We start from the raw sequence: 130682 nt of genomic DNA on the forward strand, positions 1-130682 counted from the left end.
TGTAGTGGAGGCTGCTAAACACAAGTAGGCAAAACGCAGTTTAGAAATTTCATACATAGTTTCTCCACCTCTTATTAGAGTTTATCCACCTCTCAAAAGAGTTAATTCCCCAATTACAGCTGTTAGCATTTAAAAATCACACTGTATTATCCACAATAACAATATGTATATTGTACACTCATCAACACTCTATGAACCACTTAATGCCACTTGTATTGTTATAAACACTGGACAATAACCTCCACCATAATCAAACATGTTCTTACTGTGATCACAGAATTCATAGTTTACCCACCTCTTATTATATATTTTACCACTACATTTCTGGTCTTGAAATATTCACAGGAATCCATAGGAATTAAATATTCATGTTGTTTTATCCAATATTAGTTGTGCAGATGTAGCCCATCTCATACACACCCATGAAGCCAACAAAGAAAATGCATAAATAGAGACTTTTATGTAATTATTCCATTTTGTGTAGTCATTCTATATCAGAACCTGACACACAATCCAAATAGTCCTCAGACCTCAGAAATGCATACTTTTATTGTCAGTATGCATTTTGGGTAACCAAAAGTCCTATGAGGAGTTTCCATAAGGCATTACAAAACGCATGACCATACCTTGGCAAATAATGGTCTAAAATACTGATTTTTTATTCTATATTGATCTACTTTTGCACACAGCTTCGCAAGACCTTGTGCTAGGGCTCAATTGGGTTTCTAAAATCATATCAAGAGACCTAGAGGGCTGAAATTTTGTCAGTTCAGAGATGCTTGTTATCCGGCAGAAAGAAAAAACAATATTCTAGGCGCTGTAACTCTGTGCCAGCGCTTCCTAAGAAACTGCCCAAGAAACAGGGCAACAGGTTATGGGAAGATTTAAAAAGAGAGACTGGCACTCTTGCCGCTGGTAACATTTGTGTGGTCCAGGTACCGTTGCATAAAAAATGGTTGTCATTCACAAAACTACTTTTACTTTTATACTTTAAGTAAATTTCCAAGCCTGTACTTTGTTACTTTTACTTGAGTAAAGAAGTTAAACCAGTACTTCTACTTTTACCAGAGTATTTTTTAACACAAGTATTTGTACTTCTACTTGAGTATGGAAAGTGAGTACTTTTGCCACCTCTGGCAGGGACGTTGATCGTATTTTGTGAGAGGTGGTGCTGATCATATTACGGGGGGTTCGGGGGTGTCTCCCCCGGGACGATTTCGAAATTCTGGCTGTTAAATACACCCTTTAAGCGCAGTTTGGAGGGGGCATATAAACTTTATCAGAGCAAGCAGAGCCTGTTTTCTGTCTGACTCAGGTGACGTGAACATTGGCTATAGGCTACCTGATAAGGTTTTCACTTCACTGCTGCGTGACACTACCTGCATGGAGACATATTTCACGTTAACAGTAGAGATGTTAGCAAAACTATAGCGGTTGATAAATGGAGATGGGTTAGTAGGGTTGCCACCTGTCCAGGATTTTCCTGATTGTCCAGGATTTTCATGGTCTGTCCAGGAAAATAAATAAAAAAATCCTGGACACTGTATGTCCCGGATTTTTGTACATGATGCGCAAAATGTGTATTTCAGTTTAATTGAAGCGTGCCTACGTCCATAAACGTATGCACAGCCTTATTGGCTCTACAAAAATGACGTAGCATAACATGGGTGGTGGTGGTGGGGGCATGCACCGCGGAGGTTCATTAGAAATGGTAAGGTGGAGACGGAGAGTGTGTGGGACAAGGAGAGACAGAGAAAGGAAAGTTTATTCCACATAAGCAAAAAAGCAGAACCTAATTATGTATTCCCCCTTTTTTCTCAATACTGCCCCCAGGTGTCCACAACTAAAAACTGTTGAAAATATAACAAAATAATAAAGGTCTGCTATTAAATAAAGCAATTAACTAAACAAATAACTAGAAATTGTCATTTCTAATTTTAGCTATACAATTGTCGCTTAGAATGACGGTTTTTATCTTGGGTTAGATGTGCGAAAGGCACCGTTGCTTACAAACAAAAAGGTCGATTGGATGGTCAAAATGTCCAGGATTTTTGTCAGACACAGGTGGCAACCCTAGAGACGAGTGAAATGTAAGCCAAATCTGTCATCGGCATCGCCATAGGCTATTTGCTACGATATAAGCTACTGTTAGGCCTACAACATGTCGTGATTTATTAGGCTATTCAAACGCTATGCTGTTTTTATGAACACTGCAGGAATCCACTTCATTCACCTACCCACGAGTGGTTCAGTTTGTCAGTTTCACTTTCGCAAACACGCATACACATTGAATGAGCACTCATAGCCTACCACTTATGCCTCTATATTTTATAAATTAAGAAGTAGCCTATTTATTGATCAGGAAAACGTTTAGTTTTCTTACGGTCCGGGTTTCCATAACACCATTCAGTTGTGCTGCAAATTAACAGAGAGAAGCACCGGGAACAAGAAGCATCTCAAGGACCATTGATAGAAGTAGGATGCACCAGAGCTCAATTGCAAGTGTCATAACAAAGGGTTTGAATACTTATGTAAATAGAATATTTCAGTCTTTTATTTTTTATACGTTTACAAAACACTCTAAACACCTGCTTTTTTGTGGAGTGTTGGGTAAAAGTGAAGTGCTGTGAATACTTTCCGTATCTGTACATATGTTTTAATATATGTTTTATTTTCAGCAAATCAACACGGTGAGGTGCATCTTCTACTGAAGTTTTATGTGTCTGGAACAGTCTATTTTGAAAAAAAGTAATAGAAAGGGCAGAATGCTGCTGGGCAGATTACATGTGACAACTGCTTCCACAATGAGTTAAGCAATGAATGGCAAGAAATCTTGTGGGGTGGGGTTGAGACTATTCAACAGAAAAACAGTAAAATGCATTTTGACCAACATGTTGCAAAATAAACTGATACCACCGCTTGATTGATACTAGCCTGACGAGCCAGACCCACATTAAAATGTAGGGTCTGGGTACTCACCGTTCGCAGTGCTCAGTCCGAGGGGCGGGATAATCATTTGTCTTTCAAATTCCCTCTGCACGCAATAGGACAGCGGCAGCGCTATGAGTCCCATGCGTTTCCCACCAGCGGAGCTAGTTGGCTAGTTTAAACGTTTGCCAACTTAATAAAAGCTTAACTCGTGTCACACTGTTCGCCAACAGCAACATCCATCTTATTTGTTTTCAAGTAGCAGGGAATTCAAGCCAAACCGTTGCAACTCTGCCATCAATCATTATGTTAAGCCCACCTAACGACTCTATACACGATTTCATTGGCCTGATTGAGTTTCGATTTCTGGAGCTCACAAGCCAACGGAGAGACTAGCCCTGGCAGCAAATGTAATTTAGGGGCACGTCTAGATTTCTAGGCTAGATTGATACAGAACCCAACTGCTAAACATGGACTCATAATGTGTGGGTTGTAAAATATGTTACAGCCTACTGGATGGTTGGTGAGTGAGTGAGTGACTGTGTGTGTGTGTGTATGTGTGGTGGGATGGGCTGGGGAGTGACAAGTAATTTAATCAGTTATTTAAAATATAGTTATATATTTGGGGCTTTTCTAGCCTACATAGACACAGTGAACACACAGTGAGGTGAAGCACACTAATCCCGACGCAGTGAGCTGCCTGCTACAGCGGCGCTCGGTGAGCAGTAAGGGGTTAGGTGCTTTGCTCAAGGGCACTTCAGCCGTTCCTACTGGTTTGGGTTTGAACCCGCAACCCTCCGGCTACAAGTCTGAAGCCCTAACCAGTAAGCCACGGCTGCCCTGAATTTAACGCTGGTTTCATGTGATTGCTTTATTCAATTTCACATCACCTGAGAGCCCTGCCCCACCTATACGGAGCTTCCTGCTACCTATATCGCTGCCGAACACGGGCCTTTTAACTGGTCTGGTCTGCTCTCTTTGTTGTCAGAGGGTCTGACCTTGTTCGATATTATGGTTTATCAACAATACCAAATATTTTTAATTACATTTCTGGGCATAATACCTAGGTAGCTAGCTTTCTATGATTGACAGTGCCAATTGCATTCACTTGAACTTTGAACTTTCCTTTCAAGTAAGAAAAAATAGGAAAGGTTTTCTCTTCTTCAGATTGATACAGCAAAGTGGTTTATTCCAGTGTAAAATGGTAGAAAGGTTCACAAAGGTTCAACCTATGCCTGCCCTCGGCATATTCTCTGGAGTTCTCTCTCCTTTGTCCTGTTTGGGTCAACTACTTCGTCCTGTGTGCGTGAACTAACTAAACTACATGAAACTTAGTGGGCATGTAACCCCACATGGATAGCATGGAACCATCGTTTTTCGTTTTGATCTGTAGCCCCCCCGCTGGACTGGACCCCCCGAAAGGAGGGTAGGGCAGACACAGTTTTCTGTGAATATCTTGAGAACCGTAGGGCCTAGGATGACCAATTTTTTCCGTATGTTTGCCTCCAGGGGTCATGTTAACCCATTCCATGTGCACACATGTGCATAAACAGATACACACGCACACACATACATTCACAGTAATCATACGTATGACACATACTCACACAGTAGACATATGTACGCATGCATGCACATGCACAAACACACATACGCAGACAAACACACAAGCACGCACACACACACACCCACACACATAAACATAAACGTGTGCACGCACACATGCACACAATTCAAGAATTTCTCAGAATTATGAACAGGCAAGATGGGGGTGGGGTTGTATAAAATGAATTTTACATGTGAAATCTATGAACTAATCATGTTTTGGTACTTGTTGTCTAGCAGATACCAGTGAGAATTGAGTGTGGATGATGCAATTTAGTGAGACAGTTAGAATCATATAGGCCTTTCAGCGTGATTTATTTTTGTGAAAAAAATGTGCTGGACTGGGCGGCGGTCATATTTTGTACCGCTCTGCGGTACATCTAGTTAGGAGATCTACCTGGCTTAAGAGTTGTGCTAATTAGAATCAGCTGATTAAGTGAATTGTTGGAACAAAAATGTGGCAGGTAGAGACACACCTACAGTAATGTAATGAGCAGTCTTTATTGAGAATTTTGTGCAAAGAAAAAAGGAACAAGAAGCAAAGGATTTTACACAAAGAAGACGTACATTTCTGTTTTCTGTCATTTCAAAGAAATCATCTCATAAACATTTGCTGACTGCACTGAAACTCTTGGAAAAGATAGAGACTGCATTTATAGTGAACTGCTGTGGACACATCGGGTGACTATATGAGACACTCCAGAGCAATCCCAGTCTTGGTGACCACCCACAGTCTGCCCAAGTCGTAGCTGACATGTCTAGCTGGTAGGCACACATCAATCTTGATCCAGCTGGTTCCCTTAGGCCTTTGGATGGAAATGCCATTTCTACAACACAGAGAAGATCTTGAGCTGTCTGCTGCTCTGGTACTTGGCTTGGTTTTCAACCATTACAATAGTGGTAGCATTGTTTATTTAACCGAGAGCTAAGAGTGATATTACCTGCGGAGGATTTGACCTTTGCTGTTCACTCCATATACAGAGCCATCTGTAGCCACCTCCACCATAGACAAAGTTCCAGCCACCTTACTCAGGACATTACTGCCCTTACAGGTTCTTGGATCCACCCTCTGCATACATACATGCAGTACACAAACACACACACACACACACACACACACACACACACACACACACACACACACCATTCATGTTTAAGCATTCAGAGTCAAACTTTATATTATGCATCGTCAATGAAATTACCAGTTACAAAATTCGGTATTTAATATGGATGTTGTAGGGTGCTAGCGTTCCCACTACCACTACATTACTTCTATTTCTTGGCTTGCAACTCTGTAAGCCTTCTCTTACCTTAGTGACAAAGACTTCATCTTTGTTGTTAACTGCCCAGCAACTATTAGGGCCACAGCTGTAGTACTTGAGATACCCTGCTGTGATCCAAAATGTGGACACAGAATTTCCTGGCGTCATGAAGCCCACAGCAGAGGGACGATTCACACAAATGGCACTTCCTCTAAGAACTGCAGTCACCATTTGTTGGTCCAGAATTCCAGTCGCAGCCACAAATTGGTCCCCTCCTGCGTCCACTTGCCGCATCTGGTTTACTAGTGACAGGAAAAACAATTGTGGGAAAGTTAGGGGGAAATCGTATTCTTGGTTGCTGGTAATAGTTATCTTACCACTGTACCACCTCTCCCAAATCCCCGTTGGCCCTACACTTGCACGCTGCATATAGTTATTTATGTAGAGCCAATTGGAGCCGTGCAGGTGGAAGACTCGTCGGCTGCGGTCCACAGCTATCCTGCATCAATCTGCTGCACGTTCCTCAAAGTGACCTCCTTGCAGTTGTGTACTACTGTAGGAGCAGAAAAAGAATCAGCCAGTAACCTTAACAGTAATGTAGAAAGGGTCTCTATACTTTTCATGTTCTTACACATTTTTTGCAGGACACCTACCTGACTGGCTAGCCACCAGACTGATGGACAGCAGAGCCAACAGTGCAGAGCTGAGTTTAATCTTCATGTCTCAGGAGATTGATTGACATGGGCACAAGGTGAGCCTATCAGCTTATATACTCTACAACACACCCTCAGGTCAGAGGGGAGAAAGAGGAAGGTTTCTCCATTTTAAGAAAAAAAAATTCTTGCGGTTGATGCAGCAATCAGTGTGTATTTCAGTTGATGAACAGTAACGAATCATGTGGAACATACTATTGTAAAAGAAATCAAGAATGTTTCTCCATTGTAATGGAAACCAGTATAATGCATTTTGACCAACATGTTGCAAAATAAACGGATACCACCGCTCGATTGATAGAGAACCCAACTGCTCAACATGGACTCATAATGTGAGTGCGTGACTGAGAGAGAGAGAGAGAGAGAGAGAGAGAGAGAGAGTGTGTGTGTGTGTGTGTGTGTCTGTTGGGGGTGGGGATGACAATCAATTTAATTTAAGTTATTTTAAAATATATATAGTTATATATTTGGGTCTTTTCTAGCCTACATAGACAGGATATAGTGGACAGTAGATAGGAAATTAGTGGGAGAGAGATGGGGTGTGGGATTGAAAAATTACCTGTGGTTGTAATCGAACCTGGGACCTTGCAGACTCTGGACCCTGGGACCAGCTTCCCTCAGTTTATTGGGTGCTTGGCCCAACAGAAAAACACACTTATAGCAGTCTACTCCATCTGAACAGTTTTAACAGTTTGGGTGCAAGTTTGACAAAGTATTTTGCTGACAGTACATGCACACTGTGGCCAGAGCGAAGTCAGACACACAAAGTGAGAGTCAGACCGAAGTTAATTAATAAAACATAGATAGATCAGAATTTAACACTGGTTGCATGTGATTGGTTTATTCAATTTCACATCACCTGAGAGCCCCACCCCACCTACACGGAGCTTCCCACTACCTATATCGCCACCGAACTCGGGCCCTTTGACAAGTCTGGTCTGCTCTCTTTGTTGTCAGGGGGTCTGACCTTGTTCAATATCACGGTTTATCAACAATGCTAGGGTGTGGATCTTTTCTTTGTTACCACAATATTACCATTTTGAAAATTGTAGTCATCACATATTTGGTGGTCACAGTTTGTACAGACTGCCACATACACCATCACTGAGTGCCGCCTTTGTTGATTACTATTACATTTTACTGTGTTAACAGGTTGTGACGACACAACATATGACAACAATAGCGTGTGTGTGCTGGAATGAATGATGAGATAAAAGACTATATATTGAGGAAATTTCATTTCATTACAGGACTAGATTTGTGACAGCATATTAGCAGCCATTGGGTCAACAGACCCAGCAGTGCAGAGCTGAGTTTAATCTTCATGTCTCAGGAGTAAAGTATGCTTAAATGACACACATGGAACCAGGTGTCAGAGCAAAGGAAAGGTGTGGATATTATTGGTAACTATCATGGGGCACCTTTGTAATTTGATTCTACGCCCAAAACAATTTTCTTAGGCTTGGAAGAGAAGTATTAGAAACAGCAGACAGCCAAGGAGAGTGTCTAAGAAAAATGAATCACCATTGCATGTTATCTGACTTCCACGACACAAGTAACGAGATGTAATGGGTTGAAATCTACCTTTGCCTCTGTATCACTCAAACGTTCCTTTTTTGCCATTCTAACATAATCAAAACAGTATTGTTGCATTAATTTGTAGCCAGAGAAAGATTATTCAGGTGAATCTGTGGGACGTGATGTGTACAAGAATCGGTCCAAATGTAATCTATAAATCAGCCATAACAGCTTTTTACCCATATTTTAACCCTCCTATTGTGTTCATTTTATGTTTATTGTGTTCCCGGCCAAACATGACTGCTGCATTATAACTTGTTATAAATCCATAGTAACATATTATCATCTAATGTTGTGATAGACCTTTGTATCAACTCGTGTTCTATTGGATATAACCAGTTTTAAACTTCCATTTGCTACTTATGGCCTGCAGGCCTCATTGACCTGAGCTCATGCAAGTCAGAAAGGGAAAGATTCTATTGGGGAAAGGTTCCAGTGGGAGGAGAGGAGGAGAGAGGGTGTGTTTGTGCGTGTGTTTTAATGTACAGAAGCACATATACAGTCGATCTGATCAATAAGTATGTGCCTGGACTCAATTTTATACACTGACCATTTTCTCACCCAGAGAAAAGAATTGTCAATCGGTCACATTTGACCGTGAAGACAACAGGAGGGTTAAGATCCCCTGAAGACATTTTTCAGAGTATTTGCCTTCTGTCAGAGTATATTGCATCAATAGCAGCCTATTGGTTTGATTACCGACAACAAGACATATGGTTGCCGAGGTGAGCTGCAACAGTATTTCCTCATTTAATACTGCAATGATTTCCCCAAAAAAATATAGCACTGCTGCATAATGTTGGCTCACTAGTAGTATTAAACATACAACTCCATCACAGATATTGTAATAACAAGGGTAACCACATAACCATTAGTCCACAGTGTGTGTGTGTGTGTGGGGGGGGGGGGGGGGGGGGGGGGGAACTGGAATCCATGCATTTCCACTGAATTATTTTTGGAATCTGATCCCTTATCATACCTTTTCATTCATACTCGTTGCTCGACTTATCGTGACTAAATTAAAGATGGCGGCGAACGGTAAACTTCTTGAAGGTAACGTCTTGTAAATAACCAGTGCTTTTTCAAAGTTCTCAATGTCTCGTTTTAAATGTCAGGGCCCTCGGAAGTGTGTCTACCAATGAAGTGTAGAGCTACTTTGAGCCTCAAAACAGTGATTTATTTGCATGGCTAGGCCAATGCCCGAGGCACCCCCTTTGAAAACCTGTTGGTAGCATCGGCTAACAAGCGCCAGATTTCGGAGTGCAGGGGACAAGCCAAGATGAGCTATGAGACATTCGTTCACACATGTTTCAACACACTTTAGGTCAATATCACACCGGAATTCTCCTTTAAAGACTCATCTATTTTGTACCTTGTATCTAATTAACTCTCTTACAATATAGTGTACAAAATAATTGACCTCTAGCAATAGTTACGTACTCATCTATTTATCTTGTATCTAATTATTTCTCCATACTGTAAATATTTGTATATGATTATGTTTTTTGTTATTATACTAATTTACCATTGAGATGTAAAAGTCTGCCTTCAGAAGGTAAAAGTCCTGCCATGTATTGGTTCTACCTGTGCACTTGAGCACAGGTGATTTCACTAATTAGCTGATCTACCTGGCTTAAGAGTTGTGCTAATTAGAATCAGCTGATTAAGTGAATGGTTGGAACAAAAATATGGCAAGTCTTTTATTTTCTGAACCCGGAATTTTACATCTCTGACCACTGTTGTTGTTCTGTTAAGATTATTTAGTCTATTACTATTATTCATATTATAGGCTATGTGACTACTTTGACTTTTTATTTTTTAATGATAACGCTTATTACATGTCACTTTGGACAACAATGTCTGCCAGAGTTTTAACTAGAAAATGCAATTCCGAGGAATTACCAGTGCATAAAAATGCAAAACATGATGTAAAATATAGTGTTAAAACAGATAATGTAGAGATAGTGACAATAGTTTTGCTTAGATAGATATGGTTGTTGCTATGCTAAACAAAGCTGTTTCTATGATGGTTTCTAGGGTAATCATGTTGGTTGCTATGGAAACTGATATAGATGCTTTATTTGAATGGTTGCCATGTCGGTTGCTAGGTAGGTGGTGGTTTAATATAGTTTGCTGGAGGCATAGTTGACGATAACTTTTTTAAAATTTGGAATGGCTGAACAGTAAAATAGTTGGATAGTTTAAATAGTTGAATTATTTAATAGTGAATTATTGTAGTGAGGAATTTTATTTTGAAACAGTTGTGGGCTGAGGAAACAGTTGAACAGGATCTGTAGTCTTAAAAGAGCCAGATTGTATGCTTAAAGCCTGAGATGGAGTAGATAGTTTAAAAGTTGATGTCGATAGTGTAAGGGATGTTAGACAGAAAGTTGAATGGATGTTTATAGGCAGATTGTTTAATGGATGTTCCCACTTCCCAGCCACATGAACATGCATGACCTCTTAGTCTGTGTCCTTGTGATCAGCATCAGCCCTACACAGAGTGGTACGTAGATTGTATGAAAGACTAAAACTGTATTCGCATTGTCACAAGAGTCCTAATGGCTCATGATCAAGATGCTTTACTTTGGTACTAATTAATTGTGCATATTATGTACCATGCAAATGGCAACCAATACAAATGTGTATACGATTTTATAGAATTTTCAGGATCTTTAAAATAGTCAGATTTTATTAAGTGAATTCAGGGAATAACAGAGAGACAGCCTCGAAAATACACTCTTGAGGTCCTGAGGTTTCCTTGGAGACTGATGAAGGCGATGTGGACGAAGCAGAACTTCCCAAAAGCATATAGTTGCACAAAGGGTGGAAACCTACCTGAAAGATATAACTTGATTGGCATCTCAGTATCGGAAGGTTGTATGTCAGGTTTTTCAAGGATGCTTCAAACATTGAACAATGCATGGCATCAGATGCAGGCTACAAAAAAGAAAGAAGAGAATGTCATGCATTCCTCAACCTGGCCAAAGACTTTGAGTTTTGTGTTGTATTGAGTGACCATCACAAAACTGGTCAGAAACTATTTTCAATGCCTGCAGTTTTGTGTTTTTCACACAACAACACCACATCTTCTTGTCAATTGTTAGGACGCATAATCTCCCCATTAACTAGCCATGCCATAAAGATCAATAGAGGATCTGAATTAGTGGTTGCAGGAAAATGCCTGCAGTATCTGTTTGCCTGTATGGATAACATGCTCACTCTGACGGCAACCATCATATGAACAAAGTAACTCCAGGAAATACTTTGTAACATGGGCATACATACATGAAGTTTGGCCAATCATTTGAAACCTACACACCTGAGACATTAGTGCCTTGGTCAGATGCTTCTGTGTCCTCCCACCTACAATTAGAATCACATTAAGACCAACTTTCACTCTCAGTGATCTAACTCATAAGCTCAGATGAAGAATCATGTGGATCAGACCACTTATGCATCTATTTATTTACTGAAAGATACACAGAAGACCACCAGGGGGAGCTACTCAACATAGCCACTTCCTGTTGGTTATGGTGGGAGGCATGAACTAGTTGTTCAGAGAGTCTGGGGGGTTGGTGGGGATGGTATGAAAGAGGAAGAGCATCAGCAGCAGTGAGGTCATTGGAACCACCACTGATTCAGAGAAAGAGAGACAGAGGTGGAGGGCTACGGCCGAGACAGCGATGAGAATGTGGAGGACCATCAAACTCCTTCCACTGTCCTTGATGGTCCATGTAGCAGGTAAGAAAATATCTGTTCATCCATTATCATATCTTGACCAGTCTCTCTGGTCTCTCTCTTGCTCTCATATCCATTGCAGGTTTACCTGCTTGGAGGCCTCCTCCAACTCGAAGACAGGCTCTGTGTGGACCACCGTGCAACACTGACTGTTGTGTTCACATAATTTTGAATGAATGTGAGGTATATTTGTAGTACATATAACTTTTTGTCTTTTCCGCTGACTGGAAGCCGAAAAGGACTCTTAACCTATTTTCGCATTGGTTTCCGTGTCGCAATCACGGAGACAAACAGAGCTGACAAAACAAGGCCCTCTTGGGTAACAGTTCATCATCAAAGATGGCTACATCTCACCACTTTTTCTTTGACTGTTGGGTTTTGACTGATTATTGTAGACTCAGTTTGTACATGCAAGTATACAAATCTTACAAAAGTTATGGTTTACTTTATAATGTATACATACAAGTATATATTTACATCTTATGTTTTTTTTTTACTAATTTCTTTCAATTTATGTTTGCATAATTTACTTTCTAAAACCAAACAACACATTTTAAACCAATGTTTCACATATGAAGGTGTTTATTGAACAACCTAGTATAATTAAACAATATCCCCATATTGCAGAAAGCCTGATATATTATACTTGCATAACTATATTAATTAAATAATAATAACACTCAAACAGTAATACTGTATTTATCTTTACATGATGTTAAATGTCACACAGTGTATTATGTGTCAAGGCTGGCCATTTGCTATTTTATTTTTATAAAATAATTCACTGAGTAGGATTTATATTGAGCAAAAATATAAAAGTAACACGAAGCAATCTCAATAACCAGTCAATTAATTTAACAGTATGGATTCTGCATGACTTTTGTCCATAAAATATGAGAGATTTGTGCATAGAATTTGAGAAAAATGTTTCATGAAATATGATACCAAAACATATGTCGTTCGTGTTTATTCAGTGTACATTTATAAAATGGAGGAGAAAAAAGTCTTGAAAAGTATATAGACTATGCATATAGTCTTGAAAAGTAGAGAATTATGAATTGCTGTTTTCAGATTCAATCAATAATCCTGAAAACAAAAGGTCAAAATTCCAACAAAATACACACTTTTCTCACAAAACTACTAAAAAAGTATAAACTAAAACAACCAGCTTGAGAATAGGACAGATCACCATACCTGTTGTTCCTGTTATAGGCCAGTTCTTTGGTTTGGGAAGGACCACCCTACAAAAATATGAGAAAAAACAATTAGCCTATATAACAACTGTTTCACCAGAATACACCATTTATGCTACCAAGTGTTTATCAGTGTCAACAGTTGCCGTGTACAAGGTTCAGGTAAGCCTTTAAAGTTGCTTGGTTGTTTTAGACCAGAACTCATCACTGCTTTTTAAAAGCCTCTTAATGATTTATAGCTACTGATTTACTGGTACAACTTGGATCAGACATGTGGTATTACTTCAGCATTTTATCTGGTTTTAATTTAGTTATGTAATGGTCCCACGATCAGCGTTGTGAAGTAACTGAAAACATGTCTTCCAGATGACGTATTTACGTATTTACAAAATATGAAAAAATGTATTAAGAATAGAAACCAGTTACACTGAGAAATTGAAGGGATTACATTATAATCATTATAGCATGTACACCATGCCTTTTCAAGATCAAATTCAAATATTTTTAACCACACCATGTAGCCTATGTATCTCTCAGGTGGCTCTATTCTCTTTCACTCTCTGTTTATATTCATGTCTCCGACTTTGATGAAAATCCAAATGTATATATGAAACAAACCTTACTTTTCTAGCAAGAACAAAGCATTGGTGGTAGTAGAAATTAACTAATAACCTTGTTCCTTGTGTCACAGAGAATTTGAAGCAAAAATAAGTCTGCCAAGTGTGAGGCCCAGGTGAACCTGTTGGCAAATTTGATTTTGCTCTGCAGGTTGGTCTGGAAAGGATCCCATTGATGTCCATTCCCCAATCACCAAAAAAAGTTCGGAAACAGGTGTCAATGGGCTCTGTAAAATGTTACGTTTAATGTGTTTTGAACAGGACAGAATGGAGAAGCAGTTCGTAAATATTACGAGAAACTATGATTAATCTGACTTCATAAAATTAAGAACTTGACTTTGAATAATTACCAAGTAGTAGCAGAGTAGTGGCATACAAGAATAAATGGTGGTCAAATTATGATTTATTAACCAATAAACCATAGCCTTAATTGTAAATCAATATCACTTAGATTTAATGGAAGGTCAACTAACCAACTAACAAACTTAAACATAAACAACAAATTATAAAACAAGTTAGATGTTAAACATCAAATAAAACAATACATCAAATAAAGAAAACAAAGCAAAGAAAGGGGGGTGGGGGGGTCGAGAGGTCAGAGAAAGGAGAGAGTGACCTCCAGCCAGTGGTAGACCAGAAAGGGCAACCCTGCTTTATCCCAAAGACCATTTGAATATGCACAACCCTCATTGGTCAGTTGAGGTAAAGATATAACTGTCTACAGTGTAGTAACTAGTCTATAACTATGCAAAAACACATTAAATTATAATAAGAAAAATGATCAGACTGTCCACATTATCAATTCAAGTAAAAAGTATCAATTCAAGACCAAACATGACTGTAATATTCACAGCATGACAATCAAACCAGTTTCTCTTTTTGGAGTAATTTGACTGTGTGTTAATTAGTTAGGCACCCCTGTGTGGTGAATGTTCTTTGTTTGAGAAGGGGGGTGGCCATTTGGCTGCTTTGGTCCAAAGATCCTGGCCTTACAGCTCCTTACAGATGGACCTGCAGAGCAAATTCAAATTTGCTAACAGGGTTGGGTTCACCCAGGCTAGTGAGGGGTCTTTTACATTCACATACATAACACCTTTACAAGCTAAGCCACAAATGATACAAATATGCATTTATTATACATAATAATCCCACAAAGATTCTAATTTATACACAATAACTAATTTCCCTCTTTGTTAGAAGGTGACGTAAGTATAATAAAGCACATTCCACTGTCAAAAGTCATCACCATTTCCTGAGTGTTGTGTGTTATGTAAGGGATAATGTATATATAACACGTTCATTATCAGGAAAATAAGTCCCGGCATGGCGAACCGGACTTATTTTACTGATAATGACCGGCATTCCATAGCCTACATTAACCCGCTTATTATATGGCTAGTTGCTGTTGACAGCAGTAATTGCATGAATTTATATTACTGTAGAACGTTTGGAAATCCCATTCAAGTTAATGGAGCGTTCTACTAGCATTGTGAAGAGCTGTATATAATAAAAGGGTGTAACGGTACACATGTGTACCTCAGTTTTGAAGTCACGGTTTGGTTCATTTTCGGTAGTGAGCCTGCAGGTACTGCCTATTTAAAATTCACTGACAATATTGCTGATGCACAACAGTAATGGTATTTTGACGTTTAATTGACCACTTATGTTTGTGTGGGAACTCGAATTTAAAACATGGTCCGCATGCAAAAAGCCTGTCTGAAAGACTGCATTTGGTACATTCGGTACAGATCTGTATTGAACCTTTACACCCCTAGTGAAATATCCTATAGCCTAATGTCCATCTTAATTTCCTATAAGTAGAGGCCAGGCTCCAAAATTGAGATGTGTGTGAGAGTTTGTCTACAGTTTGTCTACAGTTTGTTTGATATTTATATAAAAATTGTTATTTAAACACTGACTGATACAAAAGGATGTGGCCTGCATTGTAGATGATGGTCAAAAAATGATCCAGTACTATTAATCTAAGATGATCATACTGCTGACGTGTCCAGTGCTAATTAGACAGAACTCCTTTATGATGGAGGTCAGTGAATAAACTTGAAGAAGAACACCCCATGCCAATAATGAATGATGAATTCCACAATTCCAATTAGGCTGATGAAGACACAATGCCAACAACTGTGTGATTATAAGACAAACAATGAATTCATACATTCAGTCCATTCTTACTAAACCCTATAAATTGGACATATTAGACCATATAAAAAATTAAGTGAATTCTAAAATCCATCGCACACCAGAGCCAACGTGAGACCAGCGCACTCAGCCACCGATGTTCGATTAGATTTGTTTTTAACACTGCCACGCATACCATCACTAAGTGGCGGCTTTGTTGATTACAATTACATTTTACTGTGTTATCACAGATTGTGACAACACAACATATGACGACAATAGTGTGTGCTGGTGTGAGGTAGGATGAAGGATTATATTTTCAGGAAATTTCATTACATGGCCTTTAGATTTGTGACAACATATTTTCTAAACTGATAGCAGGTACAAATTCATTATTTTTGATTCATCACATTTGGTGTACTACTTTTTTTTACCTTTCCACATTTGAATTTTTTTTTTTATTTAACTATCAAATGACAAAGCTCTCCTCCATGTGCCCCGGTCAAGGCTCAAACAAAAAGGTGACCGAGCCTTTGCAGTTGCAGCCCTGGACATTAAAAATGCTCCTTCCATCTGGGTTTTTAAGTCTAGGCTCAAAACCCACCTTTTTACCTTATCCTCCCCAGCTCCCTAACTCTCTGTCTGTTGCTCTGTCTGTAACTCTGTACATGTCTCCTATTGTCATTGTTGATCTGTGTCTTTCTGCTATTTTATGCTTTATTTCTTTTTGGTTTCTTTATTTTATTCTGTACAGCACTTTGGACAGTGAAAGCTGTGTTTAAATGTGCTGTATAAATACATTTTACTTACTTACTTACTTTTTTCAAATTTAGGTGACAATTATGTTTGTGGGAAAATTAAATCTGTGGAATTATCATATTAAAAAGTACAGATTCATGCAACAATTATTTCTGTGGGAAGTTGTGGGTGTAACAGAAGTCCCTCTTACAAATCAGTCCTCCATTTTAGTCTTCTGTTTCAGAGTCACTCAGTAATGTGTTGGCCTAGTTGCATACTTTTTTAATCGTACTTTAGAATTTATCACTCAGCTTGAGTGCTTTTAAATCTTATGCACATTGTTGTTTTTGTAATCTGAGGTTGTTAATCAGTCAATCAATCAATCAATCAATCAATCAATCAATCAATCAATAAATCAATCAATCAATAAATCAATCAAACAATCAGTCACAATATATTTATATTATAATGCCTCAGTAAACCCATTGTAGTCAAGTAAAGTCCTCTGCCTACACAATTTTTTGATTTGCATGAACGTTTCACTATGTTAATCTATTTATACACTGCATCATGACTATCCCGCTTTCTGTGTCTTTATACTCTAACATGTAATGCAACCTTTCCTCTCTTTTCTGTCACTCAGACCCTAAAAACCACCATGACTACCCTAGCAACACTCAAGTAACCACCTCAACTGCAACTTAGGAACTGAACCACTATCATAGCAAACAGCCTAGCAAACATAGCAACAGCACCAACTAAACCAGCAAAACCTTATACTCATATGTACTCTCTATTATAACAAAATGCTTGAAGATACACACAACTATTGATATTTAAACAATCTTTTGGAACGATGGCAGCACTAGATTAGTAATGACTTGTAATGAGGCACATTTCACATGATCACAAAGTGCAATTTAATGCGTATGTGATGTTATTATTTTAACATTATAATTTTTTAGATTTACAAAAGACTCAGAGCTCATACCACAAAGGGGGTTAGAGGATATTGCACGAATAAGGTCTCAGATGGCTGGATGTATTTTCAGCTTTCACATGTTCTTACTGAAACACTTGGTTCCATTTACTTTCAAATGCACAGGTGCTCATGTGCAAAGATCACAGATGCCTTTCCAACTTTTTTTCTGGCTGTTAAAATGATTTATTTCCTGTTTTGCTTGATATAATCTTACTTGTAAGTCGATGTGAACAAGTATCATCACATATTGGACACATATGATGATATCCACGCTGGTAGGTTTGTAGAGACGCACTGATGAGCATGTATGATCATTTCCTTGTGAAGTATAGCGGCATGTCATGTTATCGTCAGCTATAAATATGAACACATACTGTATGCAGACACACTGAGGAAGGGAAACTTTGCACGGCCAAACGGTCACTAAACTATGACAGTTTAACCTATAAATAAAACCCTATAAAAGGGAGATAGACAATGACATTGTCAGAGTGAATAGGGGGTATATACGCTCACAGATTCAGCTGCGGGGAAGACATTGTTGTCGGCTGAATCTTCTCTCTGGCTTTACGTTGCTTGTCTGAACTTCTATCTGATGTGTAACATACAACCATCCCAAAGTCCTGATCTAGTTCATATATGTATACACATGTAGGGTATGGAGGTCTCTAGTCCATATATGTATACAGGGTATGGAGGTCTCTAGTCCATATATGTATATACAGGGTATGGAGGTCTCTAGTCCATATATGTATACATATGTAGTAGGGTATATCATTAAGTCTAATCACAACAGTATGAACTACACGGATGAACATATCAGTGCCTTTACACAAATATTGATGTCATTTTGTAGTTTTCTGTACATTGCTAGATTTTAGGTTTTAACACTAAACACTTTAACACTGGCTTTATTTTCATTCAGAAATGGCAAGATAAGAAAAAAGAATGTTTGATGTGCTCATTGATTAATTATCCAATAACTGCAAGTGAGTAATGACAGAATTTGACTCCATTTCTTTGGGAATGGCAATAGATAGTATGTGACTGGACTTTACAGTTTAGGAGGTAGACACCCTGTATTCAAGGGAACCTCTTCTTAATCATCTTGAAATATCCACACACATGGTTCTGTGTTGTCCTCAAGAAACTCTCGTTTCCACTGTCAGCAGGTTGTCGTGTCTGTTATCAATGGGTACTCATTAGGCAAGATTTTTGACTTATCTGGGACAATAATGCAATATGAATAGAGTGCATTCTTCATACACTAAACAGAGATACATTCTGGTGGAATATCAGCAACTGGTTTGCAATGTTTATTTTTCTATTGCTATTCCCTTAACTATATGACCATTTCTAGCCTTTGTTAACTTTCATTGGGAAAAGGATGACACTCTGAAATAAACTGAGTGCTCTGCTCCGTGAACTGAAACTGCTGTTTGTTTGAGCTGCTGCGTTTGATGTGGGTCCGGTAGGCCCTGACAATTCAGCCTGCCAACAAACACAAAAGGATCTCGTCTCTAAACTCAGAGCACAGTGGAAACTGAAGGTGGAGGGAGAAGGTAAGAAAACTAGAGAGACAGAAAGAAAGTTTGAAAGAAAGGAACTGGCATGTGATCACAAGGCCTGATACTGAACCCAGAAAGGGTCACATTTATGGAACAGTCACTTTACTTTTCGTGGACCTATTTTGTACACAAAATTAGGTACATTTTCTGGTGTCTGTGTTGTCTATAGCGGACAGGTGCACTGCATGTCTGTGTGTTATTCTCTTTCACACTCTCAAAAGCACATGCACATGCAGAAACTGACACACCACATGCACACACACACGCAGAGAGAGAAAGAGAGACAGATAGAGAGAGAGAGAGCTGTTAGCACACCAGTTGTGGGTAGGCGACCGCTGAACTAGATACTGCGCCACTGACACAGCCTGACCACAGAGGGGTGCGGAAGCCCAGTGCTCTTCCTCCCCTGCGAAACAGAAATAATCTCACCTGCAGGCTCAACCACGCTGCTCGCAGGCGCCCACGCCTGCTCAGGGTGTTTTTCTGCTGAGGGTCAGGGAGTCTCCTGATAACCATCTGTGCTGAAAGAGACAGAAAACACAAAGCTGGTAGGCTGGATGATGAGAAATGAGGCGGCCTGAGTTCTGTAGTGTTGTACTAAATCTGTAAATGGCTATAAGCACGACTCATTGTAATGCAAGTATCTACAGAGAATTAGTGATAAACAAATACAGTTAAGAACAAAATGATTCGTACCCCTGGCAAATATTGATTTATAGTAATGTTGTTTTCTCTTGACCAATGTGTTTATTTTGACTGAAAATGACACTGCCACATGGAATCAAAAAAATAAGCATTTTTGTCTTACATTTCTTTGAAAATGGTGTGTCCACAATTATTCATACCCTTTTAAAATAATCAAGGGAAACATCTTTATTTGCCATCAAAGCTCTCAAAATGGGTTTTATAATACCTACCAAGCCTCTCCATGTCTCCACAATGATTGTAGGCCGCACCTTTTTAGCAGCAATCCGGGTTATGAGGCACGAACGGTTATTTGCCATCACTCTGGCCTTGTGCTCACTTTTTTGATAGATTGAGGTCTGGACTCTAAAATGTTGACATTGCTCTTTATTAACCATTTCTTGACCTGTTTGGTTGTATGTTTTGGATCATTATGATTTAATGTTCCAATGACGCCTGTTGGGGCAGGTCTCTTGGCACACTACCTGATCTTTTCCTCCAGAATCTTAGTGTAGCCTCTTGCTTTAGTGTTACCGTTTACTTTGAGAAGGTCACTAGGTCCCCCTGGTTGAAAAACATCCTAAAAGAATCATTCTCACAGCCCCATTGAAATGGACATGGTGTCATTGGGATTTAATGCTTCTTTTTTATGCCAATCTTGGGCCATGTCCATGTGTGCCCTTATAAAGGTTTAGCTGAGTTGTGCATGTTTGGAGAACAGTGGTCCATGATCAGCATCCAAGATGACCAAGTGAACCATTTTGGGATTGAGGGAAAATTTCAACCACCAAAACACCATCCCCCCAGTGGATAATAGCTATGTATTAGTTTTGGGTGTTTTTCAGACAATGGGACCTGGTGAACTTCTCAAAGTAAATGGTAACACTAAAACAAGGGGCTACATTGAGATTTTTGTAGGAAAAGATCAGACAGTCTGCCAAGAGACCTGCCCCAATAGGCGCTATTGGACCATTAAACCACACAATGATCTAAAACATACAACCAAACAAGGCAAGAAATGGTTAACAGAGAACAATATCAACATTTTAGAGAAGCAGAGCCAGAGTCTAGACCTCAATCCATCAAAAAAGTGAGCACAAGGCCAGAGTGATGGCAAATAATAGTTTCTGACTCATAAACCCGGATTGCTGTAAGTATATATACTCTTTTGATCCCCTGATGGAAATTTGGTCTCTGCATTTATCTCAATCCGTGAATTAGTAAAACACAATCAGCACACAGTGAACACACAGTGAGGTGAAGCACACACTAATCCCGGCGCAGTGAGCTGCCTGCATCAACAGCGGCACTCGGGGAGCAGTGAGGGGTTAGGTGTCTTGCTCAAGGGCACTTCAGCCGTTCCTACTGGTCGGGATTCGAACCAGTTGTGAATGCAAATAAAGATGTTTCCATTGATTATTTTAAAAGGGTATGAATAATTTTGGACATGCCATTTTTCATAGAAATGTTAGAAAGAGGAAAACGCTTCTTTTTTTATTTTGGCATGTGACACTGTCATTTTTCAGTCAGAACAAACATATAAAGAGAAAATCAACATTAAATCAATATTTGGCAGAAGTATGAATAAATTTGTTCTTAACTGTATGTAAACATGTGGCATAACATGTTGGTAGCCTTATGTGGTTTGCTATGGCAGCACAGTTTTTTATTAAGAAGCATGGATGCAACTGTATCAACGCAATTATTGATAGATTATCATTATGCCAATATGGCAGTATCAAGATACTCAGGGCTTCGTTGTGTTTTTTTATGTGAGTAAAACATGTGGGCGAAGAGGTCAGGCTGGTTTCCCTGGTTACCCTGTGTTGGGCAGTCAGAACCAAGTCGCTTTCCTTAGACTTAGACTTCTTTAATATCCATCAAACTATACATAAAATGGACATTTGTCTACACACAAAAAAACACACACACATCACAATACAACATTATGCACAATAAATAGATATAAATAGGAATATATAAGGAAAAACTATAAAATCAGTCCAGTTTGCTCCAGAGGAGTTCAAAGATATAAATAAATAAGTGAGTAAGATAAAATGCCCAACTGCATACATCTATCTGACCATGGGCAGTTCTTTGTTAAGAATGGTCACGGCTGGTGGAATGGATGACCACTTGTAACCATTCTTCCTTGCCATTGGGACTGCAAGTCTCCGTCCTGATGGCAGCAGCTGGAAAGAACAGTGGAGGGGATGAGTGGGATCTTGATAAACCTGTAAGGCCTTTTTTATTAAAATCTGTGAGTACAAGTGTGGGAGTTGATGTTGTTTATGTCCAATGATCTTTCCGGCCTGGTTGACGATTTGTGCCAGTGTGTTCTTCTGTTTGACAGAGAGGTGCCCATACCATGACACGATGTTGAATGTCAGCACGCTCTCGGTCAGTGATTTGTAGACCATGGTCATTGTGCGCTGGCTGGTGTTGAGGCTCCCGAGCTTCCTCAGAAGGGCCAGGCGCTGTCTCCCTTTCTTGTACACATAGTCCACATGGTTTTGGAAATTTAACTGGTTGTCTATTATTGTTCCGAGGTATTTGAATTGAGTGACCTGCTCCACTTCCTGACCCTTAATGCTGATTGGCTTGAAGGTGGGCACAGAGTCTTTGTTGTCTCCCCTCTTGCTGCTTCCCAGCCACATCTCCTTGGTCTTGATGATGTTGAGATCCAGGAAGCTCTTGTCAAACCATGAAGTCAGGGTGTTGATGCACTGCAGGTAGGGAGAGCTGTTTGAGTCCTGAAGGCAGGCAATTAAGGCCATATCGTCTGCATACTGAATGAGGGAGAGGTCACTGCTGTTGCACTGTATTTCATTCGTATATACGGAGAAAAGCAACCTCACCTCAACCTTTCCTCACCTTTCATCTCAGGTCTCTGGGTGATTCTCAAAGTGACCAGTGTGAAGAGCATTAACTTAGGCATGTGGCACCTGACAGCTGGGAGACCTTGTGTCAGACCTGGCTAAAGCCATTCACACTGTATGTGCTCTACAGTGAAGAGGGGCAGAGTGTATGGGAATTCTGTGTGATTATTATTATTATTATTGATGATAATACATTTGTGTGTGTGTGTGTGTGCGTGCGTGTGCGTGTTTGTCCTACAGAGGCTACATCTGTTACTATAGGCTACTATCACCCAGTGATCTGCTACATCTTAGATGCCGTTCTCCTCTGATGATAATACATTTGTGTGTGTGTGTGTGTGTATGTGTGTGTGTGTGTGCGTGTGTGCGTGTGCGCGTGTGTGTGTGTTTGTCCTACAGAGGCTACATCTGTGAGTGACCCAGTGATCTGCTACGTCTTAGATGCCGTTCTCCTCCTCTACTGCATCGTCTTCACGGCGCTCTACTTCAGAGAGAAGGTCAGAGGTCACCCCAGGTCCATCACAGGCCTGACCATAATGAAACATTATAAGTCCGCAATGATCACAACAACAGGCTCATGTTTACCTGTCTGGCTTTCCTTCTTGCTCTTCCTGTAGTTTTCGAGGAGTCCAACTACGCAAGAAGAGAACAGCCAGACAGTAAGTGTAGAGGAATCCTTAAGAATTTCATTAAGAAACTGTCACCATCGCTTAAGTATTATGCTTTTCTTATATATGTGCTGTTATGTGTTCACTTTGCATTTTTAGTGGACATTAGCATAGAAAAGGGTTTTGACAAACATAGTTCCCCAGATTAGATATTGTTCAGGGCAAGATGTTGAAAAAAATTGTTTTGTTGTTGTTGTTTAAAAAAAAGTGATTGCTTTGCTGTTAGCCATTTAGATTCATAGTGATCATTCATTTTCGTTCACATGTTGTGGATACATTTGTTTCGACAAAATATACAGTACCTAGCAGTCTGTTTTGTTTAATCTAAATTTATGTCAACTAGTAAAATGCATAAGTTAGTGCTACAGCAGTTTTATTATCCAAAACATTTCAAAACATTTCTATGGTTGTGATAAAAGGCATACGCGTGCACTTCTTTTGAGCTGTGGTCTGCTGCACCTGTGTTGTCTTCGTGTGTGTGTGTCAGTGTGTGATGGTCAGTAGCATCTCATCACCTACGGACATTTGTTCTCAGCAGGAGGGTGAAGGGGGTACTTATGAGGCAGTGGGCACCCAGAGCAACCCAGAGACTGGGGCAGTGCGACGAGTGAGTACCATCTGTTAGATCATATCTGTGTGTGTGTGTTTGTGTGTGCGCGTGTGTTTTGCGTGTTTGCACAAGAAAGACTTCATATCTTCGTAAACCATCTGTAGGTATGAGACTTGATACTTGGACCTATGAAAGCTGTAAAATGGTTGTGAGATGTGTTCTTCTGTACACTAATTATTATTGTTCATATATACATGTATACTCCACAATCTTGCTTGCATGTTTGTTTGTATGCAAAACCAATCAGTAATGGTTAATATGAGACTAAGTTTCCACTGTGAACCGGATGTACTGTTCACTCTCTTTCAGCAGCGGGCCCCAGCAGCAGATGATCACTATGCGGTGAGTTTGCAGACCACAGCCTATTAGTCCCATGTCATCAGCAGCATTAACCACAAAGGGTCTACACAAAGCTAAGAACCTAGTGCTCGCCCAAAAATCTGACTGGTTGACAGGTGACACGGGGCTTTACTTTTATGTTGAAAGGCCACCTGTGTTTGTCTTATTGTAAGGAAATCTGTAATTTCAGGTCAAGAAGGTGAGGTTAGAAATCTGGTAGGTTAAAAATGACGGTGGTTTACTTCACTGGTAAATGAGGATTCATTTTAAACCAAAGGTTGGTTTTAGTTAACAGTTAAGAGAACAATATAAAAAAACAACATACCAAAGTTGAACAAGAACAGCACATCATCCAGTTACTCTTATGACCCATCTGTGAGTGGGTCAAAGTGAACACAGACTGGGCTAGATCTTGGGCCTGAAGAGCTCCATACAAACTGTCGGTGGAGATGTAAGGTGTAAGATCCAGCAGTGCCCTCATGAGGTCGACTCAGGTATGACACAGAGACGGTGTAAGCTGTGACAAAGTGCACTACCTGATAAAGCTGTTTGTTTGCTGTTTACAGGCTCTGCAGCACCGGACGGGAGACACCTACGCACAAATCCAGAACAAGAAAAAGAAGAAGGATGTGAGTCCATTCGGTCCCACTGGAGTCAATGCTCTTTGGGTTGGCTTCAAGTACAACTGTGAAAGACAATTACGGACAAAGGTGTCCTATATTAGGCCGAAAATGTGCCTGTATACTTAGATGTGTTTGCTATGCATGATATGTATTTTCCTTTTGCCCACAGGCCCAAGCAAGCAGGACCCAATTGTATGAGGTACAGTGATAGACTCAATCTGTCTGTCATTGCTCATTGGCAGCCTAATGGTGTCCTTACCTCTAGAACCACAAATGACTCAAACAGCGGTTCCATGCCCCATTTACTTTACTTCTCTACAAATGGTGTCCCAGCAATAATGAGTGTCTGGCTGCTGTTCAGTCAAACTAATCACCTTGACCTTGGTCATGTCTCTCTCTCCTCCTCCAGCCTCTCCAACAGACAAGTGCAGATACTTACAACTCACTGGAGATGAGGCCTCTTCCACCCCCGCATCCACCAAAATGAGCTGGTCGTCCTCTTGATTCAACTGTGTAGGTTTGATTTTAAAATGGGAGGGGGACATACATTTGTCTGCACCACCTACAAACAACATCTTGGTAATTCACCTTTTTGAGTCAGGTTCTTCATCAATTTATGATAATTTCATATAGTTCAACAGAAATATTGGTCAAATGTATTCCTTTAACCTTGAAATGCCAGTAATTTCTCACTGAACACCTCTGTAAAATGTCCACTGTTTGCTATTACTGTCCATCTGTCTCCATAATTCACTAGGCCTATACAGTTGAATTTACAGTTTGATGAAGAACAATTGAATTTATATCATGCAAGGCTTTGCACTGATGACCATCTTTTACAGTCAGGGTTGGGTCAGATTACTTTGAAATGTAATCCATTACTGACTACAGATTACATGGCAATTTTTGTAATCAATAATGTAAACACACGACATACACATTCTTATTTCCCAATCTTTAATTCAGATGCATTCAGTTGGTGATATTGCCAGGTAGGCCTACAGAACACATTTTTCCTGATTGAAACAGGTCTATCGTTCGACGTTGACGGCTCCATAGACATTAGAAAGCTAGATACTGCTTTGGGCTCCAAAACGTATGTAAATAGCACCGCCATATTGGTGGGGGCAACAATCACTGGAGGCCAATGGAGAAACATGTGATTGACTGGAAATCAGACAGGTGTCTCTGATTGCCGGCAAGTGTTGCCCCCAGCAATATGGCGGCCGCGTTTACGTATGGCACCTAATAGAACTCGACGGACAAGCTTTCTAATATCTATGGACGGCTCTTCCATCTTGGGTTTTGATTTGAACCTTTTTTTTGTCAAGAAACTACACAGGCAATTGGATGATAGTGACATCTAGTGAACAAACAAATGGGCTGCTTGTCAAATTAATTAAAACATTAGTTAGTCTATCATAAAAAGTTACATTGTTTGCATAATACAATGTAATCAAGTAATCCCCAGCAATGCAGGCCTACCTATAATCTGACTACACATTTTTTTTTATTGTAATCTGGGTTGATTATAGTTACTTGATTTTTGTAATCTGATTACATAATCCAGATTACATGTAATCCATTACTACCCAACCCTGGTTACAGTTTAACCCACTTAGCTCCTTGACTATTTACTACCTTTATGTTTAAGCTCTTATCTTGGCCCATCTATGCATGCTTTTCAGGTTAGGCTACCATCTGGTCTTTATTCACTGAAGACCAGTTACTGGAACGTTGAATAAAGTATACAACCCGTGTTTGCATATGTGCAGATGTCATGTAGCCCAATGTTGATCTGTGCATGCTTTGATATGGAAAGCAAATAAACCACCTTTTATCATCTTGAGCCCAACTGTACAGATAAGCACAATATACCATAGATTTGGTTCTAAAAGTTCTAAAAGATTTGGCTGTTTGGTATGTCTGATGGTTTGTCATATGAGTGAAGTTTGTGAGCTACTCAACTGAGAAGAATGGATGCAGCTGTATGCAGAATGTAAATATGTAAATTTGATGCAAATTCAAAGTTAGTTTTCTCGCAAACTGCTCATCACAGCAACTAGTGACTAGCACCATTGGATAGCTCTGGTTGTGCCGTTTCATGCGTTATCTGTGTGATGTTTTGAGGCACTAAAAGCTCTGGAACACCGGTGATGAAATTAATGTAGGTTGCTGTTTCAGATATAGCCACTGAGAGTTCTTTTTCCTTCTTCTTAATTCAGAATTTATGAATTCTAAGGTTAGTGTTTAGTTTTAGAAATTTAGTTTTTGTAATTAATCAATCTTTTTATATGAAATACAGATTGTTGATGTTAATGATAAAAATGCATCAATTCTATGAAAATAAATAAAGATATGAGTGTTAGACCTAAAACTATTCAGTAAACTGCCATACATATAGCCTAGGTCAATGTACTTGACATAATCAAACCTCAATGAGTTTATATTGAAGCACGTGAGGCAGTAAAATTCGAGACATAAAGACAGTGCTGAGATACAATATTAAAACACTTGAAAAATGGTTTAATGATGTTTACAACAAAAGAAAAAAAAAACTGTACATCTACAGTAAAAGATTATCTTTATATATATATATAATATATAAAAAAGGAAAACAATACAGCAGAACAAAAAAAATGCATCAATCTACCATGTATTCTGATTCACATACTTCAAAATTTCTACAGTCATTCAGTACTACACCACCATGTTGCAGCCCATTTACAGTCTGGTCACTGATGTGTGTCCCCATGGTAACCAAGAGCGGGGTGGGTATCCCAGTGCAGTGACATCCGGGGCCCCACAAAAAAGCGTCACTATGACAACAGTGAGAGTTCTACAGAGTCAAGAATAACAATTTTAGAAGAGAAAGGGGCACACATTCCTTGAGCCATAGTTGCAGGAGATGAGAATAACAAATGCTTATATGACGCATTTCTTTCTTTTGAAGAGTTCCACTGATGTGTTATGTACAAGTTTTTTTTTTCAACATTTTTTTCCCCATTTTTCCTTGTTTTGGTAACTTGGGCAGTGAAACTGATATCACACACGGACACACCCAAAAAACATACAAAAATACTATTTCATTTACCTACCAAGAGTAAGACAGTTCTGTAAGTAACTCCATGCGGTGACAGAAAAAAGAGCAATACACCCAACAAACAAGAAATTGAAAACGACAAACTTTTTTGTTTCTTTTTTTTCCGTCTTTTACGTTAAGTATCTCAGAAAAATACCAAAATATACATCTAAGCTTTGGAATTACTGAGGTTAGAGCTAAATCACCTGGGTTTCGGCTAGGTCTCATAACACACTCACGCTTCGGGAAAAAAGAAAAGAGACAGAGGAAAAAAAGTCTTTGGTATCTGTGTTTGTCATACATGTAATATTTGGATTTTTGCTTTGGGATAGAGCTTGTAAATTCCCACAACCCTCTCCGCTAACGTGTACAGCCATTAGGCAAGAGGGAGAGGGTCGGTTAGGGATCCATTTGGTGAAGCCGTGTCGTCAAGACTGAGTGGAGGACTATAATGCATAGTTGCACAGCTGATGAGTCTAACCAAAAAAAACGAACCCACAAACGGCAGAGGACCGCGACAGAGACCGAACGGAGACGAGACAGACACAAGGAGTCCAACGGCACATAGACGGGGGGATGGGGGACTGCATGTCCAAGAGACGTCCACGGCGTCCACAGAGCTAAGTGTACTACAGTCTTCGAGTGTAGTATGATGGCTGTGGAAACCACATTCTGTGGCTGTGATGCAAACATGGCACGTCACACCATGCTGGACATACAGGCCCTCCCCTGTGTGTGTGTGTGTGTGTGTGTGTGTGTGTGTGTGTGTGTGTGTGTTACGAGACCTTCACCCAGCCCAGCAAGGGTTCAACATGTCTGTTAGAGAAACCAGCCCAGTCCTAGCCATCTCCACACAACCCTGAGTCTTAGTAACAAGTGTATGTCTGCGTGAGCACACAAGCTTGTGTACAATGTTCAGCTATTGGGTGGTGTAAGTTGATTCAGGGTTGTGCTGAGAGATGGTTTAGTCCATACAATCACTTCAGTAAGTCTTTGGTTACCATGGAGAAGAAGTGAGAGACTTGCAAGTCAAGCCAAGGAGAAGTAGTCAGACACCCCTACTGTTCCAACACACATAACACATTCACAACTACATTCAGATGTAAGAGAGATGGGAAATCAAATACATGATTGTCAAATCATAAAGAATGAAATGGGGTAGGATATTCAATAAAAGATAGAATATATAAAAAAACAATTTACATAAAAAAATAGCAATACTGATTTCTAAACAAATGATTAACAACTCAAGAGAAACAAAAAAAATGGATCTTTTAAATAGAGGAAACAAAAATTCAGCACTACGGATTCCTTGCTGACATTCATCAGTATGAGCATGTGTGGTTGTGTGTACAGGCATGTCTGTCTCTCCTTGGCCTCCTCCAGGTCACACACACACACACTCCAGAGACTAAATAGACATGGGCAGACTTCTCTCACAAGACAATTCATTTTTGTATCTTTTTTTTTTATTCCTTTTTTATGTTTAAAGTAGATTAAAGCAAATTTGACTCAGCCTTGAGTTAGAAATGAGGTATACAACAGCTGCTTTTCCCAGGCCAGCTACCCCACTTTTCTGGTGCACCACCTGTGTCCATTCACCAACCACCAGAACCAGACAGAGCGACCACAAAGCAGGCCGTCCACTTCTGGCCAACAACATGATCACATGATCCAACATTACCCCATCAAGAACACCAGCAGCTCTACTCCTAACCAATCACAGACTAGAGCATTCAGCTCTAAGCTTCTATGTCCTAGACCAAGCACTGTAGCGGGGACGTTAGCAGGAGCACATAGGTTTTCAAAAAAAGCAGTGGTCACTGTGGTATTAAATCTCGGAACATTTTGAGTTCTCTTCGAAAGAGAAACTAATCTTCAATGCACAGAGATCCTTACCTTTTTCAACCTATTCCCCCCCCCCCCCCCCCAAGTGCTCCAACTGGAAATTCTATCTGCTCCATTACAACGCAAATGCACCATGGCCACAGACTAAGGTCAGCTCGGCCACTTGCGCGCACACACACACGTTATTAGTAAAGCTTTTCAATCTACAGGTGTTGCACCTGTCCCATGTCACACCATTTCAACCATAGGTAGCAACAAAACCTGAAAACACCATTAAAAAAAAAGAGAAAAACAAAATAAAAACCTCACAGCGTCATTTCAGCCTTATTCTGCATGATCGAGTGAGTCACACATACATGCATGCAGGGATGCCTGGTTCCTCCCACATATTCGTCCATTCACACACACTTTGCTACAATGCTTCCATCTTCCTAAAAAATTAACAATAAGGCATAAATGATAAGGGAAATTGTTGTTTGCTTTGTCAAACTAAGAAAGCCAGTGATGTTGCTCCCTCATGCTATACAAACAATTAAAGGCAAAAAAAAAAAACAAGTAAAATAAAATGATTGTTAAAAACACTGCAAAAATCAAGTCTGTAATCATGAAAAAAAAACACACAAGAACAAAAAAAGAGATTAAGAATGGGTGCTTTAGAGTCTGTTACCCCAGCAACAGCAAAAGCAGGGGTGCTGTCTACCAGGAGCACCAGAGCTACCACCCCTCTCAACAGGAGGGCCACTGACGACAGCAACTCACCCAAGGGGGTGTGGTTTCATTTTTGGTCTTGATAAAAGATCTGAGAATTGCTATCATTATTACAAGAAGTCTTTTTTTGTTTTGTTTTTTTCTTTGTGAATAAGCATGACAAAAACACTACATTCAATCTTGATAATAGTTCAAATATAAAATATGAATATCTTACATATGTGTGTGTATATATATAGAATTTAGAAAAAAAAAAGTTTTTTTTCCTCTCTAATCGTTAAGTCGTTCCTCAGATAAATATTTCAGTAACTTCCCATGGCCCCTGTGCTGACCCAGATGACCATGCTACTGCACTAAAACTTAGATAACACAACCACAAACAAAACTACAAATCCCATGAGGCCTAGCTGCGACCTCAGGACAGAACCAGCGGAGTGAGCAGCAACGAGACATCAACCCAGCCGCAGAGACAAAGGCTTTTTTTTACTTTGGCAAGTAGGATAAAATAATCTTTACTGGTTAACCTGGAATCACCCTAAAAGTAGTAGTACTTGAACTAGCAGTAGTAGTTTGTCTTGACATTAGTTCCTTCTAGTGGAGGATTTTTTGGTGGTGTTTTTCATAATAGAAAAGAGGTTAATATTTGATTGGTGGGTTGTTTAAAGTGAACCTTTCTTCTAAGTGCTGCTGAGGTATTTAATAAAAAATGTGACAACATACAAAAATGACAAATAATGATAAGTAGAGATGAGCACTGCAGAGTTGCTTTAGAGGCAAGAGGCAGTGAAGCTGCTGTTAGAAAGCAAGGGAGGATGAACTGAGAGAAAGAGAAATGTAAGAACCACTATTAAGCTCTACATAGGCACAGTAACAAAAAGCAAAAAAGTTGGCATCTTCTTTCATATATTAGGCTCCTAAAGGGTTCACCATTTTACAAGACCACAGGAGCGTGGTGTCCTTCTGCAAGGACAGTTAATGTTTTTTTTAATTATTATTATTAATTAGGCGGCTGCCTTACTGACAACAAGATGGCAAAGGTATGAGCAAAAGGGAGATGGCAGATGACAGACGTGACCCGACCCACATTTACCCCAAAAACCACTCAACAGCACTCTAAGAAGGCTCCGAGATTCTTTGGATGTATTCATTTTACAAAAGCTCAAAGTAGTTAGCATTGCTTTACTTATTTTTTCGATATCCACGATACTGCACAAGCTCTTGTCATTTTATAACTTTTAAAATTCTTGCTGTAAAGCTGAATTAGTTTAAGTTAACTGTAAGTGAAAAAAAAACTGGGTTTTCAGTCAGTAGTGTGTAGACTAGTGAGCGTGTGAACAGCCTCGACTGTTCGACACAGGCACAGCAGCTAGTGAGAAAACGACTTTGGTTAAAGCTTTACATCATGGCTGAATATCGGTTGGGAACTTAACAAGGAGAGAAAAAAAGGACAGCCCCTTTAAAATCGCCCTAACTATGGTCCTTAATGCCTCCAGTACTGGATTATCGCTGTTCTGCAGAGGATCACAACTCTCAGTATGCCAAAATGGAAAGGGCAAAGGGGGGGGATTCAAATTCATACTAGCACAACATTTCTGAAAGACCACCAAGGACACCCCTTGCCCTGTAACTGGTAGCAATGTCCTGGAGTTCTCTTGAAACCCATCTGCTTGCGTCCACACACATTAACACACAACCCAAATATATTAACTTTTCTTTTTTTTAGGGAGAGGGTGGGGCAAATGCACCACCACCTCTCCTCTTGCACTCATAAAACACCTCATCAGTTCAAGCACCAGAGAGCGAGTGAGAGGCCTCGGGCCTTGACTCAGTAACCTACGGGATGCAAAACCACCACACACAGCTGTTTCACACTCGCTCTGCTACAGCGGAAGTGTCCTGCTCACCCTAAACCCACCCCCCCAAACCTGAGCCCTAAAGCTCCAAAACACCCACCCCCGCAATCTTTTTTTTTTGGTTATCTGCGTTGTCGCTACAGAGAAGAGCAGGGAAAACTTTTCTTACAAATTAAAAAATAAGTTTGTCTTTGGACATGGATCTTCAAAATATTGCATTTTTAAAAATCTCCTGCTGTCTACCCAGAGCCTTGACTCATAAATATTTAGGCTTAAGCTACACACTACAATGACAATATACAGCAATAGTTTAACAAATATTTTTGGTATATCTTGGAAAAAAGGCCAGTTGAAGACCTTGAAAAGAACGACCTCAACGTGCGACAGAAGAATTTTCTCCTCCAGAGTAGGCAGACTGCAGTTCTCTAGTCCAGTTTTTTGGTACAGACACTGTGCACAAGTAGAAAAACAAACATAAACCCCTAAAAAGAATTTGAACCAACAAGCATTCCTTTCCTTAACACCGCACCGACTTCACCCTAAAAGTTGAGGCTGCTTTGACATCAGCCTTTATAACTCCTGCTGACTACGCCACAATTAAAAATTAAATAATCATAATAAAAAAGAAAAAGCCCACCGACTGGCCTTGGCCGATTTCAGAGCAGACCAGGTTACAGTATTGGCTGTGTTTAAGAAGACCAAACAGACTAACATTCATGTAGAAATAATAATAAAAAAAGAAAAACTGTTTCGCCCAACATATCATTCGCCAACTGAGGTCTCAAAGCTCATCTGTTCATCACACATAAAGCTATGAGACGCAGCTGATGACCTCTATGCAGGATTCCGCGTAAGCGATCACTATTAGTCTGCTCATCCTGCAAGAGATTTTACACCAAGGGCTATATATATATAAAAAAAAAAAAAAAATGAAAGATAGAGAACCAAAAAAGAAAAGTTAAATTAGATATGAACGATGTAAAAGGCCTGTGATACAGTACCTCTCACTGGGAAATGACAGTGGACCTTACACTAGGATCACAAGTGATCATTCAGGAAAATGAAGAAAAAAAAGGTTAAGATCCCACATTTTTTTGGTTAGAAGAGTCTTCAAAGCAGCTCTGAAACAGAAGTGGAGGATAGATTCAGTTCAGGGAAGATGAAAAGGACGTGATGATGGGGAAAGGCGGTCTTCGTTTATCTAAGAACACCTTCTGCAGGTCATCCAGTGGGTCAGAGTCAGAGACACACTCCACTCAGGCATGATGTCAGTAACCCGTAGGACACACCCCTCCCAAAAACAAAAATTATAAACCCCCCCCCCCCAACATTCTGGAGTTAATGCTAGGAGAACACTTCTTAAAAATCCTTTCTTTTTTAGTGTCCTTTTTGGATGGCAGCAGAGAGATTAAATAATGAGTCTCGAGACAGCTCAGGATGCAGAAGAGAAGTAGAGGATAAGGAAGGAAGCAAGAGGAGAGATGATGATGATGATGATGATGATGATGATGATGGAGGAGGAAGGTGCGGGGCACAAGGGCTCCGTCAACTCCCCGCGGCTTTACTGTGCCTTGGAGGCGGTGCTTATGGTGGAGGCGGGCATAGCGGCTGTGGTAACCACGCTCTGGTGGGCATCGGCTGTGAGCTGCAGGTTGGCACCGCCGGCAGATACCAGGCTGACAGGATTGCTGGCGAGCAGCGACAGGTTCTGCGGGTTGAGGAAGAGTGGCGCCGTCACCAGGTTGGGCGTGCTGCCCGCGCTGGCGTTGGCAAACAGCAGGTTCCCACTGCCATCCAGAGAAGTGATGGGCAGAGTTCCACTAGAGGCCAACGCTGTAGAGAGGGAAAAAACAAAAGCAAGTAAACATTGGTCACCAAAATATACAGAATTTCTTTGAATATATTGAGTCAGTGGGTATGATGCTGTGTAGTTACCCTCAGAAGGCACAACAAGAACCCGATTAATTAAAAGTCTCCACTATGAAGGGCTTAAATACCACCTTGGATGAGTTTCCCAGAGGGGGTAAGGGACACGTGTAGGTGTGGCTACTGTTTGTGTTAATGCAGAAAGTTGGTGTACTTGCCGCTCCACACACCTTGGATAGTGGCCAAGGTGCTGTTGCTCATCAGTGCAGGACTCAGAGCGCTGCCCAAACCTCCTGGTGCCAGACTCAACAAGGCCCCCCTGCAGAGAACACAGACCACAAAGAACAAACAAATTACAAAATATAGTTTGTTTTTTAAGCTTAAACATCAGTCAACACTGCATTACATTTTTGTAATTGTGAAGAAGCATGCTGAAATCTTGGTTGAAAAAGCCACAAACTTCTACATACATCTACAAAAACATATATACACAAACATTTTCATAAAAAAAAAAGTCAAAAAAAGTAAAAAAAAAAAAAAAATCAGTTGAATTAACCAGCAAAATACATGACCAATTACATTATTTGTCATTATTTGCAGAGTTTAGGCAACAGTTGACACACACACACACGCACACCTACCCAGGGGTGAACTGTGAGGAGGCCATGACACACACACACGCACACACACCTACCCAGGGGTGAACTGTGAGGAGGCCATGAGGCCGGGGTTGAGGCCTGCGGCGGCCGCCATGGCGGCGAGGCTGGCGCTGGTGGGGAGCTGTGCCCCCTGTAGAGCGGCCGAGAGCCCTGGCGCCGCCACCATCACCTGGCCCGAGCTCAGAGCCGACGCCAGCGTGCAGGCCGGGGTCGGGGCATGGGACACCACGCTCCCGCCAGAACCCTCCTGGGGCCCGCCGCCCGAGTCGCCGACAGACGTCTGCAGTGATGCCCCGGTTGGGGACGGGCTTAGTGAGGGTGAGCTGGCAGAGGCTGCTGTAGTGACCAGGGTGGGTGTAGCAGAGATGACAGAGGCTGTGTTGGTAGGGGCTGCAGTGATGGTTGTGCCTAAAGAAAGGGGGGGGGGTGTTAAATCATAACAGCACAGTTGAGCTAAGCCTCTAGTTTTAGCTAAAATTAGGTGTTCTACTTGGAAATCAGCCTGCATAAGTCTTTTGAGCAAACTTGAGGCAGTGTGCGATTGGCTTCTTACCAGCGAAGGTGAATGGCATCTTACCAGTGAAGGTGAGGCCAGAGACACTCGTGCTGGTGAGAGGCAAAGCTGGGTTTACAGTCAGTGTGGTCGGTGTGTTACTGCTCACAAGGCTCGCCGTGCTGGACACCTGAAACGCACAAGGCACACACACACACACCTTTAAACGAGGACTTACAGTTATGTGATTGTACATTGAATGACCCCAAGGCTTTAATTCATTTAAATAATCCTTTGCTCTTTCTACTGACCATGTGTTTATAAACATGGGACACCACCTTGGCTGAAACTTCAAATAACAAGCCACCCCAAACCGTAACATCCACTCAAAGCTGTAATTCCTAGCCAGTCGTTTTTTTCCATATACTTATATCATTTCATATTACTAGTAAAGCACTGACAGAATTGCAGACATTTTTCAATTAGAAAAGTACAGTGGAGGCAGCCATACCAGGGGATTGGAGGGGGAGAAGATTGCTTTGATGGGGGTGGTGCCGCTGCTGCCACTGCTGGGGGGGTTGATCCTCTTCTCCTTCTGCCGGCGGTTGCAGAACCATACGCGGATCACCTCCTTCTCCATGTTGAGCTGGTCGGCGATCATGGTGATCTCCTCAGAGGTAGGTTTTTGGTTCTGCTTGAAGAGGACAAAACGCGTCGGGCACAAACGCCCTTTCAATACGGGGAGCACTACACTGTAGGCCATGAAGGACACAGCTCCGAAAATATAACATTATGTTCCTTTGACTGACAAAAACAATGGCTTGCTCTGATAGCTTCTTTGGCAGAATGGAGGTTAAAACAGTTTTTACTGAATATACACATTTCAGCGATTCATAACATAAAATGCATTAATAACTAAGTGAAAAGCACTAAAATGCAGTAACATCATCCCTAGAAACAAGAACCATACAATTCTATATTGATTCATTTTTGTTGCCACTTCTAGAAAGAACAACACACTCTTCAATGCTACTAAATCAATGACAAACCCTCAAGCCCTGATTTAAGATTAGATCTCTAAAACTACTCTCAGTAATTGTTGTATTACACGCATGCAGATCCTTACACCTCGTCAACGTTAAAACGGATATTTTGCTAAATGAACAAAAGCCCCCAGTTACAAACAGTACCCTACAATTTCATGCCTGCTTGTTGAGGCTCTGGAGGTCCTTGATCGCTCACCTCTAGAAAGCTCTTCTCTAAGGCCACACGGATGTTGGTCTCGATACTGGTCCTCTTCTTGCGCCGGCGGTTCAGCCCCTCCATGCCCAGGCCTGGGGAGCCCAGGGAGCTGGGGCTGGACAGGGCCTGGTCAGACGTCAGGTTCTCTGCACACACAGCACGCAGAGAAGCGCACAGGGATGGAGGTAAGGACCATGGGTCGACCACAGCACAGAACAGCCATGAGGAGAGCACGCTTACTTCTACTATACACTGACATACAGATTTATCTATTATCTGTTAGGGGATTAACTGTAAAAAGATGGCAGTATGGAAGATAGTACAGTAGGTTGATATTGTGAAACCAGGCTGACTAAAGTAGAGGCACAGGAAACTCTCATCATTCACACAAATATTAACACTCATTCAACATATTGTCACATCTGACAAACATCTGTCAAATTTAAAAATGCACCTGCAGTCACGAAGACATGCACACACACACATGCACTCACACAATCACTACACAGATGGTTCTCCCATCTAATATCCTGGTCTGTTTGTTCTCTTGTGTGAAGCGTAGCCAGAGGAGAGACATACCTGCATCGTTGAGCCACTTCTCCAGCAGAGGCTTCAACTTGCACATGTTTTTAAAGCTCAGGTTCAAGGCCTCAAATCGAGAGATGGTGGTTTGGCTAAAGTCATTGCCATAAAGCTTTCCCATGGCAAGGCCAACGTCCCCCTGAAAACAATATACACAACACATGTTAATGAAAAGATAGACAAAGAGGGGGATGGGAATGCACTGTATTTCTCAGTGAGTGTGTCTGTGTCTGTCTGTGTGTGTACCTGAGTGAAGCCCAGTTTGATTCTCCTCTGCTTGAAGGTCTTGGCGAACTGCTCAAGCTCCTCCAGGTCACTGGGCTCCTCCAGACTGGGGGTGTCCATGCGCTTTGGTGTACTCTGGGTGAGGGGCAGGGGCTGGATGGGGGTAGCTGCTATCGTGCGAGTTGGGGTCGCGGGCTACAGCACAACCACACAGCAGAGTGAAAAAAATGCAAGAAAAAAACAAGCAAACATTTTGCTTTGTTAGTGCTGACTTTGTAAAGTGACCTTGAGTCTGAGAAAGGCGCTATATAAATAAAACATATTATTATTATTATTATTATTTTACAAGCCATGAAAAGTGCTAGCACATGGCATTCCAATAAAACTAAGAACAATTTGAGAAACGGAGAGAAGAGGATTGTGGGGTTTGTAGTCTCTTTACCTGGGTGGCGAGGGTGATGCTGGGTTGGGTCTGCAGGAGGTTGGCTTGGCTTTGAGGTAGTTGTGTTAGTAGGTTGGAGGCCTGCAGGAGACCTAATTGATGATTGGAGAAGAAGGGAGCTTATAAAGAACCCAACAACAAAAATCAAAGAGGTGAGTGACAGAGTAGTATGCACACTTGTGCCCCTGAGAGGAGCCACGTCTTTAAAGTGTGCTACGTCTGCATATGCTTTGTAACATTTTGTTTTGTATGCATCTTTTGTAATGTTTTTGCAGATCTCTTAATAGAGGTCAGATGTATGCATCTTTCCATGCATTTTAAAATACACAATATTAAATGTGGTTGGTTGTTTCTGCTCTGTCTGTCTGTGGATCTTCACTGGATGCAGGACATGGCAATGCAAAGTGGTATGGTGAAGGACCATGCGGTGTGGTGCAGGACCATGCGGTGTGGTGCAGGACCATGCGGTGTGGTGCAAAGCAGTGTGTGGCGGTGTGGTGTGAGTGTGTAGTGTGGTGTGAGTGTGTAGTGTGGTGCGAGTGGGTGCGCGTCGCGGTGCATACTTTGCTGGCCCTGCGGCGTCTGGGAGATGATGAACTGCGCCGGCTGCAGCTGGGTGGCGATGGGCAGCCCCGGCTGCACCAGCACAAACTGCTGCAGGTTGGGGTTCTGCTGCTGAAGCTGCTGCAGCTGCTGCATATCCCATCCCAACACACACAAACATACACATACGCACACATTATCATCGGGACATAATTCTAAGGGTAAAAGGAATAAAGTTTCTAAAGTAAAAGAAACAAAGTGTCAAGACAGTCTAACAGTTATACATCACAACCGCATTTCAGAGGAGACGAAGATATCAACTTTAATTACTGTTCAACATTAGAACTCTTTCTGGATCCCAGCATGAAAAATACCCATATCTGCCTTTTTGAAGTTTTACAGCAGCTGCCTTATTCTGTCACTTTACACAGCATGGCTACTCATCTTTCCTGTCCTAATTATAGCTAAACTTATCACATCCCAGTTATTATCCTTGACATTATGAAATCATCTCATGTTAAATGAATAAACCCTCATTATATGCCTGAGACAATCTGGGTCATTTAGAATAAAAAATTCCCAGCTAGACAGACACATTAAGTTTTGAACTCAGCTAGCCTGCGTTGTTCTGTATAGAGAGATAGAAGCGTTTCAGGCTCAGTTTCAGGCTCAGCAAGTGGAAGCAGCTGTGAGTTTTTCTGGCCCACTCCTTTCACCAAGGCAAGTGATTTCACTCACTCATTCACGCCATTTCCTTGTTAACAGGTTCAGTTAAGCAAATCAATATGGACACAAAGCACTTGAGTGTTACCAGTGTGGCTCCAGTGGGTGGGTAGGGGAATTCCACAGCAGCACATGCGTTTTGTTTGTTTGTCTTTCCCAGAGTAACGTAATGCACAACGGGAGCAGAATACAGGAACAAACCAATCCTCCCAACTATCCACTCACAAAAGGGCACCTAATACTGTAACTGAAAACCTGCAGTCATAAAGCCCCCACGCACAGGCACGGTTTGCCCCTAAACATGATTTCACCCCTGACTAAACCCGCCATACCCAACCACCCCGCCCCCCCAAGCCCCCATGATGAGAGGAAGGGTAAAAAGGGGGGCCAGCGTGTCTCTCTTACAGGCGTGATCTGGATGGGCTGGGACAGGGGGATCTGGGTGATGGGTGTGGCTGCGGAGGCAGAGATGTTGGCCCCGCTGGTGCTGCTCTGCTGGCTGGCTGAGTGCTGCACGGCCGCCGCCAGCAACTGAGCCTGGGCCTGCTGCAGCAATAACTGCTGCTGCGCCGGAGTCAGAGTCAACTAGGGGAGAGAGAGAGAGAGAGGGAGAGAGAGGGAGAGGGAGAGAGGGAGAGGGAGAGAGGGAGAGAGGGAGAGAGAGAGAGAGAGAGGGAGAGAGTTATGGTTATGGGCAGATAAACATTAACTTCACACAAATGGCTCATCTACTGATGTTTGAGGCAGATAATAAATAGAAAAAACACAATACACCAGGTGAATGTCAAATTCAATGTGTGGATGACACGCGTGTGAGCAGCACTAAACGTGTATGTGATGAGTAGCACCGCCTCCGCAGTGAAGTGATTATTTCAGACAGACACAAAAACACCATCGTGCAAGAATGACACACAGACCGACTGGTGACCGGTGACAGCGGGGAGGTTGTCGCCGCCCAGAGGCACACTCCTGCCTTATACAGGCCTCGCGCCGGTTGAACGCTTGACTGGCAGGGGCACGCAGAGCACATGGCACTCTGATGACAGATGGGAAACAAAACCAGGCCTCTCTTGTCCCTCATCCTCTTGCCACGTCTCCAGTCATAACCCAACAAGGGCAGCGGCACCATCACGTGACCCGATTTTGCCCGTGCTGAACCATACACACAACACGCAAAAAGCCGGGTAGTGTTTACTGTAACCAGATGAACCAAATTAAGCCAACTTAATGCTAATATGTGGTCATTTATATTAGGCTATTAACACATGGTAAGCAGGCACTGGCAAGCCTTCTGGAGATCAACTAAGTGTGAAGGCTTCTAATCCTGCAGGAGCCCCAGGAAAGCACCAGGTGGAGTGGCTTGGATGAGCTGACTTTTCAAGCCCCAGCGATTAAAAAAAACACAACATGGAAGAGATGAGCTTCGGTGCAGGGCCGCTGGACGGAGCCATCATCACAACTAGTGTAGAGTCGGGGCTAACCCCATTACTCCACCTCGAAGCTCCACTTTTTGTGAAGTATTGGAAGGCTGGACAACAGAGATGTGAGTGGACGCTGGAAGAGTGAGGAAGAAAAAAAAAAAAGAAAAAAAAAAGGAGTCTTGTCCGACCTTCTACTACGTCACAAAACTGGGCCTTTGAGAGCCGCAAGGGTAGAGGTAGAGGTCTCCATTTCTCCACGTGGAGATCTACGGCTGGGCGTGGTGCTTAGCCTAGTTGTGTGATCCACCCAATTCCCTCCACCAAGTGAAGCAGGTTGGAAGATCCCCTGAAGGACCTTGACTATCAGCCCTGGGTGATACGTGATACCAAAACAGTGATGCCACACACACACACACACACACACACACACACACACACACACACACACACACACACACACACACACACACACACACACACACACACACACACACACACACACACACACACACACACACACACACACACACACACACACACACACACACACACACACACACACACACACACACACACACACACACACACACACACACACACACACACACACACACACACACACACACACACACACACACACACACACACACACACACACACACACACCTTCCTGTCCCATGAGCAGGCAGCATGGGGCAGCATGCCACTTACTCCAGCGATCTGTCCCCTAGCCAGCATGAGCTGGGTCTGAGGCAGCGGCCCCGCCTGGCTTGAGGCCACCGGCTCGTCAGCCTCCTCCGTCTTAAACTAGGAGCAGAACACAGCGCAGAGGTCAAAGGTCACTCAGTCACAGGCCAGAGGAAAGGGTCAAGTGGTCAATCTCAGCGGGGTGAGATCTACTCAGGGTCAGGAGTTCTAAATTCTAAATGTTTGTGAAAAAGAGCCTTTACTTACTCTATGATCACTGTGCGTTCAACCATCCTGTTTGTTTTTTAGATGAAGACGGCATAGACGGTTGTAACCCACTCATTACAAAGCTCCCACAAAATCACCTGAAACCTTCATTTTTATATGTACAAACATTTTATAGGCATTTGAACTCTGAAACAAAAATTAAATTTAAGAAAGGTGGTTTCCTGACGTGTCATGTAGTCTCGCACTGAGCAAAATGCCAGGAAGTAAGTGAAATGCAGTCAACCAAAGCGCCCTTCTGACGCTCTACAAGTTCTCATTTTTACTAGAAAAGCTGCTCCGTTTGCATAAATTCTTCTGGATGTACAACTTATCACCCTGGAGCGGGGTGGGGTGGGGATTGGGGGGTGGAATGCTACTCACTGCCCTGTGACACTGAGGCGCGACGCTTTGAGGGGATTTAGCGAGTTCTCTTTGACCCGACTCACATCACTGGGGTTTGTGCACACTGACTGCTTTTGATGGGGAAGAAAATCTTGTTCGGATTAAGGCTCGGACTGAGGGTTAATTAGGTTGCCATACACTGCTACGCAGGGCTCAACATTTCCGTTCACTTCAGGCAGGAAATATTTGAGGAAGACACTCGAAATACTGCCTCGCCCATATTCATCGAAACAGTGAAATGTGGGGCCTTACATAAAGAGTGTTTGAAAAGGATGGTGCTGGTTAGGAACATCACGCAGTCAACTGAGACTTGAAGGAGGAAAAGGGGAGGCAGGCTATGTTAATTAAAGGAGGGAAAAAACGAAAAGGAAAAAAGGCGGTAATGCTGTGCATGTAATAATTCTGCATAGATTTGCATATTCTCCACCATCTGTTTCCGAGCAACTGCGGAGCAGCTAATTAGCATACAGGGCTGATTAATTTCCCTTGTTGCTGGGTGATGGCAGGCACTGCTACTGCTACAGCTCTCTCCCTCTCCCTCTCTCTCTCTCTGGTAGAACTCAGCCTGATACCGCTCAGTCTAACTGTCTGAACAGTTCACATCCCCTTCAGACCAGTCCAGGCAAACACACGCTCACACATCCCCTTGCAAACAAAGATTACTTTTCTTCTTTAATATAGGCTACATGTTCATAAATATGACATATGAAAATACATGCATGCGCACTCACTCACCCACACACACACACACACACACACACTCACAACCAAGGCTTTTTTTCTAATACACAGTATTAATAAAGTCCATAGAAAACAAAGAATATGCATGTGTGCACATACACACACTCATCCATAGTCACAGCCGGCAGCTGGGAGCCTCGTAGAGGTATGATAATAACATGGCAGTTGTTGAGCTGTGTGGACAGGACGCGTCATGTCAGGGAAGAACAATGACCCCCCCCCCCCCCCCCCCCCCCCCCCGAGACATCTGCACATTCCTACAGGCGTTTGAACAAAGCTTTTGTGTGTGGGTCTGTGTGTGTACTACCTGCCAAGGTAAGGCTTTTAGTGTAAGTGAGCAAACATTACTTGTTGGTACAGGTTGTTTTTTTGTGTGAACACACACTATGTCCGAGCATGATTTTTGCATGTGTGTATGTGCTCTCTACCAGTTGGAGCAGAAATTGTGTGCGTGTGTGTATGTATGTGCTCTGTACCTGTTGGAGCTTAGCTTGTGCGTGCGTGTGTGTGTGTGTGTGTGTGTGTATGTGTTCTGTACCTGTTGGAGCAGAGCTTGTGCGTGTGCGTTGGTGATTGCGTTTGTTGTCTGCACTGTCTGTCTCTGAAAGTCCAGTCCATTTGTTTGGGCACCTGGAGAGGGATAGAGAGAAGAGGGGTTAAGATCCACTCACTCAGACCCTCGCATTAACCTGCACACACACACCCCTCATCCACTTGAAACATTCTCACTCTTGCATGCCCTCATAAAGACACAGACACAGGGCTTTTTGGAAAAATTATTATCTTGTTTATAACAAGAAATGTTGCCAATGTAATAAGGATAAAAAAATAAATAAAAAAAAAGCCAACAATTTCCATTGTTGGTTAACAAAGGAATGAAGTCGAGTTTGAAGATGTGCACAACCCAATTACTGAACACACAACGCAACACAGTAAAATAAAAACCCTGGGGCAGGTGAATATCCAGAGGTGTGGCAGGGAGCTGGAGTGGTGGTGATGAGGTGGGGCACGGCAGGTGAACTCACCTGTGTTTCCGTCGCCACTCTCCATTGCACATTTACTCGATTCAGACGGATTACTCATTTTAGAATCTGAAATGAAGGAGACAGGGCACACACTTCAGCCGAGTGCTCACCAAAAAGAATTAAAAAAAAAAAAAAAGAAAAAAAAAAAAAAAATCCCAGTTCATTTCCATGAGTAAAGCAGCCATTCAGCCGACCCAGCCCACCCACGTGTGGCACGACCCCACATCCCGAAACAGAGCCTCCGGACCACTCTAATCTGGCCCATGCTAGCCCTCACTCGCCAGCTGCATGGACCACTTCACTCCAATGACTGATTTGGATCACAGACATTCTCCTATTCAACTGTCACACACGGCAGCAATACCATCTCATGCACCAGCAGCCACACCAGGGTGTGTTGAACAAACTGGACACTGGCAATTCAATCAAATTGACAATTTCAAGAAACACGGGCTGACTATCCACACGCAGAGAGAAAAAGAAAACAAAATAAGGATAAGGGAAAAAAAGGGAAATCACTGTATGCAAACTTGAATAGACAAGCCGAGGCTGAATCTCTGGAGGGCAGAGCCTGCGTAGATTTAAATGCCTTAGCACACCCACACCCTTTTTTTACAACTCACCCGCCAAAGCTGCACCTGCACTTTCCAGCATGGCTTTCAAGGATGGCAAGTAGCAGCGCAGGTCTCTTCCAGCAGATGCAAACTCAAGATAAGAGATGGGAAAAGCTCCGACAAGCGATTGGGCCTCGACGGTATGCGGACACAGTCCGAAGATGCAAACGCGATCGTCCCAAACAAACCAAACAGCAAGATGTCCACAGTAGGGTCTTCTGCACACGCTAAAGTGGCACAGTAGAGATGATGACTGCAACGCTGTTCTCTCAATCGCTACCGTTTTTTTCTCCTCTCTCCTCTGCCTCCCTCTCCCTCTCTTTTCGTGCCATGATCGTCACGGCAACTCGAGTGTGAAAAAAGTTCCCTCTCTCTTTTTTTTCGGGATTGAAACAGAAACAAAGAGTGCAGCTGGCAGCAGCCATAACGAAGCACAATCAGTATTCAGCTGATTAAAGCCGTATGCAAATTTCCCCCTGCCTCGTTAGCGGCGCAACACTTTGAAGTCCTGCGAGCAATTCATTTCACACAGGGCTCTGAAAGCTTTCTGCATAATTTAAAGCCGCCATAAATATTTATCAGCTCATTAGCATATTAATTGGATGGCTTTGGAGGGAAAAGGAAGAGAGCAGGGAACGAGCTAGGGAGGGAGAGAGAGAGAGTGGGCAAGTGGGGGAGGTGGCACGGGCCCAATTACTGAAAGAGTGAAGGCATTATAATTAGAAGCAAAGGTAAGCAGAGACATTCCCATCATGCACTGCACAGATAGAAAGCTCACAGGAGTCTTAGGCCAAACTGGTAAACACTAGTTTCAGGCAGCAGATTTTGCTTCCCTAAATGCACCAAAAAGCCTTACAACTGCACTGTGAAAGTAAGGAAAGTGGGGGGAGGGCAACTCACTTTTCATCGTTAATAAATAACTTGTCATTAATCCACACTGAGAGAATTATAATGACAGGACCCCCTACCGCTCAAGCACTCCAGTGATCAAAACCAGGCAGCTCTGACACACACACTCACACACAGTGTGTGACTGTGGCAAGATTAGCATATTTAGATTAACTAGATTCCATTAACTTTTTTTTCTGCTCACTGAAATTAATTCAGCCTTTGCAAACTGAGCTTTGGCAGTCAGCTGAAAACCAGACAAAGTGTCAAAAGCAAATGCAAAGTTAACTTGCTCTGAAGTTAGCTAGCACCCCCCCACCCCCCACATCCACCACCACCAAGCCAACTCCAGAGTGACTGCGGGGAATGTTTCAGCTCCTAACATTCAAACAATGCCAAACTGGTCTTTACAGCTGCAGGGTGTTTTTCGCAGAGCTCACCAACCTTGTTGGCTTACATAAATATGTTAAAAACAACTGAAGTCACTCTAACCAACTGACAGCCAGGTGGCCAGAAGCTGCCGTCTGGTCAAAACAGCACACAGATTTCATTCCAAAATTGGGCCAACGTTACCTCCTCAACAGGAGCCAAAAATGAACAGATTGGATGTTTTTACAATTATTAGGCGTACTGCTGTCAGGAGCCGTTTGCACAGTTTGTTTCCACTCCAACTGATCTTTGAACACAAGCCATTTTAGCAACTTACAAAACCGTTATCAGCCTGACAATCATATGCATATAAAACATGTTTCAAGGAGAAAACCCCACAACAAGTGAGAGATGGAGGACAGTGTTAATGTAAAGAACTGGACATTGGGTTGAGTCAGATAAGAAATGCCTGGCACCTTAGCTAGAAGAAGGGAAAGAAAGAGGGGGTGAAGAGGAGTGAAGTGGAGCGCATTTCCATTTTTGCCGCTGCTACGGTTTCATAAGCCTAAACATGTAACAATGTATTATGCAAATATTTTACTTGAGTGAATTTTAAACAGGGGAACTCATTAACAGTGTTTTATTGAAAAGGGTGACTGAATAGCGTAGGGAAAGATTAAGTGGTTCGAGAGAGTTTGGATGTGAGGGTCCACAGTGATGAACACAGAATATTAAGTATAACTTCCACACCCATTTAAACAGAAAGAGGCAAGGCACTTGCTTTCTTGAATGGTAAAAATGAACTTGATATAATATAAAAGCTACTAATTTGTGTATTTCTTTTCTTTTTTGAGGGGGGGGGGGGGTGTACAATTAAATAAATAGCCTACCATATTAAACCTAGAATTAAATACACAAATGAATTCAAATGTATGTGTAGGCTAACTGAGGTACAAATGCATTTATATCATGTACACCTGTCACAGCTACTGTCCAAATAAGCACTATTAAACAACTGAGCCACACGCAGCCTTCCCTATTACAGTAGTGAAATGCCAGCCCATGTCTTTCTATTTGCGTTTACATTGGGTGATTTGTGTGTGACCACTATTCATAATGCATGATTTTTATGTTTGCACTAATGAATATTCAGTAGGTTGTTATGCTCGAATGACTATGCCGGTCGAGGGACAAGAAAGTCCGATAGAAACAAACAAAATAATAATAATAATAGTGCCGATTTTCTGCAGACAATTTCCAATTTCCCTCTTGGAGGAAAGCCTGAAACCACTGAGCCTATTAGATGTAACAAGTGGGAGAGCTACCATTTGCGTAAAGTTAATGTAGTAAATAAATAAATTAAATAGATAAATAACTAAATAAATAAAAATATATAACAGTCCGTCTTGAGAAAACGTGATCTGCAATAGTAAACATTACGCATTCAGGTGTGAAAATAATGCGCCACAATAACGGGAATCATATAAGCATTGTTAAATAGGCCATTTCAGGCAGATGTGTGTGTTCCATCTTAAGCAACACCTCTCCGAATTACCCATTCTAATGAGTTCATGTAATGTATTCACTTGTCGTAAACAAACACCACCCACACACAGCTGCGGTACACAACAGCACAAGTGATTTCTGGAGGGAACCGAGTTAGCAACTGAAATTCCTGAATTTATAAAAACTTTTGCTAAATCGTTTTGAATGTCCTACAATGCATATGATTGAAGGAATTGTTCTGTTGTTACTCTGTTTTTAAAAGTTCCGCCGTACACTGAGGTGCAACGATTGTTGATGGAAAAATGCATCACATTCAGCTCAAACAAACACTGAACGTTAAGATTACTAACGCACATTTAATCGGATTCAAAGTTCTGTTGCACACACAACTTTAGGTTTGCATTGTAATATGTTTAATGTGGCTATTACTATTCGGCCCTTTGTTCTAGGTAAAAAAGGCAATTTACATTAGGTGGTCAAAGCCAGCTTGAAAGCTACAACTGCTAGGCAAGTAGCAATATGATCATTCAGATTGTCCAGGCAAACAATGCTAACGTTACTCGACATAAAAATGGTAATGTTAACGTAGCAGCCGTAAGGTTGCGCTTTTCTAAACGGGGCTGCTCTGAAATACTCATCAAAGCAAAGTAACACACAGGCAAATACATTCTAGCTAGTTAGCTTTCCCAGATGTAGCTATGTTAGTCTATCCGTGAACTGAATGTTACAGCTAGCTCGTTACACTGTTGTGACGTACTAAAGTCTGCTTAATAGTTTTAAAGCCATATATTATATCAGTATAATTAAAAAATGTGCCTGGCTTATCCACTCAAGACATCATCGTCCTGTGATAGCAAGCTAGCAGCACCAATTTAGCTTAATCTAACGCTACTGTAAAACAATGTGACTAACGTTAGCTACATTAAACCAAAAAGCAACATGGCTCTAAGGATAATTAAATGTGCTACCAACTGAGTAGCTAAGTGAGTTTCTTCTTATTAACAAATGATAACTAGGGAGGTAGTACATGAGATTCGCATTCAGCTATGCGACGCGTTAAATGGATTCATTCTGATAGAATATGCTGAACACCGCATTCTCTGGTCCAGAAGGCCCACATGAATAACACAACAGGCTACACGCCTGCAACGAGCACAAAGGCTGATCAGAATAGGCATAAAAATCACGCTACACTCAATCTTCAGACTGTGCTAAATCATACAGGACCTGTGTTGTTGTCAATCTTTTATTTCAATTGTAAACGTATGCGAAGACCCTATCCGATAGGAGGCGAATGAATATGCAAACCTTTATCGGGGAATGGTTCATGACACAATACGAAAACACAAAGCCGATGTGCCTAGCGTTAGCAAGCTGCTAGCTAGATACCTCTTATCTAGCAAGCTAGCTAGTTATGATTCAACACTGGTTTTGAACATCACCTGAATATGGCCAGGTAACAAACAAAAGTTGTGTCACCGATTACTAATAAAATATGCTAAATCGCATTTGCTCAGCGGCGATATGAATATGTAACGCGCTTAGCCCTCTAATCACACAGAGGCAGTTTTCCCATTTAATTTGCCGTCGCAGTGCCTTGCTAGTTTCCCCACAGTGAATTATCCGCTTGCAATGGTTAATTCAAAACCTACAGTGCATAGACATTACATAAAATATTTTTGTTTACATTCATCCTCCATTCTTATCTGGGTTGAGAGAAAGAGTTTTTGAATATGAATATGAATATGTAAAATGCTGTAATGATTACCTGGTCCTGAACTCTCATCTTGACTCGCTGCTCCTCCGTCCGCCATTTTGAATATTTAACCCGAAATCCCAACCCTTATACAAAAAACCAACACCCTGCCCCACCACCACATGAAACGTTAGGCTATTTTCCGTTGCGGTCTTCTCGAGACATTATGTGTTAGATGTTTTAATGTAGAATAGACACGGAGAGATAGGAGCTTCTTATCTAAATTCCTCACGTTACTTTCAATGGCACGCAACTTTCAAATAGCAAATTCATAGCCTGAGTCAACACCAGAACTTAAGACGTAGGCTATGACCTGGCCTAGTTCTATGCCCTCTAATAAGACAAACGAATTCTCTCACTGATGTAGACCATAAAAAGTAAAATATCATCTTTTTAAATGTTCAGATAGGCCTATGGAGCCGACGTAGATAGCCTACGGGCTATGCCTTCGCACATTGTAGCCTAGCTCCTTTCTAAAACGCTGGAACACATTGTATTGCATTTTTACTTGCATTTTGGTAGTTTCCTCAAAGATAGGTGTGCTTGACTAAGGCCTAACATAGCAGCAACAAAAGTGTAAGTGGTAAAATTGGCTACTGAAAATAGGATGTAGTAGGCCTAGTCTAGGCTACATTAAACCCTGACCTGAGAATGTGACATGAGTCCATAGACTTCTCCCTTACATATTTCAGACTTGTCCCACATAGGAAATGTGGATTGCCTGTGACCACTAGCCTACTTTTGTGTGTGTGATATCTGCATTTTCTCTTTTTGTTGGATTGGGACACATCCTTGGGATATCAAAGTGGTAGGCTACTACTGGGTGTGGATTTTATGTGTTGGATTAATATAATTTATTCCAGCTGTCATCCTGCATTAAGTCTTTAAATGACATGGGATGTACAGAGTGAAAACCATGATCCAGTCATGTCTCTTATGTCACTATGAATCAATGGGGGATAAATAACAACATTGTCCCACAGGTTAAATGTATTGGTTGGACCCATTCACTTTTGCACTCTTCATCTATGTCTGATATCAGACCACGTTAAAGGCCTCTCACTTCTAGTCTATTTGGCCTGCATCAACGTTATTACTGTCACTGGTATGATCCTGATTATTACTTTTAACAATTGTTGTGTGTCATAGTACAGTCTTTGTCGACTTTGCCTCTGGAAACTGCTCTGTGTTTTCATGCGCATTTGTGCACAAAATATTGTTTGTGTTTGTGCTTGAACCTGCAGTCCATCATACTCATCACAAAACAAGGTCACAGAGAACTACTCAGAGCACTTCATTAATCTCCTATAAAGTAACACTGCCGTATCTTAACAAAGACAGAATGTTGCAGACACTCAATTTGCTTTTCTTGCATTACATAAGTTGATAGCCTACATGTGGCTTCAATTTAATCAAAAAGATTTGTTGACAGTGATGCTTAATATTTTGTGATGTTTGAATAGACTATTTCCATATCATAGCCCACTTGAGTGTTTTTAAATAAAGTATAGCATTTAAATGAAACAGCTGAACCCCATTTATTGATCTTTTTCTGGTATGCAAGGAACAGTTCTGATAAAAAGAAAATGCATACATTTTGATACAATTAACTATAATCTCAACATTTGACATTTGCGGTTATGATTTGACATGATATGATACGACAAAATGTAATTTTGAATGTTCATTTCTTAAAGTTTATTACTTCTCTCCAGGACCACTTGTTCTCTTTTCCAACAACAGAGAACCGGCTCCATTCTGGTTCACGGTCCAGATGTTGAACCATTTGGAGAATTTCGACTCAATAAAAGGTGGGTTCGGAAAATATAATGTTGTTTTAGAGCCGGCACCAAAAATTAGTTTTTCCTGTGAACCAGAGTTTGCATGTCATTCTACAGTTCAGTTATGTACGCAACATCCTCTGTTGATGATGCATGGTTCCTGGTGGAAATGCAGACTGGTTCACTATAGCATCAAAGTTCAAAGAATTCAAGAACCAATTCCCTGTTTGTACAGAAATGTGATGAGAATACAGACTTGACACTGTCTCAACACATTGAGCCAAATGTCAAAGTCTCTCGATTCTGTTCCATTCTGCTCAGTCTTTACAGAGAACACACACATTATGGAGTTCATCCCCTGCATAGACAATTTGCATTTCTTGAATCTACAGCAAACAGGAGTCTGTGCAATAGGGAGGCCCAATCGAAGATATAAAAAGACCAATATAGGCCTATATATATATATATATATATATATATATATATATATATATATATACACACACATATATAGGCCTATATTGATCTTTGTGAGGAATTCTCAAGTAATCTCAACTGAAATACCAGGTGAGCTGATGATTGATGGGGTGCTACTGGCTCATCAGGGATGCACATTCAAAATGTTCATGGACATTGAAAATCATGGTTGTTCTTCACTCACTTGTGTATGTTCATAGACAGTGGGTGTATAATCTAAATCTAAAAAAATGACGCTAGTCAACAAAGTTTTTTTTTAATAACATATGCAATTACTGGTCTTGTACAGATGGGGGCAGTAAAATATCAATAAAGGCAGAGCCGTATACAGTGCTCTAAATGAAGGCAGCACCTACGGCTCTGAATAAAGGCATGCAGGGCTGGGGCCTTTAACCATGGATATATTTTGTAGACCTAGACAGAGTGAGAAAGTACCTTCTCTATCTATTTTACTGGCTGGTGCTAGACTAGCTACTTCAACCAAAAATATCCCTAATTATATATTACAGTTTTTGCCCACTTTTTGCAAAACTTCGGCTCATTGTGTCAAAACTTTACACACAAGCACACAAGACGCAACACTGGGAAATAAACCATTCACATCTATGTCGAATTGAAACTCAACAATCCATGTCAAAATGTCACTCTGATGACAAAATGATACACACTTGCATCATATGAATACACTTTCAGATTAGCAGCAACACACTACTTAATTAAAAACACTGCGGTTTTTAATTTTCACTGCTTTTATTCAGTTTATCAGTTAGCATTCTGTGAAGCTCAATGCAACACTTACAGTTTTTGTTATGTTTTTTTTTCAACAAAGGTTTTGACAAAAAACAAAAATTAAAGTACTGAACGGTTACAAATGACAACTCAATAATGTACATCACAGTATTTACAGTGCAGTAAATGCAGTAACGCAAAAATAAAACAAAAATGCACTACTGTAAAACAGGCTTAGATGTGGTGGACTCTGCCCAGCTTCCCTTATTGTCAGGCCATGATTTATCACATGATCCACCAAAGTTTCTCTAATATCATCTGAAATATTGTTCCGTGCATAGCATCTTCCACCACCTCCTACTCCTCTCTCTCTTTGTCTTCCTCTTCCTCTACCTCTTGTTCTCCCTGCCTTCATGTTTGCAAAGTTCTCAAAATGGCTCAACTGAGGCCTATTTGTGGCTGGCTAATTGGTGTTCAGTTTTGTAAGTAAGTATTTTCATATGTGTGTCTAAGATTTCAGATGTGTTTTATATTTTGAATAGATGTGTTGTCCCAATGGTACATGAGATTTCATTTATGAACGAAATGTCTTATTTATGAAATAGTGTGTAGTGTGCAGGAGCAAGTGCAGAAAGGTGCAAGTGTGTTGCAGAATTGAAAGTGCAAAGCAGCGCTTTTGTTTAAGGTATGGACACATTGTATTTAAATCATTGAATGCCAAGCTGTTTTCGGGAGCTTTGTCCGGAGTGCCAGCAATCTAGACCATTGTTGATGATTTTTGTACAGCCACAGCATATTCTGTGTTATAGCTATGAACACATACAATAGCTCGATTAAAAGGTGAGACTTTAAGCTCTCGGTGGGTGCAAACCGTGTATTTCTACACGCCTCTGTTCCTGAGAAATCCCAAGCTAAACAGTTTTCATCAAAATCGCTGTTTTTTTTTCTAGAAATGGAGATATAACGTCTTTCATGAAATATGAAGTGTTGCCACTTGTGTAAACTTTCCGGGAAGTGATCAGCGAGACCTGGCGAGACTGCCACCTATTGATAGACCCACGAAAATGTCCTGGTTTTGACCTGACGTGCATGCGTCACTGATTCGACCCAAAGCGCCAACCGAGTTATGATAAAATGTCCAGATAAAATGTCCAGATTGTGCGTTTTCATGAGTTTTCGATCGTCATATATTTCATTTTCATTCATCACAGAGTTCCCAAAATCACATATAAGGTGTGTTAGAGTGTCTAGTTTCGTAATTAAAAAAAAGCTAAAAACGTATTACGTTTTTGGCACTCAACGCATGTGTCTATAGTGTTCAAGCAATTGGCAAAAACTGTAATTAAACTATAACATATTCATAATTAACTAATGCCACCAGGTGCCACTGCCAATCCACCTAGACAATAGCCTATACTCTTGTGTCCACCATATATGGCAACTAATTGGCTTGTTTGTGGAGCACATGGGATGCTAATTTTAAAGGTGTTGTGTGGCCAACCATGAAACTAACTGGCTGAAACTAACTTTTAACTATTGAGTCGGAGTGATGTCATAGGTAGCAAAGGATTTTCCTTATTGTACGCAACAGGATGTGAAGACATTTTGTTTGTCATATTGTCTATAGAGTGGTATATAGCCTACATACAACACAGTCATTATGTAAGTTCTATACATTCAGCAAGTATTGACATTGATTGATATATATCACCAAGCACAGAACATCGGGCTCATGGCCACAGCTTTTGCCTGAAGCCATGAATGTAAGGAGACTAATAGGCTTCCATTTCTTCCTTCAGGTCACTTCCCCCATAATGTATGTGGTTCTAGCCGCTTCCTGAGGGTCTGTGGTGCATATGATTGACATGCAATCTAGCATTTTCCCCAGGGTCAGGAGTTTCTGCAGTATTTATAGAAGATTAGTCGAGATGAGAGATCTCATTTTTTCCACCTTACAATAATAAGAAATTCCCTTACTGCACTCATTCTCACGCTTAACAAAGCGTTGGTTATTAACAAAGCAGACTTGCTCCCACCTATGAATTGCTGTGCTAAATTACTGTGTGTGTATGGGGGGTGGGGAGCGTCTAGTTTTAGCTTTAGATGGGGTGGGATAGGGGGACGATAATGTCTGTAGATTTTTTAGGACTTTGTGTATCTGTACTGTATACTGTAAATACTTTGTATTTCATTGCGCCATCTATCTGCCCAGGGACTACGGCCGGAAACTAGACATCTAATAATGTTTTTTGTGCACTGTCCCTGTTCAAACTAGATGTACCGCAGAGCGGTACAAAATATGACCGCCGCCCAGTCCAGCACATTTTTTCCACAAAAAGAAATCACGCTGAAAGGCCTATATGATTCTAACTGTCTCACTAAATTGCATTATCCACACTCAATTCTCACTGGTATCTGCTAGACAACAAGTACCAAAACATGATTAGTTCATAGATTTCACATGTAAAATTCATTTTATACAACCCCACCTCCATCTTGCCTGTTCATAATTCTGAGAAATTCTTGATTGTTTGTGTTATGTTTATGTTATGTGTGTGGGTGTGTGTGTGTGTGAGTGTGTGTGTGCGTGCTTGTGTGTGTGCCTGCGTATGTGCCTGTGCATGCAAGCGTACATATGTCTACTGTGTGAGTATGTGTCATACGTACTGTATGATTACTGTGAATGTATGTGTGTGTGTGTGTATCTGTTTGTGCACATGTGTGCACATGAAATGGGTTAACATGACCCCTGGAGGCAAACATACGGAAAAAAATGGTCATCCTAGGCCCTACAGTTCTCAAGATATTCACAGAGAACTGTGTCTGCCCTACCCTCCTTTCGGGGGGTCCAGTCCAGCGGGGGGGCTACAGATCAAAACGAAAAATGACGGTTCCATGCTATCCATGTGGGGGTACATGCCCACAAAGTTTTGTGTACCCCGGTCTTTCAGTGTCCCGGGAATCCTTGTTGGTGTACGTCATTAAATGTACACATAAATTATTTTATTGTAAGGCCCCCCATGAACGAAAGTACACAAAACGTGGCATGCATTCGGAGGGTGTCATAATGATCCTACACTTTTAATTTTGTGCAGTTTTGACCTTGTCAGCCAGAGATATTGTGATGAAAACACCAAATTTTTTGCTTTTTAATTTTTAACTAGGTGGCGCTATACATGAAATAAGTGGTAATGGGATGGGTTGACATGCCCCCTTAAGACCAACATACATAAAAAAGGTGGACCTCCTAGGCCCTACGGTTCTCGAGATATTCACAGAAAACTGTCTCCGGCCACCTACAGGCCAGTTGGTGTATAGTAACATAAATTAATTTATTGTGTGGCCCCCCATGAACGGAATTCCACAAAATTTGGCGTGCATACAGAGGGTGTCATAATGATCCTACACTTCCAATTTCGTGCAGTTTTGACTATGTTAGGTCACAGATACCTTCAATTACAACACCTCATTTTTACTTTTTTGTGTTTAACTAGGTGGCGCTATACATGAAATGAGTGGTTATGGAATGGGTTGACATGGCCCCTTGAGATCAACATACAAAAAAAAATGGTCCTCCTAAACCCTACGGTTTTCGAGATATTCACAGAAAACTGTGTCTGCCCTACCCTCCTTTCGGGGGGTCCAGTCAAGCGGGGGGGCTACAGATCAAAACGAAAAACAATGGTTCCATGCTATCCATGTGGGGTTACATGCCCACCAAGTTTCGTGTACCCCGGTCTTTCAGTGTCCCGGGACTCATTGACGGAAATTTGGGCATGCAAAAAAGAAAGAAAAAAAAAGAAAAAAAAATTCTGACTAAACCTATATGACCGCCGCTTCGCTGCGCGGCGGTCATAATAAATACATTACAATTACAAAAGCTTTTTACTCTTCATCAAGTGACAACATTTATTTACATTACATGTTTTATTTAAAAAAAAGTACAAAACATCACTGTGAAAAGAATAAACAGTCACAAGTTCAGTCGCACCAACAGATTTATCGGAGGTTATTATTCATTGAAAACATGTATTTAATACAATGTCTTTAACCTACTTTCATAAACAACGTCAACAGTTAGCTAGTTTGACAGGTAGTCTGTCTATTCTTCAATATTAAGACTACACCCACTGAATAGAGATGCTCTTTTTGCATCCAGTCATAGATTACACAACTAATGTAGCACTCCAAATATTGCCTACAAAAATAATATCTATTGTTTCTCTGCTACTGTTATCTACATTTTCAACAGTTGAAATCACATGACGTTTATATTTTGTCCATTATAAAATTACAAGGGTGTGAAATGTCACAGTATTCAGTCAAGTTTTGAATTAAGACAAGGCACAAACATATGCCATTGTCCAGAGGCATTGTCCAGAGGCATAGGATTACACAGCGTCCCCTGAAGAGTGGCAAAGATAAGTAAAAGACAGGCTGCAGACAGAAAACAAAGTCACAACTGAAAACAAAACAAGTGATGGCATGGGTCTATTTCAGCGACAATACTGAACACTAAATTCTGGATCACTAACAGGGTGGATACCTAGGAAATCAATAGTAAGCAGTTCTGTCGATGGGGGACAATGTAATTTTGTCCTTTCTGTTAGAGACATTTATCATGTACGAAACAGTGCTGCCACGCAAATATTTAAGGTCCTGTTGGGTGATGTAGAAGATGATCTTCTTCACTCACTGAGAGTTCACGCATTCCCATTTTCATCTTTCTTCTTAACCAACTGTAGAGAAAGCAGATACCAAAGATCCTTAACCCTCTCTGCAGGTACTGTGACAAAATCTCAGGTGTGATGTTAAGGAAACTTATTCTAAAGGAAATTAAAATTAGGCGGAATATACTTTACCTGTCCGTCCATAGACGCATAAGTTCTTACACTCCTCCTCTGACTCAAAACGGTTGTCATTGCCATCACAACCACCATACCAGAACTGTGCACAAGCATTGGCCTGTTTGTCATAATACCAGCGAATGACATACTCTCTGCAGCTGCCCTGACTCAAAGCCAGGTTACAACGAGCATCTGTGGGTAGTCTCTCTGATCAGGGAGAAAACAGATTTAGTCAAAACACTGACTGTGTACAGAGTTAAGATTAATTTTCTTTGAGCCATTCAGTGAAATTGGCGCGGGATAAGAATGCATTCAATTTCAGTGCATATACTTACGTGAAACCACTACAGGGGGTGTCTCTGGCTGTAAATATGTGGTGGTCCCCGAAACTCCAGTTGATGATGCTGAAGATGAGGAGGATGAACTTGTTCTTTTGGAGAGGGTATCTTCCCTCTCAGAAGCGACTGGCTGTATAGGTTGAAGCGTCTTGTTCACAATATCGATCGTGCCACGGTGTGGTAGGTCCAGATCTTCTCCCTCATAATAGTCATCCTCTTCATGGTCCTTTGGCAGATCATTAATAGACAATAATAGACAATAAACACTGATTATTGAGAAGAACTCAAAACAACTATTGATTTTTTGAAGCCTGTATGATGATTAGGATTGTGTTGCTTGTGACGGGTAAAGATGAAGGTTTGTGTACCTGGGCAGGGGCTGGGCCAGAGTTGATGGGCAGAGTGAACGTGTCTCCTCGGGCTCTGCCGTAGCTCTCAGGCGTGATGACTGGATTCTTCTCCACTGTCCCTTCCTCATGGTTATAGTTGCTCCCATAGCCATTGTTTCCATAGATACTATACCCGTTTTGTCCATTTCCATTTGTGCCATGACCATTGGCATAGCCATTAGTGACACGGTTGTAGATGAGGGCGCCATTTTCATCCTCACAGAACTGGCTCACAAGCTGCGATTCCAGAGCTAAACAAAGAAATAGAATATCAAGCTGAATATTGTGCAATCAATGCACTTCCACTGAAATACTTTTTATCGTTGTACATGGCCTCATATTTGTTAGGTCATACTAACACTGATGGCCGCATGAAGCAGTGTGTGGATGTGTATCTAGGAAATGCGTAACTGTATGACACAAGGACTGTACACTAGTAGTTGTAGTAATTGTAGCAGTAGTAATAGTAGTAGTAGTAGAATCAATTTGTCCCAAATGGGGCAATTTCTTTTGCAGCAATAATACACACACACACAGACACACACACACACACACACACACACACACACACACACACACACACACATACACACACACACACACACACACAGTGTCTCACAATGTGCAGTTGGCAGGGCCACTACCTGGTAGGGTGTTGAAGTCATCAATGAGGAACATGTGCTCGCTGTCTGGGTCTGAGGCGATCAGATTGAGCTCACGCAGGAACTCAGCCTGGGTTGGGTCTGAGCTGTTGACAATCCCCAGGGCGTACATCTCAATGTTGGCAGCATGAGCCTCCCGCACAGCAATGTCCAGCTTGACGGGCTCTCTCTTGTCGGTCTGTCCGTCTGTGATAACAATGGCCACTTTCCTGACACCAGTGCGGGTGCTGTAGAAGGCGTCTTGAGTGGCTTTACGGATGGCAGTGCCAGTGTAGGTGCCTTCACCCATGTAGGGCATCTTCCTGATGGCCTGCTTGACGTCCTGCTTGGTCGTGTACCGTGCCAGGTTGAACTCCAGGTGGACGTCTAGACTGTAGAGAACCATGCCGATACGGGTTGCGTTCCTTCCCACAGTGACGCGGTCGACCAGCGCCGTGACAAAGTCTTTGATGATCTCGAAGTTCTCTGGGCCCACACTCTCTGAGCTGTCGATAACAAACACCAACTCCATGGGCCTCTCCTTGCACTTGATACCACATCCTGAAAATATGGGGGATAGAGAAGCATCTCATTATAGATAAGACTTCACGCAAAGACTTTTATGAATGTCATCTTTAACTCTGAATGGGCCTCACCGCAGATCTCCTTGATCAGTTTGATGATATCTTCCCGCTGAAAGGAATGGTATTACAGAGTTGGATGTTAGGGAAAAACACAGAAAAGCATAGCTGCCTTTCTAGGATTCAACATCTTGGTATTTAATACATCTTGTAGTTAATGGCTCAGACAACTTACAGTGAGTCCTACTTCTCCTTTTATTCCTGGTCTTCCCTGAAGTCAAGAGAACACATTAAAGGTCAATCAATAACAGAAAACGTGAACTGTGATTGGCAACTTTGTTACCACTTTTATAACTGTTGGCACTGGCCGGTTCTGTATTAACAACTCACATCCTCGCCAGGATGTCCTGGGTCGCCCATATCTCCCTTAACTCCTTTGTTTCCCCTCTCACCCTGCAGGCCTCTGTCACCCTGCATAGACCAGACACAGCACAGGTCATTACACAAAGGTTAAGATCAAGCAGCATTCCCAAACAGCTTGCGACAGGGTTCCCCGTGAGGGTTCTCACCTTGGGGCCTGGGAAACCTTCTCCCGGTGGCCCCCTCGGCCCAGATACTCCCTGACTTCCCAGGTCACCCTAAAAAAGATGATTTAAAAAAAACGTATGTTTATTACTCTCTCCTCCCTGTTTACACAGAGTTCACCACTAAATTACACCAGGAGCATAAAAACCATAGGTCACGGGCCACGTCTCTCTCTCTGTGATGAAGACCTTTATTAACATACCTTGGGGCCTTGCAAGCCTTCCCCTGGGGGTCCAGCAGGGCCTGAAGGGCCTGGTCGTCCAATAGTACCCTGAAACAGCGGGTGGGCAGGATTAATGAGGGAACACAGAGAAGAACTCTGCTGCTGCCATGGCAATGGAGATGAAGAGTCAAACATCTAAGACCTTCGGTCTCCTCACTGCTGGATGTTTCCATACGTTATTACTATGACTGAAGACAGAGCCTTTTGTGTTGCTTTTTCTGTAACAAGGAACTTGTTGCTTATAGAAATGTTACAAATGTTATGTTACTTTTACAAACTTTTAGCAAGTTTGATTTTTTGTGATACCTGTGGTCCTGGTAGCCCCTCCCCTGGAGGACCTGGAAGACCTGGCAGGCCTCGGAAGCCAACATCACCCTTTTGACAATAACACAATAACACACATTACTGTATTTCCCCAATGCACAAACTACCTACAGATACACACTAGTTCAAAGAGACTCTACAATTACATGATACATGATAAAATGCAGCAGTTGACATATCTTCTTTTTTTACAGTAATGTTACCTTAGGTCCTGGATAGCCAATTCCCTCAGGCCCAGGCTCTCCTGGAAGTCCAGGAAGACCAGGAGGACCCTGTGGACAAAGCATCTTATTTATTTGGATGCATTTTTCTCTCATAATGGTTCTGACGGCAGAGAGGATGTGTGCATTTAGAGGGTCTCGTGTAAGAGCATTGTGCACTCACCATTGGACCAGGGAAGCCCTCCCCTTTGGCCCCGAATGGGCCAGGTGGGCCAGGACCGCCACGATCACCCTGGTGTTCAAAATAAAAGTCGGTCACAGTCAGTCAATCACCAAAGCTGTCTTCCTATTAATCTATTCTACTGAGATATGTCCAGTGAATGTCATTGTCCATCTATGTCATGTTTGACATTATTTTCCTACCTTTGGACCTGGTAATCCATACCCAGTCTCACCCACGGGCCCAGAAGGCCCTTGCGGACCAACGTCACCCTATAGTAGGAGAAAGTGATGTCAGACTTTCACAATCTTTGCTGCCATTGAACTCCTCTGAGCTCTGTGAAAGCGTTCTGATTGTTGGCAGCAGGCCTGTGGAATGAGTACTCGCTGACATATGTATTGCAAAAGCAGGATAAAGCCAGCGTGAGCTCATTACCTTAGCCCCTGCAATGGCACGTCCTGGCAGTCCCGGCATTCCAAGTCTTCCTGGCACACCAGGCTCTCCCTGTGAAATGGTTGTGTACAATTTTTAATCTTAGCTATGAGATGACTAAACAATACATCAACAGATGATTGCTGCTCCCTTATCATTATGGCAAGGGACAAACTAAAAGATAAATGTATTTGTTTGTTAAAAATTTGCTAAATAATTTCTTCATGCCCACCTTTGATCCAGAGGGGCCACTCATCCCAGGTGGTCCAGTCAACCCTCGGACACCCCGCTGCCCTTGGTCTCCCTAGGAAATAACACAGGGCACATCAACACCATGCAACCCACTGCTTTTTAGGGCACATCCCTGATAAAGTAATAACATAAATCATAGTGGCTTCATACCTTTTCACCCTGGATGCCAACTCCTGCTGCTCCCTCTGGGCCTCTGATACCAGGAAGCCCAGGCTCGCCCTACAAAACATAAGGTTAGATAAGATTTTACCATCCTATGCTAATGATAAATGGTAGGTAGTGTTGGCATATTCTTTTAAATATTGTGCTGTGAACAACAATTTCCATTTGCTGAAAGTGGGAAGCAACTGGGTTTCCTCATCAAGAACAGACTGATGCATTTTTCAGTAGCCCTATCACAAAAAACTATGATGAGCAAAACAGAGGATGAAAGTTGGCATCGAAACTCACCTTCTGTCCAGGAGCGCCATCTTCTCCAGGAAGCCCAGGTAACCCTCCCAACCCGGCGGCGCCCGGCTCTCCCTATAGAGCAGTGGGAGGTTAGAAATCTCATATTCGCAGGGAAAATCAATTAAGATGTGAAATTTAGTTTGCCAATCTATTAAAACTGAGACAGAGCTGTTAGAGCCGAGGCTTTACCTTTGCTCCAGGCTCTCCAACCCCCCTCTCACCAGGAGCTCCAAATTCTCCTGGCAGGCCTTGGTCACCCTATCAAGTAGAAGACACCCAGAAAGACAACAGGGTTAGGTGAGCACTATTTTGAAGAAGCTCTTTTGTGCCTCTGTATGTATGACAATCGACTAGAGATGAGTAAAGTCCAACTTCAAGGCCTAGAGGTTGCTTGGAGTCATGCATTATTGTAATGCTTAAAATAGGTGTGACATTACATGAAACATTCACATTCAGTGTTGCAGAAGTATTATATAACAAGACTGGAATAATAAAAGATGTTACCTTAGGCCCAGGTAAGCCTTCTCCTGGTGACCCTCTACCTCCTGGTGGACCTCTGGGACCCTCTACACCCTACAAATAGGAAATTCGGGAAGAGTATTAAAACTGGTGGCTAATAAATGAAGCTAGCGAAGCCTTAGCCAAGCACAAAAAAAATGCTTGAAAAAAGGTCTCTTCTCTCCATCCATTAACTTAGGCCTATGTGGTACCAAGTTGAATCTACATACACTTTGAGCTCGTCATGAGCTATTCAAATTTCACAGTAAACTATTTTAACATTCAAATAGGCATATAGGAAAGACTGAGACCACAATGAAAATGTCATGCAAAAGCAGCACCATGTTCTGGTGGCCTTCTGACATCCTCTGCTACACAAGTACAAACAGGACCGGCAGCCCTCAGCCTCGAAAGTTGATTTATATTACTGGTTGAACTTCCATTCCATTTTCTTGATGCAATGATGGTATCCCATACAAACTAGAGAGGGGAATCCAGGAAACTCAATAGTTCATAGTCACATGATTATTTAGATTTGTATATAGAAAATAAAGGCTTTGTGCATTTTAAAGCACTCATACTTAGATCGATAGATATTGAATATTATGGAGATGTTTAAAATGAAAATGAGATTTTGAAAGATTTTAAAATGAAGACCCACAGCGCCCTCTATTGGCTAGCCGCCACTGCAAAGACTTTTGAAATGGCATCCTGTGAAAATCAACAGGATAGGAAGTAGTAGGCCTATTCATATTGTTTTATTAGCTTCTCTGGACAGGTTGCTAAGTCCTAGTTGTTTGTCTGCTCAGTTACAAGACAGTTATTGCTGATAGTAAACAAACGCTTATAATTATTTGTTTTTGTGTTACAAGGCCAGTAACAAAAAAGTATAAAGAGCCACTTGTGAAGGCTTTGTGAAGTTTGTAAGACTGGCTTGTGCCAGAGTTGCAGTTTTGGTACAGGTAGGCTACTTTATATGTAGCCTGCTAAGCACACAAAGAAGTGAAACACAAAGATTAGAACATAAACATAATCAATTGTCTGAAAAATCAGTTGCAAAATTATACAGACTCACCTTCTCACCTTGGATACCAACACCAGGAAGCCCTGTAGGCCCAGGAAAACCAGATGGCCCAAGTTCTCCCTGCACATCAAACATAAATTTTCAAACGTCAGCAGGCAGATTTTTCATAGTCACAGTACAGCCTATCACAAACAGCCCAAGCTATTGCATGGACCTCTACTGGGCATTGCTATTTACCTAGTCGTGGTAGTTATGAGAAAGATTGGTAGGTTTCAAATGATATCTTGTGCATATGCTGTAATAGTTAAGAAATAGTATTAGAACACTATTGTAATCAGTGCAGAGGTGTTGAGACCCATTTCACTTACCAAGTTCACTTAAGTCATATAAGTTGACTGCTGTTGGTCTCAAGCTTTAGTAAACTGAGATGTTAAATACTAGCCTAACACAGGAGAATGAAGGATCAAATGGCTTAAAACCAGCAGACAGATGTTAAGAGATTGTCTGACAGGTGTTGAGACTTTCCCCTCTTCAACACATCTTTTCCCACAGCAACCAGATCCTTGCCAGCCCTTCCCAGCTACTCCCAGCCCCATTCTCCCAGAAGACTTCCTTAGCAGGGTCCCATGTGTAATTGCAGGGCTATTCATTACTTCATTAGCTCTTTTGTGGAGCAGACATGGCATGGCGGTGAGAATGGCATTCAGTAGCTGATGTATTTACTGCCTACCTTTTCCCCTTTGATTCCAATGCCCGACTGTCCACGCGGCCCCCTCGGCCCCTCCACTCCACGGTCTCCCTGCCAGACAAAAGAGAGGTCATCAGCTTTCTTTCAATTCCAGCCCTACACCCCCAATCCTTGCATACCCACCCAGCCACCATCATTGTACATCTCCAATCTCTGGCTGGTAACTGTATGAACCTGTTCAGAACTTTATTTGCTTTTGTGTACATGCATTGTATTGTTGTAACCCTGTCATCATTTGTCAGTATAAATTGCATTGTGGAGTCTACATTTCCGCTGTTAATAATGGTGTTGTAAGACCTACTCTATCTTTATTTCCTTAGGCTGTGTGCCACACCACACTATTTGTTATCAAGGCAGAAGTCTTCAAGAGGTTCAAGAGGAACACCACTAGAGGTTGTGGTTACTGCCTCAACACTGATCAGAAACAATGAAACCTAGATACACAGATGGTAGCTCGCTAAATTCGAGGGATTTGATCTTGCCCATAGAGTTAATCTGACCTTTTTTGTGATGTTTATGGTTCCAACATGGGACTTATATCAAATGTTAAGCACAATTATGCTAAGCATAGATGTAAAGGCATTCCTGAGAAACTGCATTTCTCTTTGAAGTTAATGAAAGTGTATTACCCATACATTATGGGCATTTATGAAAGATGTGGGTATTAAATAGCTCTTGTTATAACAACACCTTCTAAGACCCCTTTCATCAGTGCACATTGGTGTTGTACAGTAAATGTGTGAAGGTTGTTGCTGCCATTCAAATCACAATTCACCTCACATGTTTTGGCATGGGGGAACTGTACTATTTCTACCATGCCCAGGCATGCATGGCAATATAAATGGCACAAAGGGAAACATTTGTAGAGGATTGTGAGCAAGTCTTGTCAGATGCAGCATTAATGTAAATGTAAATAACATAGTTACATAACAGAAGGAAGTCATTCTAAAAACAAATCAATCATTATACAGTATTTGACCTCTGTCTGTGCATTAGATTGAATCAGTGCTGTGGTTAAGACTGCGAGGAGGAATAATGAACTGAATTCCAAACCATTCATGTTTCTCAAAGCATCCTGTGAGTATACAGTGGCAGTCTATCTGTAATATGAAAGACTGAGGTGGTTTTTACCAACTTTTACAAATGAGCCTCCATGTTCATGCCCCCAGAGTGTACAGTAGCACTATACCTGCCTGCCAGCTCTAGCTGTTGGCTGCAGAAACTCGAGCTAGGTAGAACCGATTGTTTTCGTACCAACACAGTACTCGGTGACCTTGGGAAATCTCTTAATACAACTCCTAAAATCAGATATGTGTCCTGTATTTGTGATTTTGGCCCTGTTTACCTTTGGTCCTGGAAAGCCCTCTCCCTGAGGTCCTTTTTCGCCTTGAACACCGTGTGGCCCTTGAGGCCCCTGTGGAATAAGTCACATCACATAGTGTGAACAGGGCATATTTAGGATCAGGAAATACAAACAAATTCTTTAGAAGTAATTAGCGTTAACTTAAAGAATAACTGCATAATAATCAGTCTCAAGCTGTTCACGGTTAGATGGCATGGCAGGCATACTCACAGGTGGGCCTGGCTCGCCGATCCCCTGAGGCCCAGGAGGTCCTGGTCTCCCCTGGAAACCTAGGTCACCCTATTTAGACAATAAAGAGCATCTATGACAAAGAGCTTTGTGACCAGTCCTCTTAATCCCATTACAACTGTTGCTGGGCAATTCCACAGAAAATTGACTTTTTGTCACATCCATAACTCCAGTGAAATGCCTTTGCATTTGTATGATGTGAATGATAACATTCATTTTTTGTGCATTTTTTCTCATGTACATTCTTCAGCCAAAAATAGCAAATGCTCAAATTTCATGTAATTATTCACATCATACCATACCATCACATTTTATTGGCGTTATGGATGTTACAAAAAATGTAATTTTCCATGGAATTGCCCTGCTGTAAAAAAACAAATGATATGTGAATATGGTGGGAAAACCTACCTTTGGTCCAGGTAGACCAATCCCACTCTCTCCCTGCAATCCAGGTGGGCCAGCAGGGCCTCGCTCCCCCTGAGTGGACGGCCAATAATACACAAACTCAGAATATATCAGAATATAACAAGTTAAGAGGCACAGATGCTTATTTGTGAACAGTATGTTAATATAACATTAGTTAGAAACAAGTGTTTCTATCAACACAGGATTCTCTAGCTTTCAGAGAAGTTGTTAAACATTGGGGGGATTATAATGTACATGCCTTACAGGTATATGTGTAGGCGTAAAGGTAATTATATATTTGACATCCTCTGAGACAAGACCTCTAAGGTGTGTAATTTTGCATGTGAATGGAAATAGTAAATCATTCTGCAGTTGATTGGACTGTTGACATCAGGTTTAGTACAAATCTGTAGAACAAGCCTCTGAAAGAGTAGGAAAGACAGTTCATCGATTTAAATAATTATTCTATATAATTATATTCTATCCCCATCACATGTGCAGTAAGCATTTGATTGTCAGTATGCATTTTGGATAACCAAAAGTCCTATGGGGAGTTTCCATAGGCATTTTACAAAACGCATGAGCATACCTTGGCAAATAATAGCCTAAAGCACTCATATTTTCATTCTATATTGATCTACTTTTGCACACAGCTTCACAAGACCTGGTGCTAGGGCTCAGTTGTGTTTCTAAGTGATATCAAGTGACCTAGAGGGCTGAAATGTGGTCAGTTCCGGCAGAAAGAAAAAACTATATTCTAGCCTCTGTAACTCTGTGTCAGTACATCACACAGTTATTGTTTCCTAAGAAAACTACAGGTTCTCAGCTTTCTATAAAGGTCAAACATTTGATGGTAGGCCCCAAAAGAGGTTGGAACAATGCCCTCGTAATTAGGCAATTTCAGGCAAAAACTTTAAATTTGTATTGGAATTCATGTGGTTAATATTTGGCCCGCTGATAGCAGCAGGTAATATAGATGCTCATCAGGGCAGTAGTCTTGAGATGTACTTACATGATAATTTCAAACATTATGGGCGCTATTTTAATGGTCTGAAACGGAGGTGTCTTCGCGCAAAACGCAAGTGACTTTGTGGGCGGATCTTGGGCGCTGATGCTATTTTACCGGCGGGATATTGACTGTTGCGCCCGACGCAAATCTAAAATGGGGTGGTCTGAAGTAGCTACATTAATCATGGGTGTGGTTTGGGCGTAACGTGCAATAAACCAATCAGAGCGTCATCTCACAATCCCTTTAACAACAGGCACGCTTATTCCATAGCTGATTGCTATTATGGTGGCATATTTGCTAGGAGCAGCCAGGAGCGTTCACAGCGCTATAATCACTGTTCAGTTGGGAACAGTTAGCTATTGATTTTTCATCTTGACAAAATGTAATAAAGAATTGTCACAAAGACATACTTTCCGATGTTTTGGGATCATTCTCACTGAATCACGAGGTTATGAATGCATGGTGATATATTTGCAATGTACAATGTAATCACACCTCTCTATAGACAATGCATATCTTCCGTCAGTTAATCTCTTCTCTCCCGTGCTGCCGCTGGGGCATTTGGGTTAAATGGCATCGGCATGCAGTTCAACATCACGTCTCCTTAAGTCCTCTAACATTTCCTAATTTATGTCATCAACACATCAGTGATTCGTGAAAATGTGTACGCTAGATTTATGCCTATTTTTTCACATGGACACCACACTGATTTCCCTCGAGTGGTAATATTTTTCTTTAAATTTATGTATGGTTTACAGAAATGGGAACTACATTGTATAGATGAGAGGAGCTAAGTGTGCGTTGCGCAGCACAAGCGGCCAAGCAAGGGCTTCGTTTAAGTTGACCTAACTTTCAACTCTGCACAGTATCCCATTAACTGCGTGACAGTAGACTATTTACAATATTTTCTGTAAAGCAGAGTTTGTAAACACGTTATCATCAACTTAATTCACGCACAATATTTATTTGAGCAGGAGAGAGAATAACAATGAATGGATGCAGCAACTACAGAAATTGTACAGAAATTGTAACCATACTTGCTGCTTTCTTGTACTATCTGTTGCTAGTTAACAGCACATGAAAAGCTGATTTAAGCTAATTTACTAACTCAAGACTTCAAGGCCATGATGGATATAAAACGTTTTTTGAAAATAACGAAAGGATGGAGGGAACATAGCAAAGCTTGGAGTTATTTCAGATGGGCTACAACAAGGTAAGCAAAATTATGGTGCTTAAAACCTTACACAACGGTAAATTGGAACAAAACTAAAAGTAACTTTAGCCTTTATAGGGCTGTAGCCTATAAAGTTGTCCAGATTAATAGGTCGTAATTAGGCGTTGTTGTAAAGATATTGCATGTAGATGTTGTACTTTATAGGCTACTAAATATTTAGGTCACCAATGCACGAACAAAACCGGGAAATGGACAAATATTATCAAGGCTTTGAATGTTTCCGTCTGTGCATGGGGTGTCTGTAGATTGGTGTGCAACGCATTCATTCATGCAGGCCTGTGGTCATGCATGCGCCCTTAAAATAGCATCTGCATTTTCGCCACAGACTTTAGACCAGGGAGTTCCTGGTCTGTGGCGGAATTGTTTTCTGAAACTGCAAAATATCAACAGTGAACGTTTGCGCTGGAACACGCCCCGTCTTTTCGCTGAACCGCCCCCGTGGGCGCAATCGAATTCCCTAATTTACAGGCATGTACCTGTGGAGGGAAAATTCCAATATGCGCTGACTGCAAAATAGGAAAGACAAACGCGCGAGTATACAAAGTCAATTGCGCCGGGACGGAAGATAGAGCCCTATATATTTGTCCGATTAATGGTGATGGTGGTCATGTTACCCAGATATTACCAGATATTTGTTAAAAATAAGTAGTAAAGTAGTATCTCACACATTTTGTTACAAAGCACTAACTTTTGTCTACCTTAACACACACACTATGCTATAGTCTAGTCCCCAAACAGTTAGTTATTTAATATTTGAGAATGAGCCAAGTCTATTGATCCAGACCAGAAAGCATTAAACCCCAAATAATGCCAAACAAAAGTGGTATTATCAATTCCTAGCTGGTATTATCAGCACAAAAAAGAGTAAAGCAGGTATTATATAACCTGCATTTCCATTATGTATATTTGCACAATCAAGGCAGAAAGTAAAGATTATTACAATGCTCATTGACATGTAGTGAAGACTTTTCAACTAAATCTTTCCAACCAAAACACAAAAGTCATTGAAAATGTCATGTCAAACTCATCAAAGCACAAAACTAAAAACGATCTGACCACTAGTGTAAACACACTAAAATAACTACCAAGCGCCAGGCCCCCAACAGGTCTTGGTTTTCTCCCCCGGAGTAGTGCTAACACTCGACTGTCTCCCACTGTGGGCTCTGAGCTGATCTCTAGGCTGAGAGCGCCCACAGCTCTGTTGTCTAAGCGGAATTCCAGTTTAAGCATGCCTGACAACAGCATTGAGAGCCTGTGACAGCAGAGAACCTGCGCCTGATGAATGGCAGGATAAATAGTCAATTTTGCCACTCAATGTTGTCCGAGCAAAATTTACAGGCTTATTCTAGGCTAAGTAGGACATCACAGATCCTATAGGTGACATTTAGTCTACGTATTACCTGCATTCTTGTGAGTGGTATTTGTTTTCGGTATCATTTTTCTTCAGAACACCTGCATGTAATCATGCTGAAGGATAATGTATTTATTTTCTTGTAAGGACAAGTTACGGCCATGACAAACTGCAGACAATCTTTTGTGACACCCTATAAAGATGAGGCTACTGCTGTAGGCACTTTCCCCCTTACATGCAGAAAGAGGACCCTTGCCTCTTGGAGATACAGTACATCAGTCATAGAGCCATGAACGCATTCACTTTTCGGTGTTCGGCTAACATAGCGGGATTGTTTTTGGCCCAAAGCCAGTGGATTTCAGGGGTGCCAATTACAAGAGACTGGAAATGACCCTGCGACCACAGAACACTGGTGCTTCCGTTTCTATGGTTGCGCAGCGGAAAGCTAGCGCGCTGCAGTGTCTGTGTCTGTTTCTTCCAAGTGCAAGGTGTAATTACCGATGTGGCATATGGGATAAAAACACAGAAAACAAAAACCACAAACCTTCTTTCCCTGTATTCCCTCAGGTCCAATGTCACCCTGTGGGCCTGGTAAACCCTGTTTGGGAATTCCAGGAAAGCACAACTTAGAATTACTTAATTCTCCACAGTATAGTAGACGCCTGTGTAAGTTAAACTCTGCTATGGTATTCTCTATTCTCTAAGGGTTGTTAATTTAAGAAGTCACATCTAGCCACAATGTTGTTTCCACAGGTTTAGATAGGACTTTATATCCTCGGTATATCTGTGCATACCTGTAGACCTCTGGTTCCTCTTGTGCCAACAGGCCCCTCAGGTCCCTGTGAGCAAATTTAACATGATAAAATCTGAAATGCTACTGAAACGTTCTCTCAAAATGTGAGAAGGACAACAATAACTCAGTCCTTGTAACAGAATACTCACCCTGTCTCCTTTGATTCCAGGAGTTCCGCATTCACCTCGCTCTCCCTGCACAACACAATTGATTGCAGTTTTTTAGTTATACACAACAAAACACTGAGACAGGGCATTCACAGTGATGTGACACACTGACGTACTGAGCCACAAGAGGGAAAAGACTAATCACTGCTCAGATTACGTACCTTATCTCCCTTGTAACCAGGTTTGCCCTAGAGACAGACAGGCAGCAAGACAAAACACAGATAGATAATTCATAATCAATTTAGAGTAAATGCTTTTAAAAAGAAAAAGAAGAGGAAGAAGAAGACAAAGAAGAAGCAGAAGAAAATAATAATTGTTTTGTGTCTGGCCAGTGACGAGTCAGACATGATAGATTTCTCCCCAGGTATGTTGACCTCTCACCTCTGCTCCTTCTCGACCGGAAAGTCCTGGAATCCCACCTTCACCCTGAGTGGAAGAGGAATCAGTATTGAGTGATGCAGGTGCAGCCATTCATCATGGCCGTGTCTTAATGACAGGCTGGCCGTGCTGCTGCACCAGTGGCTACTTGTCACCTTTTTTTTTTACGGAAACATGACACGGTCAGTGTCACAAAACAATTAAATAAACGACAGCAATGCTCTGGAATTCCACAACTCTAGATGAATTTACAGCTGTAATGGAGATGGATTAGTGACCTTTTGTCCTTTGAGTCCGGGGGCGCCATCATCACCTGAACGACCCTTTTTGCCCTGTGGAGGTAAGAGGAGAGGCTTGAGCAGACCGGATCAGAAACAAGATGACTGAAATCTAACATTCGTCTGAGACCATTACCTCATCCCATAAAGTCATGTTACCTGACCTCACATTTCCACATGGATGAAGCCTCTCTCTCTGAGGCACATTGTGCTGTACTTTAATAACATTATGAGTGACAGAGAAAGCTCCCTCATCTATCTCAGCTGTCCGTGTGTAAATAGGGGATATGGAAGGGGAGTAGAAGCTCTACCCAGTCCCCGTCATCTCTGACCTGATGACTACACCCTGGTCTGTGATTACAGGCCAGTCAGAAAGAGAAAGGCAGTCAGAATAATAGCAGAGTGTGTAAGTATAGGTTTGAACTTGGGGCATGGATAGGTTAGGAGGACCAGTGACTAGGCATGTTTCTGCCTGGTCAGGAGCAAGAGGTCATTGGATTGAACGGCACCTGGGTTGACCATGACAACTGTAATTCATCAGGACGGCTGGTTTCTGGCCATTAACGTAATAAGAGCATCCTAATGGCAGCCTGTGAGTTACAGCTCTAAGAATGCTCGGCATAGTTCTGCACCTGGTCAATAACCATGAGGTGATTGTTCCAGAGCATTGACGCAAGTGATCATTACATCGACTGATCTTGCATCTGATACTTTGTGTCTTTTCTTCTCAGTAGCTGTGGGAGCAGACAGGGACAGCCGTCAGTGTTATTTATGATGGGAACAAAGCCTTGTTTTATTGGCAGAGGAGACCTTTACTAGGTGCCCCCTCAGCGTCTCCATGGGGGACGCATTCTGCTGTGAGTAAATGTGTCGCTCTCGGACCAATGAGGAATGAGCTTGGGGTTCTCGCTCTGTGAGAAGTGTGGAAGTGGATAAACCGTGAAACATGCAAATTTCCCCTGTATCTGAGGCGACATTTTTAGCCTGTATCGTGGAGAAAAAGAATAAATCTGGAAGTCGCCACAAACCTTTCAGGCAGCATTCACCCAGAGGGAGACAGTCAGTCGGAGCTGGGGGTGGGTGGAAGATGGTGGGATCGCAACAAAGACAGCAATTATCCCGACTTTCACAAAGTATGCACTTACCTCTAAATGTCAGACCCTAGCCAGTTCCTCTCTTTGAAATTTCCCAAAGAATTCATGCCCTTGGGCAAAGATCACCTGTCCTCTAATGATTCCGAGGAGCGGGAATGTGATAATTTAAAAAAGCATAGAGAATTCTTTCATTAGGAGGTTAAACTCACCGCTGGACCACTGGGCCCCCTCTCTCCCTTCTCACAAGTACACGTCTGGGCCAAAGGACACTGGAAATATTGGAAATTAAAAATGATTCTAGAGACGCACTGATGTTTACTATAACATTAAAAACATATCACAGTGCAGATATTTTATTGAGGGTGTAAAAAAGTACTTACCCCATCCTCAGCCAATTCAGCCTATTTGAAAGAAGAAAATAGGACAATAAAAATAAGGTATCATTTTTCAGATACACAAAATTACAGGAAAGAAATAATTCACAGTTGTGGGTGATTAATTACAAACAATATGAATAGCTTGAATTACAATTCTAATGCTTGTACAATCATGCATGTGACAAATAAATTACTATGACTATGAATATGTACTTGTTTAGGCTCTTATCACTGTTGGGGAATACATACATACAGACATACATTTTAACACCCAATTAAGCAATTTGTGCTAGCAAATTCTACAGTGTCTACAGGTTTGCAAGGTATGTGATCCCAAGACATGTCAAGTCCTGAACTTTGGTATACTAATTTTCACTCTGTCTTTGTTATGAAAACACTGGTCTGCAAATTCAAGACATGCATGGAATACAATGAACGAAACAGAGATCTGAGGGGATATTCTGAGGGAGACCAGTGCTCAGACGACCACACAAAGGCCTGTGTACTTGTTTTAAATGACAGGTGCAGAAAGATGGAGCTCACAGCTTAAGAGATAGAAATTCAAAAACCCTCAGAAACAGAAAGACTCTTTACACATGGATGGTAGGTATTTTTAGCTGAAAAAACACTCTAAGTGGGCTCCATGCAGGTATTGTGTTATAATTGCAAACCCTTGTAGGGAATGTCAACAAACCCCCATCACACTGATTTGTAACCAAATACTTATAATTACTGAGGAATGTTTGGCTGGACCATTAGCATTGGAGCTCTTTGGTTGCAATGCGTTATGGATCCTATTAAGTACTTTGTAGATCTACCTAGACTGACCTAAACCTAGAAAGGCCAGAGAAATAGGAAGTTAACCAAACTTTACTCACAATCTCTGTGAGGATCTTCTCGACAATGTCCTGGTCTTGGAGGTTGTAGAGGAAGCGTGAAGCGGGCGAGCTGGCCAGTAGACGCAGCTGGGCCACGTTGGCCGGCTCATTGGCAGTGCGTGTAATGCCCACCATAAAGAACTTCACCCCCTGGTTTTTGGCGTCAGCCGTGGCCGAGAAGATGTCTGGGTTGCGTGGGTGCGACACGCCGTCGGTCAGCATCACTGCCACCTTGATGGCAGCGGGTCCTGACTCGGCCTCGAACATCTTGGTCATGTTGGTGATGGCGTAGGTTGTGTAGGTTCCGTGGCCGATGTAGGCGATGGGCAGGATGCGCGTCCTGAAGTTGTCGATGCCGCGCCACTGGCTGAAGGTCTGCTCGATGAGCACGTGACTGCTGTACTGCAGCAGGGCCACCTTGCCACTCAGCCTGCGGCCCGTCTTGAGCCGAATGCTGGGCAGCCTTTCGGCCACATCAATGGCGAAACGCTTCTCCTTCTCATGGTTCTCTTTAGCGCTCTCCGAGCTGTCCACCAAGAAGGCCAGCTCCACGCTGCAGTCCTCATCCAGTATGGCTTCTGAGGAGACCACAGAACACAGCTCTATTGATGCGCATCCATGCAGTAGATTTCAGTCACACTGTATATGGCACTGCTGTGAATGACTATTACCACATAATAGGAGCTGTAATTGGCCTCATCAGAGGATGTATACAGCTTTTCAAATGCATCAGAGGTTTGAGTTGGATCAAAGAAACTTCAGTCATGCGGCAACTCCAGGGCAATAAGTAACTACAACACTCATTAGGTTGTGCTTGAAGAGCTGGTTACAAAGCTGCATACTGCATACTGCCATATTAGAATTCAGTTGCATCTCTACTCTCTACTCATTAAATTTACACACTCTGCATTGCTTTCACAGTCATGGTGGTAACAGTGTGAGGAGTCAAAGTCCAAATTGATCTACCATTTTCCACACACATCACTTCATAAGACAAAAAATAAGTTACTGCTGTATGTGGGTCAATATAAATCACCCAGACGTGCTAAAAGGAAGGTTCAAAACAGCCCTTCGGGCCTGATAACATGAAAGACACGATAGATCCAGAGATTAGATCAACATAGCACTGTGAGCTGAAAGTCAAGCGCTCCCAGTGAAGTGTTTGATTCCAGTCGTCATATCATGTTTAACATCTTATAGTTTTGCCTTGCCCTGTAATCAAGTGGTACTGATTTCTCTAGACTCAATACTACATATTCACACAGGAATAAATTGCTTATTATAACCCTTATGAGACCATAAAATTCATTGAGAGATATATTGAAGCCCACGAGCCACAAGTCTCTGCATGTTTTACCTTTTCCACTTTGGAGTGTCTGCACTGCGTTTGCAGTCAGATATTTGGTCCTTATCCTCCCTGGTCTGTCCCCATAGTGATCCTGAGCCAGAACACCCAGCCCTGCCAGGAGCAGGAGCCCAGTCAGAGTGTGGGGCATCATCTATTGCTCTGGAGTGAAGGAAGATTCACATTTAAATGCATATGAAGGGGTTTCAATTATACACGTTACATTTTTATGATTTTACACGAAAGAGCAGAATTAACTTCATGCAGTGTTACATGCAGTAAAAAGATTCACTGCAATAACTAGCAATCCTGTGGCAACCCTGACATGTCAAGACAGGTGCTGAGGAAGCTTAACTAGCGTCAAATGTTCCATTTGACAAAGCCAATTGAGGTTCTGCATCAAAGATAACAATCTCCAGAGACAGAGCGAGACTAGACTCACTGTGGACCCCTCCTAAAGCCCCGGGGGTGCTGCAGATCCAGGTGCGCAGGTCCTTTGTGTGTGGCGCGCGATGAGCGGGGGCAAACAGACAGGCAGAGTGTCAGTGAATCAGACAGAGAGAGACAGACAGAGAGAGAGTGAAAGATGATAAGGATGATGCCTGTCAGCTCCCTGAGTATGCCGTAGCCACTATAGACATCCTGGGTCTATAGTGAGCCCATTTCACTCCTACCTCCTTTTAAATAGAGGAGGGACCGCCTAGGACCCTGAAAGCCAGACACCCCCCAAAAAGCTGGGGGCTGGCCCAGTTATGCAGATTCTCCGATATGCCCTGATGCATATTTTGTGGGGAATTTGCTGTTATACTCTAATAAGTAATTATAATTTGCTTCACCTAAGGTTGTTGTCATTCATTTTATACACTGACTCCATTTGTGTAATTATGAAGCATCCTCTGGTGAATTTAAGTTGAGTGAGCAGTGTCTTTAAAGGCCAATAAAATGTTGTATTCCACATTCCACTACATACTATGGGGTTGTCATGTGATTGGAAGTTGGTGTGGTGACCTCATCTGGCCTTTCTCTTTGTGTATGGAGGTCATTGTTTGATGATTGTTAGATATTGTTGAATCGATCTAAAATTTTCTGTTCAGTAACAGTGTTCATGCAACTTATATCCCTACTGATGAATTAAATTGTAAAGTGTTGAGTGTAGGCATCATGTGACCTTATCTGACAGACAACTATTCCACACTGATGACATTCCAACTCTGGTGACAAAGGAAATAAATTGTTCTGCCTTCCTCTCTGGTTTCTGTTTAAGCATGAGATGTATCATGTTGTGTATACATTAAATATCAGGTTATTCTTTATGCTCAATGTGCCTTTAGAAGTTCCAAAACAATGAGTTAAAACACAAAATTATTTAAATAACAAAGAACATCTTCCAATGGAAGGAAAAGTTGCTTGGAATACCAAGGAGAGTATGTTGGATAAGAGTTAGTCTGACGTCCTTATACTATAATGGCATTGCTTTGAGGGAATGGATCTTCAAAGAACTCCTTGAAAAGAGACATAAGACTAGATAAGACCCAATGTAAATATCTGTAGTGTCACCATTGCTTCAAAAGCATTTAGCTATACCCTAATCTGGCACATTTTTAGAAAAAATATATTACATAATACTTTGGTCCTATGAATTAATTTCAATATTTCTGTTGTCATAAACATGTGATTGTTGATCAGTGCTGCCATGCTGACTTCTGACAATACCCATGCTCAGAGTTAAAGCCAGTTCTCCACTTGCAGGATTTCAAGACTATTTCCTAGGCATAGGCATATTGTCATGATCTAGTATCAACTCATACAAGATGTTTTCTTTTCTGCTTTATAGTAAACAAGTGTTAGTTCTAGAGTCTGATAGCTCTTTTAGTCGTGGATGCATTGAGGCAGGAGAAAATGTGGACAGTGACAACCAGTGAAGTCTTCGTTCGGTCACACTGACCACAGTAAAATGAATTAGGGGGTGAAGAGAGGCACACCTTACTTTTGGTGGTATATCAACATATCTGGTCATAATCATTTATTTGCTGTTAGATAACATGTTTATGTGAATGAATATAGGACTTGCCCATCTGCATGTCAACTAGTTGCCTGTTGAAGCTGAAGCAACTTCCTGCAAGAAAAAGTTCTGTCACAAAAGAAATCAAAAGGTTCATCATCATTTCATCTCCTTAACAAAGACCAGTCCCAGTACTCGGGTCAAAGACCAGTGCCAGTACTCTGGTCAAAGACCAGTCCCAGTACTCAGGTCAAAGGTCACGGTCAGTCATGGCTCTCAGAGTTCCTTAAGCCCTGAGGGTGACACGTTTCAGTAACGTAAGGTTCTTTTTTGTCTTCAAGACGTAGTGCACAACGCTGAAGCAGATGACTTGATACGTCTTGATTTCTCAGCTGAGCTCACTCAACATGCCCACTTTCTCCGGCCAGGGGGTCATGGTTTACCACCTAGGCATTTTGTCTGCACCTGAAGAGCGATGACCATCTGAATCCCGTGTCAGTGAGCAGCCCTGACCTGTACCCTGGCTGTCAGTGCGCTGCAGGCTGGGACAGGCCCGGTGTACGCTGGCTGAGGTGTGCGCTCCAGCTGTGTGAGGGGTGACAGAGCATTTTGGCCCCAACCTGGAGGCACAAAACAATCAGGGGCCAAGCTGACACCCTGGAATGCTCTGATAAGTAATGGCACTCTGCTACACTTTCACCAATTAGAGAGGGGCACAGAGAGGATTACGTTGAATGTGAGTGTATGAATATATAAATGAAACCTTTTCAGACCAAGGACCACTTAACCAATACAAAAAAAATCACGGAAAAGCTAAAAAAAAAAACAGTAGACTTACTTTAACAGTATATTAAACAATAGACCTACTCACGGAACCACCTTGTTTATTGTCTTTGCACCTTGCTTATTGTGTCAGAGGATTCATATGAATTTTGGCGTAGCTTACATAGGCGGTGTTGCAGAACTCTTTGGAATTACATAAAAGTTGGTTCAATATTGCAAACAACTCATCTATATTATATTTTTACCACGTCTGCTCGCGGACCACTTGGGATAGCTTGCGGACCACCAGTGGTCCCCGAACCACACTTTGAGCCTAGACAAGTGCCACCCAGTGTTATGCAGAACTTTTAACACCAAAAGGTTACGTTTTTGTAGCTTTAACTCTAAATAATGGCACTCTAGCAATTGGAGAGGGTATTATGAAGTATTATGCTTATTAAGAACAGCACAGCACTCCAGACAAGACAAATGGCATACAATTTTGCCTTATTTTAGCCACCAATAAATGAGGTACCTTTGCCCTACTAATAAATGGTGAGTTTACAGTTTCACATTGAGTATGTTAAACTATTACTATATGTTACATTTGACATATTTTCAGCAACACAGTTGAGCCATACACAGACAAGTCTTGAAAGTTCTAACATATTTTCCAGAGTTTGAGTTAGGGTACAACATTCTATTGTAGAGGTCTACCCAGTGATGCTCTGATAGAATGTTGTTATCATCAAGAGGATTGGAGAATGACTTGGGTTCAGAATACAGAGAAAAAAGTGAAGGCTCCTCCAAATGTAACTCGTCAAAATAACATCATCCAATCTGCAATACCATGACCTACAATTCTTTCTGTGATGTTTAAGCTTTCCAGTCACCTCAAGAGGGTGGACGTTTCCAAAACACATTAAACATTTCCGAAATATATGTATCATTTTAAACCTTTGTCAGCATCATATTATGATGTCTGGGTCTGTCCCAAAGGCAAATGGATAGATTATTGTCTGTCTAGATCAAAAGATCCACTTCCTTGGGTACAGCAACGAAAACTATAATTTTCTAGTAATGCATATCTGCAAGAACACCTCAAGCGGTTTGAGGCACCTCTTCAGTGAGGTATCTGGTTAACATACGTGGTTAGTGGAATGTTAACTACCCAAATACATTTGCATGCATGCTCTGACACAGGTTGGCTTCAATAAACAAGACTGGCCTCATTGTATCAAATAACATAGTTGGGCTTATGACACAATTTGTAATGAAAGGCTATAAAATTATTTTGACTGACTGGCAGTCAGTCATAAAAAGTATATTTGTTGATTGATGACAGATCTGGTCCAAAGTGTGTTCAAATAAATGGTTAAATAAGTCATTTTTAACAAGCGTTTCAGAAATCATCTGAAAGTTTGTTATGCCAGTAGCATTTCAGTGACATATCTTTCACATGAATGGTGGAAATGGTTTCTTTTGTAATTATATATGAGATTTAAAGGAATAATAATTCATACAAACTCTGTTCAGAAATAATTAGCACATGTTTTAATGAACAGTGTTACTGGTCTTAATATAAGGCATTATATATAAAAAAAACTGTTTATAGATCATGACGGGCTTAATCCACAAAAGATTTTGTAGAATGTGTCAGCATCAGAGCCAGATACTACTTTATTTGGTTTATACTGCAGTGCCCTCATGTGGACAAACACCGTCAGGCTCTTCAAATAACCAGGATGTTACACTGATTCACTTTTATTTTAGGAATACTAATATGTCCAAAGAAAACATCATATTGTGCTCTTTCTCACAAAGAATAAAACATAATGTTGTAAAATCATATACGCCTACTTGTACATTTAGTAATAAATTGTAAATTGTACTTTTACTGGACAAAGTAAGCACAATTAGGCTAATATGATTAACAGTCTAAGGTCTTATGAGATGCAAATGTATGCACTGTTGAAAATGCATTGTAACCAGAAACTTTGAAACTTTAAGTTGAAGAATCAACAGTCTTCAATCATTGTGATTCATACAGTAGCATGCCTCTTGTACTCATCATGGTTTTTTTTGTTGTTTAAATACACATATTACTTCTTTAGCCAGTGAAAACACAATAAGACTTTAAAAGGACAACATACTACAAGCACAAACATTATTACACCGGAAAATAGAGAGATTAGTACAACTGCATACAAATAGAAGTTTCAACAAGATGACTCCGTTACAAGATTGATGATTCATTTGGTCTAGGAATGACTTAAGTACACTTTAAGTATACAAATTCACTTTCAAATATGCTTTGTCTGTATATGTTTACTGCCTGTGCCATAACTCTTGTCAATAGGGCTGGAAAACTATTTAAGACAGTGAGAACTGTTGACCTGTCATTACAAGCACTGTTATAGTCCCCTATTAAAATCCTATGATGCCATAGTCTTTACCTGCTTTGTTTTAAAACATTCCTAAGCCTTTATAACCTTGTGAAATTTATTATGGGGTTTTGGAACATACTAATTACAACTTGTCTGCCAGAATAAAAGCGATGAAGTGACTAAACCAATCATGGTTTGAAAAACCTCAGCCTAATGTAATTATTTGCAATAAAAAGATGAAGATATACAATGCCGATTTTAATGGGAAAACAAAGGAACATACTGATGTATAATGTTGATGAGTGATGGGATGGAGCCCTCAACCAATCACATGGCGTAGCTTGGCATTTAGCTCCCTCTCCTTTGCAAGTAGATCAAAGCTGTGCTTTTTATACGCTTCAAAATCCTGGGAAGAGGATTTCACATGTTTAAATGGGTAAAGACACAATGCTCAGAAATGGTGGTAAAATATAAAAAATACAGTGTTATAGTTGCCATTCATTTTTTGTTTTTCCATCAACAGACCTTCTTGATATCGCCATATGCCTTCTCAGCAGCGTCAAGGGCAAGCTGAAGTTCCTTCACTTTCAGATTTGCATTTACTGACGACACTTCTGTCGCAAACCTACAGAGTCACAGGACAATCCACATGTATGTCCAGTAATGGTAACAGTAGCGTTGCACAAAGTACACCTTATGAATCTACTTCATACCGGTCTTCTGCCGCAATCCTGGCATTTTCAGCTTGCAAACATTTTTTTTCCAGCTCCAGTATCTCAACTTGTCTGTTCTGCAATCAACAAAGGCATCATAAGTTGATAAAGATAACAAACTGTAGATTGCATGTATTTTTTTTTTTACATATCAGTTTGCCTCTGTCAAAGATTTTGCCCATAGCAGATTACCTGTATAATGTTTCCTCTCTGCATGGACAAATCCAAAAGCTCTTCTTTCTCCTTAGTTAAAGCTTCAATTTTCTTCTGCACTTTAACTTCATGTAAGTTGTTACTGTCTTGTGAAAGTTTCAATCTAAGGTCCAGTTCTGGAAATAGACCAAAACAATTCTGAGCATGAAACTCATAACATGAGCATATGTATTAGTAAAAAGTACAAATGTAAAAAGTCACCTGCACACATGTCAACTGCATTCTTCAATTGATCTTGAGTGTCCTGTAATTCATGTTGCAAAACTGCTTCCTTGGTCTGATGTTGATTCATAAGTTCCTTTAACTTCCCTTGGAACACAGCTGTTTTTTCCCTGTTTACACAAAGAAGAGCACTTGAAAAATAACAATTGTCATATCATTAGAAATATATACATGAAATTAAATAGCCTTGCCTACTCACTGGTATTCGGCCTCTAATCGCATGTGTTGCTGAGCAAGATCCTTTAATTCCTTGGTTAATGACAAAATTATTAACTCTTTCTCTTGCAGTTCTTTACAAAACAGCGTTTCGTTTTCCTCCCGAAGACGTTTGTTTTCTTCGGTTAACACAGCATTCTGTCGTTTGTACTCGTCTTTAAATTTGATCAGCTCTTGGTGGTTTGCGGCCAGGTGCATGAACCTCTGCTCTAGCAGCGAAGACCGCTTCTTTTCATTGTCAAGTTCAGCTTGTACGGCACCACGTAAGGTCTCAAGTTCAGCGTTGATTTTGTCTAAAGCTTGACACCGGAGCAGCATCTCATCAGCTCTTTGTTTCAAGATGCAAATCAAATTGGATTGCTCGTCTATTCTTGATCGCAACATGCCTGTTTCTGCTCGATCCTCTTGGGACAAACTGCGGAGTTTTTCCAATGCCTTGTACACATCATCCATGTCCTATAAATATTTCAAGACAGAATGTTTATTCACTAAAATAACATTTTAAAAAGAGATCAGTGGTTAGAATTCAATCAACACGACATAACCGCTATGATTACTTGGAGTAAGAGGCTAAAGCAACAGCTGATGTAACAACCATATTAACCCATATTAAATCATGTCTAATTCATATGATATTGATAGCTCAGCGAAATATTGTTGTCATTTAGAATGACATTCACTGTCATTAGCCAGATGGCTAGTCTGTTTGCCACATGACGGCTTGAACATTAGCCATGATTGCTATGGTAGTTGCCGAGCCTCGACATTCAGGGTGATGTTGACGAGGATTTTGCAAGATTATTTGGTAACGTTATTTCTAACTTACCTGCTTTGTGTCCGTGATCATTATCTTGAGGTCTTTTGGGTGTTTCTGGGGCGATGCCATTGTGCGTACCGTCTTTGCAAGGAGGAAGAAAATGAGGGGGAAATCAGTGTGCAGTACTGATATTATCCAAGTGGGAGCTGTCACAAAGTTTCCCTGGTTGCCACTGGTAACAAGCATGCACACGAGCGATACCCCGCCCTTATGTCTGCTACATGATATTTTCCTTTCAAAGACCGCCGAAGCTTGAATGCATATTAGGCTACAGTGTTTTAGGAAATAACACTCCCGATCATACCGTTTTTTTTTTTTTTTTTTGCAGAGCGAATAATAATGCGTTTGGTGTGTTCTGTCACTTTACTGTTTGCTTTATTAGTCTTGGAATGCTGGCCTTAATCAGATTTGAGACTGATTAGGCTAATATTGTGCCTAATGAATTGTGCCCCATATTTTGTTGGCCCTTGCCCATCGGTGTACTTGATATCGATTTGGTCTCACACTTGTATGGCCGCGAGATGGCGCTATTGTGCTTCAATTAATATCACAATCAACGCTTGTCTATTTCAACGTGACTTGGTGCGCGTTTACAGAGGCTGTCTTCATCTACGCTTACATGCTTGTTGGTGTGGCAAAGTATTTTCCATGTCAGTAATAGCCTTAAATAAAACAGTCTTTAATTAACATGTACTATGGCCAGCTATAAAACAAGATAGCCTATGATAACACTGATTCATGGTTTAGCCTAATCCTGGAAAATTCTGCAAATGCAGGTGTAGACGGCCGAACTATACATTTTGGATCGTAGTTGAAATCTGTTATTGCCCATTATATTACAGGACATTTCTAATGTTTCCATTTTAATTCTCAAGTTGTATGGCTCACGCCTTGTTAGGTAACTGTGCATTTATAGTCGATCATACTTTATTCAACAAATTAACCAAATGGGCTACCATGCCCAACATGTTACCTAACAAGTGACACAACTTTTTCACCTCTACATTTAACATTTAACAGACCTCAGTCCAATTTAAATTCAAGTTGACCTGTAGCTGTTTTTTTTTTTTTGTACCACAGGCCTATAGCATAACATGCTGATGGCTAAATACACGCACTCAATTTAGGAAAACATAACTCTGACGGGACAGCCCACTGGTGCTGGTCGCTGACTTGCTCTTGGTCAGTGGATTTATGCAGATTCCTGGGCGCCACGGTTAAAGGATTTGATCCAGTGGGCCGGAGTGGGGGAGCGTCATGTCTAAGCTGAATCCGCCCTTTTTCATCAGCTAGGGACAAGTGAGAGAGAGGCAAGCAACAGCATCCTAGTCCCAAGTGCACCTCCATCTGCCCGGCTTCACGAGGAGCTGGCCAGACCAGCGGGGACCGTGCATCAGAATGTGGAGAGCACTGCTCGCCAAACTTGTAGTTTTACTTTTTTTATGTTCACTTTCAAGTCACGCACAAGGTAAGTCTTAATTTGTTTAGTAGGCCTACCTTTTGATTGAGATTTTATTTTATTTTGATTGCTTGTAACACAGACAAACCATTGTGCCATTAACAATGGAAATGCGAATTTTTAACCTTGCGAGTCTTTTGCCTTCTTACCGCGTGAGATGAAGGCAAACACACTAACGTTGAATCCGTTATCAAATCTGACTTGAGGTTTTTCTATGTGGTAATGTCAACCAGCTAACCGACTCATTTTGCTAATTTTTTTATTGTGTAATTGTGTCAAAATGATAAGGTTGTGTAATTGTTTAGAAATATTTCTTTAAGTTTCTTTAGCCAGTTTGTACATTTTATGTAGACCTGCGTAGTCAATTAGCTAACATAACACTTAACATGGCTAGGTCCAGCCACTGCGTCAGTATGGATCCGGCTAATTTAGTTGGGCTTCACTTAATTGGTGTCGCAAACAGAAAAACACATCTAGTCGAGGCACCTAACACAAATGTCGCATGCTTCAATATTGCGAATGTTATTTAGCGTAACGATCACCAGATACAACTGAGAAATGTTATTTAATCTTGAACACAAAGCCTCCCCTCAGACAGATTTGAAGTTCTCTTGAGGAACTTTTGCCTGAGCTTTGCCGTTGCTAGGTAACAGAGGCGAGCATGTGACCAGCAGACAATCTTCGGATTCTGAGCTACTGGTAGAAATCTCGGTTTGTACAACTGCGCTTCCATACCCAACCAAGCCTGCTGAAATTATGATATCCTATTGGTTGTGTACATCATTTCAAGCTTCGATACAAAACAAACGTGTTTATTGACATTCTCAGGTTACACTGCGGGTGCATATAGAGGTTGTGTTGCTAGACCTAGCGAGCTTCTCAAATTGTAATCTGCTTTCTTTTTGCTCAACCCTTAGTATGTAAGCTCCTTAGTGTGAATCAAGCAACTAATTACGCTGCAGCTGCCGCTGAAAGCCACTATTACTGCCCTAGGAACAAATGTTTCTAACGAGTAGGTTTCAACACTTTTTCAACCGTTTGCATGCATTTTACCAAAGAGGGGTTTGTGACATTTGTAGCTGATTCTGATAAACTGTCAGATGTTCAGCCCAATAGGCAGTGCAAAGAATCATGTCATCATCACAGAGAAAATTTACCAGTAACAATTACCACTCTGTTTAGCATCTCAGAGTAAATAATTTCCTCTTCTTATGATAAGTGTATTTTGATTGACTTTTTAGTCTTAAGTGTAAAATGTCAGATTTTCGTCACAGAAAAAAGTAGCCAATGGCTTAAAGATGCATTTTCTGAGGGCTTGTATGCCTGAATGTATAGGCCTAGTTTCAGAATGCCGACCCTGGAAAGAACTGAAGTCTATATGTTTGGCTGTGTGTGTGTCGGACCTGAGCGAAGTGGTACTTGTTGATCTCCTCAGAAATGTGAGCCAGTTGGAATGGTTGATTTAATCCAGATTTATTCAGCATGTGTTTGAGAGGAAATGACCAAAAGAGCCTTGATGCAGGAGGACAGGTTACTTTCTCTAATCCACTGAGCCTCATTTCCTCAGGATTCTCCGCAGTCCTGAGAGAGGAGAGTGGGCTCCCCTCCGCCGCCCCACGCCAGGTTTAAGGGAGGCACTGAACCTCAACTTGTTGATATTTAATGTGTGATCGAATACCGCGCACACTGTGTCTGAAAACACACTCTAGGCCTTAAGAATGCCTGTGTTGGCACTATTTTGTGATTGTAAATTAGACACTGTGTCACTGGTCGTTAATATGTAATAATTTACAAGCCATGGAACTGCTTACGCTGCTGAACTGTCCTTAAATGATCTGTAATCTCTGTAATGGTTTGCTGACAATCCCAAACAAATTTGCTGATTTTAGGTGTTTGGAGCATGTTTTCTGGACTAAGATTATGACAAATTGCAATCATTAGCTCCTAACACTACATATGAGTAACTTGCCCTGAAGTTAGCCCTTTGTTTATTTAGGGCATCCAGTGATACTGCGTAGCCCAGAAAACTTATTGCCGAAACTGAACCCAGATTGTCAGGTAAATGTGTTAGTTCAGTGACCCCAGAGAAGATACTTCAAGCATTTAGACTAGACTTAGTTCTCATTCATCTCTTCAGGAGAAGCAGGTGTAAGATGTCTGATGATGTAGGCCTAGCCCACACGTTAAGCAGGTGGCAGTGGACTTTCTTATTAGGGTACTGTTGTAAGGACTAAGTATCTAGTCAGGGTGTCACTTGTATGGAGGTATTGTTGGAATTGTTGGAACTCATTGACTGTTGACCTCTTCATTTGCGATGAAAGAACAGGAATCATACCGTCAACAACTGTCACTCCTCCAATTAAAATGGAAAAGTGGACTACATTTGGCTAAAATGTATGAAACAGGGTCACTTTAAATGGCGTTGATTACTTGTTTAAAGTATATTTTAGTCAGGGCAGCATCACAAAGGTTTCCCATAACTGATGGGGGAAAAAAAACTTGCTTTCCTGTTCTACACGTGCTTCTAAAACCTCACACCATCCTTTCCGGTGTAAATCCTTGAGCAACAGTAGCGCAGTATTAGAAATAGGAACAGAAGTTGGAACGCAGTTGGCAGAAATGAGGTCTCCTAATCCTCTCACTGTAAACAGCACCCTTAGCATTGGTATTAGCCTTCTCTGTCATGCAGACAAAGGCATAAAATGCCTCAGCTGTGTTGTGTTTGGTATGCAGACTGCAGTAGTAAAACCTGCAGAGTGGCTGGACAACCACATTGTAGCCTAACAACGGTCTGTTAGTACCAATCTGTAGGTTTGTTTTTTTTATTTTGTTACATCTATGAAATTAATGAAATAAAATACTTTAGTAAAAGACTCTTACTCAGACTGCTTGAGGAAAAAACAATGGTAGCATTCTGAGCAAGGAGAATGGCTTTAATCGGAGAGGCCTGGGTGTACATCGTTCTATATTTCCCTCCATTCTACTGTTTCTCCACCAGTGCCAAACTTTTCAGTCAGTCTGCGGCTCTTTCTCTGTTTTGTCTGTGAGCTGGAAGAGCCAAAGTCAGTTGTTCAGCAATTGACTGCATTCTGTTGCATTGATTTCCATGTGAAACGGCCCCACAGCACTTTTCAATGGCAGCGTGGACGGGTCCAGCGCTCCACGCTGCCAGACGTTTTTTTCTTCTTCTTCTTCTGTGCAAGGGGTGCACCACAACAAGGCGGTATTGATGAAAGCGGGAGTACCTCTCCCTGGGCCTCCACGTGATTTGAAAAGAGATGTTGCAGATTGTGTGTCTGTGTGTGAGCTTGTGTGTGTGCATGTGTGTGTGTGTGTGTGTGTGTACACACTTGTCTTGTTTCAGAAGTGGAATGAAGAAGTGTGGGGGATTTGTGCTGCACTTTTGTTTGTTGGAGGAAGCTGTACTGTATTCTACGTTTTGCCATCCATCTCCATAGGGCCTTTGGTGTGCTGGCACCTCCAGTTATGAGGTTGCTGCCCCAGTGGCTTGTCCATTGTGCTATTGTGGTTTCACAGTGGGGACCGAGGCTTTGGGAGACTTCATTCTAATGAAAATTCCACCACTACTCCTCTTTGTGTGGCAGTGGTAGGGCGTCCTTATCTTTCTTCACAGACAGTTTTTTTCCGGAGGCTCTTGCCTGCTGAGGGTTTAAGTTGGCTAATTAGAAAAGACATGGTCGGAGAGGAGAGGAGAGGGAAAAAGCACTAAAATTAGACTAAACATGACCAAACAAAGGGTCTAACTAAATAAGAGGCACAAACTCCTTCTCTGGGGGGACAAGAGGAATAGCCTTTATTTGCATGATACTGGCCACTCTCCACACAATGGCTAATGAAACCATCTCTGTAGCTAGCATTGTTGTTATTCAGTTTTAAACCAAGCAGGATTCCATAAAATGTTTTAAAACTTGGGCCATGGCCTACAATGAGGACCTGATAAATGCATGATAAAATAAAGTTTTGCTAGAATGAATAAAAACTAAATTAGGAATTCCTTAGATGTCGAAAGAAAAATGCCCATTGGCAACTATCATCATGATTTTCATGATGCACACCACCCACCCACATCAACAGCATCTAACCAGAGGTGTCAAGCTCAACATGTCAGACACCACAACAGTGTTTTCAAACCAAAAACCACCACCCTTTGATGTTTTGATCTTAATGCTTTTTTTCTTGTTTTCTACCAAGGTCATCCTTTAGACTGGCATAGGGGAACCTGTTTGAATTCTTCAAAGCAATCCCATGCGGCTCACACAAATCCATTTCATAGCATACCTTAATAGTAATTTTGCCTATTCTGAAAGGTCTTGAGTCTTTTCCAAGGGCAGGTAAAAACATGGTTATAATAAAACAAGGGCTGCTGACATGTTGTGCTGAGAATCTAAAGGTATGGGAAAACAAGGAGATCAGTGGATTAAAATAATGATCAAAGTGCTGAATTTATGTCAGCAAACAAGCAGCTGACAACACAAAAAAAAACCCTGGGAAGCAATCTTACACTTCTCAGATGACTGAGTAAATGGTTAAGTTTGCACAGTGCTGTGCAGGAGTAGCTTAACACAAGATAGTACTGTTTAAAAAGCTCACTTCAGAGCTCCTGTCACCTTTCCCAGAACCGATACTGTCAGGAAACAGTGGCTTTATTTGAAGGTCTCAGCAGATTAGTTTCCATTTGGCAAAGGTTGGTTAAAGCTGTTAACCTAATGTATAGGCTGACAGCGATTATAAATATGGTCCATGTTACATGAAAGCCTTTTGCCGTGCATTGGGTACACTTGTGTGCATTGACACCTTTTGCTATTTCCCACCTGTTGAGCTAGAGTAAAAATCACCATAGCTGCTGTACTGTAGTAGCACCACTGCAATAGTGTTTGTTTGCACTCTTTAAGGAATGTGATCAAAAAGTAATTCACATTTAGCCTCTATAAACTGTACATAAGTCCTTATATTATTCCCTGCACTGGAGTTCACCTCTGTCCTAACTGTAGTGTAGAGGTGCACCCAGGTTTATAGAGATCTTTGTGTTGCCCCGGAGGGTCCAGAGGTAAGTCCTCTCATTTGTCCGTCGTGTCAGTGAGTGTGCCCTGCTTTTCCAGCACTGTACAGGGCAGTTTGTCTTACCTCGGCGTTTACAGACGATGCTGAAACCTCCGGGATCATGTCCTCCCAACAAAGGCTGCCTTTGAGCCACACGAGGAGCAATTTTATCATTAGTAAACTGAGCAGGAAAGAGGCTCACTTCCCAATTGGCCGCCGAAGGAGTTAAATATGGAGTGCATTTGGCCAGCGTTGTTTGAAAGTAGCTGCCCGGTGTGGGCTAATTAATCTGAGTCAGGACCTTATGATATGAGAAGTGCCCCCCCCCCCCACACCAGGCTTTTAGCGCAGTAGCGCAGGCAGTGACCCCACAACTCACTCTCCCAAGTGGGAATGATCCATCTTAAAGGAGCCCATTACATAAAGCTAATGATAAATTACTGACATCGCAAAATGATAAACTCTCGTGTCGGGTGAGGGGATGTTTGGCTGCAGTCCGCGGCTTGTCTGTTAAGTCCAGCGCCTGGCCACATCTCTGACCTCGTGAAGGTTTTGGCCATTGATAGGCCGTTTTGTTCCTGTCTGGTCTCAGCCAGGCTTGTCTTTCTAAAGCAAAGAGCAGTGTGCCTGCTTGCTTGCGCTCTTGGCTCGGCCATGGCGCTGGCTCTTAAAATGTCTGGCCTTTTCTCTATGGCGAAAAAAAAAGGTTGCCATGTCAATAAAACAAGTGGAAACAATGCAGCACCGGGAATCCGAGATTGGGCTGTTTAATTAGAGTACCTTAAATTTGGTCCATTCAGCGGCCATGGGTATGCTGGAAGGGCTTTTTTGTGGACTGCTTTAAGCAGCTCAAGATCAAAGACTGACATCATACCGCCCTGATATTCAGAGCTGTTCCCTTTTTTTTTAAGACACTGACGACAGCAGGCCTGGTTGAACAGTTGTTTTGAAATGAACGACTGGAATATACATGAACATGCTGCAAACATGCACAGATGGGATATTGTTTTTAGATTATTCAACTTTGCTGGTGTTTATAGCAGAATTTCTGAGTTTTACTGAATGTTTTTGAATTTAAGAATATGTTATAATGGCTAATTGAATCATTAGATCTGCAGTGTAGCCTAATGCTTAGATAGGATATGGGAAATGAGGTCCCCATACAACAGGGATTTACAACAGCCCTGGTACAGGAGGTAGATCCGGTTGCAACATCAACATTTAACAATGTGTGGTTCCATTTATCAGTATTTTGGTTTCATGGCCATATAGCCTACTTGAAGTGTAACATTGGAAAGAGAAGGGCACCAGGATACAGTACTCCAGTGACAAAACAGTTTTGGTATTTTTTTTGTAACTTGCTTATTCTGCCCTGTTTGTTTTCAATCTGAGATTGTCATAGCTGGTTCATACATTTTCTTCTAATCTGGCTGTTTCATTTAGTTTGTCTGCTGGGCATGTTCATTTGATTAGACAACTCTACATACATTTGATTAGACAACTCTACATACATTTGATTAGACAACTCTACATACATTTGTGCTTTTTTTTTGTGACAGTGTATGACAAGCTGTCCATCATGTTTGTTGTGTACTTTATTCCTTAAATTGAGAAATAAAAAGGAAAAAACAAACATTTAATTGCTTTAGAATTTACAACTAATTTTCTGATGAGGTGTGTATGTTGGGCGGGCGGCGTTGATTAGTTTAGTGTGTGTGTCTAAAGGTAGCCGATAAGGGAGAGACACTACTAGACCACCACCAACCCCAGACATGCACCACCAACCACCACCTTGCATCTCCCTACTGCAAAGAATTTGGCCACGGTACCAGCCGGTACCACTATTTATCCCAATTACATTTCTGACAAGGAGCAGCATGCTCCATAAATCAGGGTGTCAGCGAGAGACAATCAGAATCACACATTCCGATTCAGAGGGGGGGTTGGGGGTTGGGATTTAGGTGAGGGTTGGGGGTTGGGGGTGTTGTCGAGGCGGGGGGGAATGTTGCTGTTCTGACGGAGCGCTCCGCCACTGAACCCTGCTGCCCCCGTCTATCTCCTGGGGAGCGTCCGGAGAGGTAGGGCGGTCGGTGCCTTATCTCCTGGGGGTTGGGTTGCCACTCAGGCGGGGAACATCAAACGCAGGGCCGGGGATGAGAGCGCGGCGGGGTTATGTAACCGCCGGTGGACGGCTGGCACGCTCAGCTCCGGCCTGGGCCTGTCAATCCACTTAACGACGTGCTCCATCAATGGCAGTGATCCCCCAGCCCCTCAGCCTCAGAGCACGGAGAATGTGTAGGGATGACTGATAAGAGAACAGAGATGGAGAGCAACATTATTTATCCCACGTCACTCACAGACGCTATTTAGCCTACTTCTGTGTTCCTAATAACAAAAGAATGAAGATCAATTAAAAGATTAATGTCAATCAAAAAGGGATTAAAAAACAGGAGTCTGAAGTGGAAGTGTGTGTACTGCTGTTCACATCTTGTGACTTCACCGTCCACGTGTGTGTTACCTTGTCCCATTCGGACTTTTGTCTGATGTGTGTGTGACTGTGCTCTCTCGCAGAATGTGCGACGGGACAGTTCCGTTGTGGGACAGGACGCTGCATACCACAGGACTGGCGATGTGACGGGGCGTCAGACTGCACAGATGACTCGGACGAGGCTGGCTGCCGTGAGTTCATCTCTACATCGTTATCAAAGCAATCACAGATCATCAACACAATAGTCTTTACTGTTCTGCGTCATGCTCCTTTTCAAAGCTACTGTTAACAGTATTGGTTTAAGTAACAGTAAGCGGTGAACAGTATTCCAACATACATACATGTATATATATCATATTGTGTCGTACCTTATATCTATTTATGTGTGAACTGAATTTAATTCTCCACCTACTTGGAGACACAGACATTTTAGCAAACCTAAGATAATTGTGTAACAAATTGTTGAAAAACTGCTTAGATATTGAAAAACTGCTTGTGACAGCAATAACTAAGATAATGTACAAACATTATTCTAGTTATTGCTATCACAAACAGTTTTTTTTATTTCCATCAAGACAGAATACTCTTAACTGGTCAGAATTTGCTATAGTATTTCAAAGTTGTTGGATTATAATTGTGTAATATGTTTGTTTTTCTGTTTGCATGTCTCAGCTGAAGCTACGTGTGAGCAGGGTCAGTTTCGGTGTTTGAGTGACCAAGAGTGTATTCCCAGCCTATGGCTGTGTGACGATGAGGAGGATTGCGAGGACGGCTCAGATGAGCGACAGAACTGCCGTATGTACTCCCCCCCGCCCCGCCCCTCCCCCACTCCTCATAAATTAATACCCCCCCCCCCCCCGCTCCATTAACCTCCAGTTATCTGCAGAGCTATGCTACCCTTCAACTATTTGAAACATGATAGTTAAACAGTATAAGTGGAGATGGGTAGGAGATATACAGACCCTGTCATACACAGCCCACCCGCCCTGGTAGTAGAAACTGAATGGCTCCTCTTTGTAGTTGGGAGGAACACCCACACCGTACAGATTACAGATGCTGGCCTTCTTGCTATCTCCTCAGCTACACGGACATGCACCAGCGGCCACTTCAGGTGCTCCAGTGGGGTGTGCATGCCCGAGGAGTACAGGTGTGACCACGTGTTGGACTGCCACGACGGCGAGGATGAGCGGGACTGCCGTGAGTAACCCAAACACCACCCACCACACACACACACACACACACACACACACACACACCCACCCACCACACAAACACACACACACACACACACACAAACACACACACACCCACCACACACACACACACACCCACCACACACACACACACACACACACACACACACACACACACACACACACCAACACTATAACTGCCACCCCGGTCCCCTGCCCTCCACCATCCATCCACCCAACCCACGTAGCTCCCCCCAGCCCCCCTCCACTCCAGCCCCTGTGGCATTTTAATAAATTTGTAAGATTAAGAAGCTCGTTGATGGACAGAAATGGCCATAATAATGCTTCTCGTTGTCAGAGGTTGATTGCAGCAGATTCTTTAGTGGATTAGGGCTAGCCGGAGTTTATTATTGAGGCTGTGTATTAGGGCCACCACCCACCATACTGCCTGCATACTCACTGATTGCATGCTTGCAAACTTTATTATGATGATGTGGAGCATGCTGTTTTTGATGTGCATATGGCGAAGAACGTGAAATGTGTTCATGAGACTTTTTAGAAACTGTATGATCAGTCTCTTAAAAGGTTCTGAATTTACTGTACCGATTGTGTACTATCCTGCTTGTTGCTTGTAGACTACCCTGAGTGTACGGAGCTGAGCTGTGCCAACGGTGCCTGCTACAATAGGAGCCAGCACTGCGACCAGTCGCTGGACTGCCGGGACGGGTCAGACGAGGCCAACTGCAGTGAGTGTCCTTCGGTCCATCTCCCTAGGCTAGGAGACCTGCGCCACTCACCGGTGCAGTCTGCTGGGGCCGAGAGCCAGAGCACGTCACCACCCCCCCCCCCCCACTCACTCTTTCTCTCCTTGTCCGTAGCACAACGGTGCAGCAGTGGCATGTTGGAGTGTGCCAACGGAGCGTGTATCCCACGGCGATATGTCTGTGACCATGACGACGACTGCGGGGATCGGAGCGATGAACAGAACTGCAGTACGTGCCCCAACTCTCTCCCTGACTAGCTTTGGAAGACTGCTTATGTGGCTTTCCACATGCAGCTACTTCTGACCTTAACTGCTGTAGCCACAGTCTGTCCTTCACTGGAAACACTGTGGTCTCTGGTGACCTACATGAGAAGTCTCCACTGCTACAAACAATGACAGTTTCCGCTATTCTTGGGAGTTGTGTGAAGTCTCTGATGGTGTGATGGTGTGTGATGACCAGGGCTGTAGTCAAGACCACCTTTGTCGAGTCCAAGACAAGTCCAAGACCAGGACTAGTCGAGACCAAGTCAAGACCGAGTCCAAAGAGGTTCGAGTCCAAGACAAGACCGAGTCCAAAAAGGTTCGAGTCCGAGTCAAGACCGAGTCCAGGATAGGAAAAAAAGTCTTGTGCATGACAGTATCAAGACAATCATTTTGGGTTATTAATATGATTTTCTAAAAGCAAAAACAGTGTGAACACACCCAGGATTTGTAAGTGTAGCCATTCCCCTTCTCCAATATTATTATAGGGCTGTCAAACGATTCAAAATATATATTTTGAAATGAATTAATCTCGATTAACCACAATTAAAAAGTTCCTAAAGACTAAAGCTTCTTAAATGGCATATTAAATACAACATAAATGACAAAATTAATGAGTAACCACAAAGGTAAAAGTAAAACACTTTTATATTATTTAAATGATAATACTGACACAGTAATTGTGTTTTAAAGTATTCATTTCTTAAATACTACACATGTGATGCTGTTTAACTCATTTGTAAATGGTGCACTGTCACTTTAAGCCCATTGTGGCCACGTCTCATAATGATCTTTTTTTTACCAGCTCCATTGAAATATAGCCTATAGCTAGTCCACAAGCTCTAATATTGTTTGTACCACATGTATTGTACAATATTAACAATGATAAGCATGATATTAAGTTGGTATAAACTGTTTTCATTCCTTTGGAAATAGAAGCATGTAATGACATGATGCTTGCTAGACATTTTCTGTTTGCAATTAAAAGTGAATGATGAGCCTGAGCCAGTCACCTAGCTATCTGAATGGAATGTGTTTCAATCGGCATAATATGTGCTTCATGTAAACAAATTATTGAAGACTTCAAGACTCACCAGTTCCATTACACAAAGGCAAAGACAACTCTTCATATTGTTGTCCATTTTTCAAATCACAGTGAGTGCAGCCTACATACAGTACATGTTTATAACTGGTCAGTAGTGGAAATCGGATAAATCCGCAATCTCCTCTAACCTCGTCTTTGTTGCCTTCCTTTTATAAGTTTCTTATATTAAAAAGGAGATATCAATTATCATCAACAACGACAAGCCAGCTGGAGCCTGCCAATCGTTGGAGGGAGCCGAAAAGTATCATCTTTATGCAACTGTTGCTGTTGGTGCATTTTGACATTGTAAACGTTATCTAACAAAAGTGAAAAGCAGTTAAGCAGTAAAGCTACTATTTGGCTAAAGGTTGGTTCCTCTTTATCTTCAGCTAACTCCACAGACAGTAAAATAAACTCTCAGGCTTGCGGTTTTAGGTTTTGCGGCTTCCGTTACGTGACATCAGCCCCCCCACAAAGATAAACACTATTGAGTTAATATTTTGTAACGCATTATGTATTTCAAAATGAATCGCGGCGATTAACACGTTAATTTTGATGGCCCTAAAGACACCTGGACTCGGTCGAGACCAAAAGCCATATTTGGCAAGACCAGTGGCCGAGACCGAGACAAGACCAAGTCCAAATACTAGTGAGTCCGAGACAAGTCCGAGACCATAGAAAAACGGTCTCGAGTCCAAGACCGGACTCGAGTACTACAGCCCTGGTGATGACCACTGGTGTTGTCCAGCTAATTACCTGTCTGTAATATGTCTCTCACATGGCCGTCTCTCTGTGTTTAGCGTACCCCACCTGTAGAGGGTCCTACTTCACCTGCCCTAGTGGTCGCTGTATTCACCAGGTGTGGCTGTGCGACGGCGAGGACGACTGTGAGGACAATGCCGACGAAGTGGGCTGTGGTACGGATCACTCGTCTGCAATCTCAATCATACAATCCCTCACACACACATCTCAGATACAATCCTTTACACACACATCTCAGAGCAAATGTCCACACTGCTTCACACACACAAGCACTCAGGAATTTCAGTGAGGGATCTAGAGGGATAAAATGTAGCCCTCTCAGAGATAAAATAATAAGAGTAGCTGTGCGGTGTTGACCTGTCACCCCCCTCCAAACACACACACACACACACACACACACACACACACACACACACACACACACACACACACACAGCTCTCCCAGCCATGGACATGGGCTCTGGTCTCCAGTGTGAGTGCGTGCCTGCCCTCCTCTTAAGTGCGCTATTCAAGCGCCTCTTAGAGAGAGGATCACTCCGGCCTCCGGAGAGCTTTAGAATTCCCTCATGCTGCCCTGAAGAGGGTGTGTGTTTTCATAGGACGGAGAAGTAAGACCCTCTCAACCCCCTGTGTGAAACCCTTTCAGAGCGGCTTCCTCCGATGATTTAAAGCGACAGTGGGGTTGTTTTCCCCCTCAGACAATGCCACCACTGGAGCCCATAGCCCTCTTCACTGTCACATCCTGCATTCCTGGACTAGATAACAGTGTGTGCCTTTTCCATGCGAAGGCGTCACACATTGTTTCTGGTTACAAACAAGATTACAATAGTTTAGTGAATTCTATTACACATCTAACCCCCCTGCCCTGCCCCCCCCCCCCCCCACAAACACACACTGCCCTCTTTCCTTCATCACACCCACTGGCATTGATGTGAGTATCTGAAACAAAACCATTGATTTCACGAGAACTCTATTCTTCTCAAAGAGCTGAAGGCTGACATGTGACATTGGAGTGATAATAAGCCTTGCTGCTAATGTTTCATCAGAATTCCCGGTACTTTTTGCAGGGGGTTTGCCAGCCTTTTTCCTGGACAGTGGATTAGTCAACAACAACAGATTACAATAATTGACTGCTTCACTGGTTCACTATGAGCTCTGTTGGGTGATTTTGAAAGGCAAAGCTTGTATGCCTGCAGGATGACAGTCAAACCCAATACTCACCCAGACACTTTCAGATTATATTATCATCTACAGTCGATTGATTAATCAACAAATGCTTAAATTCACTTAGTAGTACTTATTCCTTAACGGACAGTTTCCGGTTCATGGAGTAAGCCTAGCAGTAGATTTACTTTTCTTTTCAGTAGAAATCTCCACTGAATTTAGTCCAGAACTTCAGTACTTTTTTAGTCTAGAACTAAGCTTTATCAATGTATGGGAAAACACCCTAAATGTGCATTTCAGTCATTCTGAGTCAATTTAGTATACTTACAAATGACTTAAAGTAATCTAATGACTGACTGGCACTATGCAGTCCCAAGGCTGTCGGGATGAAGATCAGGGCCCCAGAGTATACATGTGGTTAGAGAAGTCTTCCCTGGCGTTGTGCCCTCTGATGGCTCTGCTGTGCTCCCTGCTCCCTGTCCAGATGCGGTCCCTCGGGAGTGCTACCCGGACGAGTGGCCCTGCCCCTCCTCAGGGGTGTGCATCCCCCTCCAGCAGCTTTGTGATGGCACCCCCCACTGCCCCGGGGGAGAGGACGAGACCAACAGCACCGTCGGACGCAACTGCAGTCAGTACCACTTCACATCTCTCTAGTTCTCTCCCTCTCTCCCTCTCTCTCTCTCTCTCTCTCTCTCTCTCTCTCTCTCTCTCTCTTATTCATAAACTATTGAAATTCAGAAGTGCACATATGAACAGTCAAGAGAGGTAGATTCTTTATTGTCTCCAGGGATAACCATTATAACACTTCATTCAAGTGAGTGAGAAAAATACATGAAGAGTAGTAACTGTTGTTGTCATTGCTGTGATGGTTGTGGTTGCCATGACTACTGTAAAACATTGTATGGCATTATGTTTGAAAAGGCATTCAATTGGGTCGAACAGTGAAGGGTGATGGGGGCAACTGACCAGGAAGAGCAGATAAAATTACCACATGACAAACCAAAATCACCTCAGAAAGTCCCTTGGACCCCCTGGTCCCTAAGATAAGATATTGTGTTATCTCAGAGTTTCGGTGGATCGGGTTATGTATTTAGGCGGCTTGGCAAAGGGATGTTGTTATGATACGGTTGATTGATGAGAACTGAGAAGTCTAATTTATGATTTGTGTGCTGAAGCTTACAGTAGCTCAATGTCCGTTTCCGCCTGAAGCTGTTTGCGAAGTACACACAACACACAGACCATTTTGGACGAAACTCCTTCAGTCCAAAACCTGAATAGACATATTAGACAGAGTTAGTGTGGTCACAGCTCCTAGGGTTGTAACCCTTATTCAACAAAAGCCTGGCTCTGACTGTAGTTTCTGGGATGTACTCTTGCTGGTAACTGTGTCTCTCCCAGAGGTTTTGCATCCATTGCCTAGGGCAACACCTCCTATGTGGGAGTGGAGTCACTCTGTACCACATGAAATTATGTTTAGCAGCTCATAGTAGCTTACCTGCCATTTCTTAGGTGTATCTTTAATTACCGTATATCTTGACATGACACAAACGGTGACATCTCGGTATTTTCACAGACTTTACGTCAAATAGGAATACAAGGAAGGATTTGCTATGGAAGGATTTGTTATGGTAATATTGTGTAGGCTATTATTACGGCATCACCATGGAGCCTACTATGCTCCTTCTAGGGAAATAAAGTGACATAATGACAGCGCTCTGCCCTGTGAGTTGAGTGGCAGTGCTGGACGGCCCTAACTTGTGAGTGTGTTGCAGGTATCTGGCGCTGCGCCTCTCTGAGCTGTGAGCACCGCTGTCACAAGTCCCCTGAGGGGGGCACCTGCACCTGCCCCGCCGGATACGTGGTCAGCAGCAACGACAGCCGCTCCTGCATCGGTAAAGCTGCCTCTCCTCCCATCTGCCATTTCACCTACAAATACAACACTGGGAGAATTGTCTGTCTAATTATAGGCCCCCTGTGTGTGTGTATGTGCATGTACAGTATGTGCATGCAGATCTTTCTTTTTTTGTATGAATATGTTCTAACATATTGGGTAAATGTATCTCCCTCACTGTCTCTCTTTCTCTCTCTCTCTCTCTCTCTCTCTGTCCCTCCCTCCATCTCCTGGGTGCCAGACTTTGACGACTGTAAGATGTGGGGTGTGTGTGACCAGCTGTGTGAGGACAGGATGGGCACCCACCGCTGCAGCTGCCAGGAGGGCTACGTGCTGGAGCAGCACCGCCACTGTCGAGCCAGCACCTCCTGTGAGTCCGGCCGCCCGGCCGCCCGCCTGTCACTCTGTCACTCAGCAGCCAACACTCACACTCCCCCGGACCACCACCAGCACCACCACCTCCTCCACCCCCACCCCCACCCCCTTGCTTACACAAACAGACCTCCTCCACCACCACCCCCACCCCCCTCCTTTCCCTGCCCACTGGTGCTTTGTTGCGGGCTGAATGTTATTTCAGCCAGTCGTTTGCTTATGCAGAGCGGAATATGGCCCAGGACCAAGAGACGGGTCCCCCAACTGTGCCCCTCAGGCCAAGTCAGTGGTGCCCCCAAAGCCCTGATTACGACAGTAGCTCATACGGAATTAGTCATCTGTGATCTCTCAATTATTTTGCTCTGTGGGTTGAATTCTGTTCTTCAATTAGTATATGGAAATCAGAGAATGACTACAGGCTTACAGATATTCCTTTTTCGCTACATGTTTGTCTTTGAAGGTTAAATGAATTTGTTTTTTCATTTGAAATATGCATTGCGATTACGATTTTCTCTCTGTAAAATGTGATATCAAGATTCACTCTTTTTTTGACTAAAGTATGTATTGTGTGAATGCTGGACATGGCTTCCTCTTGTCCTGACTGACTGCTGGGTGCTGTTGTGCAGCTGGTGCTCCCTCCCTGGTCTTCTCCAACGGCCGAGACCTGCTGATTGGGGACACCCACGGGAACAACCTGAGGACTCTGGTCGCCTCCCAGAACAGAGGGGTGGCTGTCGGAGTGGACTTCCACTATCAGAGCCAGCGCATCTTCTGGACTGACACCATTCAGAATAAGGTGTGTAATCAACTGGGCAGCGGGGAGTTTTGTACAAACCTGACCGGCAATCAATCAAAATATAAGGAAATCAAATTTTGAAACCTCCCTGTTAATAAAGGTAGATGAAAACGATCCGTCATTCCAAGAATACACAGTGTTCTGTCTCTCACTAGTGTGAGATAAAATTCCAGAGCATCCCAAAACAAGGATAGCGTCTCCACAGATATTCCAGGAAGCCCATCTGGTCAGCTGGAGGAGCTATCGGTGCTCCACTTTGTTTGTTGATAAGGCGAGCGTTTCATTCTGCAGGTTCATCCCCTTGACATGGACTAATGCTGCTCTCCCCCACACTGCACCAGTCTCCCTCAGCTCGGCAGTTACCTTGCCTCAGAGGGCAGCATGCCTTGGCTCCACTCCCATGTAGAGCCAGCCTGTCAAAAGTCTGCCTGTCAGTCCCATTTATTAACTCTTCAACAGGCCCTCCCGCCCCACTCCACTCCCCTCCACTCCCCTCCCACCCAAATAACCTAGTAATAGTGTTCAGGATAAACAAGCTGGCCATTTGTCGGTGTGGTTAAGCAGCGGAGGAAGCTGGCCCCCCACGTTGGATGGAGGAAATTCTTTGACTGATGCATCTAGATACCGCTAATGCTGTAATAATGGGAGCGCTGGGGGGGGGGTGGGGGGGCTTTGTTTGACGCTCTTGGCTGCTCTATGGGTTGAATCCCAGCCACGGGGGCTGAAAAGCCAGGACATACCAGCAACTGACCGGGTATCTGCGATCTGCCACCAACACCACTACTGAATGTCATAGGTCGTTAAAGTTAAGGGGTCCACAAACACAGTCTGCGAATGTTGCCTGGGAGGTTGCATTTCCCCATCTTAAATTTCGTTGGAACAGGTCAGCTGAAAAATCCTACTCTCGATTTGTGTCAGGGTTTGGTTTTCAAGGAAGGCCCAAGGGCGCAAAGAACCAAGAGTGGACGACGCTACAGTAAATGATTGTGCCGTAGAAGATAGTGCCATCTTGAAATATCTTGGAGGACAATTTCACAACACTTCCAAAGGAGATACCATTACATCCGTAATGACAGACAAGATAGTTGGCCAGTTCAGTTATCACAATGTCCTGGTTGTTACCAAGAGTAAATGTTCCTTTATTTCAATTACATGTTCAAATGTTTCACTAGTGACCCATATACAGCAGTAGCCCTACTACCTAATCTCCTTACAAGGATGCCTACTCTTTTGCTTGCCAGGTGTTTTCAGTAAAAATGGACGGTTCAGACCTACAGGTGGTCTTAAATATATCAGTTGACTACCCCGAGAACCTGGCTGTGGACTGGGTGAACAATAAACTGTATGTGGTGGAGGCCAGCGTCAACAGGATCGACATGCTGGACTTCGACGGGAGCAACCGCGTGACCCTGATCGCGGAGAATCTGGGAAACCCTAGAGGCCTGGCAGTGGACCCTACAGTCGGGTGAGTGAGTGTGTGTGTGTGTGTGTGTGTGTGTGTGTGTGAGTGTGTGTGTGTGTGTGTGTGTGTGAGTGTGTGTGTGTGTGTGTGTGTGTGTGTGTGTGTGTGTGTGTGTGTGTGTGTGTGTGTGTGTGGCGGGGTGAAAGAGGGCGAGAATGTGTGAGGGTAGGGGGGGATCTGCCCGTGTCCCCTATCTCATCATGGTCTCGTTCCAGCAAGCCAGACTCAAGAGAGCGTGACACCAGCAGATAGTCTCCCAAGTATTAGCTGGATGTAATAAAAAAGATGAGACCAATTGAAATCCAATCGTCAGGCACGGCCAGGTGGCCAGGCGGTATATGGGCACGTGATAATGAACATACATAGCGATGTAGCTCTTTGACACTGCTTTTTTCCCCCTCCCCTGTTTCAATGAACCTCGGATAAGAATCTGTGGGTTGAGTATTTGATTTCAGTTACACTATAGCTTAACCGCCCAGGTTGTGAGGGGTCGCATACTGTTGATACTGTTCATTCCTTTGAATCAGATTGACCGAGGGGCATGGGCAGCAGAGTAATGAGATCTCTGGGGTCTGTGCTATAGGTTCATGTTCTTCTCCGACTGGGACTCTTTGAATGGGGAGCCTGGACTGGAGAGGGCCTACATGGACGGGACTAACCGGTACGGCATCATCAGATCCAAGCTGGGCTGGCCCTCGGGGATCACTCTGGACATCGAGGCCAAAAGACTCTATTGGGTGGACAGCCGCTATGACTACATCGAAACCACCACCTACGATGGTCTGCACAGGTATGCATACATTATTGCATTTCAGATCAAATGTGCATCATATAATGATTTAAATCATTTATTTAAAAGTCCAGCCCATGGACCTGTTTGGTTACGGTATGAGTAACTGCTGGGTTTTGCTTTGCTTGACCCAACTGCACTGTGTTCCCCTGCCAGAAAAACAGTGGTGCATGGAGGCTCCATCATTCCACACCCGTTTGCCATCAGCCTGTTTGAGAGTACCGTCTACTACACCGACTGGACCAAGATGGCTGTCATGAAAGCGAATAAGTTCAGCGACACCAGTCCGCAAGTTGTGTACACCACAGCCCAGACGCCTCGTGGAGTGGCAGTCATTCACCCATACAGACAGCCAAATGGTAAGCCAGACACCAGGCATCGCTCTCCTCCTTTATGGGCCGTTGAAATGCGTTTAGTTCCATGAGTTAAAAAAATATTTTTTTGTAGATAGCTAACTTTTACAGCATTCCCATATATATTTTATGGCACAAGTGGATGCCAATTGAAAATAAATACATGTCTTTCCTACTAGCAGCTTAGTACTATGGAATGTTTTGGTGCAGAGAAAAAACCCTACAGAAATGTGATAACAGCTTGACATTGCCAAACATGTCACCGAAATGCATCAGTTAGCAGCTAGTTAGCCTTTGCCAATGCTATCTGTGCTACTCTTGATGTTTGCGCGGCAAATCTGTTGTCCATAATGACTTTTTAAGTCCATACTGACTGGTCAAGATGTGTTGTGGGGTGCCATTAGTCTATACTGTCTGTGTTTGTGTGTCTACAGTGAACAACCCTTGTGGGGCAGACAGAGGTGGCTGTGAGCACATCTGTGTTCTGAGTCACAGGACAGATAATGGAGGTCTGGGCTATCGCTGCAAATGCCGCATGGGCTACGACCTCCATGCTGATGGCAAACGCTGCGTTGGTAAGTTCAGTCCTCAGGCTTTCCCTGGATTTTGTGGAATAGGAGAGGTTTGCAGTATATACTGTATATACTGTATGTTGTAATATATAATCCTTTACTGTCCTTACTGCTTAGTTGTGTTTTTATATTATATACTTTAATTACTCTTTCTGCTTTTTAAGAATGTGTTTGTGTTGTATGTATGCTGCTGAGACCTTGAATTTCCCCTGGGGATCAATAAAGTATCTATCTATCTATCTGATTTATTTTATGAAATTTGAACTGACAGCAATTATGACATGATATTAGAGCCATTGTTAGTAGTGCTGATGTAATAATGTCAATACTAATAACGACAAACAAATGACTTTATATTTTTAAGTTTGATATTCCCTTGTATTGCAGAATGTGGTATTTATTGCTTAGAGTGATTTCCTGATGGTATGCCATTGGTCAGACTGCATGTGGACATTTCCCTGTGTGTGTGTCTCAGTTGTGATGGTAATTTTGATACCATAGATTTAATAGAGACCCAGTCAGACCAATAGTATGAAAAATCAGGAATAGAGTTTATTTACAATGATGCGCATCAAGGGAGAGACAGCATGACTTCACCTAAAGATCCATCAGCTGCTCTAACTAGACAAGGAAATAGTTAGAGTTTAAGTATCCTTCCAGGCTGACGGGAGATGGCGTTGGTCATCCCATCTCACGTGGACTACACTGAATCAGACCCTGATTAGTGGCAGCCTGGCAATCCGGAGCAGATAGCTACTGACGCAGCCATGCAGAACAGTGAAACACTGCAAAGTCATAATATTCCTGCTTATCTCTAAATACATAGTCACACACAGATATACACAGGGACAGTACAGATATCATACAGTCATTACATAGAATCATACTTTTAGTATCAAAGTGACCCACTAATGAGAAATGCAGAACATTAAACCACATATTGGAATATTGGACATAATGCAGAACATTAAACCATATATTGGAATATTGGACATAATGTTCTATTCCACTTTCTCTCAGTTGTTAGGCAGTTCCTGCTCTTCTCCAGTCAGCTGGCAGTGAGAGGGATCCCCTTTAACCTGTCTGCACAGGAGGACGTCATCCTGCCCATTACAGGCACCCCGTCCTACTTTGTCGGGGTGGACTTCAGTGCCGAGGATGACGCCATATTTTTCTCGGACACTGCCAAAGACATCATCTACAAGCAGAACGTGGACGGAACTGGTGAGATTGTTTTCCTTCTCTCCTCCAAATAAATAAATAAAAACACAGTAAATGCCCCACAATTCCCCAGCTCCCAAAGCACTGGGTCCCAGCTCAGCATTTCAAAAAGGAGGTTTCAAAATGCATGAGTTTACCTCCTTTGGTCTCCTAAAATAGCTATGGCTGCGACTCTTAATATGAGATTATTGGGACTCTGGCAGCGGTCGAGCGAGGCCGCTGAGTCCAGAGCCCGAGCATGTGATCCTCTGAGGTCAGAGCAGCACGGAATCATGGGAGTGTCTTATGGGGCAGGGTGACGTGGGGGAAGGGTAAGCATGCAAAGGCTAAAGTGAGAAAGGTTCACCTAATGCCCAGAGTCACCATGGCCTAGTCTAAAGAACACTGACCCACAAAGACGCATGTCGTTTCTATCTCAAGGAATAAAAGATATAGAGAGTTTTGGATATCTGGTTACAAACATACCTACACAGACACTGTGTTCAGAACTGCCAATCATTCAATACATAGTACACTACTGTATATAGTGAATATCTATACAGTATATTGTTCATTGACTATAGTGAATGAGTGGATATTCCAAACACAAAGATTCACAAGGATGAAATGACAGCAGTAATCTCGGCACCAGTGAATCCCAGAGAAACAGGAGAGCGTGCAGTGTGTGTTTCTGTGTGCCTGTTTGGCGTGCAGTGTGTGTTTTTGTGTGCCTGTTTGTTGGTCTTGCCTGCATCTTGCCCCATGTGACCCAGCCTGGCTGTGTGTGTGAGTGTGCACAGGCTGCTCGGGACTAGATTCGGCCTGACAGTCTATTTGCTTAAAAGTCTTCCCACTTTCATCTCTGTATTAAAAATTGCGCGGTGCCTCCGCTTTGATCTGGACAGGCCGGGAGGTGCTGGCCGCCAACCGGGTGGACAGCGTGGAGGACCTGGCTTACGACTGGATTTCAAAGAACCTGTACTGGACCGACCCGCGCTACCGCAGCATCTCGGTCATGAAGCTGGCCGACAAGTCCAGACGGGCCATCGTCCGGAACCTCAACAACCCGCGGGCCATCGTGGTGCACCCAGTTGTGGGGTAAATGCTGCTAGGTTGGGATGTGGAGGGTGGGAAGGGGGGGCATTGGGTGAGGGAGGGGTAGTTACTTCAACAGTGATGGACAGTTATGTCCAAATGTAATGTATGTATGCGTATGTGTTACTTACATTGAAGAACACATGCTATTTCTATAGGATAGTCCTGTGGTGCCTTGGAAACATATTAAGAAAATGAGTGTGAATAATTTACAATAACAGTATCCACAGGTGGTGGTGGTGTTGGGGTAGAGGAGTAGCGTAAGCTGAGGTAATCACTGGAGCCCCCAGATGTCAGCTGAGCTGACCTGTCAGCAGGGGGATGGGGGATGGGGCTGCCAGAAACATGACTCAAATCCCCTCCTTTCTGTCCCCTCCGCCGCCACCACACCAGGAAAAAGCCAACTGGGTACTTGGATCCAGTCACACCTCGAATAATACAAGAGGTGTCCATCTATCCCTGGATCCCTCCCGGCTTTGAACCCCAAATCTGATAAAAAGGGCTCTTTATTTAGCGCTGGTGGGACATTTCCAAGGGCTTCAAAGTCGTAAGGCCCCTGGGCCAAAGAGCCTAGATTAGTGCTGCATGAAGGCCGGTATTGTGACCAACACTAAGAACTTGGCTTAAATGGAAAAGCCCCATGGAGTGCTCAAAATACACTGTCTGTAGCAGTTCATAAACGCAACCATGCCATTTCTTTCATTCTATAGTGTTGTGCTCAAGCCAGATTTTCCATTATTTCTTGGCAAAACAAACTCAAATCAACATACATGATCTCAATGTGTCCTCTTTCTCTCTTGACAGATACATTTTCTGGACAGACTGGTACCGCCCGGCGAAGATTATGCGCGCCTGGTGTGACGGGTCACATGCCCTGTCAATTGTAAACACAACTCTTGGCTGGCCTAATGGCCTGGCCATCGACTGGAGGTGAGCCAAACCAATGGTCCCCAGCGCGCCACTGACGCGAAGCAACACCTGCACAATGCCCCATTCAGCCAGAGCCAGCGTTGCGGGGAAACATGCCCCTGTCATTTTTCATTCACCAAAGCAGCCCCACTACACTGAGTCACCGGTTGAGTTTTTATATATCCGATACAAGAAATGACCAACGCTGGACCTTGTGTATTTTGCTGTTGTTGTGCCTATTGTTTACACATCTGCCTGGCCTGTAAGCTCCTTACAGACATGAGCCTGCAGTAATCCTTTGCTCAACGCTGGCCCAAAGCTGACTCATGAGTCCTGTGTGTTCCCCCAGCTCTCAGCGCCTCTACTGGGTGGACGCCTTTTTCGACAAGATCGAGCACAGCTCGTTTGACGGGCAGGACCGGCAGTCCCTGGACCGCATCACCCAGATCTCCCATCCCTTTGGACTGACCATATTTGGAGGTCTGTTCTGGTGCTCTCATTGGCTCTGTGACAAGCAAAAAGAAAGAAAACTGCTGCAAATGTTCTGCAAAAAACAAAATCCACTCACTACTAGGCCTAATAGTTATATTGTTTACAATCCAATGAAGTTGGGACCTTCTGCAGCTCAAGTAGCTTTAGAAGAACTACAGGCCCCCAGAGTGGTTGTTCCTCATAGCTAACGTCTGTCATAGTTTAATTATAACTCGCTAATCCTGTGTGGTGACAACGTCAGCAAACAAGGGCCACTATTGATAAATAGCCGGCAATTACGCCTCCTCAAACCGCCAGTTCTGCTAATACCCCTAGTGGTGAGAGATAAAGGGTCTAATGTCAGAGTTAGTGCCCTGCACAGCCCCCTACTGCATTCTGACCAATTCCTCTTCCCCCCTGGCCAGGTTATGCATACTTCACCGACTGGAGGCTGGGTGGGATCGTGCGAGTGCGCAAGACGGACGGGGGAGAGATGGTGGTTATCAGAAGGGGCATCAGTCGCATCATGCACGTCAAAGCTTTCAACTCCAACTCCCAGATTGGTGAGAGACGCTCCCGCAGAATTTGTGTGTGTGTGTGTGTGTGTGTGTGTGTGTGTGTATGTGTGTGTGTGTGTGTGTGTGTGTGTGTGTGTGTGTGTGTGTGTGTGTGTGTGTGCGTGCGTGTGTGTGTGTGTGTGTGTGTGTGTGTGTGTGTCTGTGGTGGTCAGGTTGTTTGATTTAAATCCCTTTTTTTACCCAAACATTCCTCCAGATTTCAGCACTACATTACTGAGATGGAGCAACATGCGTCCCACATCTAATACATCCCACATGAATGACATTTCTCTAATTCTTTTTTTTTCTGCCCCCTCTCAGGTGGTAATTTCTGTAACAGACAGTCCAACCCTAACGGGGACTGCAGCCATTTCTGTTTCCCGGCCCCGGACTCCCAGCGGGTGTGCGGCTGCCCGTACGGCATGAAGCTGGGGCCCGACCAGCGGACGTGTGTGGACGACCCCACCAACGAGCCGCCCACGCTGCAGTGCGGCGCCAACTCCTTCTCCTGCACCAACGGGAAGTGTGTGCCCCAGAGCTACCGCTGCGATGGCGTGGACGACTGCTATGACCAGAGCGACGAGGCCGGCTGCGGGACACACAGTAATACTCTACTGTTTTTTTTTTGGTGAAGTGAAGTCAATGGGGAACATGAAATGGATTGCATTGTCATTGTTTTTATTGTTCTCATACTTCAGAGTGAATGAAAATGCTGCTCATAATGGCAGTTTGATCCACATTATCAAATAAATTAGAATAGTTTACTAAAGGCCTGTAATGAATTCATTTCTGCATATTGTACACTTTTACTGAATGGCTGCATGAGTTTGTTGGCCTTGTTGATGGCATTGCAGTGTTTCAGCTCTCTCACATTATTGACCATGTTGCAGACACCACCTGTTCACCCACGGCCTTCACGTGTGCCAACCAACGGTGCATACCCAGGAACTGGCGATGCGATGGGCACAATGATTGCTCCGATGGCAGCGACGAGCGCCCCTGCCCCACCCAGGTCCCGGGCACCTGCCAGGCTGACCAGTTCACCTGTGCCAACCATCACTGCATCCCCCACACCTGGCGCTGTGACACAGACAATGACTGCGGAGATGGCTCCGACGAGGCTGACTGCGGTAAGCTAGGCCACAGGGGACAGGAGTGGCCACTAGATGACTAGGCACTAGATTTGGCATGATCAGCCTTTTTTCCAGTCTGTTGCCTTTAGAAGATATTAAGTGAGAAACACAAAAAATGAAGAGAAGAACACAGACAATGAAAGATCAGGCGTGTAGATGCACGGTTCCCACGGGTCATGGAATTTCTGGAATATCATGGAATTTTGGAAAGTCTATTCCAGACATGGAAAGTCAGGGAATTTTATCATGTTGGGGTCAAAGACATGGAATATCAGGGAATTTTGTTGTAGCAGTTTAAAATTCACTTGTCAAAATACACACAAATATTTCTACGCAGAACTGGTGTATATCTGGTTATTTGATTTACTGCTTCCTTGAGTATCCCAACATTGTTTATTTAATGGCCATTTATTCATGTCCCACTCTAAAAAGTAAAATATTCTTGAACACTATACGTTAGTAAATAGTATAGTAAGTCATGGAAATTCAGTTTTTTTATGTCAGGGAAAAGTCATGGAATTTTACATTTGACTTAGAGTGGGAACCCTGTAGATGATGACCCCCACCGGACCCCAGTCTCTGTGTCCCATCCAACACTGAATCTGAATGGAGTCTTCATCCACCTGTGTCTCTGTCTCTGTGACCCCCCCCCAGACTTCCAGGGCACATGCCACCCTGACCAGTTCCAGTGCCCAGACCACCGGTGCATTGCCCCTGCGTACGTGTGCGACGGGGACCGGGACTGTGCGGACGGAGCTGACGAGCAGGGCTGTGGTGAGTCTGCTGTGGTTTCATGGCCTTGTTTGTCTGTCTTGTTTACAAACAGCATGTTTTTCCACTGGGACATCCACGGCTGTCATAAACAACACAAATGTACTTAATGCCTTAATGGAATTAACTTGATAGAATGATTCTTGGAAGTGGATTGCAAACTGTGTTGTTATTTCAACTCACCGAGCGATTGTTGTGTTGTAGTGTACAATTGTACTGCCTACGAGTTCAAGTGTGCCAATGGGCATCAATGTGTGAACTCCTTCTACCGCTGTGATGGGGTCCATGACTGCAATGACCGATCAGACGAAGCAGGCTGTCGTAAGTACATTGTTTATAGTAGTGTTGTCACCTGTAGGTCAACTGTCCACTGTCAGATTTCCTTTTGAGAATGTTTACCAGATATGTAATATATATATACATGTGATTATACCGTATGTACCTATATACGTATGATAGTACGCATAGTACGTATAATAATAAAGTAGCAGCTACTGTTGTGAAGGTGACAATGAAGATATGACACTTTTTCAGTCTCATAAAAACTCTCCCCTCTCCTGCTCAGCCACGAGGCCCCCTGGCATGTGCCACCATGAGACGGAGTTCCAGTGCCAGTCTGACGGCAGCTGTGTGCCCTCGTCCTGGGAGTGCGACGGCCACGCCGACTGCGCCGACGGCTCGGACGAGCACCACGGCTGCCCGCCGCGCACCTGCACCTCCTCGCAGTTCCGCTGCGACAACGGCAACTGCGTGTTCCGCGGCTGGGTGTGCGACGGTGACAACGACTGCCGGGACATGAGCGACGAGCGCGACTGCCCCACGCCGCCCTTCCGCTGCCCCAGCTGGCAGTGGCAGTGCCCGGGCCACAGCGTCTGCGTCAACCTGAGCCGCGTCTGCGACAACGTGCCCGACTGCCCCAATGGCGCCGACGAGTCGCCACTCTGCAGTAAGTCTGCCTCTGTCCTCAACCTCTGACACGCAGCAGATGGCCATATATACGTCATGTACACAACCTGCCCCTTTTGAGATTGTGCAGTCACAGATTGTCTCTGTTCTCTCAGACATAACACGCACACACACACACAGTGGCACACACACATACACACAGTGGCACACACACACACACTCACACACACACACGCACACATAGTGGCACACACACACACATATACACACACACACACACACGCACACATAGTGGCACACACACACACATATACACACACACACACACACACACACACACACACACACATACACACACACACAGTGGCACACACACACGCACACACACTCACACACACACACACACACACACACAGTGGCACACACACACACACACACACACACACACACTCACACACACACACACACACACACACACAGTGGTACACACACACAAACACACACACAGTGGCACACACACACACACACACACACACACACACTCACACACACACACACACACACACACACACACAGTGGTACACACACACACACACACACACACACACAGTGGCACACACACACACACACACACACACACACACACTCACACACACACACACACACACACACAGTGGTACACACACACAAACAGTGGCACACACACACACACACACACACGCACAGTGGCTCATACCCAGCCCCTTTCACTCTGCAGGGTTGAATGGTATACACAATCATTTCTGATCACAAAGCTAATTGTTGGTGTTTTCATGGTCCATTTGCCCTTTTGGGACTCTTTGTTTGTTCACTGTATCCAATGAAACATCTTCTTCTGTAAATTTAGCTGATAATGGAACCTTTTGTGTGTTTTCTTCCTTTTCTGGTGATTAGATTGTTAGCTAATATGATTACACATGTGTCAGCTGTGTTGTTTGTCTTGTTTTTGTGGTTTTACTTATTTGGACTCATTTGTGTCAGTGTTGGGAAAAAACCCTTTGCATACAAATCATGCATGTGGTTGATCTGGTCTGGATTAACTTTAAAGTGACCTGTGATTTCCCTTTCATGCCTTCCTCAATGCTTTCAGATGAGCCTCTACCAGGTAGGCAAACCCGCAATCATTCACCCAGTCCCTTTTGCATGTAGCTCTGATCTATCCCTAAACATCGCCCTGCCACATCCCTACTAACCCCCGACAAACAGGGTAGAAGAGTTCCATGCTACTGCGCCGAAATCTTCTGGACGTCTGTAGTGTAGAAACCTAGCATGAGCAACGCACTGTATGCTAGCATTTGATTCTGAAAGGAATCTGTGGTGTAGATTTCCAAGCTAATAACCCATTAGAGCTGACGTTAACGTTTTTATTACTAAGTATTAACCTGCCAAAGCCATCTGCCTCGTCTGCTCTTTCCAATGGTCTTCACCATCGTAACATCCAAGTATGAACTCACTGGACAATTCATTCAAAGACTTTGTTTTTATCTAATGTTGTGTAAATAGCATCTAGAGTCAAAGGCAAATTCCCTGAATGAATTTCCCCGTTTGCTGCATGTGTGAGTGTCTGCTGTGATGATGGAGTGGAATGTTGACCCTTACCTGGCCTCACCTCTGCCCCCTCGCCTGCGTTGCCCTCCAGACCAGGAGAGCTGCACGGACAACAACGCGGGCTGCACCGATGGCTGCATCCAGGGCCCGTTTGGCGCCCAGTGCACCTGCCCTATGGGCTTCCAGCTGACCAACGACTCCAAGACGTGCGAGGACATCGACGAGTGCCAGCCGCGGGGCCTCTGCAGCCAGCACTGCTTCAACGAGAGGGGCTCCTTCAGGTGCCACTGCCAGGACGGCTACACACTGGAGGCCGACCAGCGCACCTGCAAAGTCTCAGGTGTGTGTGTGTGTGTGTGTGTGTGTGTGTGTGTGTGTGTGTGTGTGTGTTTACTTCCTAAACTACTTTTGAGGATGTTTTTCCAAACAAAACAAGTATGTTCTCAGTCTGTAGAGCACAATGAGTTGGTGAAAGAAACTCGTGACAATATCATAACTAAATTCCAAAGTACCTGTTTTTGCATACAACAATACAACAGGAACAGAAAGACAGTAAGTCTACTTTGGATCTATGCCCATTCATGTCCAGTGAAATTTGCGAGATGAATCTGACTGACTCACTGAGCTATGACATGCCCTGTCAGTGGGCGAGAGGGAAATGACCCAGGCGGAGCCAGAGATGGCCCTGCCTGGCCGTCTCCCTTTCCTCTGCTGGACCCCCATCTCGGATTACGGCCGATAAGAGAGAAATCACATATGTCAGTCAGACGTCCTCAGATGGGCCTATTAGGATCTAATCCGAAACAAAGGCTTGGTTATGAGCTGGGCTGTCTCAGACATGAGGCCCTTCCCCAATGAGACATCACTCACTGCCATTGGGCTGACAGAGAGCCTCCATTGCGTGACTGGTTTCAAGTATTTTGTAATACCTCTATGATTAGAGAATCTAATGTATCATAAAGATGGATGGTGTTTTTTCCCCCACAGGTTCAAGGGAGACATTCCTGTTGGTTGCCAGTCGAAATCAGATCATATCGGATGACATTTCATCCCAGCCCAATGTTGTCCGTTCCCTGGTGCGTGATGGACGCAATATTGTGGCTGTGGACTTCGACTCGGCCACTGACCGTGTCTACTGGTCGGACACGACGCAAGACAGGATCTGGAGTGCCCACAAGAACGGCAGCGACAGGACTGTTGTGAGTGCCAGTCTGCCAAACCTCCCTAACACAAAACACACACACACACACACACACACACACACACACAGACACACACACACACACACACATACATAAACAGTATGGTGGGAATGTCATTGCCATTCACAATCAGTTGAGGGAAAGTGGAATAGAACATTATGTCCAATATTCCAATATGTGGTTTAATGTTCTGCATTTCTCATTAGTAGGTCACTTTGATACTAAAAGTATGATTCTATGTAATGACTGTATGATATCTGTACTGTCCCTGTGTATATCTGTGTGTGACTGTATTTAGAGATAAGCGGGAATATTATGACTTTGCAGTGTTTCACAGTTCTACATGGCTGCGTCAGTAGCTATCTGCTCCGGATTGCCAGGTTGCCACTAATCAGAGTCTGATTCAGTGTAGTCCACGTGATATGGGATGACGAACGCCATCTCCTGTCAGCCTGGAAGGATACTTAAACCCTAACTATTTCCTTGTCTAGTTAGAGCAGCTGATGGATCTTTAGGTGAAGTCATGCTGTCTCTCCCTTGATGCGCATCATTGTAAATACACTCTGTTCCTGATTTTTTATACTATTGGTCTGACTGGGTCTCTATTAAATCTATGGTATCAAAATTACCATCACAGTGGACCGGGGTGCGATTTTGGAACCCGTTGCTGGATAAAGCAGTCTGCTAAATACTACTAAACTTCAAAACGCAAACACACCCACACTACAGCACACTGCGTCATCCTTACACAGGTTATTAATGAACTACTCCTTGGTACCCGACAGATCTTTGACAGTGGCGTGACAGTCACAGAGAGTATTGCAGTAGACTGGGTGGGCAGGAACCTTTACTGGACAGACTATGTGCTGGAGACAGTGGAAGTGGCCAAGCTGGACGGATCGCACAGGACTGTGCTGGTCAGCCAGAACATCACCAACCCCAGAGCCCTAGTGCTGGACCCCAGAAACGGGTAAACACAACAACAATAATATCAACATAAGACATAAAAGCACTAGCATGAATACAAAATGAACATTGCTAAGATAAATATAAAAATGTATGTTAAAACAAACTTAGCACAGGACAGGTCAGACTGCAGACAGCTGTTGTTCATATTGTGTCCCTTCACCGCCTCTCAGGATCCACCTGATGTTCTGGACTGACTGGGGGAGAAACCCACGTATTGAGCGGGCCAGCATGGACGGGAAAATGAGGACCACAATCATAAGCAAGAAACTGTACTGGCCCAATGGACTGACCATTGACTACCCCAACAACCTTCTCTACTTTGCTGATGCCTACTTGGACTTTATTGACTTCTGTGATTACGACGGGAACAATCGGAAACAAGTGCTAGCTAGTGACCTGGTAAGGAGCTGACTCACACTTATTGTCATTCATATTGATTAAAGGGGAGTCCTTCTTCCGACTTGAAACCTTGAAACTTGGAAATTTTGTTTCCGAGTGGAAACAAAATGTCCTACAGTAAGATTGAGTGCAGCTTTAAACAGAATGATAAAGAGTGGATAATATGCATTGTAAAGTGTTATAACTGAAATAGCCACTTTTTGGAACCAGCCTAATGGCTTTTCCACCTAGGTTACTTTTCACAAGATTTACTATTTCCTACTGGTCACCATTCGTCAAAATTTTTTTTAAAAAAAATCAGAAAGCAAGCCCTCAGTGGTACTGAGAAAATAACATGACATTTTGATATTAGAAGACCAGTTGATCACCACCAGACATGTTGATAAAAAAATTAATGATCAATTTTCATTGTGCCCTGAATGATGTGAGTAAACATGCCCTTTTTGTCTTTTGCCACCCTGTTCTCAATGAAAAGGTACTGCAACATCCCCACGCAATTACCATTTTTGAGGATTTTGTGTATTGGACCGACAGATACGTCAACCGTGTGATCCGCGCCCATAAGTGGCACGGGGAGAACCAGACAGTGATGCTCTACAATCTCCCCCAGCCCATGGGCCTCGTGGCAGTGCACCCGGCCAGGCAGCCCGCAGGTAGGCACCGGCCTGGCACCAGCACCCCCCGCTGAGCCGCGACATGCTAATAATGTTACGCAAGAGTAAAGGAGAATGTTGATCCATTTGTTGTTGGAGCAGGATTTCATACTGAGAGACGGTTTTAGGGAGTTCAGTCCACAACACACTTTAGTCCTCCTCACCAGATGCACACTGTCCACCATCCCTAAGTGCACTTGAGTTGTATTTGTTTACAGTTGACGCTAGCATTTGTTGGTCAGTCATGTAATTGTACACAGAACTAGACCACACTCTGCCCCGCACCCCATTTGCTGTGGGTGTTTATGTTGGAGCCTCTCATTAGTCCTGAAATACCTCTGAAGGCTCTTGCTCTTGCTCTTGCTCTTGCTCTCTCACAGGTGATAACCCGTGCCAGGCGAGTCCCTGCACACACATCTGCCTCCTCTCCACCGTGGGCCCCCGTTTCTACTCCTGCGCCTGCCCCTCGGGCTGGACGCTGGCTGCTGACCAGCTCACCTGTGCCAGAGGTAGGCAGCCCGCCAACCTGTCCGGCCAATGGCGGCGTTATCTCTCCTCCTCTGATTAAGGAAAGGAAATCAGGCTGGACTCTCTGTGGTGCAGAAGTCGGCGGGGTCTACTGTAACTACTGTGTTGGACTTGGAACATAACGACATATTGTTTTAAAGTAGCATATCATAATACGGTGAATGGGCAAAGCTCATGTCACAGGACAGCTGTGCAGTTGTTCTCGGTGGCATCTAGCTGCCAAGGGATGGATGAGGAGAAGGGAAACACTCCCTCTGGAGAGATTGGCTCAAGCTCAGTTGAAAGAGAACCTGTCAACAGCCCCCTATTTTCAATTCCATCCCTAAAATCTCATTCCAAAAGCAAATGTGATTAGTCCTACTGTACCAGAAGGCCTAGTTGAGATGAGACACGAGAGAGAGAGAGAGGGAGACAGTCCTCTTCAGGTCAACAGCACAGGTCAGCTCAGCTCAGCTCAGCTCAGTCTCGGGTTTCAGCCATTTTCTCCCTCTCTCAGCAAATGTCAAATGCGCTCTCTCCCACCGAGTGACTGATTGATTACCCCCGAGGGGAAAATGGCTGCAGGTCCAGCCTGATGCTAATCTCTGATGACAAAGCCAATCACCATCTCCAGGCCTCCGGCTCTCTTAAGCCATACCTGAATCTACACCCCCCCCCCCCTCCAGCTCTCTTAAGCCATACCTGAATCTACACCCCCCCCCCCCCCCCTCCGGCTCTCTTAAGCCATACCTGAATCTACACCCCCCCTTTCTCCCTGTCTAAATGCATAGCTCCCTCTCATCCCATGGTGTGTGATGGTGGCCCATGTGGAGAGGGTAATATCTGCCTTGTCTTGTCTCGTATGTCAACAGTGGAGGATCCCTTCCTGGTGGTCGTCCGTGACAGTATCATCTATGGAATCCCCCTCAACCCTGATGACAAGAGCAACGATGCCATGGTGCCGGTGGCTGGTCTCCATAACGGATACGACGTGGACTTTGACGACTCGGAGGAGATGATCTACTGGGTGGAGCACCCGGTGAGTGGCACCACTACATCTACAGTATATGTCCACTGGTGTCCAGACATCAATACTGATAGAGCTCATGAAATGCACAAACTTAAAGCCTTTACACACTGAGGCCATATATTTCATCTCACTTTGTGTCAGTTCCATGACGTTACTTTGTGCTTACACACCGACTCCAAAACAGTTTGTCAAAAATGTTTTCGGAACAGGTTTGTTCCTTTACGGATTAACTTTGAAGCTTTGCTTCCACTTATTGTTCTCAGGTGCAAATATCAAATCTTTTCCATGCCCATGTTAACTTGTTTTCAGTAATATTATCTAGGGATGTTTTTATTTCAATTGAACTTCTGTTTGATGATCAATGACCATTGTGTTATTCTTCTCTACTTAATTCCTTTGGCTTCCTCGTCTGTGGCTTGCTCTTTTGATGCTTCTGTCTACTAATCTAAACAAACAAACAAACACACAAACAAGCAGAACAAACCCTTTTGTTGTCCCATGTGTTGACACGTCAGTGTGACCTGAGGTCTGCTTATTCAAGTAGTCTGTCAGATCTAATTCAAAACTTCTGTACCACTGAGGAGAAGAGACATTTTCAATCCAAATGAATTTCTCTTTTTGACTCATCTTCATTTTGTTCAGTATGTTAAAATATTCAGCATATCATAGTCCTGGATTGAGGCCTATCTCTCTCTCCGTTCTAGGGGGAGATCCATCGGGTGAAGTCAGATGGCATGAACAGGACAGAGTTTGCCCCTGCGGCCATTTTGGGCTCCCCAGTGGGATTGGCTCTGGACTGGATGACTCAGAACCTCTACTACACAAACCCATCCTCCCAGTCCATAGAGGTGTGCAGAGAACAGTGACACTTGATACGATACATGCTCCACAACTTTGACATGTCATGGTCAAGTTATAAAATCAATGCAATATCATCTCAATAATACAATGTCATGCTGTTGTGTAATATTAGATTTGCAGAGAGCTTGTCATGAATTGTTTTTTTGCATACACTTCCATTTATCCTGATGAAGATCGGTCAGTTAAAAGTTGGTCAGTAAATAGTTTAAAAAAACAAGGAGAGTGTAACTGCAAGTGTATGTCCTGCTCATGTCGTCTGCTGCCTCTCTCTGGCAGGTCCTGAGGCTGAGAGGGGCAGTGCAGTACAGGAAGACGCTGATCACCAACAACGGCTCTCCCACCGGTGCTGGCACGCCCACTGGCATCGCGGTGGACCCGGCACGCGGGTAAGCCCCGTTCAGCACACCGTGCGCCTGCCTGGCATGACAGCTGATCCTCCTGCTCGTGGGGCCCTGGCAGGTCTTCTGCCATCTGCCCGGCTCCAGGAGCCCACTGAACACATGACCAACGGGCACCAACAGGAGAAATACTAGACTAATACACACACACACACACACACACACACACACACACACACACACATAGAGGAAGGTTGAGGAAGAAAGCTTTCTGAAACATAACCTAGAATTCATTAAAACGTCTTACTGCTGTCAACTTTACTCTGTTGATAGAGAGATCAAAGTGATGTAATGGTGTTCGTATTTCTGTGTGTCAGTGTTTGTCAAGCTATGCTGCCATTTGGCGCCCAGTTCATGGAATATTTCTTTACAACCCATGCCTACTGAAAACAATGAGGGCTCTGATAAGAGGCACTATCACCAAAATGAGAGAAGAATGGTTAGCCAGGTTAACATCACATCTCCATGTGTGGTTCCTCAGGAGGATGTACTGGACTGACCAGGGCACGGAGAGCGGCATCCCAGCTAAGGTGGCGGCCGCTAACATGGACGGCTCTGACCCCATCAACCTCTTCACGACCAGCCTGGACCATGTGGAGTTCATCACCATTGACATCAAAGAAAACAAGCTCTACTGGTCCGTCACCTCAACTGGAGTGGTAAACTGCTTTATTGCTACAGGCCACATTGTAATGATTGTCAGCATATAAGGAGACCTGTACATTTACAAGTTGAATATCTGGAAAGCTGACTAAATTAATTTTTATTTTATGACGTCAGATTGAGCGCGGTGATCCAGATGGGACAAACCGCATCACTATGGTAACTGGGCAGTCGCACCCCTGGGGCGTGGCCGTGCATGAGTCCTTCCTGTACTTCACTGATCGGGATTATGAGGTGATCGAGCGTGTGGACAAGGCCACGGGCGCCAACAGGGTGGTGCTGCGGGACAACGTGTCCGGCCTGAGAGTGCTGAAAGTGCACTACAGAGACAGTGAGTATCGCTGGACGACTCCTCCAATGCTATCAAATGTTCGCCATTAGCTCCCTGTGCTACTCAGAATGGCAGTTGCAACAGCTCAGCACCAGGAATATTTTACAACCCTTGAACAAGTTGTTGTTTTATGCCTCTTGTGTAGTGTACTACTTAGCAATCAATACAATAGCATGCTATAACGCATGTGGGAACGCATTGTACATATTTGTATCATGTGGATTAAAATGGGCCATCACATTATTCAGGAGGATGACAGCCTGTGTTGTAGACAAAGAAGCAATGGCTCTGTGTTTGGCCTGTAAGGGCTGTGCTGTTTGAATGGAGGCCTTTCTTCATCCTGATTGTGAGATTGAGATAATGGCCGACTCGTGGCGCTCCTTTTTTTCCGGAGGCCTTCCTTGTCAGCTGGATGCCGCCAGGATGATTACCTGAGGGAGATGTATCTGGATCAGCTTACCAATTAGTTCCCCCTGCCATCAAAAGAACACTGGCTGTTGTGTGAGCGGAAAGGAGCCAGTTTCTCTTTGCTCAGAGGAGCAGAGATAAGGCTGAGGGCTTTCTCTCGCTCACTCGCGGGACGAGAGAGAACAACTCTCATTGTGAATCCTCCAGGTCGGATCAGACTGAACCAGGCTGTCATTAGGAGCAGCAGAGCCCTCAGTAATAGCTCTGTAGTCCTCCTGACCCCCTTCCTTGCCTGCTGCTTGTCATCTGTGATATGAGACAGATTGTTATGGGCATAGTCCAAATAGCTGAGGCAAAATATCCTCTGCTTTGGGCGTTTTAATAAAGAATTCCATTTCTAGCTGAGTAGTTAAGCATAGCTGGGAGGTCACTGGTTCGGATTGACCTCACAGCGAATTTAGAACTCCATCTTGGCTGTGACATCCTAGCCAAACTCAAATTGAACGTCACTCTTGTACGCACCTAGCTTAGGCTGAAACTCAACCTGAACCTTCCAGTCCATCGGTCATCTAGATAGGTATTTCCATATTGTCAGATCAGGACAGAACTTTGCCGGAACTGAGACTAAACTCTCAACCTTTCCTCTCTTCACAGTGTCGGCCGGCACGTCTAACGGCTGCAGTAACAACCAGGCGGTGTGCGAGCAGTTGTGCCTGCCACGGCCGGGCAGCCTCTTCAGCTGCGCCTGCGCCACGGGCTTCCAGCTCAACGCCGACAACCGCACCTGCGCCCCCTACCAGTCCTACGTGGTCCTCTCCATGCTCACCTCCATCAAGGGCTTCAGCCTGGAGGGCTCCGACCACTCGGAGGCCATGGTACCTGTAGCGGGCAGAGGTATGGGAAATCTAATGTCCAGGAGAGTCTGTGCTGTAACCTCATTTGTTGGGGCTGCAAAATTTGGGGAAATGTGTAATTGCAACTTTTTTTTGATAGATATTGCCATTTTATTTGCGATATATTTTTTTGAAATTTTATTCAATATTCCAAATTCGCAAATGTCCAAATTTTCATGCCTAGTGCATGAAGTCTCTTAATCAATTAAAGATTAATTTGTAATTAGCTAATTGCATTGCATAGTTATGAGTTGAAATTGTTTTTTTGATTAAAAATCGATTAATTGTGCAGCCCTAGCATCTGTCTACAGACTGCCATTGATTCTTGATACTTGAAACACTTGATATTTCATGTGACATGTAACGTGCCAGAAAAGTAACCTCTCTAGAGTTGGTTTCAGCCTGTTGTCCCCATGCTCACGTGCTCTCTGGCCCCGCAGGTCGTAATGCTCTGCATGTGGATGTGCATATGCCCTCTGGCTTCCTGTACTGGTGTGACTTCAGCAGCACGGTGGCGTCTCAGAACGCCATTCGGCGCATCAAGCCAGATGGCTCAGGCTTCCGCAGCATTGTCACGTCCGGCATCGGCCGTAATGGCATCAGAGGCATCGCCGTGGACTGGGCTGCAGGTATGGAGGACTTGAGTGGTTTTCTCTGGTAGTGGCTTGCTGTGGTGGGGCCTTAACCCTTGGGTGAAGGCCATAACCAGTCTTTCAACAGCTTAGAACAAAATTCCAATCCTGAAGTATAAATATTTAAGTGGGCAGTGACAGAATTTAGTAATCTGTAAAAAGCTAGCTGTCAACCAAGGAAAAACAGGTGTGAAGCTGCTTTGTTCACTTGATACTTGAGGATCGGTAATAGAGACAGGTGACAGAAAAGCAGATTAGACCCAGGGATGGGGACTGGGAGAGTACAAACTAATATTTGGGTGAAGAAGATTTAATAGAGCAGCTCATTGACCTTGCACAGTGTTATGTCAGGGAGTAGGTGAATGTCTGAAGCGTTGAATGCATCAAGGCATCATAAAAGTGTTTCATATTTCGTGAAGCTTAATGTTGCCTCCCCTCTCTGTACAGGAAACCTGTATTTCACCAACGCCTTCTTCACGGAAACGTACATCGAGGTGGTCCGTCTGAACACCACCTTCCGGCGTGTGCTTCTGAAGACCCAGGTGGACATGCCTCGCCACATCGTCGTGGACCCCAGAAACCGCTACCTGTTCTGGGCCGATTACGGCCAGAGCCCCAAGATCGAGAGGGCCCTGCTGGATGGCACCAACCGCACCGTGCTGGTCTCCTCTGGCATCATCACACCCCGCGGCCTGGCCCTGGACCGGCAGACCGGCCACGTGTACTGGGTGGACGACTCACTGGACATGATCGCCCGCGTGCGGCCTGAAGGCGGCGAGACGGAGATTGTGCGCTACGGCAGCCGCTACCCGACCCCGTACGGCCTCACCGTCTTCCAGGAGAGCGTCATCTGGGTGGACCGCAACCTCAAGAAGGTCCTACGGGCCAGCAAGCAGCCCGGGCACACCGAGCAGCCCGAGGCTATCCGAGACAACCTGGGCATGCTGAGGGACGTGACGGTGTTCGACCAACGCATGCAGCCCAGCTCGCCCCAGGAGCTCAACCACAACCCCTGCCTGGAGGCCAACGGCGGCTGTGCCCACTTCTGCTTCGCCATGCCGGACTCCCAGACCAAGCAGTGCGGCTGCGCCTTCGGTAGCCTGGCGGCGGACGGCATGACCTGCGCGGTGTCGCGCGAGGACTACCTCATCTACACCACCGAGAGCACGGTGCGGAGCCTGCGGCTGGACCCCGAGGATCACGCGCTGCCCTTCCCCGTGGTCAATGTGCCCCGCACCTCTGTGGCCCTGGATTACGACCGTGCTGATGGGAGAATCTACTTCACGCAGAGCTCCGGCGCAGGACACAGCAAGATCAGTTACCTGAGCCTGTCCTCCCCCACCTCCCCAGCCATCGTAGTAGCCTCAGGTAAACCTACCATTAAACTGGAGCTTTAGAGGCAGTGTGGCGACATCTTTTCTTCCTTCTTACTCGTTGTTACTAGTATCCAGTACCTGTAGAATTGTAATAGATGTGCGTAGTGCGCACACCTCTACACTACAGCAGCAGCAACACAACACACAGTGTCCTTTGTCTAGACAGCTTGTATATAATAAACAATGCATTGTTCAAAATGCTATATTTACCGCTCTATTGCCTGTGGAATTTAATTTGTGATAGGCCTGTTGTTGGTTGGTTTTCATTATTGACACTACCATTAGCATTGTGAGTTCTGCCAGTAGATGCAGGTTTTCTCATTTTATTTGAAGTGCTTTCCTCTGTGATAACATAGATCTGGGAGCCCCTGATGGCGTTGCTTATGACTGGATCAATAAGAGGATCTACTACAGTGACTACATCAACCAGACCATCAACTCCATGGCTGTGGATGGCTCCCAGAGGACCATCATCGCACGTGTGCCTCGGCCCAGGGCCATCATGGTGGATCCCTGCAGAGGGTGAGTCACAATTTACAACTGTAAGAGGGTTAGTTCAAATCATGTCCCTACTGATCAGGCACATGATAAGGATAGCCATTTTTCTACACTCTTTATATACTCTTAAGCCATCCGAGTTGTTCAAGTCATCCACTTTAATCTGCTCCTGATACAGGTACATGTACTGGACAGACTGGGGGACCAATGCCAAAATTGAGCGTGCTACCTTGGGTGGAAACTTCCGGACGGAGCTAGTAAACTCCAGCCTTGTTTGGCCCAATGGACTAACACTGGACTACGACGAGCAGAGACTCTATTGGGCTGACGCCAGCTTGTAAGACTCACAGATACTTTCAGTCAACATTCAATTACAGAATAGTGTTGATGGCACTGTAGCAACTAATCCATTTCACAAACTCTGTGTGTGTGTGTGCGTTCATGTGTGTGCCTATCAGACAGAAGATCGAGCGCTGCTCCCTCACGGGCGCCAACAGAGAGGTGATCGTGAGCACGGCCATCTACCCCTTTGCCATGACCCTCTACGACCAGCACATCTTCTGGACCGACTGGAACACGCGCAGCATCTACCGCGCCAACAAGCACGATGGCGCTGACCAGCGGGTCATGATCCAGAACCTGCCGTCGCGGCCCATGGACCTCCATGTGCTGTCCAACAGCAGGCAGCAGCAGTGCACCAGCCCCTGCCAGCAGTTCAATGGAGGCTGCAGCCATATCTGCACACCAGGTAGGCTGCTGCCATTCATCCCCCAGGAGGAGGTGGCCCTTTTTTTAAACATGTTCACTTTGGAAGAAAGGCCACATGAAAGCTAGATTATTGTTACTAGTAGCTGTTTAAATGTGTAACATTTACTATTGTTTGTATATGTATAAAGGTAATTATAGGTCATTATAAATCCTTTCAAAATGTCAGTTGTAATTTTGCTCTCTGAGTTTGATGTTGGCCACAAGGAGTTGTTTGGTTGAGGGTGCACCACAAACGGCTCTTGTCTCTGACCCGCCGGCATTTTCTGTTTCCAGGGCCACAGGGTGCAGAGTGCCAGTGCCCGTCGGAGGGACGTTGGTATCTGGCTGACAACAAACACTGCATCCCGGACAACGGTACCCGGTGCCTGCCAGGGCAGTTTACGTGCATGAATGGGCGCTGCATCAATGCCCAGTGGAAGTGTGACAATGACAACGACTGTGGGGACGGCAGCGACGAGCTGGAGAGAGTCTGTGGTATGAAGCCCACCCTTGTCCTGCACAGCCCACGCTCTGGGTGTCCAGCTAGCCTTTAGCGTAGCACTGCACAACATGTGTCCTGCAGGTGTTAGATACTATTGATTATGAGTACACTTTGTGTGTGTATTGGTGATCTGTATCATTCTACTCCTAGCCACTGAAGCTCTGTGGGCAGGCATGCTGCATGCTAAGCTTTTTAACATTTCAAATGGCCTGGCCTGTCATCGTTGTGTAGTCATATTCAGAACATTTCTGTTTAAAGTCAGTCCAAGAGATAATACAGTCCATGTCTCTCCATTTTTAATAGTTGATAAATGAGATGTCGAATTTTCAGATAGTGTTCGCATCTCCTATGTTAATGTGTGTCATGAAAATTCTCAAGGATAGTTGGCCAGTAACTAGGATAGGCCCATCTAGTCTATGATTTTTTTGTATACATTTGAAAGAAATGGCTGCGCCAAACTGCTCCAGTTGTCCAATAGCACTGTTTGAAGTCCACCTCCTTTAATCATTCAAGGAATGTTTTTGCGTTACTCAGTTGACACTCCCCAGATACCCCTTTAGCTTTGCTCTTGTTTCCATTTGGACATTTTATAACACTCTGACTTGCAACAGTGTTGTCTTATTCTTGTTCAGCAAATTTGATGTTGTGCTGTGTTGTGTTGTGTCATTGCAGCGTCTTTTTCGTTCTTTGGTGTTTGATGAGATTTCTGTGTGACTTGTCACTACTCTGTTGCATGTGTGTAGCTTCTGATGCAGGATTACAGTGTGCTGTCTTCATTCTTCTCTCCTCCTTAACACTTACTGATCACACTCTTGCATTGCGGTCTGTTCTAAACCCTTTGCATGTGTTTTGTGTTCCTTTCTCTCCTTCTTCTCATAACAACCAAATCTCCCCTGTTCAGGATCCAAGGCAGATTTGGCTGCTTTTGGTGTGTATGCTTGCACTCTTTGATGTCGTAAGCTTCCTAGCACAACTAGCCTTTCACTATATCACTAACTTCAATTTCACTAACCTCTTGCTCACTGCCATTGTCTCTTGCATGCAGTCCCACAAGTGCTATCATTCATTGCTCTGTCAGGTAACGGTCATGTCCAGCCATCTCTCTTAATAGCTTTCTTCACTTGCGTGTGATGGCTGTAAAGATGACGTGTTGGTTTTATTGTGAATGACAGCCTTCCACACCTGTGATCCGACGGTGTTCACCTGTGGGAACGGCCGCTGTGTGCCGTACCACTACCGCTGTGACCACTACAACGACTGCGGGGACAACAGCGACGAGGACGGCTGCCTGTTCCGGCCCTGCGACGCCAACACAGAGTTCGCCTGCAACAACGGCCGCTGCGTCGCCAAGGAGTACGTCTGCAACGGCATCAACAACTGCTTCGATAATGGCACCTCAGATGAACAAAGCTGTCGTAAGTTAGCCGGATTTTAACTTCTTTTTTGTCAATTCAAGTATTTTTTGCACGGGTTTTTCAGAGTTCCTAGAGAATAAAATGCGGTTGCGATCAATAAAGGCAAATTGAAGGTTTAAAGTGAAAATGAATGAACCTTAAGGTAATTCATCATTGATAGTGAGAGTGTTGAATCATCATTTCCTGCCCCTGTGTTTGCTGCAGCTGAGCGCACCTGCCAGCCTGAACAGACCAAGTGCCAGAGCACCAACATCTGCATCCCGCGCTCCTACCTGTGTGATGGGGACAATGACTGTGGGGATATGAGCGACGAGAGTCCCACACACTGTGGTCAGTCAGCGTTTTTGGTTTAATTGGTGGATATGACAAACAATATATTGACCGTTTCAAGAGAGTTCCATTATCAGCATCATAGTTGTTCCCACAAGGCTTCCGTTTTAACATTCCATATGTTATCTTAATGAAGCGGAAGTAGATTGGGAACAAAATAGAACGTTCAAGCATTGTTTTTGTTTTTCTTGTTGAAAGGGTCTATATTATATTCCTTCTATCTGTTGTTGACATGCTTAAGATAATGACAGAGATATAGACACCCATTGTATAAATGCTGTTGATAATGACAGAGATAAAGGCACCTCTCAAAGATAATGTAACACTAAGTCATCCAGCAGTTTTCAGCAGACTGTGGTTAGAGCTTAAAGTGTTACCTGAGATTTCAGCTGTTTTTAGCCACCGCGGAACAATACCAAGCAACATCCGGCTCAAGCTGAGCTGAATGGACCCGAATGTTTCTGTTGTTCCCTTTGTTGGTCGATGGGTATAGGGTGTCCATTCATTGATGTCCGCTTCCTTGCTCCCCCTCTTTGAGCAAGTGGCTCTGGGTCGCCCCCTTTGTTCTCAGCCTGACCTCTGCCCCCCTGTTTCCCCTCAGCCACGTCCACCTGTGGGCAGAACGAGTTCCGCTGCTCCAGCGGCCGCTGCATCCCAGCGCACTGGTACTGCGACGGGGGCACTGACTGCACAGACGGCTCAGACGAGCCTTCCTCCTGCAGTGAGTACACAGATACAGGTAGACACGCAATAGCCCTCCTCTTGCAGTGAGTACACAGATACAGGTAGACACGCAATAGCCCTCCTCCTGCAGTGAGTACACAGATACAGGTAGACACGCAGTAGCCCTCCTCAGCACAGCATGGCCAGAGACACAGCTCACCATCACCTCACTAGCTGGGTTGGGTTGGGTTGAGTTGGTAAGCTTGTTCATGTTCATGTCATCTTGTTTACTTCATATCACTGTTTTTGGTTGTGATTTACAACACGTTGCCAAGAAATTGCAAGTTCTGTGTCTTTGTCTGTGTCTTTAAACCCCACTTAAACTCCAGATGTACTGGAAAACAAATGAGTGAGAGGGTAGAAATCACAGACCTCAGACAGATTAGCTATATGAATATTTTTGATCAGCTTGATCATTGGTTAAAGAAAAGTGAACCATAAACATGATTATTCACATTTATTGACCATTCCTGGCTTTACTTTGCCAATATTCTACTCACTCAAATTACCCTCCAATAGGCATGAATTTAGTTATTGCCATTTCTGTGTAAGATGCAACAGTTTGTTTAATGTCATGTTCTAACAATATTTAGATATCAAATTAACTCATCATCCTTCCATGCCTCGGAGATAGAGGACCTTAAGTTATCTTGATGGTGAATAAGTGTTTTTTAGTCTATCAGTAAGCATTCACTCATCTGCCTGTCGTTAAGGGTTTAGTTAGTAAGCATCACGGCTCAGGAGATGGATGGGTTGAAATGCGCTGTGTGCTTAGCTGGTGTTAGGTGCTGCAGTTGATGCAGTGTTGGGGAGCTGCTTTATCAGTGCTCAGTGCCTGTCTGTGATCGGGTTGCCATCGCCTGCCACATTCCTGCCTGCTGACTCCCAGCACCCTCCCCCGAGCTCCAGCCCCCTCCTCTCCTCTCCACGCTGTTCACACAGGAGCCTGGGCCCTCAGCAGCACCGCTTTAACCTCAACATTTCAATTTAAAATGAGTTATTGTTATCAATTATCATTATACATTTAATTATAAATTCTCATTATTTTAAAAATTGTGATTAACTTTTTATTGATTTTTTTTTTTTTAAATAAAAATATGGTGGGTAGAGAGGGTGTAAAGGATAGAAAGTTACAAACAAAGTATTTCCATTAGTGATATTAGTCCACACTTCTGGGTAAAGTGGAGCAGTGAGATATCAGATGAAGTCACACAACACAACAAGCACACCAAATGTTTGCACTGTAAGGATGTCAAGAGTCCATCAGGTTGTTTAGGTGAAAAGACCTGTAGAGACCTGGACCTGTAGAGATGGAGGAGAGTTGAATGTAAAGGTGCATTTCCAGGTGTTGGTTTAGTGTCATGACTTGTGCTTCATCGCCCCTCAGCCACTATGCAGAGGACGTGCAACACAGAACAGTTCCGCTGTGACGACGGCCGCTGCATCGCCTCCTCGTGGCTCTGTGACGGAGACAACGACTGCGGCGACATGAGTGACGAGGACCAGAGACACAGCTGCGGTGAGGATTCCTCTCTGTTTGTTTGCCTCTCATTCCCTCCATCTGTTCGCATCTCTCCTCTTCTCTCCACCCCCTCCATCTCTCGCTCCCTCTCTCCGTCTTCTCTTCCCTCACTTATCTTATCTCCTCTATCTGCCCTCCCTTCTCCTCTTCTTACCTCCTCTCTGTGTCTGTCTCTTAATCTCTCCATCCCTCTCTGCTCTCTCCCTCCTTCCTGTCGTTACCGTGATGGATGAGTCACTGTAACAGGGCTGACTGGTGGATCTCCTGTGTGGCTGTTTGCAGTATGCCGCTGCTGCTGATAGTAGTAGTGGTGGACGGTGGTGGACGGTGGTGGTGGGCTGTAGCATTCAGTGGGCCACATTCCTGATTTTGGCCGCCTCACTCGCCACTTTGTGGGAGACTCAGCCGCCCGGCTCAGGCGGGATCAGGGCTCTCCCGTCGCGCCCTGGGCAGCGGGCCGCCCCAACAATAAGGAACCGGCCGCACGCGGCCGACACCGCGGGAGCCTGGCCGCACACAAAAGGAGGCTCCCGCCCCCGGCGCATTGACACGAAACGCGGAGGAATGCCCATTGTTGGGCTGAGCTCAAGGCTCTCAGTGGGGAATGGATCTGCCAGCTGATTGGCTGGGTTGATTGTTGTGGTGGGCTATTGGATGAGATGGGACTGAGGAGCGTGAAGAGTAAGCTGTAAGATGAACGATTGGAGAAATGATTGGGGTTTTTTTTTTTCCTCATTTTAGCCAATCGCTCGTGCTCCGCCACGGAGTTCACCTGCGCCAACAACCGGCCCCCGCAGAGGAAGTGCATCCCGCGCGACTGGGTGTGTGATGGTGACGCGGACTGCGCCGACGCTCTGGACGAGCACCAGAACTGCACCCGCAGGTCCTGCAGCGCCAATGAGTTCTCCTGCAGCAACGGCCTGTGCATTCGCAGCTCCTACAGGTACACACAGCCAGCCAACATCCCTAAAACAACCGTCATCTCAGTCAGCAGATGACTCCAGTAACCTGCCACTCAAACCAACAGCTCTCACCCTTAGCTTCCTGATCTCTTCGCCACTACTGTAGTCCTGTAGACAGCATTAAGTCTACACACCATGTTCGTTAGCCTAAGCATTTGTTAGCAAAGCCTATATATAATATATACACTACTAAGTATTTCTGATATGTTGCTGATTGGATCATAAACGGCCACAAAAAAGGAGAGAAATTCTTTTTTTCATTATTGTGTTACATGTTCCATATGTAAAGCACTCTGAGCTGCATTCTGTGTAAGAAAGGTGCTATACAAATAAAGCTTATTATTATTATTATTATTATTATTACGACTGGCACTTACACAGAGACTAAGTAATGGCTTCAGGGGAGAAAATACTGGGAAACAAACGATCACTAACTTTGTTGGCCTTTCGATAAGCAGCGCCGGACAGTCCCCCTGGTCTGATACTTGATGAGATGGTGAGATGTTTAAGTCTTGGCTACTGTGTGTCGTGTGCTCAGGTGTGACCGGCGGAATGACTGTGGGGATGGCAGTGACGAGCAGGGCTGCACCTACCCGGCCTGCCAGCATCACCAGTTCACCTGCGAGAACGGACGCTGTGTGTCACGCGACTTCGTCTGCGACGGCGACAATGACTGCGGGGACCAGTCCGACGAGCTGGACAGCCTGTGCCGGACCCCGGCCCCCACCTGCCCGCCTGGCCAGTTCAGGTGTGAAAACGGCCACTGTATTGCCATGGTGAAAGTGTGCGACCACACAGACGACTGCTCGGACAACAGCGACGAGAAGGGCTGTGGTGAGTGTGTGCCTCTCGCATCAGATCTCTTTCACCAAGAACTACAGCTGCACAATGTAGTTACCATGATTAGTTCAGCCTGTTGTAGCTCATTCATTTGTGTGCACGGACCTTCAGATTGCTTCTATTGAAACACCTTCCACTCACAGTTGCCATCAAGTTTTATGTCCTTGAATTGACTGCTGAAGAACCTGTGTCTGGATGACTGCCATTTTGACATGATGATGTGGTCTGTGTGTGTGTGTGTGTGTGTGTGCGTGTGTGTGTGTGTGTGCGTGTGTGTGTGTGTGTGTGTGTGTGTGTGTGTGTGTGTGTTTGTCTGCGCGTCCTCCTCTCCTCAGGCATCAACGAGTGCACGGACACCAGCATCCACGGCTGCGACCACAACTGCACCGACACGCTCACGGGCTTCCTGTGCACGTGCCGGCCGGGTTACCGCCTCATGTCGGACGGCCGCACGTGCGACGACATCGACGAGTGCGGGGAGACACCGGGAGTGTGCAGCCAGGTGTGCGAGAACACGCTGGGCTCGTACATGTGCAAGTGTGCGCCGGGCTTCCTGCGCGAGCCCGACGGCCACACCTGCCGCCAGAACAGCGGCATCGCGCCCTACCTGCTCTTCAGCAACCGCTACTACCTGCGCAACCTGTCCACTGACGGCCAGGCCTACTCACTGGTGCTGCAGGGCCTGACCAGCGTTGTGGCCCTGGACTTTGACCGCGTGGAGAGCCGCATCTACTGGGTGTGTAGAAGAAAGGCTTTGTGTTGAATGTACACAAACCGTGTCTTTCAGTAACATCAAAACATCCTAATGAATGACACAACGCCCCTCTATTTACACCCCTGATCCTGTTACAGGTGGACGTGAGCAAGCGTGTGGTGGAGCGTATGTTCTATAACGGCACGGTCAGGCAGACGGTGCTGAACGGACTGCCCCATGCCGAGGGTCTGGCTGTGGACTGGGTGGGGAGGAAGCTCTACTGGGTGGACAGCTTCCTGGACTGTCTGAAGGTGTCCGAACTGGACGGGCGTTACGTGCGGAGGCTGGCTGAGCATTGTGTGGACCCCAACAACACCTACTGCTTCGACAACCCGCGCGCCATCGTGTTGCACCCCAAATACGGGTATGAGACAAGACCATTGGGTTCGAGGGTTGGGACCGTGGGGCAGTTGATACCATCCAAAACAAAGGCATTTTGATGTCGAATATACATATGATTTGATGCCTAGCTGCACCGTCAAAGAGTTTTGAATGAAATTCTCTGTTTTCATCTATGATTTAACTCAACACTGGCGAAGTTCAAATGGTCTGCACACATACATACTGTGTGTTGTTTTATCGGACAGGTATGTGTACTGGACAGACTGGGGCGAGAGAGCTTTTATCGGTCGAGTGGGAATGGATGGCAACAACAAGTCCGCCATCATCACCACTAAGCTCGAGTGGCCTAACGGGATCACCATAGACTACACCAACGACCATCTGTACTGGTCAGATGCTCACCTCAACTACATCGAGTGAGAACCTCTTTCCTCCCTTTTCTGTCTCTCATGTGTGAAGATTATGAAGGATAATACACACATGCCATCTGCACACACTATGAAGCTCAACTCAGCAGCATTGTCAGCATTGTAATCCCCCTTATGTTCTGTTTATTGTACCGCATGTTGCATCTCACTCTGTTCCTAATCTCTTAATGTGTTTTTGCTTCAGCCAAATGCATAATCGTGACTGACCTCCTCGAATGCGCTCTGCAGGTACTCGGACCTGGACGGCCACCACCGCCACACGGTGTACGACGGCGTCCTGGCCCACCCGTTCGCTCTGACTGTGTTCGAGGACTACGTCTACTGGACCGACTGGAACACGCGTACCGTGGAGAAGGGCAATAAGTACGACGGCAGCGAGCGGCTCATGCTGGTCAACACCACACACCGGCCCTTTGACATCCACGTCTGCCATCCGTACAGGCAGCCCATCGGTAAGAC

At 43.5% G+C, this 130682-nt stretch overlaps 6 protein-coding genes across 14 annotated transcripts in view; 2 read left to right on the forward strand and 4 right to left on the reverse strand.

Annotated features, from left to right (window-relative positions):
- Nucleotides 1-5018: 5018 nt before the first annotated feature.
- On the reverse strand, nt 5019-6516 carry LOC143100597 (fish-egg lectin-like). The gene is made up of 4 exons (XM_076263939.1): nt 6449-6516; nt 5844-6348; nt 5475-5602; nt 5019-5360 (listed from the first exon to the last, which is right to left on the reverse strand). The coding sequence occupies exons 2-4, from the start codon at nt 6222-6224 to the stop codon at nt 5219-5221; spliced, it is 651 nt and encodes a 216-aa protein (XP_076120054.1). The 5' UTR covers nt 6225-6348; nt 6449-6516; the 3' UTR covers nt 5019-5218.
- Nucleotides 6517-11688: 5172 nt separating this feature from the next.
- Nucleotides 11689-26713, forward strand: LOC143100594 (T-cell surface glycoprotein CD3 zeta chain-like). 4 transcript variants are annotated; one of them, XM_076263937.1, is made up of 8 exons: nt 11689-11830; nt 23024-23121; nt 23242-23283; nt 23831-23899; nt 24215-24244; nt 24808-24870; nt 25034-25063; nt 25274-26713. In XM_076263937.1, the coding sequence occupies exons 1-8, from the start codon at nt 11773-11775 to the stop codon at nt 25349-25351; spliced, it is 468 nt and encodes a 155-aa protein (XP_076120052.1). In that variant the 5' UTR covers nt 11689-11772; the 3' UTR covers nt 25352-26713. The 4 variants fall into 4 exon arrangements, with proteins under 4 accessions (XP_076120052.1, XP_076120051.1, XP_076120050.1 ...); XM_076263936.1 differs by having other exon boundaries at nt 11690-11830; nt 23828-23899; XM_076263935.1 differs by having other exon boundaries at nt 11690-11830; nt 24212-24244.
- A 656-nt stretch (nt 26714-27369) lies between these two features.
- pou2f1b (POU class 2 homeobox 1b) lies at nt 27370-48864 on the reverse strand. Of its 6 annotated transcripts, none has more exons than XM_076263926.1 (14): nt 48819-48864; nt 43674-43739; nt 43187-43278; nt 39536-39715; nt 38428-38557; nt 37865-37956; nt 37444-37617; nt 37195-37336; nt 36616-36761; nt 35885-36064; nt 35458-35563; nt 34916-35288; nt 34452-34540; nt 27370-34188 (listed from the first exon to the last, which is right to left on the reverse strand). In XM_076263926.1, the coding sequence occupies exons 1-14, from the start codon at nt 48862-48864 to the stop codon at nt 33917-33919; spliced, it is 2088 nt and encodes a 695-aa protein (XP_076120041.1). In that variant the 3' UTR covers nt 27370-33916. The 6 variants fall into 6 exon arrangements, with proteins under 6 accessions (XP_076120041.1, XP_076120039.1, XP_076120038.1 ...); XM_076263924.1 differs by having other exon boundaries at nt 35885-36067; nt 37865-37983; XM_076263923.1 differs by having other exon boundaries at nt 34440-34540; nt 35885-36067; nt 37865-37983.
- Nucleotides 48865-56184: 7320 nt separating this feature from the next.
- On the reverse strand, nt 56185-74929 carry col28a2a (collagen, type XXVIII, alpha 2a). Its single transcript, XM_076262820.1, has 36 exons — nt 74849-74929; nt 74419-74568; nt 73062-73636; nt 72187-72207; nt 72016-72075; nt 70713-70766; nt 70438-70482; nt 70218-70244; nt 70039-70083; nt 69891-69935; nt 69641-69694; nt 65506-65574; nt 65080-65148; nt 64852-64920; nt 63489-63557; nt 62810-62878; nt 61741-61809; nt 61426-61494; nt 61237-61308; nt 60937-61005; nt 60767-60838; nt 60538-60606; nt 60306-60374; nt 60106-60174; nt 59925-59993; nt 59704-59772; nt 59377-59445; nt 59159-59227; nt 58980-59060; nt 58825-58860; nt 58665-58701; nt 58012-58569; nt 57347-57618; nt 56976-57204; nt 56656-56847; nt 56185-56198 (listed from the first exon to the last, which is right to left on the reverse strand). Exons 2-36 carry the CDS (start codon nt 74558-74560, stop codon nt 56185-56187), a joined length of 3666 nt encoding a protein of 1221 aa, XP_076118935.1. The 5' UTR covers nt 74561-74568; nt 74849-74929.
- A 3907-nt stretch (nt 74930-78836) lies between these two features.
- LOC143100589 (coiled-coil domain-containing protein 89) lies at nt 78837-81822 on the reverse strand. Its single transcript, XM_076263930.1, has 7 exons — nt 81748-81822; nt 80905-81377; nt 80685-80815; nt 80463-80599; nt 80271-80347; nt 80083-80182; nt 78837-79963 (listed from the first exon to the last, which is right to left on the reverse strand). The coding sequence occupies exons 1-7, from the start codon at nt 81805-81807 to the stop codon at nt 79877-79879; spliced, it is 1065 nt and encodes a 354-aa protein (XP_076120045.1). The 5' UTR covers nt 81808-81822; the 3' UTR covers nt 78837-79876.
- A 1284-nt stretch (nt 81823-83106) lies between these two features.
- lrp2a (low density lipoprotein receptor-related protein 2a) overlaps nt 83107-130682 on the forward strand; it is a 67722-nt gene continuing 20146 nt past the window's right edge. Inside the window, exons 1-53 of the mRNA XM_076263938.1 lie at nt 83107-83206; nt 90830-90937; nt 91419-91541; nt 91827-91943; nt 92575-92685; nt 92818-92931; nt 94848-94964; nt 96458-96601; nt 97746-97865; nt 98106-98234; nt 98863-99032; nt 100274-100497; nt 101078-101284; nt 101441-101643; nt 102072-102212; nt 103230-103433; nt 104315-104507; nt 105309-105434; nt 105763-105893; nt 106310-106447; nt 106763-107044; nt 107332-107571; nt 108229-108348; nt 108550-108666; nt 108911-109291; nt 110930-111178; nt 111826-112037; nt 112826-113010; nt 113180-113408; nt 113884-114061; nt 114442-114570; nt 115441-115607; nt 116303-116446; nt 116736-116845; nt 117339-117516; nt 117638-117851; nt 118914-119153; nt 119593-119781; nt 120232-121152; nt 121517-121682; nt 121837-121995; nt 122117-122406; nt 122700-122900; nt 124080-124322; nt 124527-124652; nt 125254-125373; nt 126763-126894; nt 127639-127840; nt 128398-128693; nt 129035-129435; nt 129552-129817; nt 130041-130211; nt 130452-130675. Coding sequence (XP_076120053.1) covers nt 83137-83206; nt 90830-90937; nt 91419-91541; nt 91827-91943; nt 92575-92685; nt 92818-92931; nt 94848-94964; nt 96458-96601; nt 97746-97865; nt 98106-98234; nt 98863-99032; nt 100274-100497; nt 101078-101284; nt 101441-101643; nt 102072-102212; nt 103230-103433; nt 104315-104507; nt 105309-105434; nt 105763-105893; nt 106310-106447; nt 106763-107044; nt 107332-107571; nt 108229-108348; nt 108550-108666; nt 108911-109291; nt 110930-111178; nt 111826-112037; nt 112826-113010; nt 113180-113408; nt 113884-114061; nt 114442-114570; nt 115441-115607; nt 116303-116446; nt 116736-116845; nt 117339-117516; nt 117638-117851; nt 118914-119153; nt 119593-119781; nt 120232-121152; nt 121517-121682; nt 121837-121995; nt 122117-122406; nt 122700-122900; nt 124080-124322; nt 124527-124652; nt 125254-125373; nt 126763-126894; nt 127639-127840; nt 128398-128693; nt 129035-129435; nt 129552-129817; nt 130041-130211; nt 130452-130675 — 10372 coding nt within the window. The 5' untranslated portion in view covers nt 83107-83136. The remainder of the gene's footprint in view (nt 83207-90829; nt 90938-91418; nt 91542-91826; nt 91944-92574; nt 92686-92817; nt 92932-94847; nt 94965-96457; nt 96602-97745; nt 97866-98105; nt 98235-98862; nt 99033-100273; nt 100498-101077; nt 101285-101440; nt 101644-102071; nt 102213-103229; nt 103434-104314; nt 104508-105308; nt 105435-105762; nt 105894-106309; nt 106448-106762; nt 107045-107331; nt 107572-108228; nt 108349-108549; nt 108667-108910; nt 109292-110929; nt 111179-111825; nt 112038-112825; nt 113011-113179; nt 113409-113883; nt 114062-114441; nt 114571-115440; nt 115608-116302; nt 116447-116735; nt 116846-117338; nt 117517-117637; nt 117852-118913; nt 119154-119592; nt 119782-120231; nt 121153-121516; nt 121683-121836; nt 121996-122116; nt 122407-122699; nt 122901-124079; nt 124323-124526; nt 124653-125253; nt 125374-126762; nt 126895-127638; nt 127841-128397; nt 128694-129034; nt 129436-129551; nt 129818-130040; nt 130212-130451; nt 130676-130682) is intronic.

The sequence above is a fragment of the Alosa pseudoharengus genome, unplaced genomic scaffold, assembly GCF_046254945.1.
Source record: "Alosa pseudoharengus isolate Yale_2024_CS ecotype anadromous, Long Island Sound unplaced genomic scaffold, YU_APseudo_1.1 YU_APseudo_1.1_scf_3, whole genome shotgun sequence".
In the NCBI taxonomy this organism is placed as follows: domain Eukaryota; kingdom Metazoa; phylum Chordata; class Actinopteri; order Clupeiformes; family Clupeidae; genus Alosa; species Alosa pseudoharengus.

Excerpts from the sequence above, each read along its gene's own strand:
- LOC143100594 (XM_076263934.1), top strand. The coding sequence starts at position 11,773 with ATGAGAATGTGGAGGACCATCAAACTCCTTCCACTGTCCTTGATGGTC. Across the intron at positions 23,284-23,827 it reads AAGAAGAGAACAGCCAGACA|CAGGAGGGTGAAGGGGGTAC; the intron begins GTAAGTGTAGAG and ends ATTTGTTCTCAG. Across the intron at positions 25,064-25,273 it reads GCAGGACCCAATTGTATGAG|CCTCTCCAACAGACAAGTGC; the intron begins GTACAGTGATAG and ends CTCCTCCTCCAG.
- LOC143100597 (XM_076263939.1), bottom strand. The coding sequence starts at position 6,224 with ATGCAGCGTGCAAGTGTAGGGCCAACGGGGATTTGGGAGAGGTGGTAC. Across the intron at positions 5,603-5,843 it reads ATGAAGTCTTTGTCACTAAG|AGGGTGGATCCAAGAACCTG; the intron begins GTAAGAGAAGGC and ends GTATGTATGCAG. Across the intron at positions 5,361-5,474 it reads AAAGGTCAAATCCTCCGCAG|AAATGGCATTTCCATCCAAA; the intron begins GTAATATCACTC and ends TCTGTGTTGTAG.
- pou2f1b (XM_076263923.1), bottom strand. The coding sequence starts at position 48,864 with ATGGCGGACGGAGGAGCAGCGAGTCAAGATGAGAGTTCAGGACCAG. Across the intron at positions 38,558-39,535 it reads AGCCCATCCAGATCACGCCT|CAGCTGCAGCAGCTTCAGCA; the intron begins GTAAGAGAGACA and ends TGGGATATGCAG. Across the intron at positions 36,068-36,615 it reads TAGAGAAGAGCTTTCTAGAG|CAGAACCAAAAACCTACCTC; the intron begins GTGAGCGATCAA and ends GTCCTCTTCAAG.
- LOC143100589 (XM_076263930.1), bottom strand. The coding sequence starts at position 81,807 with ATGGCATCGCCCCAGAAACACCCAAAAGACCTCAAGATAATGATCACG. Across the intron at positions 80,816-80,904 it reads CGATTAGAGGCCGAATACCA|GGAAAAAACAGCTGTGTTCC; the intron begins GTGAGTAGGCAA and ends TTGTGTAAACAG. Across the intron at positions 79,964-80,082 it reads CATATGGCGATATCAAGAAG|GATTTTGAAGCGTATAAAAA; the intron begins GTCTGTTGATGG and ends TCCTCTTCCCAG.
- col28a2a (XM_076262820.1), bottom strand. The coding sequence starts at position 74,560 with ATGATGCCCCACACTCTGACTGGGCTCCTGCTCCTGGCAGGGCTGGGT. Across the intron at positions 73,637-74,418 it reads GACACTCCAAAGTGGAAAAG|CCATACTGGATGAGGACTGC; the intron begins GTAAAACATGCA and ends TCTCCTCAGAAG. Across the intron at positions 58,861-58,979 it reads CAGGACATCCTGGCGAGGAT|GGAAGACCAGGAATAAAAGG; the intron begins GTGAGTTGTTAA and ends TCTTGACTTCAG.